This window comes from Nicotiana tabacum, chromosome 1 (assembly GCF_000715075.1).
Source record: "Nicotiana tabacum cultivar K326 chromosome 1, ASM71507v2, whole genome shotgun sequence".
In the NCBI taxonomy this organism is placed as follows: Eukaryota; Viridiplantae; Streptophyta; class Magnoliopsida; order Solanales; family Solanaceae; genus Nicotiana; species Nicotiana tabacum.
Genome location: NC_134080.1, coordinates 2711681 through 2824128, shown reverse-complemented (window position 1 = coordinate 2824128; position 112448 = coordinate 2711681). Strand labels below are relative to the sequence as shown.

General features: G+C 36.4%; 8 protein-coding genes across 11 annotated transcripts; 5 read left to right on the top strand and 3 right to left on the bottom strand.

The window, feature by feature from the left end:
- The first annotated feature begins 4442 nt into the window (after positions 1-4442).
- Positions 4443-9922, top strand: LOC107792350 (uncharacterized). The gene is made up of 11 exons (XM_075227569.1): positions 4443-4612; positions 5484-5617; positions 6965-7043; positions 7427-7497; positions 7616-7717; positions 7813-7902; positions 8478-8552; positions 8654-8686; positions 8800-8880; positions 9446-9505; positions 9595-9922. The coding sequence occupies exons 1-11, from the start codon at positions 4558-4560 to the stop codon at positions 9775-9777; spliced, it is 963 nt and encodes a 320-aa protein (XP_075083670.1). The 5' UTR covers positions 4443-4557; the 3' UTR covers positions 9778-9922.
- Positions 9923-12020: 2098 nt separating this feature from the next.
- Positions 12021-15761, bottom strand: LOC107792354 (signal recognition particle 19 kDa protein). Of its 2 annotated transcripts, none has more exons than XM_016614564.2 (4): positions 15627-15761; positions 15318-15505; positions 14251-14350; positions 12021-12497 (listed from the first exon to the last, which is right to left on the bottom strand). In XM_016614564.2, the coding sequence occupies exons 2-4, from the start codon at positions 15492-15494 to the stop codon at positions 12367-12369; spliced, it is 408 nt and encodes a 135-aa protein (XP_016470050.1). In that variant the 5' UTR covers positions 15495-15505; positions 15627-15761; the 3' UTR covers positions 12021-12366. The 2 variants fall into 2 exon arrangements, with proteins under 2 accessions (XP_016470050.1, XP_016470051.1); XM_016614565.2 differs by having other exon boundaries at positions 15318-15498; positions 15627-15740.
- Positions 15762-48549: 32788 nt separating this feature from the next.
- On the top strand, positions 48550-54248 carry LOC107824854 (protein NLP6). 2 transcript variants are annotated; one of them, XM_016651663.2, is made up of 5 exons: positions 48550-49094; positions 49973-50550; positions 51577-51624; positions 51718-52648; positions 52772-54248. In XM_016651663.2, exons 1-5 carry the CDS (start codon positions 48719-48721, stop codon positions 53896-53898), a joined length of 3060 nt encoding a protein of 1019 aa, XP_016507149.1. In that variant the 5' UTR covers positions 48550-48718; the 3' UTR covers positions 53899-54248. The 2 variants fall into 2 exon arrangements, with proteins under 2 accessions (XP_016507149.1, XP_075083547.1); XM_075227446.1 differs by having other exon boundaries at positions 48563-49094; positions 51577-52648.
- Positions 54249-54910: 662 nt separating this feature from the next.
- LOC107824853 (protein NLP6) lies at positions 54911-59361 on the top strand. 2 transcript variants are annotated; one of them, XM_016651662.2, is made up of 7 exons: positions 54911-55253; positions 56029-56513; positions 56906-56953; positions 57036-57135; positions 57226-57768; positions 57890-58117; positions 58865-59361. In XM_016651662.2, the coding sequence occupies exons 1-7, from the start codon at positions 55061-55063 to the stop codon at positions 59323-59325; spliced, it is 2058 nt and encodes a 685-aa protein (XP_016507148.2). In that variant the 5' UTR covers positions 54911-55060; the 3' UTR covers positions 59326-59361. The 2 variants fall into 2 exon arrangements, with proteins under 2 accessions (XP_016507148.2, XP_016507147.2); XM_016651661.2 differs by having other exon boundaries at positions 57036-57768.
- A 2387-nt stretch (positions 59362-61748) lies between these two features.
- Positions 61749-65347, top strand: LOC107824852 (mitochondrial pyruvate carrier 1). The gene is made up of 5 exons (XM_016651658.2): positions 61749-61886; positions 63669-63785; positions 63874-63928; positions 64007-64142; positions 65097-65347. The coding sequence occupies exons 2-5, from the start codon at positions 63693-63695 to the stop codon at positions 65128-65130; spliced, it is 318 nt and encodes a 105-aa protein (XP_016507144.1). The 5' UTR covers positions 61749-61886; positions 63669-63692; the 3' UTR covers positions 65131-65347.
- A 1325-nt stretch (positions 65348-66672) lies between these two features.
- On the top strand, positions 66673-67536 carry LOC107824851 (putative F-box protein At1g65740). The gene has a single exon (XM_016651657.2). The coding sequence runs from the start codon at positions 66673-66675 to the stop codon at positions 67534-67536; it is 864 nt and encodes a 287-aa protein (XP_016507143.2).
- A 1642-nt stretch (positions 67537-69178) lies between these two features.
- On the bottom strand, positions 69179-72600 carry LOC107794016 (bidirectional sugar transporter SWEET7-like). Its single transcript, XM_016616465.2, has 5 exons — positions 72403-72600; positions 72199-72235; positions 71313-71691; positions 70579-70698; positions 69179-69441 (listed from the first exon to the last, which is right to left on the bottom strand). Exons 1-5 carry the CDS (start codon positions 72446-72448, stop codon positions 69268-69270), a joined length of 756 nt encoding a protein of 251 aa, XP_016471951.1. The 5' UTR covers positions 72449-72600; the 3' UTR covers positions 69179-69267.
- A 29966-nt stretch (positions 72601-102566) lies between these two features.
- LOC142164649 (uncharacterized) lies at positions 102567-103022 on the bottom strand. The gene is made up of 2 exons (XM_075222867.1): positions 102782-103022; positions 102567-102652 (listed from the first exon to the last, which is right to left on the bottom strand). The coding sequence occupies exons 1-2, from the start codon at positions 103020-103022 to the stop codon at positions 102567-102569; spliced, it is 327 nt and encodes a 108-aa protein (XP_075078968.1).
- Positions 103023-112448: the final 9426 nt, after the last annotated feature.

The following is a 112448-nucleotide window of genomic DNA, read 5'->3' as shown; positions in this document are numbered from 1 at the left end:
GAAACATACAACTCACGGGTTGACCAAATACCTGGGGCACCCCCAATTTTAAAGGATTTGGATTCAAAAAAGTTCGTACAGAAGCCTTTCCCACCAAGTGCGGCTTCGAAGCCCATTTTGAAGAAATTTCGCATGCCAGAAATTTCCAAGTACAATTGAACCACTGATCCTAATGAGCATGTCACTTCTTACACGTGCGCGATAAAGGGGAATGAGTTAGAAGATGATGAAATTGAATCTGTTATGTTGAAAAAAATTGGAGAAACTTTATCGAATGGGGCAATGATATGCTACCACAATCTGTCCTTCGCCATGTTTGTTGATTCGTTCGTAAAGGCACATGCCGGAGCAATAAAGGTCGCGACTAGGAAATCAGACCTCTTCAAAGTGAGACAAAAGGACAACAAAATACTAAGGGAATTCGTATCTCGGTTCTAGATGAAACACATGAACCTACCCCGGTCACCGATGATTGAGTTGTCCAAGCCTTCACTCAATGGTTGAACGAGCGGAGTTCGATAGCATCACGACAACTTAAACAGAATTTGATTGAATATCCAGTTGTGACCTTGGTCGATATACATAATCAATATCAGTCAAAAATCATAGTCGAGGATGATCAGTTGGGAGCCCCTTCTGGCCGTTTATCCGAACAGATCCGAAGGCAGGATTCAAAGAGACATCGATAGAGAGCCCGAATCAAACAGAGATAAGTACCAACCATACAACGCATATCGTATAAACAGTGGATCAGGACGTAATCCCGTTCGGAATGATCGAGGGCAAAACTCCCGAGGACTCATGAGTAAAAGTGGCTTCGATAAACATGTCGAGCCAACGAAGCACCACGGTTATCGGAATACAACTTCAGCATCGATGCATCGGGTATTGTATCAGCCATTGTACGAATCAAATATACTAGATAGACCAGACCCCTACAATCCGACCCGGCTCAAAGAAACCCTAATCAAATATGCAAATACCATGGAATCGGTGGTCACAAAACCGAAAACTATAGGCAATTGAGGGAGGAAGTAGCTCGTTTATTCAACGAAGGTCATCTTCGAGAGTTCTTGAGTGACCGAGCTAAAAATCATTTCAGAGACAGGGATGCAAACAGGAAAAATGAACAGGAGGAACCGCAACACGTGATTCATCATATAATCATTGGTGGGGTCGATATTCCTCAAGGCCAGATATTTAAACGCACCAAAATTACAATCACGAGGAGAAGCGTACCCGAGACTACTTACCAGAAGATACCTTATCTTTCAATGAGAGGATGCAAAAGGCATCGAATAGCCTCATAACGACACACTAGTAATTTTTATACTCATGAATAAAATTCAAGTGAAACGTGTATTGGTCAATCCAGGTAGCTCGGCAAACATTATTCGATCGAGGGTCGTAGAGTAGCTCGTTCTCTAGGGTCAAATCGTGTCTGCAACTCGAGTACTCAACAACTTCAACATGGCGAGTGAAACTACCAAAGGGGAAATCATGTTGCCAGTAAATGTGGCCGAAACTATCCAGGAAACGTAGTTCCACGTGATCGAAGGTGATATAAGGTACAATGCGCTGCTCGGAAGACCTTGGATCCATAATATGAGGGCGATACATTCAACGCTTCATCAAGCCTTGAAATTCCCAACACCGGAAGGAATCAAAACAGTGTATGGCGAACAACCAGCAACCAAAGAGATATTTGCAATTGACGAAGTAATACTAGTATCGGCACTAACATCAACAAAGGACCCAAATCAACGGAAAAGAGGGAAGTCAAATAGCAACCATAGTCGCCGTCCTCGACCATATCAGAACTGCAGGAAATTATCGAGGATGATGATTGTATGATACCTCGAACCTTCGTAATCCCCGATGATTTTAACGCCACAAAGTCAACGGTTGAAGAGCTGGAACAAGTTATATTGATCGAGCATTTGCCCGGTCAAAAAATATACTTAGGCACGAGGTTAATTCCCGAGCTCAGGGATAAACTCATTAAATTCTTTATTAAAAATATAGATTATTTTGCTTGGTCCCATTTTGACATGACATGGATCCCACTGGAGATTACCACTCATCGATTGAGCTTGGTTCCAAAGTTCAGACTACTTAGACAAAAGAGAAGACCACAATCCGAGGTAAAACATGCATTCATCAAAGATGAGGTAACCAAACTTCTCAAAATAGGATCCATCCAGGAAGTAAATATCCCGAATGGTTAGCAAACGTAGTCGTAGTCCCAAGAAAGGAAATAAACTTAGAATGTGCGTAGACTACAAAGACTTAAACCCTACAACCAACTAGACTGTGGTCTGTAGCTAAACTTTCAAGACTTTGAACTCTAACCTATAAAGCAACTCTAACTTTCTAGAATCGTTTACCTACGAAAATACTTCTCAAAAGCAAAATAAGTTATTATTTATGAATAATGAATCAAGACTCAACAATTATAGATTAACATCATCATCTTCAGATCATCCGCTTCTTCAATTGTGGGGTGAAAACATCTTTTTGCTATGATCGCTATTTGCCGTCAACGATTCTGAAATAGTGTGAGCAACAACAATAATACGATGCTTTATATAGGCGTGACGATTGGCCGAAATACTCCTCCAATTTTTGCACCAAAATCTGGAAGAACTCTCGTAGGAAAATCAATATTCCTAAAATGTCTTTCCTTAAATTAAATCCCTACTTCAAACATCTTTCTTCTCATGCTAATGTTTCCATAAATTAAATTCTTATTGAATACGATTTATTTCGGCTAGTAAAATTTCTTGTAGCCCAAGAAATCAATCCTTCCATAAATATTGCTAAAGAATTCTACATTAAAAATGTATTTGCAGCTCTTGATCAATTATTACATACAGTTCATGATCGTCAGAATAATTTATTAGTAACACCAATTATCATCAAGGGCCCTAGCTCGTCAATGATTGTTGATCATTAAAATCAATTTTAGTTTGGTTCAACATACCTAAGACACAGTAACGAGGGCATTACAATTTAAAACATGGTTTTAATTTTAGATGTTACTATCTTCAAAACTAAAAACTCAACTTAATGCTAAATAAAGAAAGATCTTACCAATTATTAAATATTTGATCCCATTATGGTACTTAATTAAAATAGTGACCAAATAACCAGTTATTGTATCCTATTAACCACGTAAAACAAAAGGATAATTATGCTGAAATATTATTAAATTATTAGTCCTACTTGTGTAACGTTATATGGTATGTAGCTGAATATTCAAATGCTAAGAAATAATTTTAAGTGGATTTTACTTTATAGCTAAAGTGTGCGTTCATTTTTATAGCAAAAAGAAAATTAATAAATGCAGTAACTTGATGTTACATTCTGTCGTATTAATATTGATCGTAGATCAATCAGCACTCGGATTCACAATTTCAAACCGTGCGTTTCATCTTCTAAAGTGAAATTTTCTGATACTAATTCAAATTAGTCGGACCTAAGATAGATACGTAAAATTAGGGGTGACAATTGATATTTAAAAACCGATCGAAAAGTACCGTACCGAGCCGATTTTTAATTTTTTTTTTATAATAAAACCGTAGGTTTTTATATAAATATATAACCGTACCGATAATTAGAGTAGGTTTTTTATTTTATAAAAATTAATCGAAAAATACCTAATCACACCGAATAAATTTATGTGTATATAATATATATATATTAAGTTTAAAAATAATAAAGCATTAAATTTTTTCTTTGGCTTTGGAATTATGAAAGTGGTTATAAGTCGATAAGTAACTAAACTCAAATCCCAATTCTCAAACCTATTATGCTACTCCTACTGACACTAAAAATTTTCCAGCATATTCACTAGCAAGACAAAGTATTCTAACAATTATGAGTAGCAAATTACAATGTATTGAATATATTTACTTCCATATGATTTAGATTTATCTTTTTGAATATTTAATCTTCTATAGATTTTATTCTTGAGTCTCAACTTGGTTAATATATTTTTACTCGTGTGATTTATATATATATATTTTTTGTCTTTGCTTAGTTTCGGTGTTATAGAATAATTGATGGATCTATACTCTAGCCATCTTTTATATTTTTATAATTCATCACCCTTTAAACAATAAAAATATCTAGACACTTTTGCTAAGTCCTATAAAAGTAAATATCTTATTGCATTCTACTTATACTAGTAACTTTTATATATAGTAAAAAAATCGAAAATTAATCAAACCATACTAGTACCGAAGAGAAATCGATATGATTGAGACGGTTTCAAAAAATTTAATTGACAGTGTAAAATAAAATAAAAGAAGCAAGTACGAAAGTCAAAGGGTAACGTGGACCAGCAGTCAACAGTTAATTTTATTTCTTTCATCAACCAACTGTAAACTGTAAAATTGGGTTCAGACAAAAGTAAATTTGTGTAATTAAGCCATCGCATAACACGCTACTTTCCAAATTAAGGCAAGCCTTAAATAAAAGGTCTAATAAGTTCGCCGGAGATATTGAAAATTCAATAAATTCGCTCCACCGCCGGTAGCGCCACCACACCGAAACATGGCGATGCAAACCGGCGTCGCCACTTCTAAAGTATTGATACTCGTCGGCGCAGGTAATTTCTCCAAAAACATACAAAGTTCATAACTGTATAGCTTTATATTCCATTTATAGTTGCTTTATTTTTAGTAGTCAATTGAAAGGAGGAAAAAAAGAGAGAGATTCGTTTTGGTTCTGAAGCTTGATGAAATTAGCTTAATTTAGCTGATAACTTGGAACCTTGATCTAATAGGAAATTAATCAAGCAACTTCGCTTTGTTCATAGTTAAGGGGGACTATATGAATTTTCTATATTCATTCTGCTCTATTGAGTTAATTGAGTACTCAGAGAATTTTCTTTATGACGGTGGCCTCCAGGCCAACTTGCATGCATTTCGACCTATTTCATCCGGTATTGGGTAACTCTGTCTATCAATGCTTAGGCAGATGGGAAGATGATCACCTAGTGTTTTCTTTTTTATGACAGTGGTCTTTGGGCCAACTTGCGCGCACCTCTACTATTACACTTGGTAACTGCTACCTTCCAACGTACGGAGGTACCAAGTAACTCTGCCCATCAAGGTTTTGGTAGATGGAAAGATAATCACCTACTGTTTTTGCATCCGGTGAGACTTGAACCTGAGATCTCGTGGTTCTCCTCCCACTTTATTGACCACTACGCTATATCTTTGAGTATTACATTGGTCGTTAAGCTATCCAAACCCTCCTTTATATCCAACCTTTACATTTTCTAGAGGAGTTACCTCTAATTGTACCGTAGAGCAGAAATTTCGTTACGACTCGATATAATATTGGATTTGGGGAAGAAAAGCAGTCTTAGATTATTAGCATCTTCAAATTTTTGTCGCAGTTTTTGATCGGAGTTAATAGTTCCTTCAAATTTTATAGGTTCTTTTTGGGACGTGACAAATTTGGTTGTGGTGTAGGTTTGACTGGGTCAGTCATATTGAAGAGTGGAAGATTATCTGATCTTATCTCACAACTTCAGGAGGTGATAAATGGAGTGAATGCGGCTGAGACATCACCTGGTAGATATGATACTGCTCTTCTAGCAGCTCAGGTATACATTTATGGTTTTGTTACATTGATCTTGTGCTTTTCGGAGTAGATTCATCAGATGTTTTGAAGGTAAAGCATATAAAGCAAGATAAAGAGAAGAAACATACAATTTTATTCAAGACATTATGTAATGTGTTACTTCAGATTTAGTCACATAGAGGGGGAGGGGGGGGGGGGGACTAATCAATGATCACGGAAAGCCATTTAGCCATGTCAAAAGCTTTTAGCATAAAGTATACTTCAAAACTTGTTGGTACCATCTCGTTCCTCGAAATAGAAGAGCATATTATTTTGTTGACCTGAAATAAATAAAACTAATAAAGAAAAGATTCCTCTTTATAATAGTTTAAGCTTTTAATAAGGCATTCACACAATTCAAGATGGTAGCATAGTACGCAGAAGTCCTGGGTTTGAGTTTCGCCTCCATCCATCAGCAAATAAAATTTACACACTCTTGACTCAAGAAAAACAATCAGAATAGAGGGCATATTGGCAACATTGATAAATAAATAACTAAATAAAAAAGTCTTACTTCTAATGACTTAAGCTTTTAAACGAGCTGGTCAGTGGTCAATACAATCAACAGCTTTGAAGCATTACTCTCACAAAATATGCTTCACCAAAGAACTTGATTTCTGCTTGTTAATGTGCATGGCATTTATATGTTCTCCTTACTTCAGAGTTCATTGTGTGCGAAACATAGATAGAACGTAATTTTAGTTCTGAATTCACACGCTGTAGCTTGATTACTTCTTTCTTTTTCTTGTCACATTCAAACAACTCCTGATTTACACTTTATAAGATGGAGCCAATATGGTTGATACTTGGTGGAAAGGTTCTTTTACTGAATTGGTAGCCTTCTTCTGGAAGCAAATGCAAAGCTTGGAGTTGTTGTTTGATTTAGAATTCGCAAAAATTTTACTGATAAAAAGTGGAATATGCAAAAACTTTTTGCCTGGTCTTCCATGATGTTGAAATTTTGAGGCCTGCCTAACTTCTTTGATATAGTGTTTTACATCGTAACATCAAATCTCATTTATACACCGTAGGTGAACATATTAACCATGCTACCCCCCCCCCCCCCCCACACCCACGCCCCAAAGAGGGAAAAAACAATTATGCAACTTAAATAGTGGTAAGTGATAGAGCTCCTCTTAAATGACATTTCAATCAATCACTATGGTTTGGCGATATGCATCCTCTATGTATGTTGCTTATCTAAAAAAGAAAGAAGGGGCTGTGCTATATGTTAATGTAATGTTACAATTAACAAGTACCAGCATGTTTCTTATACAACTACACTTTGTTACCTCATCCAAGCCTTTCTTGGTTCTGATATTGCCTTCAGATACGACAATTAGCACAGGACATTCGGGAGATGAGCATATCAAATCCAATTACTATTTATAAGGATTCTTCCTCCAGTGGTATGCTTTTGTCTTTTTATGTTCATTTTAAATTGTGTTACCCATCTTACTGCAAATGCTGAATTCTCTAGAATGGAGATCTGTAACTTCTTAAATGTACCCTGATGGTTAAGTTTTGAATTATGTAACTACGGTTCCTGTTTTCAACATGAAAAGTGGAAGTTCTTTAGGCCCTGTTTGTTTGTAGTCTTCCTTAGTCAAGAGGAATCTTTCCTTACATTTTAGTTTCCTTTTCTGCAATATTGTTCTTTTTTATCACGTACCAAAGAGCACACCTGCACCAGTTGGAGCTAGAATACTAGGAATATAAATACCCTAAATGTCCTTTATGGACGATCCAGTTGAAATAGAGCTGACATGGTTATGGGCCTTTGTTTTTTTAGGGAGCTATGCTTCTTACATTCTTCCAGCTGCGGCAGTTGGGGCGATGGGATATTGTTACATGAAGTGGAAGGCAAGTGTTCACTGCTGCAGTTTGTATCTATTGTCACCCCAAGGATTTATTTTTGAGGTTTGTTACATTCTTTATATAGTTGTTATAAATCACATGTGTTCTTGCTAATCTTCCACAGGGTTGGTCATTTTCTGATGTAATGTATGTCACAAAGCATAATATGGCGAATGCTGTTGCATCTGTGTCTAAGCAGTTGGAGAATGTATCTGAGGCGTTGGCTGTGAGTCAAGAATTTGTCAACAATTTCGTGGATTATCTGTGTTATATATGCTAACAGCTGTTCTCATTCTTCTTTCACTTCTATTTCTTTTGTAGTCTACAAAAAGACATCTGACGAAGAGGCTGGAAAACTTAGACTGGAAGCTAGATGAGCAAATTGAGACATCAAAACTTATTGCTAATGATGTAAGGAGAAAACATTTCTTCCCATTCTCCTTTTAACATTGATGTATTAGGATGGATTCTTTTATCTTATGGGTAAAGTAGTTTCGCATAACTCCTGTTTTCTCACCAACATGCCAAAGGAAAAAAGATATTTGGTTCTCTCTCGGTTGTAATTGGTAAAGTTGCTGCTATGTGACCAGGAGGTCACGGGTTCGAGCCGTGGAAACAACCTCTTGCATAAATGCAGGGTAAGGTTGTATACGATAGACCCTTCTGGTCCAGCCCTTCCCCGGACCCCGCGCATAGCGAGAGCTCGGTGCACCGGGCTGCCCTTTTCTCGGTTGTAATGAAGAATTTTTTTTGAGGGGAATGAGGTAGGAATCAACTCCTTTGTAAAACTTGAGAGACGTATAACAGAAAATTACTGGGAGAAACTTGCCGCAAGACCTGAACTTTGTTGGTTGTATGTCAAAATAGAGGTCACAGAATAACTATCACCGGCAACTTGCTTGAATATCTTAGTAATAGATTTTGTGTATCGAGGCACGTGGAGACTTTGTTTGTCAATGCTCAACATCAGATGTTTCTTTATGCAGGTGAGTGACGTTAAGGCTAATCTGAATCAAATTGGTTTTGATATAAACTTAATCTATGAGATGGTGTCTGGACTGGTAAGTACATTGCTTGACAAATTGTATCAATATGGAAGTGCTAGTAAAAAATCTGCTGGCTAGTCATTTTGTAATTTTTCAGTTGTTGCTCAATTTGGCAGGAAGGGAAGATTGAGCTTCTTGAGAGTAAGCAGGTGAATATCTGGATGTGTTTGTAACATGCTATTTGCCCCTTTTCCTATGTTCTGTCTATTGTTATTGCAGTTGCTTCACAAGTTGTGCTCGTTTATCTTGCCCCACCCCACAGGATGTGACTAATTCTGGTTTGTGGTACTTGTGCCAAGTTGCTGGGGGCATTAAGGATGGTGAAAATCCTAAAGTTATTCAGGTATTTTTGTGTTCATATATGAAAGCCTTTTGATTATTGTTGTTCTTCCTCTTTGTTCTCTTTTTCCTCCCACAAGGAAAACAAGGAGCATCTTGAGGCTTTTCTTGTCTTTTCTCCATTGCGTTTTGAATGCTTGCTTGCATGTTTCTATCGCATTTTGAATGAGTGTTTGCATTTCCGATTACTGTTGTGATCTCTGGTTATCACTGTCTTTTCCATTCTGCCGACCATTGACTTTCTCCTTTGGTGCTTGGAAAATTATCCTGTTAGATTACTCGAAAGGTCTTTGTAATTGATCTAAACCATAAAGACTGTAATTATGCACTGCTAAGAATAACTTTGGCGTCTTTGCATGATATCTGATGTTATTGGTTGAAATAAAAACAATCTCTTGGAAATTTTTGATGTTTATTACTCCCTACTTTTTGCTGGCTATGCATTAAAATAGATCTGCAGTTTTGCTGTCTCTTACTTTGTGGGAAAATATTCTACTTGTCCTTCATTGTTCATATTTGTTCAAAATGTAAACATGTATTCTTATTTTGGCAATTGGAATTCCGAAAAGGGCATCGAGGCTAAACTGATAGAGCATTCAAAGGTGACTCCCAAGGAAAACTGGGTGAAGGTACATTGACTCTCTGGAACGAGATTAACTGGGTTTGTTGTCCATTCAATGGTTCACAAGGTCTAATCAAACGATTTATTATAATTCAGGGGCTTGAGTTCATTGCTGAATCTAATGAATCAAGCGTGCCACCAAAATCGGTTACTGATACAGAAGGAAAAGTTCTTAGTGACAATTCTGCTAAAGGTCCAGTTGCTAGCAAAATGAGGATTCACAGGTCTTATCCTGTTGGGTTGTCTTTAACAAGGAACGTGTTGGGTCCAGGATTCTGATCTCAGTTTTTCCTCTATTCACAGTTAGATTACTTGGATGTGATTACCCAATTCTTTTCGTTTATATTGATCCACAGCTGATTGATTTGTGCGCCTGTGGTCGTCGACAACATTATATATACATGGTTGTCTTGTTTGGTGTTTTTCCCCCCCTTCATTTTAAACGTCGTATAAAGCTGTATTTGTAAAAATATAATAAATGCACCTCATTTTGGTCATAGAAATTTTGTAAAACTGTGCTAAAAACTGGCTTGAACCTCGATAAAGAGAGAAAGATAACGCCATTGCTTAAACCCCTAGGCCAAGATAGAGAATGGATAATGAGCACTCAGATTAGTGGTGGCAAAATGGTTAAAAGAAAATTATTATTCACTCATATTATCCATTAAAAAATGGGTTGGATAATGAACCTTTTAAAAACGGGTCAAATATGGATAAGAACCATATTATCCACTTAGAAAATGGATAACCAAGTGGATAACTAATGTCTAATTGGTTTAACTTTACATTTGTAAAGCCTCAAATTGGGGTTTTCTCTAGTTTGGAAGACTTGAATTTTTTCCAAAAGTGATCATATTCAAGAAGCCATAGGTAATATGAATATTCTTATTATCCGTCGGTTAATCCGTTTTTTATCCGTATTAAACAGGTGTCGGGTCGGATAATTTACCCGTTTTTTGCGTAAAAATAGCACGGTCTAGCCAGTTTTCGGACTGGTCATTCAAAAATAGCCAGCGTTTACCAAGTCAATAAAAAATAGTCACTATTTTGCTGCAACTGAGACCGGTTCAGCATAATATATTGGAGTTCGGTGCACTGTGTATGAACTTCCAGCATATTATGCTGGACCGATATACTTTGCTGGCTCCAGTATAAGATACTGGAAAGTGGAGCACCGGTGCTCCAAACTCCAGTATATTATGCTGGACCAGTATATTATAGAAATAATTACAAGAAAATACACATGACTTCACACCATAACAAGAAATGCCCCATGTTTTTAAGTTTTACCCGACCTAGCTCACATTGTACATATTTTGAAAGCATTAGCAAATTCAAAATATGTGTTCTTACAACCATTGCTTCTAAAAACTATGGAGTTAAATCTATGTTCTCACAACCATTGATTTCGCTCTCACTTTTTCTCACATCTTCTACATATGCTTCAAGGGGCCGTGTATTTTCTGCTTCTCCTCTTGTGTCACCTGCTTGTAATGTAAGAAAATTGAAGAGTATAAGTCCACCATTGAAGACCATTCAAAGCTTTACTTTCAAAAATATTTTTTTTTTAAATTTGTTAGTTGTTTGGATTGAGTGTTGTTCCAATTGATTCAAAATATCAAAAGGAGTTCAGAATTTAAATTTGAAGTTATTTGGAGTAGATTTGAGCAAGATTTGAGTTAAATTTCAGAAAAGACGCAATGAAGAAGACGAAGTCAGTTTTTTGTATAATTATGTATAATTTTGTGTTTAGTGTATATGAGCGTAGAAACATACCTTATACACTATTATACATTTTTATACACCTTTATACAAGCGCGTGTTGACGAACTTCTTCCACAATTTTCAGTTGCAATTCTTGTTCAAAACTAGTCCAAATCTCCATTAAATGACTTCAAATTTTATATACAACCTTCTTATACTATTTCTAACAAGTCTAAATAACACTCACTTCAAATTTTTCACAAAATCAAATTCGGAATTTAAACCCACATATTTAACCTTGTTAAAAATCTAATTTTCACCATCCAAATGAATTTGGTTTGTTATACTAATATTTGAGTTACAGTTACTGATTTGAAAATTAATTTAAAAAGTTGAGAAATCTTTTTTATGAGAACCTATTGGAATTGGATGTTGAATCTTAACCTATTATTTTTGGGCTTGTTGGTTGTAAATTGAAATATGGGCTATAAAATTGAAAAGTAGGGAGCCCACTTGGTCTAATGTGAAATTTTTCCTATATTATACTGAAACTTCAATATATTATGTTGGAGTATTTTTCCGGATTTTGAACAGTGTTTCGTTCAGATTTATCTTTACATGAAAAGTGGCTAATTTCGACTACTTTTAAAATTGAGCTATTTTTGAACAACCACTTATAAATCTGGCTATTTTTAAATTTCACCCGTTTTTTGCATTACACATTTCAACACGTCTATATCCAACCCACCCGCGCCGTTTGCCACCCCTAACTCAGATCATCGGTGCCAACTAGTTTGAGAAACCAGTAGGCCAAGGTATAATGAGCATTCAAATCATCAGTACCAACTCGTTTGAGATAGACGCATATTGTCATTCCCCAACTAATTTGGGATTAAAGCATAGTTGTAATCTAACACAAATATTAACAATCATCATATGGCTAAGTTCGGCAAAAAAACCAACAAAAATGTCTCAAAATTCTCAATCGATGGTACAAGTACATTTGACACATTCTTGGATAGCTCATTTGTCCCTTCTTCTTCTTCTTCTTACTTTGCAACATCTCGCAAAATCAAGTCGAAGAAAGAACTACAACATTCCGAGAAAAAAACAGATCTAAGATATTCAAACGGTCTGAAGAAATTGAAACATTACCTCCTGAAACTATCTCTTCTTTTTACCCCCCTTCCCAGATTTTGAAGAACCAGCTGCAGAAGAGGATGCAGGCTCCTGCTTCTTAGTCCTATTAGGATGTCTCCGGACCAACTCTGCAACATGGATCATCAGCTGTTTCCCTGCAATATACAACAATACAAGTATTAAAGCTGGTTGAAATTAGCTTTAACAAAAACAAATTACTGGATATCCTTAAATACCACAAACATCAATAAAAGCTAACTGTATCACATGTACTTTTTCTGACGAGCACAACCGTGTTAGTGATGTTACTCGATTTCTTTCAGAACACGATGACATCTGTCATAATTAAAAACAACCTCCATACGTGCGCAATGCCTCACATAACTAGAGGATGTCAATTATTTTAGATAAGCCAAAAAGATTCATGAATAAGAAACCAAGTTGATGTCAAGGAAAAAAATAAAGAAGAAAAAAGAACATGTACAAGAAGTGCATGTGGCTCTCAATTGAATTTATACAAGTAGGAGTTGCTGGGATACTCCCCAAGGATAAAGGTTATTATATCTTTCTCATGCTTTCACATTGAAATACTTTTAATGCCTGAGACCCGAATTACACCAGTATCACAGAAGCTCCTTCACAGCCAATTTAGAATCTTAAGCCAAAAATTAAGAAAGCATTTCCCAATTTCTGGCAGGGAAAAACAGTCCAACAAATTTCTTGTTATGCTGCTAATGTCCGCAATTGATAGATACACAAACTGCAGTAGAAAAGATCAATAAAATCTCAAATGGCGCAGCCGTATTTGCAGTAGGTTTCATATGAATTAAACAGGCCCTTATCTATTTGGGTTCAGATACACCTCTATTTCCCCACTTCTATTTCTCATATCACATACCAATACCTGCAGCATAGTTTCTAGTTAACCCAGCGTTTTCTGCAGAACAAGGACATCAAAACCACTGTCTCCATTCTCTGAAGAGGAAAAATTATGATGCTAGGTTGTCATGGACTGATTGAGCTTGTCCTTTAGTTAAGTACTGATACACTAGAAATTTTACTCAAACTAGACCCTGTTTACTATCCTCAACTTCATGGAAATCCAATGACACAAATCCTGATATATACTCACGACACACTTTTGTTCATCCTCCTACTTATATGGACTTCTCACAATATGTCTTCCCCCAGATACTCTTCACGGCCATGTTTATCCTCATGCAAAGGAAAATCAATCATACCGAGGATCTAATTTCTTCTGTTTGGGTTTGTAAAAACTTGGAGTTTACATTCCTCACTATTTTTCTTGTAATTAAATAAACTTAACCTGGACAAACAACCATTTCTATTACTTAACCTGGACAAACAACCATTTCTATTCCAACTTTCCTCCTCTATAGAAGAAAGGAATCCATCAACCAAATCTTGATAAGCATTTCCCAAAGAGGGCCTTATAGAAAATGAATACACCCCAACTCCAAATTCCAATCCTTAATGAACACATGGAAGAGAAAACATATACTCCTATTCAAGTTGTTTCCAAGACCCTCCTACAAAATCATAGCCTACGACTTTCTATATAGAGTTGCCAAAGATAACATCAATTGTGAATGGTGGATATAGCTTCACAAGAATGGTATAGAACACTTTTAGGCCATAGATTAATGATGGTCACTTCCCAATTATCATTAATGTTTGGAATATTTAGCTTTTTTATCCATAAGACTTTCTTCCACAATTTAAGAGCATAGAAAACCGCAAACCATTCCATGTCAAACACATTGTTAAAGCTTAAAGAAAGCTAAAAGAAGCATGAAGTCACTCAACATATTGTGAAACTATAATGCTTTGCCAAAGTTTTTAACAAGATAAGAGGACAGAACAATGGCCAAAAAAAAAAACACTTACGGGAAGAAATGGCAGGATTGTAAGGGGTTCCATCTTCCTTCTTCAACAAAACTCTCACTCTTCCTCTTTGCATGAAATCTCGAGGATATGCCTTATCGAGCTGTTACAACCAATCAAGAATATAATTACAAACAAATTCTTTCTCAATCTTATAAGTTTGCTGATTCAAAAGTTTAAAAAACATTAATAAAACAGTATTGTTCACAATTGCCATCTTTTTCTTAATGGCACATTTCATCCTTATAGACCAAGGGTGCTCGACACATCACCACAATTAACTTCTTTCTCATAAGTAACAAGAATACTTTGTTTTTAAACAGCTTACCATCTTTTCCATGGGAGCATTAGACTGAAAAATGCTAGTAAATCCTATTCAGAAATTTGCTTCCACAAGTAAATTTTCACCCAGCCAATCATCCGGTGATGAACGTCTTTACTGGGGTTGGGGAGATTTGGTAAACTAAGTAAGAGTCCGTTAATTCCAGCTGTTATTTAAACTCCATAACCTTGAACAACCCCCCCCCCCCCTCTTCTGTTGCCCTAATGAAATAAAACTTGTAACACCAAAAACCAAATAATTCATATAAGTGATTATGAATTATTAAACTAGTTGCAATTAGGATTAAGTTGTTATTATTACACTTACATTCGTTCATATTGGTCTATTAGGTGTCCGTATGTAGAACTGCGAGATTTAAATAGTCTAGGGAAGTGGGAACTCTAATTTGCCTTAAAAGATGAATTATTTTAGTAATCCAACAAAATAAGTCTGCTTAGGGCAGATAAATACAGAGGATTCATATCACCGACCCAATTATCTCATGATCAAGGCATAGTTGAGTGATTGTTATAAATATCTTCTGTTGCCCAATTATCCACATACAACCAAGTATCCACTCAAACACGTCGAAGATATAATTCAATAAATAAAAATATGCTCTCTCTAACAGCTTAACCTTTTAGATGAGATGATTACACATCTCAATAAAACATACATATACCCATACACATAATCATACAAATTATATAATAAATGAAACAACCGAAAGATCGACGAAGAAACAAACCTCGATAGCACAAGGGATTTTGAGGTAATTGCAGCAATCACTAATCTCAGTAACAGTAGGGTTTTCACAAGCTTTTGTCACGCAAATTCTCCTTCCTTCAGCTATTGTCTTCTTTGAATTTATATAAATTGGATACATTATGTTCCACTTCTTGATATTCTTAATTTCACTATCCATCTTTCTGATCTCTACCCAAAAAGCACCAATAAATTAGAATTATTTTTTAAAAAATGGGTAAATTAAATTATGATTAACAATAGTATTTACCGTAAAATTGATTGAAATTGGAATTAAGGTGAAAAAATGTACCTTTGATAAAAGGAGAGAATTGAAGATTGAAACTGTTGATCGGATCGAATGAGAACGGGGATTTGCAGAATTCGGTTTTGTTTGTTGAACTGGGCTGAGTTTTAGGGCCCTTTTTTTTTCTTCTTATTATTACATAAATGAGGGTGAAATTCAAAAATAGCCAGATTTACAGGCGGTAATTAAAATATAGTCACAGTTTTAAAAGTAATCAAAATTTAGTCACTTTTTATGTAAAGATAAATCTAAACGAAAATATTATTCAAAATCCGAAAAATGTTCCAGCATAATATACTTGAGTATATTATACTGGACTTCCAGCATAATATACTAGAGTTTCAGTATAATATACTGGTCCAACATAATATGCTGAAAATTCATACACAGGTGCTCCAATCTCCAGTATATTATATTATGCCGGAACTTTTCGTATTGCACCAAAATAGTGATTATTTTTCAATAATTTTACAAATGTGGCTATTTTTACAATTACCAATCCGAAAACTAATTAGCCTATGCTATTTTTACCCGAAATGATGGAATTTGGGCCTTTTTATTTTAAGTCCAATTGTTTGAGTTGTAGTCCAACTCTGTTAATTGGAGAGATGGAGGAATTATAATATAAATAGCCGGCCAAAATTATTATTTACTTTTGCTAGCCGGTATACACAGATTATATATTGATTATACGATATAATATATATATTACACATGAATTATACACCCGCTGATTATTTTATTTTGAGAGATTAGTGGGCGGGCTATTTGGGTTAATTCATCAGAGAGGTATACGGTCCCGTTTATTTCGGGAGGGAGGTCAAATTTGCTGTATTAGTCCTCATTAAACTTCTATATATTATCTTGATATTAGAAAAAAATAAAAAAAAATCCTTAAGCATTAATAGAGTTCCAACATGAAGGTATCCCTAATTTTAAACCATAAACAATAGTTGATGGGTAAATTTGAACATTTTTTCTAGCAAAATTTAGACGTAATCAAATTTAGTCTCTTTTCATGTAAAGATAAATTTGAACTAAAATACTGTTCAACATCCGGAAAATACTCTAGTATAATATACTGGAGTTCCAGCATAAGTATACTGGAACTCCAGTATAATATACTGGACTTCCAGCATAATATACCGGAGTTCCAGTATAATACACCGGTCCAGCATAATATGCTGGAAGTTCACACATAGGTGCTTCAATTTCCAGTATATGCTGGAACTTTCCGTGTATTGGAGTTCCAACATATTATGCTGGACCAGTGTATTATACTGGAACTCCAGTATATTATGATGGAACTTTCCGTGTTGCAGCAAAATAATGGCTATTTTTCAATAATTTTGCAAACGCTGACTATTTTTGAGTGACCAGTCCAAAAACTGGCTAGCCCGTGCTATTTTTACAAAAATTGCGTGAGGTAGCCACTTTTTAACATGATATTTACTTTTTATCCACCATTTTTAATGCTAAGCAAAATTAGTCACTGATCTATTAATATTAATATGAAAAGACGGTGTTACCTTTTCTTCTATCTCTTGACCCCGCCTTGGCCCAGCACATCTTCTTCGCTTCAGTGTCAAAAGTGCTTGCTCTTTGTTCCTTTTCTCCTCCTCGAGATCGACCGGGTGAGCTTATCTCACTAGCCAACCCAATTCCCTCTCTCTCTCTCTCTCTTTCTTGGGGATTAGGTGACAGACTATACATTCAATATTGACCAAATGAGAGATACTGCATTCTTAAGAAATCTCAAGCTTTTCTACCTGGTTTGCTACTTGGTTTGTATTTTATGTTTTCTTTGGTCTAGAATAGACTCTAAAGTAAAGTCTTAATTAGTAGCAATTAAAAAAAGAAATAAGGTAAACAAGAGATCTTAATTAAGAACGAGAAGTTTCCTAAATTTCAAAATGAAGTTAAGGACAATAGGTCCTGAATTTACAGTTACAAGTTCAAAAGTTAAGGACAATAGGGCATGAAGTCCTGAACTTAGACTAACAAGCTCAAAAGTTAAGGACAATAGGTCGTGAACTTAGACTAACAAACTCAAAAGTAAAGGACACTTGGTCCTGAACTTACAGTTACAAGTTTAAAAGTTAAGGACACTTGGTCCTCAACTTAGACTAACAAGCTCAAAAGTTAAAGATAATAGGTCCTGAACTTAGACTTACAAGTTCAAAAGTTAAGGACAAGTAGTCCTTAACTTAGAGTTACAACACAGAAATTAAGGACAGGTGGTCCTGAACTTCGAGTTCCAAGTTCAAAAGTTAAGTACATGTAGTCCTGAAGTCCTGAACTTAGAGTTGCAAGTTCAAAATTTAAGGACATGCAGTCCTGAAATCCTGAACTTAGAGTTGCAAGTTCAAAAGTTAAGGACACTTGGTCCTGAACTTTTATGAGCAGAAGGATGTTTTCGTCCGAGCAGGTATAATTTATTAAAGCAGTGGCTAAAGATTAAAGACATTCTAAACAGTAGCTTAAAAGTGAATACATATATTATTAGTGGTTAACCGTGCACTTCCCCCACAAATCAATGAGTAAATAAGGTCCAACTAAGTTGCAAATAGCAATAGCTAAGATATCATTACAGTTCAAGGACGTGAGACTACAATTTTGAATTATCTCGATATTAGACGGAAAAAAAATATTCCTTTAACTATTATTGGAGTTTTAACGTGAAGGTACTTTTAAACTATAATATGGCTAAAACTGAAATTCATTAATAGCCAGACAAAATATGATGTAATTTGTTAACACCAAGGATATGAACGGACTAAAAGTGTAATGAGCTTAAAGTTAAGCAATTTCAGATAGCGTAGGAACAAATTTAGACGTTTTCCTCAAGGTTAGAAAAGATTGGCCTATATTATCACTTTTAGGCCGCGCCAGAAACTATTTACATTCGATAGCCGAAAAAGTGTGTCAAATTTATATAATTTTTATATATAACATACAAAATATAGGAGTCTAAAATTGATAGGATCAACTTGCGTGGCCATAGAATTTGAGTAGGAATGTGTTAAGTTCTTTATATAAATTTTGATAGGATTTTTGCAATAAAAATTGCAGGTATGAACTTTAGCCAAGGAATAAATATTTAGTGCATAAATTCTTCTAAATTTTCTTTTATTTTCCTTTAGAGTAGCTTCTGTAGAGATTTATTTAATATTTTGGTTGTCCAATTATTAATTTCATCTGATAAGTATTAGTTGCTACTATATATATCTTGTGTATATGCATATTTGATGCTACGTGTATATGGTGATAAAACTATGTCGTGCATTCTTTAGACTTTTTCTTAAGTGCATCTTCAGATTTATTTTGATTGAATTAATTTTTAATGTCTCCTAAATGTCTTAAGTTTAGGCAAGTTCTAAAAAATTTGTCGGTCATTCACACTTTGTACATTATTTGTCTGAGATAAAATATAGTCTTTTTAGGCTAATTATTCAGATATTATATATAATTTGAGTACGGAAGAGAATTGATCAAGGGAGGACATAGAGAGAAGAATTTAGTGAGATTTCCATGAGGTCTGAAACCGAGAAAAAAATTTGAAAAAAAATCCGATTATGGTTTGGTTTGGTGTTGGAAAAAAAAACCCGATCATAATTGGTTTGGTTTGATTTTAACTAAAGAAAATCAAATTGAAACCAAATCAACCCGACATTACATATATAGAAATTTTAGATATATTTAATATATAAATATACTTATTGAGATGTAATTTATAAATATTTTTTAAAATTTTTCATAATTTTATCTTTTAAGGTATTATTTCAAGGTTGGACTTAGAACTTTTGAATGCTTCAATAAATTTTATAGCCACTAATATTAGTTAGTTAAATAATGGTAACAAAAGTCCAAACCAAAATCAAATCAATACTAATGCTAACAAAAGAAATTTATTAAATATCTATTTTTTATTTTGCAACAATTTAGATAAAAATGCATAATCTATTTTTATTTTTCTTTAGCGTTTAGCCATGTAATTAATATTCCCTTATTAGTCTATTTATTTTAGCATGCCTTAGTACTTTTAGATTATGTTTATTTTTATTATGACTTTTTAATTAGCAATATTTAATTATTACATAATTTTATTATCTTTATTGTTGAATATTTTAGGATAATGCCATGACACATCTCATATTTTGTATTATTTTCCTAGAAAATACTTTATATAGTTGTATCTTACTAGGATTAAAGAAATATTTTGAGCAAATATTATATGTTTTGTTCTACAATGATTTTATCGGAAAAAACCCGAATAACCCGAAAATCTGAGAAAATCCGAGAAAAATCGAGATTGAAAAACCCGAATTTTATTGGTTTGGTTTGGTCTTTAGATTTAATAACCCGATACAATTAGTTTGGTTTGATAATTGTCAAATCCGAACCAACCCGGCCTATGTACACCCTTATACGAAATAATAGATCATACTGTCTCGCTTGAGAACTTTACATTATACAATCACCTCCCTTTTTTGTTGTCTTTTTTTTATCAAATTATTTTTTAGGAGTTTTATCAAGTTTTTTTAGAATTTATAAATATTATTTCTAGTGATGTTATGACTAGGTGATTCATCTATTTGAGAAGTTATTGTTACACACTTTTAATATTTACTCTCTTGTGTAACATTTTTATTTTTACGTTTTTATTTTCTTAGTGTCAGAGAATTACATGCGAGGCACGTACATAGAGATTAATATATATATACACAAAAATTATATATTTTTCGGCTATTATTTTAAAAGTGACTATATAATGTCATTTTCTCAAAATTTTCCAGTTATTTGGCAACTAAGCAATAATCACGATATCATTAAAATTTAAACTGTCGAGAATACAGTTTTGATTATGACCTCTTGACTGTTGAGGTCAATCTCTTGGAATTATTATTATTTGTACATACAAACAAAAACTTTCTTATAGTAAATTTCGTTCAAAAAATATTTCTTAATCAAAATTAAGTGAGATGGTCGATTATGATATAGTTAAATATGTTTGATTATTACTTACAACTAACAATCTTTTGCGTAAAATAATAAAGGGTCAAGTACCCATTGGAGTCCTTTGATTGTTTTCCAAATTGCTAGTTCTAACACCCAAGTTGTCACATATTTAGAAACTTCACCTTTCGAGCAAATCAAGTTGATTAACCCAACTTCATTTTGAAGGGTTGTTCCAAGGGATGGAAAGCTAAAAATAACCGAAAATGTCGTTGTATAGTCGCTCTTAAAATAAGGGGGTTTTCTCTTTTAGCCCGCGCTAGAAACGAAATATATTTGGTAGTCGAAAAAGCGTATAAAATTTGTATTTTATATATACAAATATTTTGAGAGCGGCTTTTCGGGTCAAGTGCACAGATAGTCATTCTCAGGGATGCTATTTAAAAATTAGCCAGTACTTATTTTGTCCTGAAATTTCAAACTAAAAAACTTAACTTTAGGACAATTCAGAACATTTTTGTCCTGAAAAATTGAACTAAAAAAACTGAAATTTAAAACGCACTGGTTAATTTTTAAATAGCAGCCCTTTATTAAAGTGGCTACCTGGTGTCATTTCTACTCATTTTTCCATGAGTGTATGAGCCGTGTGGTTTTAGACTAATTATACCAGGATTATAATACTATAATTAATAATCCCTTAATGAATTCCGAAAAGACTTTCATAAAAATTCTCGCACAATTCATAATTAAAAACACTTCAGCAACCTTTTAAACATATTTTCTTAATTATTGAATTGAAGCAATATAAAAAATTAACTGAAGCGTCTGTTCACGACGAATGTTATTATAGTTTTTATAGTTATAATAATTTTTTCTCACGATTAATTTGGTGTTCTGATTTTAATGTACCGCTTGTCTAACTTATGTTTTGCATGATCTCAATTAAAAAGAACGACGAGAAAAATCACATTTAAAAATGAAATATATAACGTGTATAATTAAAAGATATGTTTGGCTATTGTCATTGTTTCATCAGGCCAGCCGCCAACTCCACTTTGCCATGAGACTAATGATTAACACAATTATTAAAAAAATCAAGATTCATAATCAGCCAACATTTTTAGAAATAAATAGGTTGACTATAAAAAATATATTGCCCAAAATGCCAGCTTTCCCATTAATATCATAATAATAACCTGCCAGTGATGTGGTGACGCACTAATTAAAGTTCAACCACTTTGATTATTTATAATTAACTACCGACCAATTCAATTAAATTAATCTTAAAGTTACGGTGTCATAAATTACCCATGTATAACAAAATAAAAAATAGAAAAAATGATATTATAGCCGCTCTTAATAGCCGAAAAATATATTTTTATATATATGTACATTATGTATGTTATATAAATTTTGTGCACTTTTTCGGCTACCGAATATAAATAGTTTCTGCCGCGAGCTAAAAGTGATAATACTCCTATTAAATATGAGAAATTTACTCTAAGACATTAAAAATTAAACTTCATCGCCATCATTCATAAAACAATGATATCACGTTTCGAAATTTTATTTCAATAGTCAAGTTGACATATATATATATATATATTAGTAAAATAATACTTAGAGATAAGCATGGATTCTATAGACTTCTTCAATTGAAATAGCAAAAGATTAATAGTATGAATTAAGTAAGACTTCCAAAATAGAGGGAGGGAGAAAATATCATATTATTTGTTGTTTTTTTTGTTAATAATTTGTTTTCTTCAGGAAGAAGTCAGAAGAAATTTTAATTTTTGATATTTAAAAGTAGTTGGATGCCAATTTGATAAACAACATTGATTCTTTCATGGAAGATATATTCTACCCCAACCCCTTGGTGGTCCTACTATTGGTAGAACTTATATAAAATAATAATATGAAATATGTTTAATATATTTTATTTGTGAATTTCAAGAAGAGAAAAATGAATTATAAAACTTCAAGTTGCTATGCCCACTAATCCACTGTCAACCAGATCTTTCTCTTTTCTAAAAAGAAAAATATTCACAGTGCTATTTATTTAACATTTTCTTAAGTTTGCTACTAATATTTGTGTGATAACCTTCTTAAATGTAGTATTATTTAACTTTAAATTCACGTCTACTTGTTAATTTATGATATTGTAACGTAATTTGATCAAGTATTTTGAGTTGTTTTAATTTATACATAAGCAAATGAAATAGGTCATAAAAAAAAAATTAAACCCTACATTTTAGTCTCGTGTAGACTAAATATACAACACAAAAAATTTGTTGTTAAATTTTATTGTATCGTATTGTTAAATATGTTGTTACGTAATGATGAGTAGTGTCATTTAATGAAATGACTGATTTAATGTGGTCGCGTCGTCATCTTATTTTTTTTCCTCTCCTTTTATCCTTCCTTATTATTTTTTGGTCAAATTGTCAAAAGTTTTATTTAATCAAGTATAGTTATTTATAATCGGTATTCAAAAGCGCCTAAAATCAGGGCAGTTTATCTGTATGCGCATGTATTCACATGTATGTTAGGGATATAGTAGATATGCCCTAGATCTAATCTCATATTTGATGATTTGAACATATTTTTGCGAACGTTATTCGATATAAAAATATATGGTATTCTTTTATCATAGTTATTATTAATTGTTTGATTAATTTGATAAGGTCCTTGATTAAATTTTGAGACTTATCATCGTGATAGAGATCATGATAATGAGAGCAAAGTCTCTTACAATTTAATCTAAATTTGTTCTTGATCATAGGATTATTAATTTGGACATTAGTAATCCGGTTAGGTCAATATTTATGTGATCGTCTTTATGGGATAAATATTAGTTGATCTCATTAACTAAATCACATAGATAGATGATGCATATAGAGATATGATCATTGAACCGACTCATTGGATAATTCCTAATGGTTAGAATTATCATAAACTGTCAATAGGATATTCTCTTGAAGAATGTGATGTAAGAATTTCCTTTGACCTGAGATCGTCATAGTAATTGACAAGTTATTTGTTGTGCTTTGATACTAGACACTTATGGCCCTAGGGCGATAGTTGAAAGGATATTGGGTACGATTGAATACTTGTAGAATTAGTGATTGATCAAGATGGAATCTGTCAACTCTTGGTAATGAGTTTAAGCTCCATGTTGTCATGAATTATAAACGACCAAATTAAGACCTTGGCCAGGGCAATTGAATGAAAGAAGAAAAGAGTTTCTTAGGTCATTCAATGGTCGATTATATTTGACATGAACACATAGTTGGTCGCCTATTAGGATTTGACAGTTGAACCATATCCTAGGGTGATCCAGAGCTATAAGGACAGAAGGAATTACTACATTATTCTTCTACTGGTTCTTGAGAGTAAATTGTATACTTCATGCTATCCGGTCGTTAAGGAGTGTTCCTAGACGCCACCCTTGATTAGTATATTGATGTGGTCAATTTACTACCGGCTTAGTATTGAACCTATGGGATCACACACTAACGAGTGTTCTGATCTTTGCTAAAGGATTAATTAACTTATTATTTTATAATTAAATTAAGGAATTTAATTAGTCAAATTCATTTAGTTGTTAGTCCAAGTGAAATATTATTATATTCTTTGCTAGCACAGAGGATATAATTAATATTGTGAACAAATTGAAGTTTTCTATTTTAAATAGAAAATTAAATTATATCTCTTGGTTGAAATATATGTATGACATATATATAACAAATATTTATATATAATATTAATGAAAAATTTAATTTGATCAATCCAAAATCTTAATTGGATTGACATGAAAGTTGACTTCAAACCCATAAGAAATGGGATTGGTAATTTTACCAAAAGTCCAATTTGGAATTGGACGCTAGCATCATTCACGTGAAAGTCCATAAGGACGTGTCGGCATCTTCCCATTGAGATGAGATTCTAATTTTTCGATAAGTTTATTTTTGGAATAAACTTTTATCCTAAGTAAATCATTACCTCAATCAAATAGGAAAAAAGTTTATAGATGATGCTATATAAAGGGTGATGGAACAAAAAGAGAAAATACAATTACAAGAAAAGTGTTTCTTGTTCTTCTAACATTGAGTTGAGATTTTTGAGAAAAATTTCAACACAATATTTCGTTCAATTTGTTCACGGGTTTCGTTGATCAAAGAGTTGATAGCAAGGATCGATCTCGGTATGGATACGCATAGAGTCTTCGCACTATCGAAGAATTTTGAAACGAGACTCTCTTCACTAGGTACGTCTTAAATCCGATCTTTGACATGTAAATAAATTTTAAACACAAAAGAATCTGCCTAGGATTGTTATTGTCTTCCGCTACGTGTTACGAATACCTCTCATGTTGCCCTTCCATATTATTAAATAATCTTATTTTATCCTTTATTCTACTTTTATATATAATAATTCTACCTCGTATTTTACTTTTTGTTGATAATATTGTAAGTTTATTCTTCATATTGCCGGTGCATGATATCATGAAACGACGGAAAACAATAAAATTTATCCAAACATTGTATACATCAAAACGATACAATATAATACAATATTATACTATACGGTACATGTAAAACGATACATAACAAACTGTTAGTGTAATTCGATGTTATTCTAGTTCCACATTATCCTATTTGTCAGGCTTATTAATTAACGAGTTATAATTAAATGGACTTTCTTTAATTATTCCTTAATAATAACAAACAATATCTCTTGGTATGAAACGTTTTATCTATCTAGTGATTTTACGTGATGCGAATATGAATTAGTTATTAGTGAATTTCTGTTACAGGAAACTTATAACATAGAACATATTAGTTGGGAGAATTGATGCAAGCCTTTTGCTATACCTTTGTATTACTCGATAAAACATTAGTTTACTCGTAATGTTAGTCGCGACGGCAGAATTTTCACTAAGGAATTTAAAAAAAAAAAATTAAAAAATTAGAAGAAACTACTGCCAATAGGAATTGAGCCAGTAACTTATTAACAAATATTTTTGAACCACCTTGACCATTAAGCTATGCTTTAAGGTTATGTCAAGGGAATTCAAAATATAATATATAGAGGTGCAACCGAATTATGTACATTGTAATTTTCCGGTAAAGGTGGTTCGGATCAGAGGCGGAGTCAGGATTTTAAGTTTATGGGATCAGAATTTTAATGATTTAATGATTTTAAGCTACTGGGTTCTAAATTAATAACTTAATATATATTCAATGAATTTCCCAAGATAAATATAGTGTTCGAACCAAAACTATTAGATTCGACCGCACCCGCTCGGGACACTCTAGCTCCGCCTCTGGTTCGGATGAACACCATTCCTCCCCTAAATCCTCCTCTGAATGTTAGGATTATATACTATTAAACGTCGAAAAGGGATTATGTTGAGAATCAAAACCTCCATTTTGTGATTAATAGGAAGGATAAGAGATGTAATCAATGATTTTTAGTTATTATAATTGTGAATTTAATCCTAAATTTTTGACTATCGTACAAGTAAATCTAGAGACATATATTTTGTGGCCCAATGTGGTTTTGGAATTAGCCTATAAACCAAGACAAATAAAAGGTGGTAGGCCTCCCTTTGAAAAGGTATTTGAAAAAGACAATGGAGCAGCCCTTAGAAACTGGAAATTCGACATGGCCAACTAATTAATTTGTTGTACAATGTGCAAATTGCAATAAAAGTATAGTAATAAAAACCAACAAGGTTTGTGGTGGAGTGGTAAGTACTCTTTTATCTTTAACCAGAGGTCTCGAGTTCAAGCCTCCGGGTATGAGTCGTCTTTATTAGGAAACGCATTACCCCCAATGTGGGACTTCTCGGAGCGAATCCGGATTAGTCGCACCCCAATGTGAGTACCGGATACCGGACGAGAAATAAAAAAAATATAGTAATAAGAAGGGAAAAAAGAAGAAGGGAAAATAACAATATTGCAAATAAATATAGCAGAAAGGCCCCCGGTGGAGGACACGTTGGAAAAATTAGTAAATTATGCGTAAAACCCAAATTACTAGCATGTGAGGCATACATTGACGAGAAAATAAATAAATAAATAAATAAATAGGTATTAAGATAGTAAAATTAAGCAAGAAGTATTTGTAATATGAGTTCTTTGTAATTTGTTAGCTTTTCAAACGTGTCACCAACTGTTTGGATGGTTGTTACATATTATTTTTTATCGTATTGTATGTTAAATATAATATTTGTTTTGATTGTTACCTAAATTTTATTGTGTCGTATCATTAAATTTGTCGTTATGAAACAACAAAAAGCTGTCACTTTATAAAACGATCGATTTGGTGTGATCGCGTCGTTATTTTTCCCCCCTCTTATCTTGCCCTTCTTATTATTAAATAATTCTATTTTTTCTTTTATCCTACATTTTTGTCTAATAATTCAACCTCGTATCTTACTTTTTCTTGGTACTTTTGCAAGTTTATTCTTCATATTATTGATGCATGACATCATGGGAAACGATAACAAACAATACAATTTATCAAATTATTGTATGCATATGAAGGAACAAGTTAATCTAAACGCATTAGATGACGTGTAAATTATGAAACGAGAACTTACTTATTCTTCGTGAAGCGGAAGCAAAAATCTGAAACGAACCGCGACTGGAATCACTGGTCAGTGATGGTTGTCAGGGTGTGTTAGAGCAACCCTCTATTCCACAGTCTAAACCCTAGTCTAGCTTTAAGATAAGACTAGGCGTGAGAAAATACCGCAGAATATCTTTCTTTATTGTATACAGTAATGTACTTATATAGAGAATACTAGGGGTACAATAATTATTTAAATTACTGTGCTTTACCTTAGTAGACCCTAAGAGCACCCCTTATAGATGGACTCTATTTCCTATCGACCTCAAAATAATGCAGTACAATATAATATAATATTATTGATACATTAACCATCCAAACAAGCTACAACAACAACAACAACAACAACAACAATAACCCAGTAAAATTCCAATAGTGAGGTCTAGGGAGGGTAATGTGTACGCAGACCTTACCCCTATCCCGAAGGAGTAAAGAGATTGATTCCTAAAGACTCTCGGCTCAAGAAAACAAAAAGACAAAAGGAGACAATATCAGTATCACCATAGAAATCATAGGAAAAATAGGAACAACATGAAATCCAGAAGAAAGATGCAAAGCAAAAAACAATAGCTACTAAATAGGTCCGGCACTAAAAAGCGAAATAGTAAGACACAACATTGTCACTAGCTATCTTAGACAAAATCCTACCAGACTAGTCTCACAATGGTACGAAGTAAGGCAAGACTCAAGTACCTTCTAACCTACAACCCTAATATTCGATCACACATCTCCCTATCAAGTGTCATGTCCTCGGAAATCTGAAACCTCGTCATATTCTGTCTGATCACCTCTCCCCAATATTTCTTAAGCCGCTCTCTACTTTTTTCGTGCCCTCCACAACCAGCCGCTCACACCTCCTCACCGGAGCATCCGAGCTTATCCTCTGAACATGCCCGAACCATCTGAGACTCGCTTCACACATCTTGTCATCAATGGGTGCAACATGCACCTTCTCCCGAATAACCATCCAAAGAAGTTATAAGTGGCAAATTCATATTGGCTTTTTTATTTATAATTTTTTTTAATCTTTGTGGCCACTGAGGAAACACAGTAATTAACTTACTGCCATTAATGCTCTCAACACATTCTTCTTTGTTTAGAATTAAATTATTCCTTTTTAAAAAACTTACGTGGAAAAAAGCTTTTCTCGTAAGTCAATCTTACCTGCCGAAAGTGATGGCTTCCTTATCTGAACTTGTTCAGTTGAGTTTCCTTTCAATTTACTTAGTTTACTGGTGGAGAAGGGGAGGCTTCAACTGTGAAACTGAACAAATGAACCCATCATAACATGCATGGTCAATTTTGGCTTCGTCACCGCCAAAAGATATGGTGCAGTGGATGAGACCTTTTCTCTTAACCAGATGCCTCGAGTTCGAGCCCTCGGTATGAAAAAATTCTTGGTAGAGAACGCTTCTCCCCGAATAGGACCCTATGCAACGCGAATCCGAATATAATCGAGCTCCAATGCGGTTACCGAACACCGGATGAGAAAAACAAAATTGGCTTCATCTATTTTTTTTGGCTCATTACAAATGTTATATTAAAGTTATAAATACACATATTCAAGAAGTTTCATCTCTTTCTTTTTTAAGAGATTGGTAAAATATTATATAAAAGATCAATAAAAAAAAAGGTATGACATATTTGTAGGTTATTTTCTTCTGTTCGAATGGTAGTTGGTTATAGACGATCTTTTCCTCGTAATATACATAGAAACTTGGTTCAACAGCCAACAATTGCAGAATAATTTTGAACCATTGGCGTTATTTGACATTGGATAGCGCCCATGGTTCACTATTCACTCTTTACACAGACAAATTCAAGATTATCAAGCTAACTCATGTTTTATTAAAAAGCTAAGCGAAGCACATATATATTGCAAATACTGATAGCGTGTTTGCAGTGGCGGAGCTAAAATTTTTGTTAAAGAGTGTCAAAATATAAAGAACACAAAGAAATTAAGGGGAGTCAACATATAGTAATATATACATAACAAATAAAAGTTACCGAGCTAATTTCGAGCTATACAGTGGATTTTTTCCGATGAAGGAGTGTCAGTTGACATTGGATAAAAGTGGGTCTGCCACTGCCTGTTTGTCTAAAAAGAATTCGGCTAAAAGTATCTTTTTTGGTCAAAAGGGTTTTTTTCCAATGTCAAGGTGTTTGATCAATCTTTTAGAAAGAAAAATAAATAATTAGTAGAAGTAGAAATAGCTTTTGAGAAGCAAAAAAAAGTAACTTCTCACTATATTTTTTTATTGAGAAAAATATACTTAATCAGAAGCATTTTTAAAAAGATTAGCCAAACACTAATTACTGATCAAAAATAATTTGTAAATTAATTAAACAAATATAAAATACTTTTCATTAAAGGTACTTTTTAAAAAGATTTTTTATGAAAGTAATCGAAATGAGGATGTTGAGATGGATGTGCAGACACACTAGACTGGATAAGATGAGGAATGAAAATATTCAGGAGAAGGTGGACGTGGCTCCCATGGACGACAAGATGCGAGAAGCGAGGCTTAGATGGTTCGGGCATGTGCGGAGGAGGAGCCTAGATGCCCTGGTTAGAAGGTGTGAACGGTTGGCTTTGACAGGTACGAGGAGAGGCAGAGGGTGGCCTAAGAAACATTGGGGCGAGGTGATCAAGTAGGACATGACGCAGCTTCAGATTTCTGAGGACATGACCATGGATAGGGAAGTGTGGAGGTCGAGCATTAGGATTGTAGGTTAGGGGTAGTTGAGCATTTTTCCTCATTATTCTGGCTAGTCTGATAGTGTTTATATAGGACTGCTAGCGGTTATTGTTCCATCACACTTTCTATTTTTTGTTTATTATTTTTTACTTTTATTTTATAATTCAGTAATAATTTTTATTATTGCCATAATTATTGTCCTTCCCACTTATTTGTTGTCACTTACGGTGCTCATCTTATTTGTATATTTTTTGTTGTTGTTGTTACATATCTTTTGTCTTTGAGCCGAGGGTCTTCGGAAGACAACCTCTTTACCTTCAGGAGTAGAGGTAAGATCTACGTACATTCTATCCTTCTTAAATTTTACTAGTGAAATTATTACTGAATTGTTGTTATTATTGTAAAGATACCTTTTTAAAAAATACTTATGAAAAAATACTTTTCGAAAATTAATTTTAGAAGCTTGGGCCAAACAAGCTATAAATAGTATAAATCATTTTTATTAAATTAAAAAGTTAATAAAAAGATGAATGAAAGGAAATCCAAAGATAAGATCTCAAGTCTTGCGTGAGCATGTAGTGTATGTGGCGCTCTCGTGGAAGATATATGAAATTGCATTGCATGGCATAGGAGAAGTCCACGTGGAAACTGTAGCACCACCTCATAGCCTCCTGCCCTCCTCAGCCGTATTATGTGCCCCATGCAGGGCCACGGAGCAGTAGTAAAGTTGTATTTGAGTTCGAGTCGTGAAAGCAATCGTTAATATCTGTATAAAAATAGAGGTGAACGTAGTTTGGGCAAATTTAAAATCAAAACTGAAATTCGAATTTTGTAAATGTTTGGTTTGGATTTTCGAATTACGGATTTAATTTTGGATTTAACTTTTAAAATTTTTGGATTTTGGATATCCGAGAATTTGAAATTTTTATATGTTATATTTGGTCGATTATCCATAAGTCAATAATAATAAGTTCAACACCGTACTCATTGGATATTATCTTATACTTTTAATATTAATTACTAATTTACTATCAGAATACTTTTTATTTGAACATAATTTTACTATTGTTACTTCTTATCAGCCGTATTAATGTCTTTGTTGTATTTTTCTAAAAATAATTTTCATTATTTGAATACTTTATTTGGATGATTGCGACAAGAATGAGGAACTTTTCAGGCAATTTAACATGAGTATTTCATTTGTATATTTGTTTTTGTTAAATAGACACGTCTCAACTTATACGTTCAAAATCGAAAATCCATAATATCCAAACCGATTAATCCGAAACCGAACTTAAAAAATCCGATCTAATCCAAATTTATTTAGATTGGATTTGGATTGTCATCTCTTCAATCCAGAAATAAAAAATTCAAACCGAAATTCTCATATTCAATCTGAACTGCTAGAACGCCTACCCCTATATAAAAGTAGACTATTTACACTACAATCCTTGAGGTACGATTCTTTTCCAGATCCTATATGAGCGTAAAATTCTTTATGCATTAAATTGCTTTTTTTATTGTCTGATACTCAATTTAAAGTTAATTAATTTGGATTCAGACTGAATTCTTTTATTTTAGGCAATAAAACGCTTGCAATCAAAAGCGATTTATTCCTAATTAGAACTTGAATTCGAAATCTCTAATTAAGGATGAACTGCGTTCTTTAGTTGTTTTCTGTGGATTACAAAAGATGATGCGGATATATACGAATAAGATATATTCTCTGGCAGTTCCCACTTCGCCGCCATCCCTTCGTTAATATTTACGTAAAAAGTATGACAATACTTTGACACTGCAATTTTATTATTTAAAGAGCTAAATAATTTCTTATATTAATTACATTATTAAGAGAAATAATAAATTTAATTACAATAAATTAGAAACTTAATTATTAAATTGACTATGATAATATGTGACTCCTATTTTCGAAGAATATGATGTTATTTTTCTTTAGGATAAGGCAAATATTAGTTGGAAAAGTTAATTGTGTGTTCAATATAGATGCCAAGCGAGAAGGGACCATATATAGTTGAAGATGATGGAACCTCTTTTTCAACATCATAGTGATTAATCCAACTCGATCTTCCTCAAATATATTATTAGCAAATGGTTTTCACATTTTTATACATCATCATATTTTTAATTAATTTCTTTTATAAGTTTTGTCTTTCTCGTGCCGACTATTATCAATAACTAATTGGCAATGACGTATATACCTAGGTGAGTTAAATGAATATTCCCACGAGTTCACTCTAATTGATTTTTTTGGTTTTTTCATACTTATTAAAATATTCACTTTTTAATATTTATTAGGGGTATTATCACTTTTAATCCTTATCACAAACTATTTATATTTGTATAATTTTTGTATATAACATACAGAATATGTATATATAAAAAAATATACATTTTTTCGGCTATTGTTTTGAGAGAGGCTATACATTATCACTTTCTCTATTAATTAACAATAAAATTGACCATATTAATATTTACTATATCTTTAATATATTTATTGAAAATATATTCGAGACTCTTTACTCAAAGGGTAACTTTAAAAGAAAAAAATTAATTCTTTTTTCATATTTGAAAAAAAAATCAATGAGGTCCTATCGATTAGTATTACATAGAAGAAATTAATTATAGACACTAATACAATTTGATCTGTTGTTCATAGACAAACTTGGGATTTGCGATCCGAGGTAAGATTGGTTCAGGATCATGGGATCCTTTTCTATCAGATAGGAAGGGTTCTATCACAAAATGTACTTCTAAGTAATTGTCCATAGAATATCAATATCATCGAGATCATCGTTCTCATACCTAATCCCATTAATCGAATCGCTTTTTGAGAAATACGACAAATCTAAGTCACACAAGTAAAGAGATCTATTCATTGATAAGAAAAAGAAAAAACGTGAACGGGGACTGAAAATTTTGACATCAAGCAAGGAAACCCCTTTTTTAGTTTATTCTTCACGTCCAGGATTACGTCCGGGATCATTAGATAGGAATCTAAAGATAAAGAGAGAAACAAAAAATATCACTAACTACTGTGTAAACAAAGAGTTTGAGAGTAAGCATTACACAATCTCCAAGTTGTGGATCATAAAAAAAAATACCATACTAACACTAATATTATCCTGGAAGGGCAAAGAGATTGTTTCCGATAGACCCTCGGCTAAAGAAAAGACGAAAAAAGCAATGGCAACAAATCAAGATACTAAGAAAATTGAAACATAAGCTAGGTAATAATAACAATCTAAGAATAAAAAAGATATCATACTAACGTTAATACTATCGGTATGAGAAAGAAAAAGAAAAACGCTCAACTACGTACTAAACTTCTACTGTAATTCTCGACCTCTACACTTTCCTAGGGTTTTATCCTCGATAAGCTTAAGTTGCGCCATATCCTGTCTAATTAACTCTGACCATCAATGGACCCATTATATCCAAATAAAAAAGACTTTCAAAAGATACTCTTTATGTTCTAGTCTTCTCTAGATGAAAACTTTAGATATTTGCTCCACATGATTGAGGCACTAAAACAATTTTATTTGATCCATAATAATATGATTATGTTGCACGAAGGGTACATTTGGACAGATTTAATCTTTCCCAGTTTTAATTTGTAGTACCCAAAAGTGATAATTAGTGGGTAATATTGTCATTTTAATTAAATAAAAGATGTAGTAGAAGCTAATCACCATCCACAATGTAGCACTCAAGACAAATAAAGTAGTTTTAAAGCTTTATAAATCAATTGAAAACATCATTTCCCTTAATCTAATATTAATTAAGGGATCTACGACAGATTCCACTTATGGTTTGCTTACTTTAAAAATCTCAAGATTTAGTCTAGAAAAAAAGATAAATAAATTTTGGTCAAAAGTGATTGGATGAAACAGATTCAATGTGTAAGCTCACCTACTTTTCATCTAGATTAAGAACGAAACAAAAAGAAAAAGGTAAAACTTTTATTTATTTATTTACTTATTTATTTAGTAAGCAATGCTAATAATGTCGCTTTTTATTTATTTATTAAACACTTCTTTTAGTTTCTAGTAGTAATTCGTCATTCTCAATTTGTTTAACTTTATTTTCTTTTTGGCTTTATGGAAAGAATTTACACATTTCTATATAGTATTCTTTATTTATTCTATATGCAGATCGGTTAGTTCTTATATTTCATGTTAGCATTGATATCAGAACTTGTTATAGACGACACTAAATACAAGAACAAATAATTTGTTACAATGTTCCTTTTACTATTAACCATACTTTGCTTATATTTTTTAAAAAATGTCATTTTTAAAAAAAATTTATTTCGTGTCTAGTTGATGAAAATAAATTTGGATGGAGGTAGAAGGGAAAATACTTTCTTACACCTGGGTCATGTTGATACAAATCTCAATAGCTTAATACTCACTCCGTTTATTTTTATTTGTCCATTATGGGCTTTGCACTTCCCTTAAAAAATAATAAATGAAGTGCACAATTTACCATAATACACATATTAATTGATGCATTTTTTTAATGGATACTGAACGTGACAAGTTAAAGTGAAAATTTACTTTTAGAATACTGAACAAGTAAAGTGAAGGGACGGAGTAATAAATTGAGGAGTTAATAAATTTAGGGTGAATTTGTCTACCACCATTTTTTCAAACTTTCATTCAATCCTTGCCCTTGATCTTATCACAAAAAATAAAAGCAGTGTTAAAAAATAAAAAAATAAAAAAGAGAGAGAGAAAAGAATATGATACTTAAAGACCAAAATGAATATGTAATCCACGAATGGGGAACTATAATACGGAAAAAAAGGTGACAGAGAATTTCAAACATATTTTATTCCATAAAGTGAAGGGGAAAAAGGAAAAGAATATTGAATATATTCGATGGCCTTAAAAGAGGAAAATAGAGTATGAAGTTTGTCAGAAATGACAAATGAATGTAGATAATACTTTCAGACTCTTCTAACACTGAAAGATGCATAGATGATAAAAAAGATCCGGACAAAAAAAAAAGATAGTAAAAAAAAATGTTAGCATTTGCCTTCAATAAGCTTTCAATGAAATTTTTGATGTATACTACTATATCTAAGGGTTAAAATAATACTAGTAAAATGAGCAACTTACTTGTGAGGAAAAATTAAATGTATGAATATATTATAAAAATAATAAATAAAATAATATTAAGTTATTTTAGTTATAAATAAAATACTTATGTAAAAATATTGTTACGACCCTAAACCCAACCCGGTCGTGATGACACCTCTCGTGAAGACAAGGTCAGCCGACTCACTTCCAATTCACTTTAAGCAATTAAAATAATAACTACTAAGTCTTTAATCAGAAATAAAATCCCAAAATAAGTATTTAACAGTGTAATTTGCGGAAATAAAAGCTAACACAACCCGACATCGGGGTGTCACCAGTCATGAGCATCTAAAACAATACTATCAGTCTGAAATTCTACTCCACTACAAAATAACTGAATCAAAAGAGAAATAAGATAGAGGGAGGTTGCACTGGGCTGCGAATCGCCAAGCAGCTACCTAGTAAACCTCCGAAGATCTGCTGGAACTGTCAACCCTCAGTAGCAGGACCTGTAGCGCCCGAATCTGCACACTGAGGTGCAAGGAGTAAAGTGAGTACTTCTAACTCAGTGAGTAATAAGAATAAATGAAGACTGAACGATATAAAATCACGTTAAACACAACATTTAGCTATCAGAGGCATAACAAAATCAGTAACACAATTTAACAATAAAATCTCATAAAAATACCTTTTTAAGCGGTCAACAATTAATATGAAAAACAACAAGGAATGGTAAACACATAAGAACTGCCCCTCGGGCACGATAACATCAAATCAGCCCATCGGGCAATATCACAGAACAATACCATCCCCTCGGGCTATATCTCATGTCACAATGGGTGCCCGCGCTCACTAGGGTGCTAGAGGGGCCCCTTATGGCCCAAGCATAATATCAAGCCATCTCATGGCATCATAAACATGCTCTCGGTCTCATATCAATATCAAGCCACCTAGTGTTGTACAATCTCAGGCCCTCTGCCTCATTATCATAATTAGTGTATCACTGTTGCGGCGTGCAGCCCGACCCAAAAGTATCCTCACAATACAAACCCTCGGCCTTACTCAATCAGAATTTCATAAGCCCTTTAGGCAATAGTAAAAATATACAGCTCAACTCAAAATATCTTTAAAACATCATTTAAGGTTTCTAAAACAGAATAACATAGTTTGAAAACATTGAAAGATCTGGCATGACTGAGCACAAGTATGAAATCAAACAGTGAGGAAAATATCATTAACGATCCCTTAAGGGTTCAAACAGTTGGCACGAAGCCCAAATATGACATTTAGCCCAAAGTATAATAATATCAAACAATTAGCTACCAAATATACAGAAAAATAGTCATTCGGGATGGACTAAGTCACAATCCCCAACGGTGCACGACCCCACGCTCATCATCTAGTGTGTGTGTCACCTCAACACAGCCGAACGTTGTATAATCCAGGGTTTCATACCCTCAGAACAACATTTAAAATCATTACTCACTTCGTACTAGCCCGAAAAGCTACTCTGCAACACGCTTGCCTCTCGAACCAACTTCTGAGTGCTCCAAATCTGCCAAGTTCAGATTTTTATCATTAAATTATGCTAATCGAATGAATTCCAATTGAAAAATATCGATGTTTTAAGTACAAAATTCGAAATCAGTCAAAACCCGACCCCCGGGCCCGCATTCCATAACTGGAAAAACTTTATACCAAAATATTCTTCATCATCTCACGAGTCGTACATATAAAGAACTCGAAAATCGGAGTTCGTTTGACCCCTCAAATCATCCCTAGAAGGTCTCATAATCTCAAGCCTTAACTCCACCTTTTTCTATTGATTTTCATGAATTAAACACTGATACTTTGTTCCTTAATCACAAATAATCGAGTTTTAGTGTCCAAAATCCTTACCTCAATGAAGAACAATGATTTCCTCTCTTCAAAATCGCCTCAAAGCTCTTTTCCTGTTAAAAAATGGTGTAAAAGGGTTTAATGGTCGCGGAGGGTTTATTTAAATACTGCTCATGCATTTTACTGTTCATCATATTACTGTTTACACGAGTTACTGTTCACCCGAGTACTGTTCACTCGAGTTACTGTTCATGCTGTCGTGAAAAATGCAGCAGTTTTTCTTATAGTCTAAATTGATCCGTTAATCTTTCAAGATCCACTCGAGGCCCTCAGAAATCTCAACAAATATACCAACACGTCCCATAACATCATTCGAACTTAGTTGATCCTTAGAAACACCAAAAAACAACATCAAACTCAAGCCTATGAACTTTGAAATTCCTAAATTTCACCAACGACGCCGAAACTATCCAAAACAACTCCGATTGACCTGAAATTTTGCAGACATATCCAAAATGACATTACGAACTTGTTCCAACTGTCGGAATTCCATTCCGACCCCAATAGCCTATTTTCCACTGCCGACCGAAAATCGCCAAAAACTAACTTTTGCCAATTCAAGCCTAATTCTACACCGGACATCACAAAAATATTCCGGCCACACTCCTAAGTCTCAAATCATGTAACGAAGTTATCCGAGCCATAAAATCCGCATTCCAAGGTCGTTCACCAATAAGTCAACTCTTGGTTGACTTTTCTAACTCTAAAGCTACTTTTAGAGACTAAGTGTGTCAAACCTTACCAAAACTATTTCGTATTCGATCCGACCAACCCGATACCACATAACACGGATAAACAAAGCATAAAAAAGCAGAAATGGGGAAAAATTGGGTGGTAACTCATGAGACGACTGGCCGAGTCGTCACATCTTCCCCAACTTAAACAAACGTTCGTCCTTCGAACAAGTCAAGAAACATACCTGAAGTCTCAAATAGGTGAGGATATCTGCTCCGCATCTCCCGCTCGGTCTCTCAGGTAGCCTCCTCCACGGGCCGACATCTCCACTGCACTTTCACTGAAGCTATATCCTTTGACCTCAACTTTCGAACCTGACGCTCCAAAATAGCTGCTAGCTCTACATCATAAGTCAAGTCACCATCCAGCTGAATTGTGCTGAAATCTAGAACATGAGACAAATCCCCAATATACTCTGGAGCATAGAAAAATGAAATACCGGATGCACACTTGACAAGCTGGGTGGCAAAGCAAGCTCATAAGCCACCTCCCCAATCCTCCTAAGCACCTCGAAAGGCCCAATAGACCGAGGACTCAATTTACCCTTCTTCCCAAATCTCATAACACCCTTCATAGGTGAAATCTTCAACAGAACATTCTCACCAACCATGTAGGACACATCCCGAACCTTTCTGTCAGCATAACTCTTTTGTCTCGACTGCGCTGTACGAAGCCTCTCCTGAATCACCTTCACCTTGTCTAAAGCATCCTGCACCAAGTCTGCCCCAATAGCCTAGCCTCACCGGGCTCGAACCAACCAACTGGAGATCTACACCGTCTCCCATACAAAGCCTCATATGGAGCTATCTGAATACTCGACTGGTAGTTGTTGTTGTAAGCAAACTCTGCAAGCGGTAGAAACTGATCCCATGACCCAATGAAATCAATGACACAAGCACGCAACATGTCCTCCAATATCTGAATAGTGCGCTCGGATTGCCCGTCCGTCTGAGGGTAAAAGTTGTGCTCAACTCAACCTGAGTGCCCAATTCTCGCTGCACAGACCTCCAAAACTACGAAGTGAACTGAGTGCCCCTATCTGAAATAATGGAAACTGGGACACCATGCAACCGAACAATCTCCCAAATATAGATATCTGGCAACTGCTCTAAAGAATAGGTAGTACACACAGGAATGAAGTGCGTGAACTTGGTCAGCCGATCCACAATCACCCAAATAGCATCGAACTTCCTCAAAGTTCGTGGAAGTCCAACTACAAAGTCAATAGTGATACTCTCCCACTTCCACTCTGGAATATCCATCTGCTGAAGCAAGCCACCCAGTCTCTGATGCTCGTATTTCACCTGCTGACAATTGAGACACCGAGCTACAAATTCCACAATGTCTTTCTTCATTCTTCTCCACCAATAGTGCTGCCTCAAATCCTGATACATCTGAGCGGCACCCAAATGAATGGAATACCACGAGCTATGGGCCTCCTCCAGAATCAACTCCTGAATCCCATCTACATTGGGCACAAAAATCTGGCCCTGTATCCTCAACACCCCATCATTGCCAATAGTCACATATCTGGCATCATCGTGCTGAACTCTGTCTTTAAGGACAAGCAAATGAGGATCATCTTACTGACGAAGGAAGATCGAGAAACCACACAAGCCAACACCCGACTAGGCTCGGAAATATCCAACCTTATGAACCAATTAGCCAAGGCATGAACATCAATTGCAAGAGGTCTCTCCCCAACTAGAATATATGCCAGACTTTTTATACTCACCGCCTTTCGGCTCAGAGCGTCGGCCACCACATTGGCCTTCCCCGGATGGTACAATATAATGATATAATAATCCTTAAGCAACTCCAACCACCCCCGTTGCCTCAAATTGAGATCCTTCTGTTTGAACTAGTGTTGGAGGTTGTGATGATCAGTAAACACCTCACAAGACACACCATACAAGTAATGCCTCCAAATCTTTAACGCGTGAACAATGGCAGCCAACTCCAAATCATGAACGGGGTAGTTCTTCTCATGTGGCTTCAACTGATGAGAAGCATAAGCAATAATTCTATCCTCCTGCATCAATACACAACCAATACCGACCCTTGAAGCATCACAATACTCGGTATATGAACCTGAAGTTGACAACAAAACTAACACTGGAGTTGTGGTCAAAGCTGTCTTGAGCTTCTGAAAGCTCTCCTCACACTCGTCCGACCATACAAATGAAGTACCCTTCTGAGTCAACTTGGTCAAGGGCGATGCGATAGATGAGAATCCCTGAACAAACCAGCGATAATAACCCGCCAAACCAAGAAAGCTGTGAATCCCTATGGCTGAGGACGGCCTGGCCCAACTCTGAACTGCTTCTATCTTCTTTGGATCAACTTGAATACCCTCACTGGACACCACGTGTACCCAGAATGCCACTGGATGAGCCAAAACTCACACTTGGAGAACTTTGCATAAGGTTTCTCCTCCCTCAATCTCTGCAACACAACCCTCAAATGCTTCGCGTGCTCCTCTTGACTACATGAATATACCAGAATATTATCAATGAAGACTATGACAAACGAGTCAAGATAAGGCCGGAACACGCGGTTCATCAAATGCATGAACGCTGTTGGGCATTAGTCAGCCCAAAAGACATCACCAAGAATTCATAATGACCATATCTGGTCATGAAAGCTGTCTTGAGAATATCTGAGTCCCTGATCTTCAACTGGTGATAGCCTGAACGGAAATTAATCTTGGAGAACACTCTCGCTCCCTGAAGCTGGTCAAATTAATCATCAATGCGAGGCAAAAGGTACTTGTTCTTAACTGTAACCTTGTTCAATTGCCTATAATCAATGCACATTCTCATAGTGCCATACTTCTTCTTCACAAATAGAACCGGCACGCCCCAAGGCGACACTCTAGGCCGAATGAACCCCTTATCAAGGAGTTCTTGAAGCTGCTCCTTTAACTCCTTCAGCTTCGCTGGTGCCATACGGTACGACAGAATATAAATGGGCTGAGTTTCCAGCACCATGTCAATACCAAAATTAATGTCCTTGTCCGGTGGCATGCCCGAAAGGTCTGCAGGGAACACATCGGGAAAATTCCTCACAACTGGAACAGAATCAATACTGGGAGTCTCAGCTCCGACATCCCTCACAAAGGCTAGATATGAAAGACATTCCTTCCCAACCAAACGCTGGGCCTTCAAGAAGGAGATTACCCTACTGGGAACATAATCAGTCAAGCCTCACCACTCGATCCGTGGCACACCTGGTATAACCAATATGACTGTCTTGGCATGACAATCTAGAATAGCACGACACAGAGATAACCAATCCATGCCCAAAATGATATCGAAATCCACCATACACAATAATAACAGATCTAAACGGGTCTCCAAATCCCCAATAGTCACCGTACACTACCGGTACACACGGTCTACAATAACAATATTGCCCACCGGGGTAGATACATAAACAGGAGAAACCAGAGACTCACAGGGCATACCCAAATAATGAGCAAAGTATGATGACACATAAGAAAAGGTGGAACCGGGATCAAATAATACAGAGGCGTCTCTGTGGCAGACTGAAACAATACTTGTAATGACAGCATCAGAAGCAATAACATCGGGTCTAGCTGTAAGTGCATAGAAACAGGCCTGACCGCCACCTGATCAGCCCCCCCCTCTAGGGCGACCCTTAGCTGACTGACCTCCACCCCTAGCTGGCTGGGCGGGTGATGATGAAGCAACTAGCGCTGAAGTCGATGACTGACCCTTCTGCTGATATGAATTCACGTGATGACAAGGGCACTGCCTCCACATATGATCTATCTCTCCGCACTCATAACAACTCCCAGGTGCTGGAGAAGGGGACTGAAGGGAACCCTCGCACCGGAGTGACTAGCAGATGCACCTGGCGTAGATGAGCTCTGAACTGATGAAGCACGGGATGAACTCTGAGCTGGAAGGGCACTAAGTGATGACTGGCCCTGCTGAGAATTGTGACAACCATGACCCGATGGCATCCCACAATAACGTAGGCGAGCTGGCTGAGCCTGCCTGAATGGACGACCTCTGTTGTGCTAAAACTGACCTCTCGATGGAGCACCACTATAACTACCAGATCCTCGAGGCCTCTTGGCCTCCCTCTCCTCTCGCTCCTAGCGACGAAAAGACCCAATATTACGGGCAATATCCATAACCTCCACGAACGTAGCACTAGTCACCCTCTCCCTGGTCATAAGAATGTGAAGCTGATAAGTGAGGCCATCAACAAACCTCCTAATCCTCTCTCTATCTGTAGGGACCAACCAAATCGCATGATGAGCTAACTTAGAAAACCTCATCTCGTACTGCGTCACAATCATCTCTCCCTGATGCAACCACTCAAACTCCCTACGCAGCTGCTCCCTACGAGACTGCATCACATACTTCTCCGAAAGAGAACGGAGAACTGCTGCCAAGTAAGAGGTACTGCACCAACATGCCTACGCCTCTCAAATGCCTCCTACCAAGTGAAGGCAGCTCTAGAAAACTGATAAGTAGTGAAAGCGACCCCCTGGTCTCCAGAATACCTACTATATGAAGCATCCTCTGACACTTATCTAAGAAACCTTGGGCATCCTCGCCCTCTACACCACTGAAGGTCGGAGGCTGAAGTATACCAAACCTTTCCAACCTGCGTTACTCATCCTCTGGCATAGTAGGAACTACATAATCCTGAGCAGCTGCAACCGGCTGGGCTGGATATGCCTCCGATGTCTGCACTCCCTGAACCACCGGATCAGGTGTGTGGGCGGTGGGAGTCTGAGAGCCTCCCCCTGCCTAAGAAGTGGCTGCGGTAGTAGAAACAGCGACCGCTTGAGCAAGACTTGTACATACGGTCAATATCTGGGCCAAAGTCTACTGAAGACCCAGAATCACAATGGGCACAGCTGGTGTCTGAGCGGGTGTTGCTGGAGCGTCCACAGCCGGGACCTGATCCTGAACTGTGGCGGCTGGTGGATTTGCAGGTGCTGCCCCAGCTGCTGTGTGGGCTGCACCTCTGCCCCTACCACGGCCTTGACCGCGTCTTCGGCCTCTAGTGGCTCCAGGTGATGGTACTGATGGTCGTCTATCTTGACCGGTAGCACGTGTCCTCACCATATGTGAGAGACTAGAATAACAGAAGTTTAGTTCTCGGATCAACAAATTCGCACGACAAGAATTTCAAGAATATGGAATTTTTCCTAAAGGTTCTGCAGCCTCTCGAGGATAAATACAGACGTCTCCGTACCGATCCGCGAGACTCTACTAAACCTGCTCATGACTCGTGAGACCTATGTGACCTAGGCTTTAATACCAATTTGTCATGACCCTAAACCCAACCCGATCGTGATGGCGCCTCTCGTGAAGATAAGGCCAACCGACTCACTTCCAATTCACTTTAAGTAATTAAAATAATAACTACTAAGTCTTTAATCAGAAATAAAATCCCAAAATAAGCATTTAACAGTATAATTTGCGGAAATAAAAGCCAACATATCCCGATATCGAGGTGTCACCGGTCATGAGCATCTAAAACAATACTACCAGCCTGAAAGTCTACTCCACTACAAAATAACTGAATCAGAAAAGAAATAAGATAGAGGGAGGTTGCACTGGGCTGCGAATCGCCAAGCAACTACTTAGTAAACCTCCGAAGATCTGCTGAAACTGTCAACCCTCAGTAGCAGGACCTGTAGCGCCCAAATCTGCACACTGAGGTACATGGAGTAAAGTGAGTACTTCCAACTCAGTGAGTAACAAGAATAAATGAAGACTGAACGATATAAAATTACGTTAAACACAACATTTAGCTATCAGAGACATAACAAAATCAGTAACACAATTTAATAATAAAATCTCATAAATACACCTTTTTAAGAAGTCAACAATAGATAGAAAACAACTAGGAATGGTAAACACATAACCTCGGGCACGATAACATCAAATCAGCCCCCTGGGCAATATCACAGAACAATACCACCCCTTGGGCTATATCTCATATCACAATGGGTACCCGCACTCACTAGGGGTGTGCAGACTCCTGGTGGGGCCCCTTACGGCCCAAGCGTAATATCAAGCCATCTCTCGTGGCATCATAAACAGGCTCTTGGCCTCATATCAATATCAAGCCACCTCGTGGCGTACAATCTGAGGCCCTCGGCCTCATTATCATAATTAGTGTATCACTGCTGCGGCGTGCCCGACCCAAAAATATCCTCACAATACAGGCCCTCGACCTTACTCAGTCAGAATCTCATAAGACCTTCGGGCAATAGTAAAAATATGCAGCTCAGCTCAAAATATCTTAAAACATCATTTAAGGTTTCTAAAACAGATTAACATAGCTGAGTTTTGAAAACATTGAAAGATCTGGCATGACTGAGCACAAGTATGAAATCAAACAGTGAGGAAAATATCGTTAACGATCCTCTAAGGGTTCAAACAGTTGGCACGAAGCCCAAATATGACATTTAGCCCAAAATATAATAATATCAAACAATTAACTACCAAATACATAGAAAAATAGTCATTCGGGATGGACTAAGTCACAATCCCCGATGGTGCACGACTCCACACTCGTCATCTAATATGCGCGTCACCTCAACACAGCCGAACGTTGTATAATCCAGGGTTTCATACCCTTAGAACAACATTTAAAATCATTACTCACCTCGAACTAGCCCGAAAAGCTACTCTGCAACACACTTGCCTCTCTAACCAACTTCCGAGTGCTCCAAATCTTCCAAGTTCAGATTTTTATCATCAAATTATGCTAAGCGAATGAATTCCAATTGAAAAATATCGATTTTAAGCACAAAACCCGAAATCAGTCAAAATCCGACCCCCGGGCCCGCATTCCAGAACTGGAGAAACTTTATACCAAAATATTCTTCATCATCTTACGAGTCCATACATATAAAGAACTTAAAAATCGGAGTTCGTTTGACCCCTCAAATCATCCCTAGAAGGTCCATAATCTCAAGCCCTAACTCCACATTTTTCTACTAATTTTCATGAATTAAACACTGATATTTTGTTCCTTAATCACAAATAATCGAGTTTTAGAGTCCAAAATCCTTACCTCAATGAAGAACAATGATTTCCTCTCTTCAAAATCGCCTCAAAGCTCTTTTCCTGTTCAAAAATGGTGTAAAAGAGTTTAATGGTCGCGGAAGGTTTATTTAAATACTGCTCACGCGTTTTACTGTTCACTTGAGTTACTGCTCACCCGAGTACTGTTCACTTGAGTTACTGTTCACCCGAGTTACTGTTCATGTTGCTGTGAAAAATGCAACAACTTTTCTTATATTCTAAATTAATCCGTTAACCTTTCGAGATCCACCTGAGGCCCTCGGAAATTTCAACAAATGTACCAACACGTCTCATAACATTATTCGAACTTAGTCGAGCCTTCGAAATACCAAAAACAACATCAAAACACCAAAATCACATCAAATTCAAGCATATGAACTTTGAAATTCCTAAATTACACCAACGACGCTGAAACTATCCAAAACAACTCCGATTGACCTGAAATTTTGCAGACATATCCAAAATGACATTACGAACTTGTTCCAACTGTTGGAATTCCATTACGACCCCAATAGCCTATTTTCCACTACTGACCGAAAATCGCCAAAAACTATTTTTCGCCAATTCAAGCCTAATTCTACACCGGACATCACAAAAATATTTCGGACACACTCCTAAGTCCCAAATCACCTAAAGCTATTCGAGCCATAAAATCCGAATTCCGAGGTCGTTTACAATAAGTCAACTTTCGGTTGACTTTTCTAACTCTAAAGCTACTTTTAGAGACTAAGTGTGTCAAACCTTACCAAAACCATTTCGGATTCGATCTGACCAACCCGATATCACATAACACGGATAAACAAAGCATAAAGAAGCATAAATGGGAAAAAACGAGGCGATAACTCATGAGACGACTAGCCGGGTCGTCACAAATATATTATATAGTATATAATATAGAAGGTATTATGTAAATATGAAGTTTTTATAATATCAAGGGCATAATAGACTTTTCAAGTAAAAATATTATAAAATCTGGCAAATGTGATTTTTGTGATAACTAGAGCAAAGTAAAATGATTTTTTGTAACAAAAAAAAATAGTGACTTTTGAGTAATGAACACAAAGTTAAATGATTTTTACGTAACAAAAAAAAAAAGAAAAGATACTTTTGGGTAACAAACACAAACGTTCAATGACCATCGATAAAATTAACTCTTGCTTATTCTATATATTTTGAGTAATTATATTTTAAATTTCTCAACATAATACGTTGTATGAAACCAAAATATTGTAAGTCTAATTAGAGGGTCAAATCATAAGTAAACAAATCAAGTCAAATCGAGCTTATTTTGGTTTCGTGTTGCCCTATCTATTTAACAAGAATTCTAGCTAAAAGAATGACCTAAGTAGTTCAAATAATCAATCAAATGTACACCTCCAAAATTAGAAGGAATCAAAAAATCACTAAGTCAAACTAAATTAATTACTCCTACGTAAAAGGAGAGACATATTTTTAGCAAAAATGCAGTAACATTTTAATATGCAAATTGATTTTATGTAGGAAATTTTACCTCCTATAGTAAAGGTATACACCCTATTTATTATAAATCAAAATTATTTTAAAATATTGTTTTCTATAGCTACCTTTTATATTTTATAGCAAAATAAATATTTATGGTATATACTACTATTGAGGTATGCAATAAGGCATGCAATATACTATATATGTTTTTTCTCTCTCTTAGACAGTTGGACATACCTATTTTTAAGGTGATTGTTGTTACTATATTCATGAATACATGATGTAAATACATGTGAATACAGCTGAGCTGCCCTGATTTTAAGCCTTTTTACTATTGTATTCATGACGCGCGAATATATGTAAATACATGCGCATACAGCCGGACTGCCCTGATTTTAGGCGCTTTTTGCTGCTGTATTCATGAATACATGGCGCGAATACATGTGAATACATGCGCGTACAGCTGGACTACCCTGATTTTTAAGCGCTTTTTGCTGCTGTATTCATGAATACAACTACACTACCGTAACAACTAAATAATAGCTATAGGAAGTAATTATATATATATATATTATAACTATAGAAAGTTAATAGCTACTAAACAATAGTAGTTTCTGAAAATTCCTTTTACGTAAGGCTATAGAAACAAGTGATTAATAGCCTGTTTGCCAAAAGTATTTTTTTTTAGCCAAAATTACTTTGGCTAAAAATTGAGGTGTTTGGCCAAACTTTTGGAAGGAAAAAATGCTTTTGAGGAGAAACAGAAGTAGTTTTGGAGAAGCAGAAAAAAGTAGCTTCTCTCCAAAAGCACTTTTTGAGAAACATTTTTGAGAAAAATACACTTAGAAGCAATTTTTTAAAGCTTGGCCAAACACTAATCGCTGCTCAGAAGTGCTTTTCAAACTAATTATCCAACCACAAATAATGTTTCCCACCAAAAGTACTTTTATAAAAAAACACTTCTCAAAATAAACTGATTTTTGCGGCCAAACGGGCTATAATAAACGGCCTATCTACAATTAGACAGAATCTTCACTTATTTGCGTAAACTTTCCAACAACTAAGAAAGTATAAAGGAAATGGTGGAATCTTTTGTAATTTACTAAAGGATCTCGAACTACCAAATATGTGATGAGATGCATGGATTTTTTTATTTATATTTTAACTAAAAATTTTAAATTCAAGTCCTGAAAATATTATTCTTTTGATAGAAAGCAATTCTTCTCTTAATACGTTTTTCCTTTTAACGATTTCTATGCGATACAAATTTAAATTAATCAAGAGGAGTTGATCAATGAATTTCAAATACGCAAGCCAATATATGTAGTGTGAGTTTGAATTAATTTTGCAATCCCCTTAATGATCTCAACTTTAAATTAATTTTTGATTAGTGGATTTCGAATATCGTATTAGTGAGTTGAGCGAATAATGTTAAAGTTTATTTCCATGTGGCCTATAGGTCACGAGTTCAAGCCGTAGAATCAGCCACAAACGCTTGCATCTAGTTAGGATGTCGACATTGCCTTTTAATATCTTACTTCTACTCTTGCGGTCAAATCAAAGCTGAACTTCTCCACGAGTCTTCATTCCCTTTCCGCTAGGGCAGATAGTCGAAAGGATCGATGCATTATTGGAGGAGTACCGTTCCGCATGACATTTTGTGAGTGCCAATGGGGTGCAACTGCTGGACGTAGCACAATTTTGCTAAAACTTGCAAAAAGTTCACACTTATGTTCGAATTAGTGAAAGGCCAACAACCTTTGGCTCCCGACACGGTTATGGCCGGCTACATGGGAGTAAACTAATAACCTGTTTGGCCAAGCTTTTTTTGAGCCGAAAGTACTTTCTTTAAGCCAGAAGTGTTTTTCCCCAAAATTGAGGTGTTCAACCAAGTTTTTTGAAGGAAAAAAGTGCTTTTAAAGAAAAGCAGAAGCAGTTTTGGAGAAGTAAAAAAAAATAGCTTATCTTCAAAAGCACTTTAGAGAAAAATACACTTAGAAACAGTTTCTAAATCTTGGCCAAACACTAATTGCTGTTCAGAAATACTTTTCAAATTAATTAGCCAAACATAAACTGTTTCTCGCCAAAAGTACTTTTGAGAAAAAATACTTCTCAAAATAAGTTGATTTTTGCAGTTTGGCCAAACATGCTAATATAAGATTGCTGAGGCTTAAACTTTGAAAAGAGTTTCAGAATCCTCCTTGAACGCAAAATATTTTGTGTACCCGAATACCCATATCTAGAATTTTATTTAGGATATTTTGGTGAGAAGAGTATATATCGTAATAAGGTGGAAAGTGGTGCAGAGAATAATTTCTTTGCAATTGTTATATGGATAAAACTTGGGCACAAATATAGTAAGTAATATTACAGCTACATTAGATTCCAATTCTCAATGGAATCACAGTCCGCAATTTCCCTTAACCGTTATCGTCATCCTCTTCGTCATCTTTGTAACTCTTCGCTTCTCGCCACATACATTCAAATACATATAGAGAGAGAAACTCATCATTATCATCACCATTTCAATGTCGGAGCCGGAAGAAGAAATGAATCACATGTTCCGTTCAAAGCCAAAGGACTTTCTCACTCCGCCGCCGCGGACAACGACGACGACGACGCAGCATACGGTGGCGGCTGAGAATCAAAATCAAAGAGAGCCGTCGTTGATGATGGATCTCGATTTGGATCTCGATGCTTCCTGGTCATTCGATCAGATCTTTGCGGCTGCAGCTGCTTCTAATAATCATATGTCGCCGTTTCTCGTATCGACTACTGCTTCTGAACAGCCTTGTTCTCCTCTTTGGGCTTTTTCTGATGAAAATGAAGATAATAAGCCGTCTACCGGAAATGCTCTCTCCACCGCCAGTCTCCGCCTCTCTAGCTACCCTAGATTTCTTACTTGTAAGCCTAAGGCTTATTATACTTGTTGTTTCCAACATTTTTGGAACTATGTGTGGAATTAGTTGACTTCACAAAAATTTTATTGACTCTTTGAAGAGAAAGAAAGTAGTAGTAACAATTCTTTTAGCTCAGTTCATGATAAAACAGTACGAGTTATATTAGTTATGTAGTTTAATTGCGGAAAAAATTGGGCTTTCTCTTGGTTAGTTCAACACTATAAGCTTAAGATTGCGCTATAACAAGTTTTGTCCTAAAACATTGACCTATGAGGTGGGAGAGGACAACCGTGAGGTATCAGATTTAAATTTCAGCCGAAGCAATAAACACTAGTGATTTCTTTCCAATCTGTCTAAGTTTTGGTTGATAGAGTTGCCCAATACGAGTTTTGAGGGGTGGTAGCAGGTACCCGGTGGAATAGTTGATGTGCGCGCAAGTTGGTCCTCATACCATTGTCATAAAAACACAAAAAGATCTAGCACAAGATCAGACTATGCATTTTTTCTCTTTTGAACTTGAACTTGTTATTCTTTCATACTTTAAACATTGACCTAAACTAAGTTGTCACTCTTTGTGTAGGTTTTTGTCCAATAATACCCATATTTGATGTACAAGCACTTGTTTATGTATGTGTGAATGTTATTATGGATTGCAATAGTCTTTCTACAAATAAACTCCCTTGGACTAGCTATACCGACTGATTTATGTAGGCTTCTTTGATTTATGTGCACGCAAAGTGGATTAGATGATTTATATATTTGACTCCGAACTATTTTTGGGATTAAGTCCTAGCTGTTGTTGTTTCTCTAAGTGAAGTAGAATTGACATCATTTTGCTGTTGACACCAACGAAAGATTAATATCCTTTTGTGTTTGGAGCAGATACTGGCGATCATGAGGCAGCAGCTGAAGCTTTGTCTGTCGCTGATGATAAGAAAAGAATCCCTCCGCCAATTATGGGATTAACCCCTTTAGATTGTATGGATGGGTCTTGTATAATCAAGGAGAGGATGACACAGGCACTTCGATACTTAAAAGAATCAACAGGAGAACGAGTGTTAGCTCAGGTCTGGGCACCTGTTAAGAATGGCAGTCGTTACATGCTTACAACTTCAGGGCAACCCTTTGTTCTTGACCCCGACTGTAACGGGCTTCATCAGTATCGAATGGTTTCGTTGATGTATATGTTTGCTGTGGATGGGGAGACTGATGGAGTTCTAGGACTTCCAGGCCGTGTCTACCGGAAAAAATTGCCAGAATGGACTCCAAATGTGCAGTATTATTCCAGTAAAGAGTTCCCTCGTCTTAATCACGCCCTGCATTACAATGTTCGAGGAACTTTGGCGTTGCCAGTATTTGAACCATCTGGTCAGTCTTGTGTTGGTGTACTGGAGATCATAATGACCTCCCAGAAAATCAACTATGCTCCTGAAGTTGATAGAGTATGCAAAGCACTTGAGGTTGGCTCTTGTACCCTTTCTATTACATATCTCTCTGACTAATTGGTCACTGACACTCGATAGCTTGTCTGCTGCGCCAATTCTGTGGTGTTTGAATGCTAAATTATTATTAATCTTGTCATACTCGTTACTGTCTGAGGTTATATTCATAGATCAAAGTGGCGAAAAGATTTCCAAATTTTAAGCACTACGCCATACATCATTATATGCTTTTTACAGAAGTGCACATTTGTGTTAAAGGAACAGCTAAAATTTTAGTGGATAGACTTAGCTGAAGTTCTTCTGGCTCGCCGTATCATCTTTCTAGCAGTCATTTTAAAGTATCTTTTCAACTCATAAAAGAACAACTAAAGGAGGCGGTTCTTGAAAACCTGTATCTTGCTTGTGATTGCTGCATATTGGTGCCAGAATCTCATACTGGTGGACCATCAACAAGCCACTGTCCAAAGTTTTTAGGGAATCTGGATGAATAACCCGATGTCAAATTTAATTAAGTACATGATGAGATGAAGAATGAATCTCATGTAACCTGTAAGTATATACTATAAAGCTGTGTCAGTAGTTGTATGCTAGAATCACAGACTGGAGGGGAAGTTTCTTTCTTGTGGTGAGCAAAAGCTGGTAAAGGACTTCTGAAAGTATTTCTATTAGTGTATTCATCATTCTTTTGGAGATTTTGTGACTCTGTTAGATGTGTTCTGATGAACTGGAGTCTCCCTGTTCAAGATCACATCTGTCTTTTCCTTCCATGTGCATGTAATCGATTGCTTCCCTTCCTGCAGTGAATAGGAAATTTTGATAGTTTTGCCAGTTCATGAAGATGCATTAGAGCATGCGCTCTTCACTGCATAGGATATCAAATTATCATCTAGTTTTTTTTAACTATTTTGATATGTACTTAAGTAGTTATCATCTTTTTTATCAGTAAGATGCATCATCATGTAACCCAAATGCATAGCTTTTCCAGTCCTTTTTTTCTACATTGAAGATGAGCTCCTTTTTTAAGTGATTTCAGTTTTTCTGCAGGCAGTGAATCTGAAAAGTTCAGAGATATTGGACCACCCAAACACTCAGGTGAGCAAAAATAAAATTCTGGACACATCTCATCTAAGTTGTTGTTCTTTGTTGTCTGAACAAGTCTATGTCGTTGGGTATTCTATGAACCAGATCTGTAATGAAGGTCGGCAGAATGCATTGGTTGAGATCTTGGAGATATTAACAGCTGTATGTGAAACTTATAAATTGCCTCTGGCTCAGACATGGGTTCCATGCAGGCATCGCAGTGTTCTGGCTGATGGTGGTGGGTTGAAAAAGAGTTGCAGTAGCTTTGATGGAAGCTGCATGGGACAGGTCTGTATGTCCACAACGGATGTTTCATTTTATGTGGTTGATGCTCACATGTGGGGTTTTCGTGAAGCCTGTGCCGAGCATCACTTACAAAAGGGACAGGGAGTAGCTGGAAGGGCATATGCCTCTCAAAAATCATGTTTCTGTGAAGATATAAGGCTATTTTGCAAAACGGAGTACCCTTTGGTGCACTATGCACGTTTGTTTGGGTTGTCCAGCTGTTTTGCAATCTGCTTAAGGAGCACTTACACTGGCAATGATGATTACATTTTAGAGTTTTTTCTGCCACCAAACGATGGAGACTACAATGACCAGCTAGCTTTGCTGAACTCACTCTTATTGACGATGAAGCAGCACTTTAGGAGTCTTAGGGTTGCTTCTGGGGAGGAACTTGAGCATGACTGGGGTTCAGTTGAGGTTATCAAAGCATCCACGGAAGATAAACTTGGTTCTAGGCTTGAATCTGTGCCAACAACCAAATCTCTTCCTCAGCCTGCTAGTGTAGTAAATGGAAGGGTGCCTCCCGATCTAATGGAAGAGCAAGAGTCCCCTGTGGAATTGAATGTTGCAAAAGTTGCAGAGGGCGTAAATGGTACAGCTGAAGCCCATAATCATGCCTCTTTCTCTGAGAATAAAGGCATTGGTAAGAAATCAGAGAGAAAACGTGGAAAAGCTGAGAAAACAATAAGCTTAGAGGTTTTGCAACAGTATTTTGCTGGAAGTCTCAAGGATGCTGCGAAGAGTCTTGGTGGTATGTTTTTCAAATTATTAGGAACTTATCCTTCACTATTTTTTCCTTAATTAAATGTGCATTTTGTCCTTTACCATGTCATTGCGGATTTGACTATTCTCGTTAATGTTCTCGCATATACAGTTTGTCCAACTACAATGAAGCGCATTTGCAGGCAGCATGGGATCTCCAGATGGCCATCTCGCAAGATAAACAAGGTTAACCGGTCCCTTTCAAAGCTAAAACGTGTAATTGAATCAGTGCAAGGAGCTGATGGAACATTCAGCCTGACTTCTCTTGCACCAAATTCACTTCCTGTTGCTGTTGGTTCTATTTCTTGGCCTGCAGGCATGAATGGTTCACCGTGTAATGCTTCCGAGTACCATGAAGAGAAGAATGAGCTCTCCAACCAGGGAATGCCAGGACGTCATGAAGAAGCCGAACCCTCAAATCAAATGCTGGAAAGTAGGATTATTGGGAATGAAGAGCTCTCTCCGAAGCAGAATGGTTTTGTGCGTGAAGGGTCACATAGGTCCAGAACGGGTAGTGGCTCGAGAGAAGAGAGTGCAGGGACACCTACCTCCCATGGTTCATGCCAAGGTAGTCCTTTCCCTGCAAATGAATCTTCCCCTCAGAATGAGTTGGTTAATTCACCTACACAGGAGTCGTCTGTAAAAGTGGGTGGCTCTTCGGAACCAGCTCGTCCGACCACAGGAGAAATCAATTTATCCACTGCATTCCTAATGCCTGGGCCTTATATTCCAGAACACACCCAGCAACTATTTGGGGGAATGCTAGTTGAGGATGCAGGGAGTTCACATGATCTGAGAAATCTTTGTCCGGCTGGAGATGCTATGTTTGATGACCGTGTCCCCGAATACAGTTGGACTAACCCACCGTGTTCTAATGGAATTGCTAAGGATCAAGTTTCTCTTCCTGCTGAGAATATGCCACAGTTTTCTACCAGGCCTGAAGTAACATCCGTTACAATAAAAGCAACGTATAGGGAAGACATCATAAGATTTCGACTTCTTTTAAGTTCTGGTATATTTAAGTTGAAGGAGGAAGTAGCCAAGAGGCTAAAGTTAGAGATGGGGACTTTCGATATCAAGTACCTCGACGATGACCATGAGTGGGTTTTAATCGCGTGTGATGCAGACCTGCAAGAATGTGTCGATATCTCAAGATCATCGGGCAGCAACGTAGTAAGGTTGTTGGTTCATGATATAATGCCCAACCTTGGGAGCTCCTGTGAGAGCTCAGGTGAATGATTTAGAATTAGGTTGTAAATATATAAAACTAGTAAAAACCATTCTTGTAGTGCTTAGGGTTTTGTCCATGTGGAGTGTAGGTTTTGTTTATGGCAGCTCATCTGAAATTGTAGAAAGTTTTCCTTTTTAAATGTATTCTTGTTGTAAGTCTAGGGAAATAAGTTTTTTGCTTTTGTTGGTGTAGCTTCCACCTCTTATTTAGTTTCCTTTTTCAATTGTATTCTTGTTGTAAGCCTAAGGCTATAAGTTTTTATTTTTGTTGGTGTAACTTCCACCTCTTTTTTGTTCACTATGCAAATTCTATTTTTCCATTTGATATGTTTTTATATGAACAAAAAAGATTCATATTAGCTTATCTCAATTATTTTCAGAGTGATGCATAATTAATTGGTTGGAACCTAGAAGTACTGTCGTAACAAAATGAGAAGTCGTACTATCTGCATGTTAATTAAAACGTCCTAGCCTCCTAGGTTTGTTGCGATCACAAAACTCTAGCTCGTTTGGTACGAGGTATACAAGATAATTAATTCCGGAATTAAATTTGAGATGAGTTTATTTCATTAGTTGAGATAAAATGGTAGTATAATTAATTTTGAAATTAGTTATCCTGGATATGACGGATTAGGAATAATTAATTCCGGAACTAAATTTAAGAAGAGTTTATCCCATGTTGGTTGTTGAAAATTGCGGTATAATTAATTCCGAGATTAGTTATCCGGAGTTGTAGTGTTTTTTTATCTCCACAAAAAGGTTGAATAACTAATCCTGAAATAACTTCTTTCCAACCAAACGAAACTATAATGTTTTTTTAATCCATGTGAATTTGATATAACTAGTTTTAGGATAATTAATTCCGAGATAATTAATATTTGAAAGTTGAACCGTGGATGATTAGAACTAAAGGATTTGACAACTTCGAAGTAAAATCAACCAACGGAAAAAAAAAATGAATGACACGTGTCCAGAATTCAGTGAACCAATATCTTAAAATCTAAGAAATCGTAGACTTGTTGCAGATGTAAGAACTAAGTCAAACAAGGCAGCTAGCCTGAGTTACTATAATCTATGAATTCGACTAAAATTTTTTCCTTTTTGATCAGTTTAAAAAAGACAATATCTTTTTAAACAAATATTCCTTTTGATTGCTTGCAAATACAGTAGGATGCAAGGGATTGAGAAATCTCAGTTTCCTGTCAATGATGATGTTGTTTACGAAGTATATACCTCGTCTGAGTTCAAGAATTATATGGGAGAATCACTATCCTGTTCAGAAGAACGTTCTAATTTCCATTTGATGGTTTTCTGGAGCAATAATGAAACTGAATCTAACTTTACCAATAATCTTATAGAAACATGTAAGTAGTTTCAATCCCCTATTCTTTCTTTTTGTGATTTGGATTTAAGTTATATGCACCGAAGGGGAGCCTTGGAGCAATGATAAAGTTGTCTCCGTGTGACCTGTAGTTCGAGCCGTCGAAGCAGCCACTAATGCTTGCCTTAGAGTCAGCGAAGCTAGAAATTTCCGTAAGGTTGTTCAAACTTGAAAGAAGTCGATTTTTTCTTTTTAAAGAAAGCGTGTTTCAATATATGGTATATACCTCTAAAACGTAATATTTTACCTATATACGCTGTCTCATTTTTCGACAAAGATTGACCACCCTTAGGGTAATATAGCTTCGCCCCTGCTTAGTAGGCTGTCTATATCATACCCTTAGGATGCGGTCCTTCCCCGATCCTGCATTAATGCGAGATGACTTGCGACCCGGCCTGCCATTTTTACTTCTGATAGTGTGAAGAAATTTTACACTATTAGTGCAATTTAACTGGTTATAGCAGATTATTATTACTTTACTTTCTATGTTATGTTATTAGGTTTGTCATGATAAGTTACATTTTTTTTTAAATTCCCTTCCCCTTTGATTCCCCGTTGATCTCCTTTATTGGAGCTATTGCTCCTTTGGTGACTCGAACCCACATGTTGAAGGCTGGAGGTGCTGACCATCGGAGCAACCCCTCTTGTCCGTTACATTTTTTATACGTCGGCTTAACATGATTTGTAGTGCATAGAACATAAACTTGCTTATTTTTCATACTATATTTTGGGATTTCTGATTTATGTCTTTCTTGAAGCTGTAAAGCAAAAGATTAAAGCAGCACTTCAGAGAATAGAAACATCCCAAGTAATTCTACTACAGTTTTGGGGGCTGGAAAAGATTGAAGGTAGGAACTTTTTAACAACTGCAGGACAACCATTTGGTCTTAGATATCTATATAAAGGACTGTGTTGGTATAGGAAGCACTGTCAAGGTTATAAATATAGTGTTAATAATAAGGGTGAAAGTGGTGAACAAGGAACAGAAAAAGCTCATCTTTTTGGTCCGCCTGCACGAGTTTTCCAGGAAAAATTGCCAGAATCAAGTACTCATGTTGGATATTACACGAACGAAGAGTTTCCAATGAGGGATCATGCTGTCCGGTGTGGTGTCCGGACATATTTGGCTCTGCCTGTGTTTGAACCTATTGGGAAAAAATGTGTTGGTGTGATTGAACTTGTTACAGTTTGGAAAGGTGGCTACTTGACTTATGAAGTTGAAAAAGTACTAAACGCGCTTGAGGTTCGCCCTATCTCCTTATTTGTAGCTTTTGTATGGATACAGATATAGAATTTTAAGTTAGTAGACACAAGTTTTTTGGCGTTTCACTCTCATTTTAAGGTTCCATAGAGTTTCAAGCATTAGATTAGCTAGTAGATTTTGTACTTTCCAAGCTTCAATTTTCTTATTACCTTGTTGTTGTTTCTTTCGCTTCGTTTTTACTATCTTGCTGGTGTTATTGCTTGCTGCTACTGCTTCTTTTTTCGTCTTTCCTTGAGCCGAGGGGTCTATCAGAAACAACCTATCTACCTTCTCAGGGCAGGGGTAAGATTGCGTATACATTGCCCTCCCCTGACCCCACTTGTGGGATTACACTGGGTTGTTGTTGTACTAATATTTTGATCTCTTTGCAGGGAGTAGATCTCAAATGTCCTAAATTATATCTCCAAAAAGGTAGAAAAGTAAGTTGAAATTCATACTTTTGATCATTCATCCATCTCAGGATTAGTACTTTTCATATGAACAATACTCCTGTCTAAGCAGGTACAAGAAGGGAAACAAAGTGACAGGGAGGAAATCAAAAGGATGTTAAAAATCGTGCGGGAAACACACAAGTTGCCATTCGTTCGAGTTTGGATTCCGTGTAAGAATTTGGAAATGGACCACAATGGCATGTATAGGGGCTGCACTGAGCATGTCATTTCTGCTAGTAATGAAGTGTACTATGTTGCAGATGAGGAAATGGATGCTAATGACCATGTTTATGACGATTATTATTACGATGATATGCTATGTTTCCGGGACATTTCTAAGTTACAACCTTTGCAGAAAGATCAGGGGGTTGTTGGGAAAGCATTTTTTTCTGGAAAATTGTGCTATTGCGAGAACATAACTGAATTCAGCATAATTGAGTATCCATTGGTACATTATGCGCGCTGGTGTGGATTAACTAGTTCTTTTGCTATTTGTTTGAAAAATGGCGTTGAAGTCTACATACTGGAGCTGTTTCTTCCCCCTGATAACGGAGATCCAGAAATCTTGCTCGGATCAATTTTGTCTACAATGGGACAACATTTTCAGAACTTCAAATTTGCTTCTGGTCAAGAACTAGGACATGATTCAAGTGTTCAAGTTATCAAAGCGTATTCAGATAAGAATGTGGATTATTTTCATATATGTCAAACTAGAGAAAGTCTGTTTATGCCAGAAGTCTTGTGCGATGAGGAGAGGAGGAACTGGCTAATGAAAGGCAACGAAAATCACACCGAGAAAGAAGGTAGAATCAAAATACTTGTTGTTAGTTATTCAGGCAGTTATCATGTTTTCCATCAAAATTTTGAAGGACTAACAAATGCTGCTGCTGAAATCAATGACGATAACTTTATTTTCGTATGCAGCTATATCTGAGTGCACAATTCAAAACTCGGTGGATAATGGACAGCAACAAATTATGGTTCAGTCCGATGTCTTAAATACTGATATACAAGTTATTTCAGAGAAGCAATGTGTCAGTGTTACTCATTTTCAGAAAGAAAGCAGAACAAGAACTAAAGACACTGTAAACTATGATGATCTCAAACAACATTTTAACAAAAACCTCTCTGATGCAGCTGAAAGCCTTCAGGGTAAGTTCTTTTCTTTTTCATTCCAACCTTTTTTTAGGTACAAAAAAAGAATATATTGATTTGGCTGCACAGATGGCCGCCCGGTAGCATTTTAACCTGGCATCACACAACCTTCATATAGGGGAACCTTGGAGCAACGGTAAAGTTTCTCCGTGTAACCTATATATCACGGGTTCAAACCATGGAATCAGCCACTGATGCTTGCATCAGAGTAGGCTGCTTACATCACACCCCTTAGGGTGCAGCCCTTCCCTGGACCCTGCGAGAACGTGGGATGCTTTGTGCACCAGGCTGCCCTAATCACAGCCTTCATTGCGGACTTAAAGAAACAAAATGTATAAAGAAACGCGTTGTTTTTGGTCCAAGAAAAAAAGTCAGGCCTGCACGCGAGGGGCACATTACAAACTTAAATAAATACAAAGGTCTTCCAATGGATTCTATATAAGTTGGTTCCCACAAATCAATAACCTTGTCTATTAGGAAACCTTTTTGCATGAGGCCACAGGAATTAATTTCCAAGCAATTTTTCTTTAAATTTTAACTTATGTAAACTTACGACGTAAACAACTTTATACTTTCAGTGTAATTAACATGTTGTAGCAGGTTGTTTGTCTTATTATCCAGCTTACTAATTTCCCTTATTATGGACAATTACCTATAGTTATCTTTTAGGTGACCTAACAACATAAATATATCATTACAGTGCAATGTATAGAAGTTGAACTTTGTTTCTTTTGCTTGTTTCAGTTAGTCGGTCTACACTGAAGCGATTATGCAGAAAATATGGTATTCGAAGGTGGCCATTATCAAAACGAAAGAAGACACTCGGCGAGTCAGATTACCAGCCATTAAATATGCTTCCAAAGAAGAAGAAGGCAATAACTTCAGCAACTACTTCAACACATGAAAATCATGGGAATAGCAGCAGCAGCAGCATCACAGTAAAGGCTACATATGGAGATGATATGATGAAGTTTAAGCTGTACTCATTCTCAAGAAAAGAAGATTTGGACAAGGAATTGGATAAAAGATTGCAGCTACCAATTGGAAAATTTAGAACAAAATATATGGATGAAGATAATGATTATATATGGATTGCCTGTGATGACGATTTGCGCGATTGTTTTAATAATGCTCTATCATTAGGGAAGAATACAATCAAGATGCTGGTTTTACCAGCAGCCATCAATCATTCTCTGGAATTGTAAACTTTGTCAGCATTATCAAAATTTAGTTATTCTTTACGTGCTCGTGTACTTTTTTCTTTTTTTTTGATTCCACTCCCCTTTGATCCCCTTTGTTGGAGCTATTGCTCCTTTGGTAAATCGAACCCATGACCATAGGGTTGTAAGTTGGGGTGCTAGGGTTGTAAGTTGGGGTGCTGACCATCGAGCAACCCTATCTTGTCTTATTATTTGTTGCTTAGTTTCATTATATGATATTGCAAACTCATACTTTGAGTCAATTGGAAATTTGGAATAGGGTTAGTTGGCCAATTCTGATCCAAAATATTTACTCTCTACTTTAGCATAAGGCTATGTGCAATAGACTCTTGTGGTTCGGTCCTTCTGCGGACGCTGCATATAGTGGAAGATTACTGCACCGGGCTGCCCTCTTTTTTAGCAAACAAAAATATACTAAGAGAGCCTATAGATCTATCTTTTTAAAAACTAATGATCACATCTGCTGCAGTCTTAAAGGGCTCGTTTGGTACGAGGTTTAAGGGATAATTCCCAGAATTAAATTTGAGATGACTTTATCCCATGTTTGGTTGAGATAAAATCACGGTATAAATAATTATCCCAGGATTGTAGTGTTCTTTTTATTCTTATAGGAGGCCATAGGGTGGGATAGCTAGTCCGAGGATAAATAATCTCGGGATAACTTATTTCCAACCAAAAGACCCCAAAGAGTTCACTACTTTGGATTATTGATTTCTTATTCTTATTTTTTTGTTTGGCAATTAAACTAGGATATTATATAAAATATGAAGAGAAAAGATACTTGTTACGAATACCATAACAAAAAGTAACTTCAACAGCAAAACCTCTATACTACTGCTAATACTCTTATTACTACATAATGCTAAGTTTAAAAAAAGGAAAACTAGGCTTCATAATACCCTTTTGAAATCCAAATATTTGTCTAAAAGACAATCTAGTGATTAAAAGATTACAATTCAAATTATGATGTTACAATACTAGCTCGAAAATTAGTGACTCCATGAATTTTACTATGCATTTATTAACTCAGTAAAATATTGAAGAAAAATCCCAACATGTAAACAAGAGATCACATTATTTGAAAACTATTAAAGTGGTCGCTTGGTTACAAGGATACAACAACAACAACGACGACCCAGTATAATCCCACAAGTGGGGTCTGGGGAGGGTAGTATGTACGCAGACCTTACCCCTACTCCGAAGGGTAGAGAGGCTGTTTCCAGGAGACCCTCGGCTCAAAAGAAGCAATAGGAGATGATACATTAGTTATGTAAAAATGCGTAATAAAACAGCAACAATATATAAGAGATATGAAATATGAAATCTTGGTTACAAGGATAATGAATAATAATTCCGAGATAAATGTAAAATTATTTTGGTTGAATTCTTACTCCGGTATAAGCAACCTGAGGGTTGTTAGCACTATAAGGGTTCGTTTGATACGAGGGATAAGGGATAATTAATCCCGTGATTAAATTCGAGATGAGTTTATCTTACATTTGGTTGGAATAAAATCGTGGCATAATTAATCCCGGGAGTATTTTTTTTATCCCTATAGGAGGATGGTATAACTAATCCCGATATAATTAATCACGAAATAACTTGTTTCCTACCAAACAATCCCTAATATAATACTACTTATATTTTTATTACGCTTGCCCTGCTCCAAATCTCTTCTCCCAAAAACTTTTTAGAAAGTCAAAAGTTAAAATTAAAAATTAAAATTTATCAGTGTTTACCTCGTGTAAATCAAATACTACATATTATACTCCCTTCGTTCACTTTTAATTGACATGTATATTAAAAATAAATTTTTATTTTTACTTATCACTTTACGCAAATCAAGAGAAGACATTTTTTTTCCTATTATACCCACAATATTTATTACTCATTTCAAATCATTTTCTCAAATCCAATAAAATATGCATCAATTTATATAGGTATCACAGTAAATTATGCACTTAATTTATTATTTCTTAAGGGGTGTAAAAATTCAAAACGTACCTTGTTTTTTTCCTCTCAATCTCACTCTTCATTATTATTAAATAATTTTATTTTATCATTTACCCTACTTTTTTATATAATAATTTTACCCTGTATCATAATTTTTCTTTATAATATTGTAAGTTTATTCTTCATATTGCTGGTACGTGATATCATAAAATGATGGCAAACGATACAATATATCCAAATATTGTATATATATCAAACGATACAGTATAATACAATACAGTAGAATACGATACATTATGAAACGATATGTAACAACCATCCAAACAAGCTGTTAGTTCAATGAACCAAATATATATGATTTAATTTTCGTATTATAATCCACATAATCGAGTAAGTCAATAAAACGTGTCATTAAGGGAAGGGAAGACCACCGAAGTTACAGTGTTCCTCACAGCATCCAATACAAAAATTATTCTTTGACGACCACCAACCAAACCACTAAAGTACCATCCTGTAGACTTTGCCATCATAACACAATCGCCAATCGAAGCCACTGTTAGAATCATCCTTCAGTTTCAGATCTTCCATAAAAGGTAAAATCTTTGTCATATTTTTAGATGTAAAGTCAATTTACAAATAAAGGGTGTTTGAATTTTATTGTAATTTTAATCTAATGGTTGCATTTCTGTTTTTCTGATGACAGAAAGATGCAATCTTTTTTTGTTTGGATATGAATTTTTTGAATTATAAACCGAATAATATTAGGTTAATTAGCAAAAAGAAATCACCCCATCTAAGTAACAGTTTTTCCACAGCATCCTGGATTGGGTGTTTTTTTTTTTTTTGGGGTGGGGGGTTTGGGGGGGGGGGGTGTGAGGGGGACATTTTTTTGCTCAATTTTGACTTTTGTGTTTCTTGTTTGCAAACGGGAAAAATAAAATTGGCCCAAATATGACAGTGGCTAATTCTGCCAAGGTGTGTATAAAAAGAAATATTTGACCTATATACGCAGTATAATTTTCTGGCGAAGGGTGTTCAACTGACCACCCTTTACAAATAGCTTCGGCTTGCAAATATAGTGGAATGGATGTAGAGGATTTATGTAGTAGACGCCAAACGGTTTAGGATTGAGGCTAAGTTTATTAATTGATTGATAGGTGCAAATAGCCAACGATGCGTGTGGAGTTTTGAAGTAATAAAATTTTATTTTGATTGCGAAATTGTGAATTTGCGAATGTTTTGCTATGTTAAAGATGGTGCTTGTTCACTACTACGAGGGTATTTTCATAGAAGCTTGTCCTTTGGACTTTCTTTGGTTGGTAGCTTGTTCGTGGTGGATAGGATTTTAGTCTTTTACTAGAGTTGAAGATGGAAGCTAGTGGTTGCGGAGGTGGTTTTTAATTAGGTGGTGATCTTAATTGGGATGGGGTTCAAGTGACTGTGGTAGGTGCGGGATGAGCTGGTGAAAGAGCAGCTAATTACTTGCATAATATTTGCCTTATTGACAATTGACACATTAAGATCATTTTTTGCTATTTTCTGATTAACTTTCTCGACAAATCAATCTAGCTTCCAAGAAGAAACTTACTTGAAAAATCATTAGAGTCTGTAGCCTCTTTTCTTTTATATAAATAGCTCTATACCTATATTATGATTTCATATCGTCTCTCTTAAATAGCTGTACCCTATGTTCAAATCAGAAGCACCGGAATACAATATCAAAAGGAAAATCAGAAGCAGTGGCATAAACACATGGGATTGTGAGTAAGAGAATTTAAGGGTATTAGAAGCATGAGTATTTCATACCTCTAACCAAAGCATCCTTTTGGTTTTGGTCTTGATTACAAGTTGAAACGTAGTGGGTTGTAAATTGGGGTTGGAACAGTTCTATAGGAAATGCGAATACCACCATATGCTGCTTTCTTCTTTATTTATTTGAACATGATTGAAGAATATAAAAGGCACGATTCTTTGGATATTGCATCTAAAAGATAGATACATTATTAGTGGTAGAAGCTTGAAATTCCTATATGATATTGTCTGCAATCTCGTTTTTGGTAACTTGAAAATTCTGTCCATTGATGGTGGTGTTGCAATGACCCCAACTTTCTTAGGATTGAGGCGTAGTAGTAGTTGTGATGGTGGTGAATGATGATGTGGTGGTTTCGCAGTGCTTATTGTTAATTCCTGACAGGTCACAGAAATGTAAATGTGTTTAGCTTTACCCCTTTCAGAACGTTATGTGTTATCTTGGCTGCTGCTATATTAGTCGTATCCAATTTTTTACAGGATATCTAATGTTTAACACTTCTGGCAATACTCAATCTATATTGTCATAGGCTTATGTCTCAATTGTTGTTATTTAACAATTGCAGGATATTTCATATAGCTTGTCACACATGGCTGCATTCAAGGCATTTTTGAACAGCCCTGTTGGCCCTAAAACAACTCATTTTTGGGGACCTGTTGCCAACTGGGGATTTGTCATTGCAGTATGTTTATCCACTACAAAATTTAAATTCTGTTATTGTCTCCTGCGATATAACTCTTTCTACTGAGTTGCATTGATGTACTTTGCAGGGATTGGTCGACACACAGAAACCACCAGAGATGATATCAGGCAACATGACTTCAGGTAGAAAATTTGTACTTAAATGAACGTCGACTTGAAATGATATAGGCCCTCATCCTTCTCCTCCTTCTGGTGTTGCAGCAATGTGTGTGTATTCTGCATTGTTCATGAGATTTGCATGGATGGTACAGCCTCGGAATTATCTTCTTCTGGCATGCCATGCCTCGAATGAATCGGTGCAACTCTATCAACTATCACGTTGGGCAAAAAGTCAAGGGTAAGTGATCAATTGCACTTAAAAGAGTGGAACTTTCTGTTACTTTCTGATTTCATTTTGCCTCTGCGCATGATATAGACTTACACTTCCCTCAACAGTATTCCTAGAAGCTAATACAGTCAATGGAGGGTAAAGGGTTGATAAAGATTTATTCTTTAGGTAACCCCTCTCACTGTCCTGTCTTTATTCTCCAGTACCTCCACCACTGAAAGAGTCCCATAGTCCATAGCCAAACGGAGCTAGAGTGCTGAGAATTATTTCCCTAATTTGGTTAAAAAAATTAAGTTAAGGAAAAGTGGAGGGAGGCTGGGAATTTTTACCCCAAAGGTTTTCACCCACACATCTGATTTCTTGCCCATGAGCACTTGCGCCAGGCATCAGAGTTCTCGACAACATGCTCACAGTTCTAGTTTGCTGTCAAAGATGCCAACAGTTTTATATAGGAGATACCTATTAGTTGATAATGTTTTAGTCATTGTTTACGTTTCCTATGATTTCCGAGGAGTGAAAGATTTATACGTGTGTAGAAAATATAAAGAACTTCTAGTTTTATTTATATAATATTGGCCTGAGATAAATATAAATGGGAGTAACATGGTCGATGAGGATTCATATAGCTGACCACAACTTGTTTGGCATTGAGGCGTTGTAGTAGTATTAGTAGTTGTTAGATGCGGAAAACTAAATTGACGCTTAGGCTACTTTAAGCTAGCATAGCCACCTATTCCTCAACAAGCAATCCCCCCCCCCCCCAATCTTTCTCTCATCTGGTGTGGGTAGTTGTTATAGCCTTATCTATGATCTTGAAACTACCTACTTAAATATTCTTGCGAACCTAGAGAATTTGAGGACTGTGTTGTGGTTTTGAAGTTTGTGCTTGCAATTACAATCAAATAAAATTTTGCAGCATATTCTTTTCATCTGATATTTTTGGTGTATCTCTTTTCCCTGCAGATATTTGCAGCAGAATGCAGCCAAAGCAGAGTGATTTAGTGTTCTCTCTTGTTTATTTTTGGACAATTTTCGCTTGTCATTTCTGAGTGCTTTCATCAATTGTTGCAGGAAAAAAATTGCCCTTGATAATCCAAGAGCTGAACTTGCAGTCTATTTCCAAGTAAATCTTAGTACTATCAGTACTGGGACTTTTGGGATTCATTATCATGTCTATAGGAACTTCCACAATAATACAGCATATGTTTAATGCACGACATGTTATTAAACTTGCAGTCTGAATGGCTGTTGTTTTTCATGTAAAGATAAATCTGAACGAAAACACTGTTCAAAATCTGGAAAATACTCCAGCATAAGTATACTGGAACTCCAACATAAGTATACTGGAACTCCAACATAAGTATACTGGAGTTCCAACATAATATACTGGAGTTCCAGTATAATATATCGGTCCCTGTTGCAGCAAAATAGTAGCTATTTTTCAATGACTTTGCAAATGCTGACTATTTTTGAATGACCAGTCCGAAAACTTGCTAGCCCATGCTATTTTTATCTCGAGTAATGATGAAAATTGCATGGGCTATTTAGTTTTCGGATCGGTATTGAAAAATACCCAGCATTTGCAAAATCATTAAAAAGTAGCCATTATTTTATGCGGAGATAAAATTTGGACAAAAATATCCTAGTTGAAACACGGAAAATTCTAGCATAATATGTTGGATTATAGAGCTCCCGCATAAAAACTCTTTAATTTGATTCCCCTCCTGCATTCTAATTTCAGTGTTCTATTTTCACTACGACAAGAAATCACAAGAAATTTGATTTGAAAAATAATACTCAAAATTTCGAGCTAGCTAACAACCTCTATTGATTAGAGTTTAAGCTCGTCCGAATACTATTTTCTCCTTTTCTGCTTTTGTTGCATTAGGATTGGTATTTGTTTTTCTTGAAGTTCACAAGTGATTTCAAGAAATATAATTTTTGTTGGTAAACATTTGTTCATCGAGTTATGAAATATTTATAGAGATAATTTAATTATCCTAATTTAAAGAAGTACAGTGACATGTACATGAATTAAATAAAATATAGAATTAACCCAAATAGTCGCTCACCCAACCGTTTAAATTAAAAATAGTAGGTAGAGGTATAATATATGCATAATTAATATATTATATATGTATAGTTATGTATAATCAATATATAAACTATATATATGGCTAGAAAAAGTAAATAATTAATATGGCCGGCTATTTGTGTAAAGATCCCAATTAGTATATCAATCTGATTAATGATTTGAATTATAAAATAAAATAAGTTACTTTTGTTATACAAAGTAAATCATATATATATATATATATACCTTAGAGGAAGTCTGTAAAAATTATCCCTTATGTTTATAAAGAAATATATTAATTAAATAAAAAGAAAAAAGTATACTATAACAACGACCTACATATATATAACCTGTATATGTAGGTCAAAACCATAAATAAAGCTTTTGCCCTTTTCCCTTTAGAATCCTTGTATGTGTATTACATCCTCGACCCTCGTTCCTTCTTCCCTCTTCGTTGTATAAGCTATGGCGAACTGGGCAGAACTGCCCCACGAACTCCTTGTTCTCATTGCAAAGCGCGTTAAAGTGATAGAAGATTTCATTGCTTTTGGTGCTGTTTGTACGTCGTGGCGAACTGCTGCTACAAAGGAAAACTTTGATGTGTTTTCGCCTCAAGTTCCGTTGCTAATGTTGGCTGATGATAAAGACGATGATTATCGAGAATTTTACTCTCTTTCTAAGGGGAAAGTCTCACGTATATTATATCTCCCAGAAGCTAGAGGGCGAGAGTGTTTTCCATCAGAGGGATGGTTGTTCACTATGTCATATTACGGAGAGTTTAACTTATTGCATCCTTTTTCCCGTACACAAATTCAACTTCCTTCACCAAAAGCGTTATTGGCTTTACAGGGTTTTGATGAAATACCAAAAGGAGAAATCTATCACATGATCGACAAAGCTGTCTTATCTGCTAATCCTTCTCTTACATCAGATTATGTATTAGTGATTTCCTATTATACAGATGTTAATCATTTGGCTTTTTGGCGACCTGGAGATCTTAGCTGGACCAAATTTGAAATTGAATATAGAGTTGGTGGAGTCTTCAATATGATTTACTATAAGGGTCAATTTATTTTTGTAACTTACGCTGGAGAAGTTTGTGTTTTTTATGTTCCAGGGCCTAGTATTTCTCAACCAATTGTAGAATCACGCTTATTTTGGCTTGACGATAATCTGAATCTGTTTCGCCAAAAAAAGCATTCAATCAACTTCTACCTAGTTGAGGTAGATGATAAACTTTTACTTGTTATCCTCGACGAGAACGAAATGAGCCTCCGAGAGAGGAAGGAGATGGTCCAAAGACATTTAAATTTGAAGTATATGAACTAGATGTTGGGAATAAACCCCGTAAAAATAGTATTCACGGTATTAGTGATAAACGCAGAACACTAAGTTATGGTTAAATAAGCAAGAATAGAAATGCAGCAATAATGACACCAAGATTTTACGTGGAAACCCTTCTGAATAAGGGAAAAAACCACGGCCAAGAAAAGCAACTGATATCACTATAGCGAGGAATTTTACACTGTGTAGTAACGAGTAAAAAATACTCCTAAGACCACTACACCCTCAAAAGAAATAAACACTCTTTTGCTTTTTCCACCTCACTACAATATCTCTCACACTCTATTTTTCTTCACAAACTATTTTCTTATAGTTTATGGAATACCTTGCTCTCTCTTTTGTGTCTTTGTTGGTGTGCGGAAATGAGAGTTAAAGCTCTCCTTTTATAGCCAAAACCTCACTCTCTAAAGCCTACAATATTTGACAATTTATGCACCCTTTTCACAATTTCAACAAGGTTGGCTACCAAACCAAACCAAGTCAATAAAATTGGCTACCAAATTATACAAATTCAACAAAGTTGGCTACCAAACCAAACCAAATCAACAAAATTGACTACCAAATCATTTGAATGAGATGGACACCATATCACTAGATGTAATCAATGGTAAGTTGAAAAAGATTAACACCTTGGGAAATTTAGCAGTTTTTTTGAGTGTTAATGGAGCAAGTTTCGTTGAGTCATCTAAGTTTACAGGAGTCAAGCCTGATCATATATATTTTACTGATGATTGGCGTGAGGAAAATGCTGTATTGGAAGACGGTGGTGGAAGAGATATGGGTGCTTATAATCTTGAAGATGGAAACGTTGAATCTTTTTATCCTGAATTGTCAGTAAGTCTTATTTGCCCGCCAACTTGGATCACACCATCATTTTGATGTGACTCAGATCACTTCCAACCGAGAGGTTGTGAGTTCGAGTCTCCCCAAGAGCAAGGTGGGAAGTTCTTGGAAGGAAGGATGCCGGGGGTCTATTTGGAAACAGTCTCTCTACCCTAGGGTTGGGGTAAGGTCTGCGTACACACTACCCTCCCCAGACCCCACTAAGTGGGATTATACTGGGTTGTTGTTGTTGTTGTTGTCAGATCATGAGGAGTTATTGTCTTTTTTCAGTTTGGTTATATTGTAATTTTTTTTCCAAACTCTATGTTTAAAATTCAGCTAGATTAATATTTCCCTTTCATTGTAGTCTTAGCTGATGTATGAATGTTTGAATATTTAATCAGTTCTATTTGTGCTTTCTCAAATATGAAGAACGCTCTATAAAGTCGAGCATCGAGCATCATTATAAAGTCGAGCATCGAGCATCATTCGTTGGCGGGGTCACTCTGACGCAGAGGGCCCTGAGAAGCGCAGTACTTCCGTAACTGATCTTTTTATAGTTTCGTTTCTGATATATGTCTTGATGAGTTAGAGAGGTAGCCGAATTAGGATATCACTACGGACAAGGGCTGCGTAGGAAATAACGATATACTAACTGCACTACCATGAATATCCTTCGTCCCTTATCTATTGAGAAATCGTTATCTTCATTGAAGCAAACAAATGTAATGAAAACTGTTGACTTTTCAACTTAATTTCCATGTTATTTGTATTTTTTTAGGGGGGGGGGGGGGGCTACGGAAGCTAATGAAAAACAAAAGGCCCAAAAGAAGTTGGGCTAAATAGACAAATTACTAAAGTGAAGTGGGCTTTAAGAAAACCACAAAATTAAACTTAAACTCTAGAATCATTTCTAGGCTTTTGGGCCACCCCAGCAACAGATTTTTCAGCCATGACCAGTTCACCTTTGGTCTCTCTTTCTGCTATTTGTCTCTTAGTGGACTTGTAATATGTAGCATAAAGTAGCAATTGGGCCAGCCCAAGAACAGTTCCCATTGAATTTGGTGCCTGAAACAAAGTATAGGTATTAAAAGATTTAAAATAAGATTGATAATCAGAGAAATGGACATTGGTTAATTAAAAAGTTCAGATTTAGAATTAATATTAACTACAAAAAGCAGGAACATGACGGACAAATTCTGTCGCTAAACAATAAAAATCCATCTATTATCAAAAAATCACGTTAGCAACAGGCTACTTAGCGACAAATTAGTAGCTAATTCTTATTATATATTATATACATTCAGACCTCTCTATAACAACATCCCATATAACAACAATTCACTATAAAAGTCAAGTTTTTTTGAAACCAATTTTTATGTTATGTTATAATATATGTTCACTATAACAGCACTTCGCTATAGCATCCAAAAATATTCGAAGCAACGATATATATATATATATATATATATATATATATATATATAGAGGTTATTCCATACAAATTTATATGGTTGTTATGAATAACCTTTCATTTTCTCATTGATACTTGGAATAACTTAAAGATCTTTGTAAGGTTAAAAAGATAAATTACAAACCAAGAAAGTTTTGATTTGGTGGTTAAGCTAGAGCTATCATACTAAAATTACTGCTACTGTGACATCACAGAATCAATATAAAAAGTTCCCTTTTTCTTTTTTTAGAATTGTTGTTTATATAAGGAAAGAGTTATAAACATAAAAAAGATTGTCATCTTGCCTATAGAGATGTTAAATGCCACAAATGTAAACCAAAGATAATCCAAATTCACAATTTTAAGTCAATGAGTTTAGAGTAAGCTTTCACAACTACCTTGTGTTGTTTGATGGTAAGCAACCCCCACTTCCAACCGAGAGGTTGTGAGTTCGAGTCTCCCCAAGAGCAAGGTGGGAAGTTCTTGGAGGGAAGGATGCCGGGGGTCTATTTGGAAACAGTCTCTCTACCTTAGGGTAGGGGTAAGGTCTGCGTACACACTACCCTCCCCAGACCCCACTAAGTGGGATTATACTGGGTTGTTGTTGTTGTTGTAGCATGTACTCATATGTATATGTGTGTATCTCCCCACTATTTATGAGCATACAATCCACTTAAAAAAATTTTAAAAAAAAATTAAAAAGAAAAAAAACAAGTAACAAATTAAATTCAGTTTATTTTTGAATTACTTACCAGAATGTAGGCGTCGAAACGGATAAGAGCATAGGCAGTCCAACTAACACCATTGAGAAAAGAGAAAAGTGAAAGGAAGAAAGGCATGTATTCCACACTTTTGGTCTTGATCACCAGTTTCTGCAATAACAACATGTAAAACTTTAGTTTAGAAATGCCATTTACATGATTCTCTTTTTCTCTTCTTTTTTCCTTTCTTTCTTAAACCAAACAACCAAAAGAAAATATTGTATAATAGTATAATTTTTCAGCGAAGAATGTTCAAGTGCCCATCCTTTACTGGTCGCAGCCAGGGGCAGAAGAGTGTTCGCCAAAACCCCTTCGTGGAAAAATAAAATTGAATATATAAGACAAAATTCAGTTTGTACCTCAATGTATTATAGTTTGAATCGCCTTAACAAATCCAAAAATCATAGCTTAGTGGTCAAGGGATTCAAAATCTTTATTATATCACTAGCTACATTTTCTTTCAATTTTTTAACTTTTTTCTTTGTTAAACTCCTTAGTGAAAATTCTGCCTCCGCCACTGACTGTAGCTCCACCATAGTGACAAGTTTTTGTAACATGCAAGAATAAAGTTATACGTTGCTCGGACTCTTCAAAATTATATTGCACCCTTGTAGGATTCTCCAAAAAGTTACTTTTGGAGGATCTGACATGCACGCACCCGACAATATTTTTAAAGAATCCGAACAATATATGATAAAAGAACAAAAAGGAAAGATAGTATTTACCATGACAGCCAAAGGGGAAGCATACATCAAAATGTTGCCAACCATGCAAATGCTACCAACAATAGCAGCTCTTTTCTTGTTTCCATGGACAAAACTTAGAACACAAATTGCAAGTGTAGCAACAAAGATAATTTCACCAAGGATGACAAGAAAAACTTTTGTCCTTAACTTACGATCAGAGTACAAGAAAAACAGCGTTAAGTACACGATCTCAATGCCAAGTCCAGTGCCATTAATTGTCACAACTAAGATGCTGTTTGGTTGTACCCAAGGGACACCGTACAACACCCAAAGCCCACAGTTGACAAATGTGGCAAGGTACGGTATAGGAGAAAATTGCTCCACTGACTTGTTTTTCCATATACGTATGAAAGTTGGCCTGTAATTAATCAAATTAAAACAAAAATTTATGAACAAATTAGTAATCTTCAAAATTTTCTCTCATGATAATCAGATAATTAAGCTACATATATAAGACCTATCTATGAGTTTATAATCATGAGTTTCAAGTCCTTCCTTTTTTATTTTTTTAAATTCTATGCTGAGTCAAATACCTTCATGTAAGGTAAAAGGAAGGAACTTATATAAATGTGTATTAAGCTCCCGCTATATGCAGGGTCGGGAAGAGCCGGACCACAAGGGTCTACTGTATGCAGCCTTACCTGCATTTCTGCAAGAGGCTTTTTTCACGGCTTGAACTTGTAACCTCCTGGTCACATTGCAGCAACTTTACCAATTACGTCAAGGTTCCTTCAACTTATATAAATGTTTTATATAAGTATATAAATGTTATATTACTTATTATAAATGTTATATATATAAAAACTTATTTACTAAACTAATTTACTGAAAGCTAACGAAAAAAAACGTGGAAATTGAAACTTACAAGGGTGACAAGAACAAGATGAGTGCAATGACATTCCCTGAAAATAAAAATAGAAAGAAAAAAAAAGAAAAATCCCATCAGCTTTTCCCTTAAAAATATTAACTAAAAATTCTTCAACTCTAATTCTATGTTTGTGTTTTGTTGTGTGTGTGTGTGTGTGTTTTTTTTGTTTTGTTGTGGTGACTCAAAATTTGAAGAACTAACCAATAACACCAACAGAAAAGCGAGCAATATCTCTATTGAAAACCATAGCTAAGAAGCAAATTATGAGAAAGAAAAGAAAAATGAAAGAAAATAAGAGATTTTGAGGAGTGATGGTGTGAAGTGAAGATGGTGAAAAAAGTGAAGATGGATTAACCTTATAAAGAGTGAAGAAAAGAGGTTGAGTTTGGCTTTGTCCAAAAAAATGAAAAACTCAACCATGCAAAGTCTCTGTCTTTGTATGACATGTATTGCTATATGATTGGTGAAAACTAAAAATAAATTAAAAAGTAAAAAATAAATAAAAAGAAAAAAAATAGGTTAAATGAAGAAAGAGAGAAAGAGAGAAAGAGATAGAGAAGAAGTCTCTAGGCACTCCATTCAAGAATATTATTGTCAAAACATGAGTACTAGTAGTAGGAGCAAATAAATAAATTTTTGAAATAGAGAGAATTAATTACTTTTGCATGGATTTTACTTTTAGCTTACACTGAATTCAAAGCTAAAAACTTATCCATTTATCCTTATCCATTTCAAGCTGGTAGAAGTTGCATTAGGAGTAATTGTTTCTCTGTTCCCTTCTTGGGTAGAGTTTTTCCTTTTCTCTTTTGCTACTTTTATCTTCTTTTTCTTTCCTATGGCTGAAGAGGGGAGGAGGTATTTGGCTAGGGAAATAAAGAACAGTCCGGTACATTAAGTTCCCGTTATGTGAAGGGTTCGGAGAAAGATCAGACTATAAGAATTTATTTTATGCAATCTTATTCTACATTTTTTCAAGAGAATTTTTACGGCTCGAATCCGTAATCTTCTGATCACATAACAGTAACTTTACCAGTTACGCCAAGACTTCCTTTTCAGTTTTCGGCTAAGGAAATCAAGGAAGAAAATTTAGCTTTGTACATTGGTATTTTCTCCGGTCCTCCAATTAGAAAAATTAAGAATAGATTAATTATTATTTTTCAAATTTATTATTGCTTCAATAAATGATCTAAAGAGTTCGAAAAGAGATAAAGGTTGATTTAGTTACTCCCTCTGGTCCATAATAGGTAACTTATTTTATCTTTTTATTTTGGTCCAAAATAAGAGATCTTTTACATAATCAAGAAGGAATTAACTTTATTTTTTCAAAATTTTCTCTTATTTATGTATTCCAATGTGTCAAAGTTTACAATATGCAAATTTTAATTATTGATAATTTAGTCAAAATACTTATTTTTTTTCTAGGAGTTAGTATTTTCTTAAGGGGTGTACCCTTATTATGGACCGAAGGGAGTACTAAATAATTTATAATAAAAGCAGTTAAATACTAATTCTTTAATGCTTGTATCAGAACCTTAACTAAATGATAAATTTAAAAAATGGGCGAAGAAGTGTAAAAAAAAAGTTACACTATTAAGTAATATATTTTATATTACAGAAGGTGATTTGTCTTATTTTTTAGATTAATAATTCCGCCACTTATATAAACAGATATATTGTATTTATTTTTTACCTAATAATTTATTTTTAAAAAGTTACACTGTTAGCCATGGAAGTCAAAATGAGGGGGGTCCATGGAATTTTTTCGGACAGACAACGTTGTAATAGAAATTTCAGAGTTTATGTGTTGTTTGCTTGTCAAGGAAAATTGAGAATCTGAAAATGGTAATGATCGATTGGACGTTTGCCATTGGTAACTGGTCAGTCATGTTAGGAACGTGAAATGCTTGAATTATATGTGAAGTAAAAACATGGAAAACTTGATATATCAAAGTCGTAAATCATGTGTCGTAAATCATTGACATGATGTGTATTTTTTTCTTGTTTTTGCAGTTTGTTTTTCAATTTCCTTTTGCACCTTTATGTCATCGCTTGTGTCACGACCTAAGTTTATGGCACATATTATTTGTTTTGGGGGTTAGGTTGGAAGAATTTATTTTTCGGACTACGTTATATTGAGCTTCAAAAGCACGTATATTATGTAAATTTTTATTGCATTATTTCTTATAAAGCTCTTTAAGTTCTTTTCTTATTCCGACGTGAAATTCGTTTAAGGTGACATGTGCATTCCTGCCCCTCATCGAACTGTCCTCTGTCAAGGGCGTCATTCCGACGTGAGACTCGTCTAAGGCATCCGATATTTTCTGTCGCACACAACCGGTGGACGTTACTCGTACAAAACGTCATCCAATCTTTGACTTGTTTTATATTAGACTTCAAGTTCTTTCACACAATATTATAGTCAAACTTCAAAGACTTCTTTTATTTCTATAAAAGTTGGTTAATTCTCACAATCTTCTCTCTCTCTCTCTATATATATATATATATATATATTTCATGTCAATCTTTGATTTATTAAAGCTACTTCCTTATCTTAGGTAAATCCCACATCAACAAAATACGGAAGAGATGTTAGGTATATAAGTAAACATCCCTTAGACTTTAGTGATGCGTTTTAAATCCGTGATGACCTAGGTCCAAAGCGGACAATATCACTAGTAGACTAGGCTGTTATGTATGGTATTAGAGTCACTCCGCGTGCAACCTTAAACGGCGTAAAGGCAAACCTCAACGAGGACGTTGAGTCCCAAAGGGGGTGTATGTGACACCTTATGCGAATCCTACGTCACTGAGTTCCAAGGGGGTGTAAGTGACACCTTAGTCGAATCTTACATCGACAAAATACTAGCGGACTGGACTATTACAACTTTGAATTCTATCCTCATGTCAAACCATAAATCCTTATAATATCTTTGTTTATTTACCATCAAACAATGGATCGTTTTGTTTTCAGTTTTATTTGGTAACAATGTAACGTTTGCAAGTGTAAATAGTAAACAAAAATAATGACTAGATGTAGTGTAAGCAGAACAGAAGCAGTTAAAGTAGTAGACAATCAGACAAAATAAAGTAATTCAGTAATATCACGACAAAACTTACCGTCCATTAATGTGAGTTGTTAGTTGGTTGAGACATTATAATAACTAAAATACTAATAATTACAAATTCTTGTGTCACAAATGGTGTTAGTGATGTATACTTTGTGTTCAAAATTTAAACTTTGTACGTTTAATTTTGGAATTGTCTTATTTCTCATTTGATTTATTGAGTTTAAAAGTTATTTTTATACTCTTTCCGTTCACTTTTATTTGTCCATTATTGATTTTGCATACCCCCTAAGAAATAATAATTACAGTATATAATTTACCTCATAATGGGTGTTAATTCAAACTTTATGAGTTCGCGTTCAAATTTCTAACAAAATTAATTTGATTTGCTTAATTCAGAATATATTATTTTTTACTTATTTAGTAAACCTTTTAACAAACATATTGTGCTAAAATTATTGTGTTCATATGAACTCATAATTCTAACACTACATCTGCCCCGGGCCCTTTCCATTCGAGAACATTATATTACTTTAATATCGTATTATCAAATGAAATATAAATGTCGGTTTTTATTCACTTCGGTTATCCTTTTTTTATTTGTTTGTTATGGTTTGAGAGTTAAACGTCAATCAGTCGACTGCGATCTTAACTTTTTTGTTATTTATGAGTATGCTTACAAACGCGTTGCATTTTAGTATATATTTTGATTTTTACACTTTCACCATTCAAAAATAAAATTAAAGAATCACGTTGATATATATATTTATTTTTTTCCCTTTTTTGTTTTTACCATAATTTCCTTTGCAATTATAAAAGTTCCTAACTATTTTCATCCGTTATTCAGTTAAAACTGAATTTTATCATTCAGTTTAAAAGCTTAGTTACATATTAACTAGGCTGATGAGTACATTTTTTAACACTATTTTGGGGGTTTGAGTACTCAACTTATTTTCCAAATTTACATTATCTAAATTAGATTGAAATTCAAACCAAATAATATCAGACCTAACTATGTAGCAGATCAATAAACGAGGATCGCAACAAAAAACAAGTTGAAGGAAAAACGACAAATATTTTTCCAGATAGAGAAAGGAAGAAGTTAGGCAACAATTTGATTATAATTAATAAGGCGGAAAGCTCTGAGATGAGTTAAAATTTATTGAAGAACAATATTTGAAAATAGAATGGAGCATTATATTTGTAATTTTATCCTAGCACATCCACGACTAGTATTAAACTTCCATTCTCAACTTCTTCATCCTCAACCATAGGTTTCGAATTCGAATTTTATTCATGACAAAAGCAACTAATTTCCACCAAGAATTTGGCGAAGGTAGGATTGAAACCCCTTCCGCCTACCTAGCTCTGCCTCTGATCTTGTATACGAAGTCGCCTGTGAAGGAATGCTTCACCTCCCAACAAGGGACTCCCAACACGATAAATAATTTAATCGGACCTTACAAATACTGAACACCGGATAAGAAACTAAAAAAAATAACTCCCAATTTCAAGCTCTTCTTCTTATAAACTTTGACTTATCTTAAATGGATAATTACTGAAAAAATTTTCAACAACATTCGCATTGATGAACTTGAAGAAACATTAACTGCTTAGATGAAAAAATCTAAAGGTAATTTATGAGCAAATAATAAATAGGTCAAACTTCAAGAACATCCAAATTCAGTTGGCTGCCATGCAATGCATTAGCGTAACCAGTTTTGATACTAAGAGAGTGACCAAAAAAAAAAAAAAAAAGTATAAGTTTTAAGTACTTTGGTAAAACCCAACTCAACTTTGTCCTTTTGTCTGTCAAAATAAATTCTGATTACTATTTTGTTAGGAAGTTAGTAGCTGATGGAATTCAACACAAAAGTTACAGATCGCCAAGTAATACAGTGATTTAATCCCGCCCTTTAATTTGAGGTCTTAAGTCCGAGCCTTGAAAATAAAAATAAAAAAAAAAATACTTGATAAGAAGCTTGTTTCCTTTTAATGAACTATATATGGCGCAAATCCAAAGTAGTCGAATTAGTTGATAATCGGATACTAAATGAGAAAAAAAGTACAAGAAACTAAAATCAAAAAGAGAATAAGAGCATTATGTCCAACTAATGTGAGCGTTACTCTATAATCATAAAGGTCTTTGGACGTAGAATACCACACCAATATCTCGAAAAAAAAATTCTCTCTACTTCTCTCTAGATCTTAGCTCCCATGGATACAACCATTATTACAACACTAATACCACCGGAACCACCGGACAAAAACAACCATATGGACATAGAAGAAATAACACCACATTCCAACAAGGAAATGCTTCTCGATAAACCGGTAAGCCATCAAAATGACTACTATGAGGAAGATGTCTCCACAATCATCAAAGATCATAAAGGAAAAAACATTGAAGGCTCAACTTGTCACGACCCAATTTAGAATCATAACCGGCACCTAGGAGCAAGTGCCCCCAAGTAAGCCTCATCGGTATTTTACAGAAAATCGGACAGAGTTTTCCCTATTTTTGGACTATCCCAAAAATTTCTCTGTCTCAATCAACAACCAAACATCCTAATATTATACCAAACAATTGAAAACTTATCAATTTACCAAAATAGAAGTCTCCAACATTACTAATCAACTCACTAACAACCAGAAATATTAATTATCTCCAACTTTGATACTAAATAACGATACTCAACATAAGACTAATAGCAAAATAATACTCATGATACTAAAAGAAAGACTATGGAGCGACTCTAAGAATTCAAAGAAAAGACCATAACAATTGATAAAAATCTTCGCCCACGCGAACAAGTGCGAGGCTCACCAAAAATTCTCAACCTGTGCACTCTAATTAATGAAATCCTCGCATACGACAACTGCTGTCTCTGTAAAAAATATTAGCGGGGAATGAGTCGCTAGCTCAGTGAGTAATAATACTTAACCACAACTGTTTTTATTCGGGACAAGTCAGAAAACATGCTAGTACATTAAATAGAAATTATCATAAAAATGCCCCTTTCAGAAACTACAAATAAACAATATTCAGTCATATCATGTTTTTCTTATAGTATAATACGATTGACAATTCCGTAATAAGCTCGGTAATCACTGTATAATATCAATATTCTATTTTGGGATGTTTCAATGAATGTATTATATAATCGGTATGACTGTGGACTTCTTCTCAAGAAGTCAAATATAATGGTAGTCCCTACTCGAAGGAATTCGGTAACGGTATGCTAAAAGTTATACCTTCCCACTAGCGAGAGCTATAATTGTACTCTATAATCGGTAAATTCAAGGTGCACCAGGTCTAACGAACCTGTCGTTAGCTACGGGATTCTTCAAAGTCTACTCCCATTTATACTTGTCTCTGTAATCCGTGTATACTCATAGGAAATATTTTAAAACAATATAGTCATTTCGGTTCTTATCAAATCATGAAATTTCATTCCAATAACAGTAAGTTCAAGTATTGGTAAAACATATCTAGTAACAATAAAAATATTTAGGTTAACCAGTAATCATCTCAAGTAAATTGTCCGGTACTATATCAAGTAAAGGACTTGTCCTACATGCAATTTCAAAGCATCGATAACACATTTATTTTCAAAATCATATATAAACCATGCAGGTTATCAAAACATAAATTGTGGTAAGATTACTACTCACAGTACTCGTGCCGAAATACCAAATGCTTCACCTCGAGAAAATCGTACAACTTCCTCCAATCAATCTATAATTACATAATATCGATCTCATGTTAATTGCCTCATTTAGGCTAAATCCATCACTAATTTAGAATACCCAATCATCGGGGTTCATGTTTGAGTCTTAGTTTGTGGATTTATATTTACCCATGCTATAAGTAATTTAAATTAGTCCAAAAATCTTGAAAATAAAAAGGTATTTACATTTAATCATAGAACTAGTCCATAATTCTATCAATTTCAAACTATTTAGTATACTTTATTTCTCAAAGATTAGACATATCAGTACCTAAACCAAACCTTTATAGCCTTACTGTCCATAGTAATTATTTATTTATTTTAAAAAAAACTGATATGGAAATTCTTTTGTACTACATGAAATTGCATAGATGCAGTGAAATAATTCAAAAGATGAGAAGAAGAAGGTTAACCTCTTGAGTCGAAGGAGAGCTTTAATACTTCCTGTCACACCTCCTTTTTACTACCCCCTACGAGAGTATAAGGTAAGACAATCAAAACGGGATTATTTATTAGATTCAGAGTCTCCACTTGAGATAGTTTATGGTGTCCCAAGTCACCGGTTTAAAATCCCAAATCGAGGAAATTGACTCTTTTATGGTCTCCGAACACAGAAATCCAGGTAAGTAATTTTGTTAACCCGGGAGAAGGTGTTAGGCATTCCCGAGTTCCGTGGTTCTAGCGTGATCGCTTTGATCACACTTGGTTTATTAAAATTATCTAATTACTCATTTTTAGAACCTATGTGCATTTGCCTCTTGTAATTAGGAAATTATCTTAAAACGGGTCACGCGTACATGTACCCGTTTATTCTGCGCGTCAAAAATCATGTCACGCGAATTTGGCCAAAGTTGCGCGAACGCATACTCCGGTTTTATTTTTAGAAATCGTAATCATGTCATGCGAACGTGCCCACAATCACAATGATATATTAAACGGGCCTAAAGCAACTACAAGCATTTGTCATTTTTATATCTTAGTTAATACGAGGGCCATGACGATTTAAATATGGATGGCACACGTTGGTCTATTTTTAAATAACTATATTTAATTAAAGAGGACTATAACAAATTTAATATTGTTGCGAAAGTTTGGTAGAAGTTGCGCGAACGCATACTCCAAATTGGTTTTTAGAATCGTAATCATGTCACGCGAACGTGTACACAATCACAATTGTATTATAAACGTGCCTGAAGACATTTCTACGGATATTTATTCTAATATCTAATCATAGTATTTATGAGGGCCATAGATGTTTTAATTAAATGGCAAACCTCAATCTATTTGTGAAGGACAATACTTAATTAAAAAGGCCCAAGACATTAAACTTACTCTAAATTAAGATTTAAATTATCCTTACTAGTTATAAGCCCATGTTTGATAATACCAGGTACTTTAATCACTGAAAAGGGTTTGGGCCAGCGATGAGCCCAATCATTTCGACGCCTGGCTTCCTGATAAGCCCAATATATTTGCTCGCCAGGGGGCCAACTTGAAGTTGCATGATTTACTTGACTCGAGTTTCTGGGCTCAAAGCGTAAGCGTTCAAGCTCATACTCATGGTCATATTTGGGCCACCCACGAATCTGGCCCAATTCACTTTATATGCACACATCAACATTAACTACAAGAATTGGCATTTGGGCACAAGATCAACTTAACAATTATATCACATGGCAATCTAAGGAAACATTAAGACCCAAATCATACTGAACTATTGTTAAATCAACAAACGAAGAACTTGATCGAATATCCTATACTAGTTGACCACAACATGATTTTCAAAGAAAAACTAAAATTCAATTGATTTAAGAAGCTCATGACTTTATATGTTAAACAAGGACAGATTTTCCAGGCAAGTTAAACTCATCTAATGTGATTCGAACCTATAATAAAACTTCCACAAGTTCGACAAGACTAAAAATAAACTCAAAGAAATGATGTAAGTGCATAATCAATAATCCCATCCATATGGTAACTCAACAGTAAAATGGAGGTCCATGCCTCAACCATTAAACACAATCACAGAAGAGATGAAGATGAAGAGATGGGCCTTAATTACATGAATCATATACAAGTCTCTATCTATTAGGAACCAAACACCATCTGAATCAAATCCCACATAATACTAGCTAGACAAAGAAAGAGATACATGAATTAACTAAAAATATGAGAGCTACTTTATTGAAATAACACAGCTATATCAACCCAAATCGTTCACATCTTCAACATTCAAACTTGCTGCTCAAAGTTTCAGAGTAGTACCTGAATACAACAATCAACAACAAAAGAAAATGTGTTTAGGAATCAACAAAAGTGAGAGATTCAGAAGCAGCAGTAGGTCAGCACTTCAACACATCAATTTCAACTTCCTTAGACCATTTTTGGACCCAAATGAACCGGAAATCTTTCGAAATTTTTGAGTTATTACTAACAATGAAATCAAAGAACAATTTCCAACAATTTTAAAGCAAAACAATGCAGAAATTTTTTGTGTATTTTCAGAGAATGAATGACCGCTCAAAATGAAGGGAAAGAGGTCTTTTTATAGGCATGCCTAAGGCAGTCCTAGCCTAGTTAACGATTTCCTTTTTTACCCCTTGAATTCTTGGTTGTTTTACCTCTTTTAACCCTTCAAAATATCTGAAACCCCCTTCTTTTAACAAACCAGCTCTAAACTTATCCTCTAGAAGCTTTCTCCCAACAGAAAATGGTTCCCTACCCTCAAATACCTAAAACACCCTTGACACCCTTGCAATTTACATTCAGAAAATCAACAAGGGCCAAATTTGACCCAAGACCCCAAACCAAAAACCTGGGCTAGTCTGGCCCAACGGGACTGAACCAATCAACACAAAAGAAAACTTAGGCATCAGACTCTGAGTGGTAACCTTAAGACTTATTGATTTCAATTAACAAACGATATAAAATTAATTAAAGCAAATTGTGACTGACCTTGAACTAAGACATGCTAAAAATGTGTCAATGTTTAACTAATTCGAACAAACTAGATAACAACAACTAATCAGGGCAAATAAAAAACACAAACAAATTGAGATGAACAGATTTAAAATTGAAAGAAAAAACCAGAAAACAAACATAATAAAAGCAGACCACAGAAAACCAAAGAGAATGAATAACGCATTGGCTAAGTCCAAAGATTATTCCTTCATCACTTTTTTCGGTCAGAAGAAGAGGAACATGAAGAAACTAATTAAATAAAGGTGGAAGAAAAAGAAAGAAAATAGAAGGAGAATCACAGAAATGAGTAGAGGAAAAAACGAGAGAAAATACCTAGTGATTAACTTGAAGAAACTCCGGTTGCTTCGATTCAAATCCAAACCTAATGTTAGTCGCATGTTATTTGTCAAGAACAAACGACCAACATTAATTTCATGTTAAATCAGCCCTGGGACTTGAAGGCTTGACTCTTAACTTTGCACGCCACAGATCCGAAGTCAGGGTAAATTTGGGGTTTTAGGGTTTCGGGGTGTTGATTTTAGATCTAAAATTCGAGAAGATTGAGAGGGATTCGAGGGACATGATTTGGGTATTGTGAGAGAGGAGGTTACAGGGATTCTAGGGTGTAATTTTGGGGAGGATTGGGGCTACGCCGCAGGCGGAGATGGTGGGTAACTTTAGTGTAGCGCTAGGGTTTTTAGTCTCTGAGCATAGAGACGAGGAATGAAGGGGAGTGTAATGTGGGGGGCTTTGGTTCCGACACTTAAATACCGAAGGGAGCCTTAGTTCCCAACTGTTTGATCAATGGAGATCAACGGTTGGGATTCTAAAGGGGAAAACAATGTCGTTCTATCAACGGGGGAAACCGGACCGGGTTGGGGCAGGGGATTTGGACGGGTTAGCGAAAATTGGGACAGGGATTGTTTGGGTCAAAGGAATTGGGCCTCAATTAAACAGCGCTCTTTTCTTTAATTCTCTTTTCTTTCCACTTCTTTTTTTTTGTTCAATTTTCTCTTTTCCTATTTTAATTAATTAAAATTTAAATCAAAACTCCTAAAAATAATTAATCTGAAAAATGGCTAAGCTGACCAACTATTAAAATATTTATAAAAATTAATTACTCCTAAATTAAAAAGAAAATTACAAATTTAAAATTAAAAGGCTAAAAATGCAAAGGTAAACCAGTTTTTTTTATTTTCACTTTTTAACTAAAGCAACTAATTTACTAATTAACCTAAAAATGTAAAAACTAAATCCTAAATGCAATGCAGGGTATTTTTTTGGTATTTTTCACGATTTAAATAAAACTTAAACATGCACAGAAATGCAAACAATTATCACCAATTTCTACAAAATCCTATAAAATTGCAAAAAATGGAAAAAAATGGTTTTCTTATATTTTCTGGGAGTAATTCCTATAGGGAAAAAATCACGTGCTCACAGCTGCCCCTCTTTGTTTGAAAACACGAAGAGTTTTCGTGCAAAGGTAAAGTGAGCGGATACGAGCGATTTTTGCCCGTTTGAATACTCCGTGGGAAGCATTTTTGAAAGATTTGACCGCACCTTGCTTTCGAGGTTGCCTATATATCCTTGTCTATAAAGGAATTAGGTCAGTGTAGTTCAGGAAGTTTCAGTAGCTGGGACTATCAGGAAGCTGTGATTTCACTGTTATTGCTGTTGCTACTGCTTGCTGAACCCCTTATTACACCAAGACAAAATAAAAGAGGCTAGACTAGACTTATGATTTATGAATTACAAGAATCTTGTCTATATCTTCAAACTTGATCTCGCAGTTTCTGATGCCTTGCTGACTTGTACTTTCCAGGTGAGTTTCCTTTGTTACTGATTTGAATTGCATTCTGAAGTGAATTCCTTTATTCTTTAGGTGGCGCCTGATTGCCAACATTTAAACTGTATTTCCTTGTTCTCCAGGCGGGCACCTGATTACCAAAACTTGAATTGTCTTCCCTTTGTTACCTTAACCTGTTTTCCCTTGAAACTTGTGTTGTCTTCCTTTGAACATTGTTGAGTTCCCTTTGTTCTCCAGGTGGGTGCCTGATTACAAACTTTTACACTGTTTTTCCTTGAGACTTGAACTATTTCCCTTTGTTCTCCAGGTGGGCTCCTGATTGTTGTCTTCCTTTGAACATTGTTGCTTTCCCTTTGTTCTCTAGGTGGGTGCCTAATTACCAATATTTGCACTGTTTTTCCTTGAGACTTGAATTATCTCCCTTTGTTCTCTAGGAGGGATCCTGATTGATGTCTTCCTTTGAACATTGCTGTTTTTTCTTTGTTCTCCAGGTGGGTGCCTGATTTTCAATACTTGAACTGTTTTTCCTCGAAACTTGAACTACTCCCTTTGTTCTCCAGGTGGGTGCCTGATTTCCGACACTTGAATTGCTTTCCCTTTGTTACCTTAACATGTTTTCCCTTGAAACTTGTGTTGTCTTCCTTTGAACATTGGTGCGTTCCCTTTGTTCTCCAGGTGGGTGCCTGATTACCAACGTTTGCACTGTTTTTCCTTGAGACTTGAACTATTTCCCTTTGTTCTCCAGGTGGGTTCCTGATTGTTATCTTCCTTTGAACATTGTTGCTTTACCTTTGTTCTCCATGTGGGTGCATGATTTTCAATACTTGAACTGTTTTTCCTCGAAACTTGAACTGCTCCCTCAGTTCTCCTGGTGGGTCCCTGATTTTTGACACTTGAATTGCTTTCCCTTTGTTCTTCAGGTGGGCGCCTGATTTCCAATACTTAAACTGCTATCCTTTTCTTCTTCAGGTGGGTGCCTAATTTCCAAAACTTCAACTGTTTTTCCTTGAAACTTGAACTGCTTCCCTTTGTTTTCCAGGCGGGCGTCTGATTTCCAATACTTGAATTGCTTTCCCTTTGTTCTCTAGGTGGGCGCCTGATTTCCAACACTTGAACTATTTTTTCTCAAAACTTGAACTGCTTCCCTTTGTTCTCCAGGCGAGCGCCTGATTTCCAACACGTGAACTTTTTTTCCTCGAAACTTGAACTGCTTCCCTTTGTTCTCTAGGTGGGCGCCTGATTTCCAACACTTAAATTGCTTTCCCTTGTTCTCCAGGTGGGCTCCTGATTTCCAATACTTCAACTGTATTCCTTACTCTCCAGGTGGGCGATTGATTGCCAAAACTTCTACTGTACTCCCTAAAACTTGAGTTGCTTCCCTTGACTTGACTCGTTTTTCCTTTGTTCTCCAGGTGGGCTCCTGATTGCTGAACTTGAACCGTTTTCCTTTGAAACTGCTTTCCCTTGAAACTTGAACTGTCTTACCTTGTTCTCCAGGTGGGTGCTTGATTGCTTGAACCTGAACTGCTTTCTATTCTTGAAACTCGTGTTGTTTTCCTTTGCTCTCCAGGTGAACGCCTGATTACAACAGAATAGACAAAACAAAGAAAAATGTCTGCCCCAGTTTGGTAGCTGGGCACATCTGTGAGTGTTAATAGAATCATATTACCCAAAAAATTTCAAAGAATTTAAAAATCATATCCCATTATCCAGGAGGGTCCTGAAAACTTCTAGTTAAATATCATCTTGAGAATGACAGCTTTAAAGCTACATTATATCTCCTAAAGGTATAACTTGCGCTAAATCTTATTATCTATGAAGGTCTTAAAACTAAATCCCATTATCCAAGAGGGTCCTAAAATTTTCCAATTGAGTCTCGTCCTAAGAATGAAAACTTCAAAACCAACTTATATTACCTCAAAGTAGAGCTTATGCTAGATCTTGTTACTCATGAATGTTTTGAATATTAACTAAGTCCCATTGTTGAGGAGGCTCCTAAGAATTTATGGTCGAACCTGTCCGGTACATGCTTTCCCCATGGAGGATTCCTGTGGATAAGCGAAATTTCTTTCCCCTGTTTTAATCAAAGAAAATTTTATCAGTTTAAATGTGGTGGTTAATTTGCGACATTCTTGCTAGAGGTGGCCCTTTCGCTGTCGTGCTTTGCTTTGACTGGCTGCCTTGAACTGGCCAAGAATTGTTTACCTTTCTGACTGGATTTTAACCGCAGGACCCTGAATGACCCAAGTGCTCTACATCCAAACCGTTGTTTTATATTTCTGACCCTTCTACCTGAACATCTATATCTCCCACAAGATTACTAAACCATTCGACCAATGGAACTTTCATTGATACGTTATTTCCCACTTTACATCATGCTATCTCTAGTATGTTTTGGCCGCACTTTGCTTTGTGCAATTTGGAAGTTGGTAGTAGGCTTTAAAATCTTTTCTTACTTTCTTAAATAAGGATGACATTGGAAAACCCTTAGAAAGATAAACCCAAGAGAAATAAAATGCAATTACTTCGAGGGTAAAGAAATAAAAAAGAGAACTTGAAATAGGATGACTGTTTGAGGGAGAAAAGGAAAAGAAACTTATCTGGGTGAAGTTGCTGGTACCAATGATCATGACATGCATTTTGGATTGATCAGCCTAGTCCATTCAGTCAATCCTTTTTCAATCTTCACACTTTTGGCCTGAGGTCCCCATAATCTGATTCCTTTGCAAAGTCAACAACCTTATTCGGCTTGCGGTACCTTGAAGGTTTTCACCAGCAAACCTCTCTCATTAATTCATCTCTCAACTCACTTTCGCCTTACGATGCCCGTGAGGGTTTTCACCAGTAAAACTCTCTCATTTTTCAATTTCTCTCAGCTTTCCATTGCCTTACGGTGCCCGAGAGGGTTTTTACCAATAAGACCCTCTCATTTTCATCCGCTCAGAATGGAGTGTTGCTCCTGATATGAATCACCTCTACTTGCTCGACTTGGCATCTCTCGAAGACTGATATGAACGTCTTTCTTTGGACCGTAATGTGAGCTTTTGGATAGGGTTAGGAAGAAAGGATATCAAAAGGCTCAAAATAACTTGAATGGGTTCAAAATGACAACTCTTAGAATCAGATTTCTTACAACAAAAACAACTTTCTGCCCCAGTTTCTTTGCTTGGGGACTTTTGGATTTTTATTTTGATGGGACCGAACCGTGAGGCTGCCTACGTATCCTTAAAAGGAATCAGGTCGAAAGTTGTTCATGACATAGGAATTGCTTGGTTGTTGTTACTTTTCTCTTTTCTCTTTCTTTCCCCCTTTTTTTTGCTTCTCTCTTTTTCTTCTTTTCATTCTTTTCTTTCTCTTTTTTTCCTTATCTTTTCCTCTTTTCCTTCTTTATTTACCTTTTATGTCCGTGTTTTTGAACTTTGCTACTGATTCCAAAAGAGGGGTATGAAAGAAAGTAAATAAGGCTTAAAGGGGTAACAAAGGGTAAAGTGTTTGGATAGTAGAATAAAATGTCTTCGTCATTCCAATCTTCAAAACATGCCAAGTACAAACAAACACAATTAAAACCAAAAAAATCATACATAATATCTTTTGACTGCATCAGAATTGATAGTCATATCTACACATTTGCTCTCTATATCTGTTAAATACAAAGCACCATTGGACAACACTCTAGTTGCGATGAACGACCCCTGCCAATTTGGGGCGAACATGCCTTTTGCTTCAGCATGATATGGAAGGATGCGTTTTAATACTTGATGAACCACTTCAAATTTTTGGGGACGCACCTTCTTATTGTATGCTCTTGCCATTCTCTTTTGATACAATTGACCATGACACACTGCTGCCAATCTTTTCTCATCAATCAAACTGAATTGCTCCAGACGGGTCTTGACCCACTTATCATCATCAATTTCGGCTTCGGCAACAATTTGAAGAGATGGAATTTCAAATTTTGTGGGTATCACCGCTTTAGTGCCATAGACCAACAAATAAGGAGTTACACCTACTGAAGTGCGAACAGTAGTACGATAACCCAACAGAGCAAAGGAAAACTTCTTATGCCATTGCCTGGAACCTTGCACCATTTTCTGAAGTATTTTCTTTATGTTTTTGTTGGCTGCCTAAACTACTTCATTCGCCTTGGGGCGGTATGGGGTGGAATTGCGATGCGTAATCTTAAACTATTGACACACTTCTTTCATCAGATGACTGTTAAGATTAGCACCATTATCTGTGATGATCACCTTTGGGATTCTGAACCTACAAATGATATTCGAGTGAACAAAATCAACCAATGCCTTCTTTGTCATAGATTTGAAAGTTTTAGCTTCAACCCACTTACTGAAAGAGTCAAGGGCCACCAGAATGAACCTGTGCCCATTAGATGTTGTTGGCTCGATTGGTCCGATGACATCCATACCCCAAGCAACAAAGGGCCATGGCGTGGACATTGTGTGTAATTCAGATGGTGGAGAATGAATCAAATCTCAGTGCATTTGGCACTGATGACACTTGCGCACAAAACTGATACAATCTCGCTCTATGGTGAGCCAATAATAACCTACTCGAAGAATTTTCTTTGCCAGAACATACCCACTCATATGCGGTCCGCAGACTCCGGAATGCATTTCGGTCATGATAGTCGTGGCTTGTCTAGCATCTATGCATCATAACAATCCAAGATCTGGAGTTCTTTTGTACAAAACCCCTCCACTAAAGAAAAATCCATTTGCCAAACGTCGAATTGTCCTTTTTTGATCCCATATGGCTTATACCAAATATACCCCCGACCTGATGTACTCCCTAATATTGTGGAACCAAGGTTCACCGTCAAGTTCTTCTTCCACCATGTTACAGTAAGCGTGTTGACCGCGGACCTGAATATGCAAAGGGTCAACATAAGCCTTATCTGGATGATGTAACATCGATGCTAGAGTAGCCAAAGCATCAACAACCTCATTGTGGATCCTAGGGATATGTCTGAACTCCACTAATCTTAACCGCTAATAGAGATCCTGCAGCCATTGCCGATACGGTATGAGTTTCAAATCTCGGGTCTCCCATTCTCCCTGAATCTGGTGCACTAACAGATCCGAGTCTCCCAAAACCAACACTTTTTGGACTCCCATGTCCACAGCTAACCTCAAACCCAACATGCACACTTTGTACTTGGCCATGTTGTAAGTGCAACAGAAATGAAGCTGAGCAGTGACAGGGTAGTGATGCCCTGTCTTAGAAATGAGTACAGCTTCTATCCCAACGCCTTTCATGTTAGCAGCCCCATCAAAGAAGAGTTTCCAACTGGGCTTTTCTTCCTTCTCGACCTCATCAATGTGCATCACCTCTTCATCAGGAAAATAAGTCTTCAAAGATTCATATTCTTCGTCCACCGGGTTCTCGGCCAAGTGATCGGCCAAAGCTTGGGATTTCATCGTCGTCCGAGTCATATATACTATGTCAAACTCTGTGAGCAAAATATGCCACTTTGCGAGCCGTCTTGTGGGCATGGGCTTCTGAAAGATATACTTTGGAGGATCTAAGCGAGAAATGAGGTAAGTAGTGTAGGATGACAAATAATGCTTCAACTTCTGTGCTACCCAAGTCAGGGTGCAACATATCCTTTCAAGGGGAGTATACGTAACCTCGTAAGATGTGAACTCTTGCTGAGATAGTAAATGACTTGCTCTTTCCTTCTAGTGATGTCATGATGACCCAACACATAGCCAAATGAGTTATCCAGGACTGTCAAATAAAGAATCAATGGACTCTCGGGTTCCGGCGAGACCAACACAGGTGGGTTTGACAAATACTCTTTGATCTTATCAAATGCCCTGGCACTCATCAGTTCATTTGACCACAGCATCCTTCTTTAGCAGCTTAAAGATGGGATCACAAGTTGTCGTGAGCTGAGCAATAAACCTGCTTATGTAGTTCAGCCTCCCTAGTAGACTCATCACCTCGGTCTTGTTCTTTGGCGGTGGCAAATTCTGGATAGCCTTGATCTTTGACGGATCCAGCTCAATGCCCCACCGACTGACTATGGTCCCAACAGCTTCCCTAATAGAACACCAAATGCGCACTTTACAGGATTGAGCTTGAGGTTGTACCTGCGAAGCCTCTGAAAAAACTTTCTCAAATCTCTAACGTGGTCAGACTGCTTCCTGGACTTTATGATCACATCATCCACGTAAACCTCGATCTCCCTTTGTATCATGTCATGAAATATGGTTGTCATTGCCCTCATGTAAGTTGCCCCAGCGTTTTTCAAACCGAATGGCATAATCCGATAGCAATATGTTCCCCACAGCGTGATGAATGCCGTCTTTTCCGCATCCTCCTCATCCATTAAGATTTGATGATATCCCGCATAGCAATATGTTCCCCACATCTCTTCCCTGATTTGTGGTTCAAGATGGACACTTATCTTAGTTTCTCTAACATTATCTAGATCCCCTAGATTGATTGCTTCCGTTTCATTCAGATTAGGCTTGGGTCTTTCTTCAAAATGACTTAGTTCCTTACTAATCTCTTCAAAGGCCTCATTCTCTTCATATTCTATTCATCATCACACTCTATTTCTTGGATTATTATTTCAGAATAAGATTGACTTTTAAGACTTGGCCGAAGATTCCTCATGCATGTCATGTCATTGAAACCAACATAAAAAGAATTGTACAAAGAAGAAAAGAAAAGAAAAATAAAACTATCAGGAGTGATGGAAAGGGAAATTGCATTTCATTAAAAATAAAGGATAACAGGGTTTGTACATCACCAAGCAAAAAATAAAAATTTGGGTCACAACCCTGGAATGACCCAGATAGAAAGGAAAACAAAAGACACTACGAAGACTCCTTTTGGGTAGGGAGAGGAGTAGCCTTCCAATTGTTAAGCTTTACATTCGGCCCGACGAACTACACATCTGTTTTGCTAGAACCTTCTCTAACTTCTACTATGTTCACACCATCAAACAACCTCTGGAACCTTTCAACTAACTCTTTATCAATGTCAACCACAGAACTTGGGACTGTCGTCACTGGGCGTTTCCTGGCACCAGGCTTGACAAAAGACTTGGAGAGACGAGAGATAGGCTTTGGAAGTGCCCATGCCTTCTGCCTTAACCTTCTAGCCCTTTTCACATCTGCCGCTGTGGGTTTGAATCCAAGACCGAAAGTCCCCAAGTTTTCAGGGAGGGACACTAGCTGTATGATACCCTGCAAGGATGCACCCAGACCTTTACCTGGCACAAAGCCATTTTTAGCATTTCAGAGGCCACCATGACGGATGTAGAGGCTATCTTTGGAGTTTGAACACATATCCCGTCTGGAACTTTCTCGACCGGCACTGTTTCAAACATTTCATAGACCCAAGGCCCTTTGTCATCTTCAGCCTCAATGAACAGGATAGAGGCATCACTGTGAGCAAACAAATTATCCTCACCATGCACGACGATCTCGTGTCTATCCCATTCGAACTTGACCATCTAATGTAGAGCAAGGTCGACCTAACAGCAAATTGTAAGAGACGGCAACGTCTAGTACCTGGAACTCCATGGTGAATTCCATCGGTCCTATTGTTAATTCAAGCACTATATTGCCAACCGAGTCTTTTCCTCCACCGTCAAAACCTCTGACGCATATGTTGTTCTTGTGAATCCTCTTATCATCAACTTTCAACTTGTTCATAGTAGAGAGAGGGCAGATGTTTGCCCTGGAACCATTGTCGACTAACACCCTGGTGACCACAGAATCTTCACATTTTACCATAAGATAGAGAGCTTTGTTGTGTTCAGTACCTTCCACAGGCAACTCGTTATCAGAGAAGGTGACCTTGTTTACCTCAAATATTTTGTGGGTGATCTTCTCCAGATGGGTTACTGAAATTTTGTCGTGGACATGAGCTTCGTTCAGAATTTTCATCAAGGCCCGACGATGCTTATCTGAGTAGATCAACAACGATAGCAAGGGAATCTTAGCAGGCGTTTTTCTCAGCTGCTCCGCGATGGAGTAATCTTGTACCTTCATTTTTCTCAGAAACTCCTCCGTCTCTTCTTCAGTGATTGCTTTCTTTCACTTCCTTTCCCTTATAGGTCACTATCACCCATTCATAGTTCCATGGGATAGCCTTGGTGCTGATTACGGGCAACTGGGTTACAGGCTTGATGATGACAGGATCCGTACAGGCACCCTCTACAATTATGATAGGCTTATTTGCCAACCCTGGCACAACCACTTTTGACTTTTCTTGTATTGCTATAACATCACTTGTGGATCATTTCTTAACTATCACAGATGGTTCACCGTTTGTCATGCTCAACTTGTTCACTGATCCTTCAACCATTGGTTTTTTTACTGGCTTGACCTCACTGGACCGAATCATCATGACGTACTGTGGAAGCTTCTTGGGCTCCCCCCTCTTGTGCACTATCTCGATCATGTTCGTTTCCTCATGAGTTGGCAATGGGTTCTGGTTTATGTTGGGTACCTCTGGAGTCTGGACTTCAATATGAATTATGTCGATGAGCTCTTGGATGGCATTTTTCAAGTGCCAGCACTTCTTTGTATCATGCCCCGGAGTACCAGAACAATATTCACAGTTCACGGAGTAATCAAGATTCTTTGGAGGAGGGTTTGGCAATTTCGACTCAATCGGCCTCAGCATATCCAACTGCCTCAATATATGGAATAAACTGGTATAAGACTCCCCTAACAGGGTGAAAGTTTTCTTTTGCTACAACCTCTCATTTTTAAATGTTGGATTGGTCCAGAAACCTAGGTCGACAGGGTTTTGGTAGGCTCGTGGGGGTGGGTAAGCATTTTATGGAGCTGGGTAGGTGTTTTGTGGGGTTGGGGCACGCCATTGTGAGTAGGAAGGAGGTTGAGTGTATGTCCGGGCGTGGTGGACAGAAATTTGAGGGTTTGGTGATGGGAAGTAGTGTGGGGTAGATTATATGGGGTTTGGGTGTAGGTTCGGTGATGGGGTCGAGGCTGGGTATAATGGTGTGACAAGCCCCTAGGTCCAAACCACGATCCTAAATCAACTGTTTCCATATCTTCTTTCTGATCACTCCTCCAATACCATTCTGAATGGCTTAGGAAGTTGCTTTGATAGCCGAGTAGCTCATGATTTTGCTTGATTTAAACCCTTCTTTCACCATGCCACCCATCTTCACTACCTCGTTGAAAGACTTGCCTATGGCCGATATCAGATGGCCAAAATAAGTAGGCTCTAGAGCCTGCAGAAAGTACTCCACCATTTTGTTCTCCTCCATTGGGGGGTTAACTCTTGCTGCTTGTTCTCTCCAGCAAAAACCGTATTCCTTGAAACTTTCACTAGGCTTCTTCTCGTTCTTAGTCAAAGACAAACAATCTGGAACAATATTGATGTTGTATTAGAGATGACGAGCGAATGCTTGGGACAAATCATCCCAGGTATACCATCTGTCGTGATCCTGACGAGTGTAACACTCCAATGCCGTGCCACTCAGACTCTTGGATAAAGTACGCCATCAACAACTCATCTTTCCTGCCAGCTCCTCTCATTTTACTACAGAATCCCCTCAAATGGGCCACCGGGTCTCCGTGCCCGTTATATTGATCAAATTTAGGCATCTTGACTCCCACCGGCAACTCAACATCGGGAAATAGACACAAATCCTTGTAGGCTACGCTTACCTAACCTCCTAATCCCTGTATGTTTCTGAATGACTGTTCCAGACTTCTAACCTTCCTCAACATCTCCTCCTGTTCTGGGTTTTTAGGTGGTTTCTCAGTCTCAATTGGGAGTTCGAAACGAGGAGTGTAGGAGTAATGTTCTAGGTGCTTGGAAGTAGGCTCCAAGGGATAGTATTGGTTATCTTGGGTCTGGAATAAGGGCTCACTGGAGGATCGATGGAGTGTAGCGGGTAGTGGTGCCACGAAAATAGGGGTGGCTGGCAGAGGTGGTTATGGGATTGGTTTGGGTGGTGGTGCTTGTGGGGTTTGGAAAGTGGTGCCTTGGTAGTGGTGGTAAATGGGGAAACCTAGAGATGAATCAACAGTGGGAGGTTCATGGTATTGAGCTAGCGGCAGAACGAAAGTAGGGTTGGCGGGGTATGATGGTGGTGGATGCCCTTTCATCCATACCTGGTACATCTCTGTAATCTGGTGTTTCAACTTATGTAACTCCTCTTTCAGATTAACATCAAACTCTTCTCCCTCCCTTTATGGGTCAATAACACTTGCATCTAGTTTTTGGTTAGCCACGATCAACTTGTCTTTGGACCTGGTGTTGTACGGGTGAGTTGCCAGAATGTCAAACAAACTAACCATCTGCCTGAACTTGATGACAACAATAAATTTGTTAGCGATTAGAGCTTAACAGATAGACAACCGCACGTTGGAGATGCAATGCACCTAAGCAGTTAACCATTTCTATTATGTATTTGAACGACCGCTTGCGTCATCCCGACTTTCACTAATTTCCAATTTCTTTTTCTCTCCTTTTTTCCTTCCTGCTTTCCTTTGCTTGATTCTCGCTTTTGTTCTCTTATTCTCTCATTTTTACTCTCTTGTTTTTTTATAATTTTCTTATTTTCCTCTCTCTTTTTTCATTTCACGGTTATGATCGAATCCTATGGGGATTGCCTACATATCATGATGCCACATGAATCAGACCAAGCGTAGTTCTGGGAATATGTGCAAAATAAATAATAAGATAAAAAAATATTTTTTGGGGTTTTAAAATTTCATAAAACAAAATAAAATAAAACATCTTGATTACGACAACTTCCCCTACAGATTTAAATATAAGGACTAACAGACTCGATGAGTGAACCAACAACTTCAAAAGAAAACTGAAAATATAGACTCAAAATGAACTAACAAACTGACAATACAGACTCGAAAATAAACTAACACAAATAGACTCGAACAAACAAAGTCAAGAATACATAAGTGTTTAAACTGCTGCTCCAGTTGGCCTTGTTGCGGGCCTTTGAGCCATGTCTTCTTGGAGGCAAAACAAGTCATCCATGATCTGTCGGACAAAAATCATAACTGAAGCGAAGAACATGGACCTGGTCATGTCTTCACACTCGTTGCATTTCATCACAATGTAGTCCGCAATTCTCCTAACCCTTTCCTTGATAATACCCTTCTCATGTAGCAACCGTCTGATCTGCTGAGATCTGGCACCCAAAACCTATTTGGAGGCATGGTTTTGCTCTTGAAGCCGCTGAAGGTCTTTCTCTAGTTGTGCCATTAGGGAATAACAGTGCTCCCTTTCTGCTTTGAAGTTTCTCGCCTGCTTGGCCATTTCATTTTCAAGGACATTGACTTTTTCTTTATACTCACCATTCCCTTGTCATACTTCTCCTTCAGTTGCCGAACGAAATTGGCTCGTCCCTCCACATTCTTAGCTAACTTGGCTCGGGCATTTGCTAGCTTCGCTTCAGTCTTTTGCAAATAATCCTCATAGTCACACACTTTTTGCGTAAGGTTGTAGATGAGCTTTTCATCTTTTTTGCTCCTGCCCGGGTTCTCAACTGCTATTCTCATTTTTCAAACTCGGGCTCGAAGAGCTTCATTCTCTTGGGACAACTTTCTTCTCTCACCTTCGGCTTCTTGTGCTTAGAGATCATTGTTGAATTCCATGTTTCTCAGCTTCTCTTTCAAGGTGTGAATCTCGGCTTGATATTTCTTTTCCCTTTCTCCCCAGGCCAACCTTTTTTGGATTTTGTCGTCAAAAGCTTGAACATGAGGTCTCTTGGCAGGCCTCTCGGGCGCAGGCTCAGGCTCAAGATCGTTATTTACACAAGACCTTTTCTCAAACCATGCGGCATAATTTAGATCCACTTCCCCATATGCAACATCTGGTACCTGGGTGCTATTTTTAAAATACCGGCAACCATTCCAATCCTACTAAACCGGAGCTTCGGGCAATGCAATTTCTGGATGCAGCTCAATGACCTGGGTGGTTAGATCTTCATGTTCAGGCACCACATGATATCTCCCTAACTGCCTTAATACCCTCTGTGCTGCATATGGCTAATACTCCTCACACCCATCAACCTCAGGTAACCCTTGGTAGCCGTCATGTATATGGCTACTGTCATCGGGAGCCATCCAATAGTCTACTCGACCTGACTTGCTTTGAGAGCTTTCAAGTGAGAGACCCAGGCTTCAAACCCTTCTGGCACGTTGTAGTTCTTTACCTTTTCCTCGTAACTTGTAATGAAGTTATTCGGGCTCGAACCATAACTCATGAATTTGGGTGATGGCGAAGATGCTCGATCAACCACATTTGTAGAAGAATATTGCAACCTTCAAAGAATTGAGCCCCAACTTTGCATAAAGTCAATGCTCGATAAATGTCCGCCAGCACTAACGGGACAAGCGTATGATCTTCCTTAGTAGTGAAGATTTGTGCAATTCTGACCACATGAGTATCCACTGTCCCTTTCTCATTTGGAAAAACCATGATCCCCAAAAACACCACAATAAAAGCGAACCGATGGTGAATTTGTCAAAGGACCTTATCTTGTTTTTTGATCAAACCCTTTTCATATGTTTCTAACCCAGCTGAATGCCCAAACCTGAAGTAAAAGAAGTAGAAAGAACAGCACACTTTGCTTACATGGGCCTTCTTCATCTGTTTACTAATATTTATGAGGTCAAAGAACTTGTGCACCGAAGGAGCCCTCGGAAATATAAGTTGTTGCTTCCTCAAATCCCAGCCAAACTCAATGTACCCAGCCATTTCCTCCAAACTAGGGGTGATCTCAAAGTCCGAGAAATGAAAAACATTGTGGACAGAGTCCCAAAAAGTTACCAAAGCCTTGATTAAATCTTCTCGCGGTTTGATTTCCAAAACGTTTATAAGGGCACCCAACTGTTTTTTCACCTACTTCTGACCATCTTCATCTAGATCATTCCACCACATACGCAACTGCAACTAAGCCTGTTTTCTGACCACTTCTGACGGGTTCTGGTCGGTGTTCATTTGTGACAGGTCCTGGACAGTATTCATTTGTACTTGTGGAGGGTTAAGGTTAGGGTTGACTCTAGTGGACCTTTTTTGTAAAACAGGTTTTCCAATTTCTACAAGAAAAATCAATGGACCATGATTCCTTCCCCTATATGCTAATTTTAGCAAAAATGACAGTTTTGCAAATGTAGCCCCTTCCCAATTCCAAATGAATTTTGAGGCTAGGGAGGACTACTAATATGGGAAAAATTACACTTCACCGACAGACTTGTCCGTTCTTTTACGAAAATAGCCCTTCGACAACTGAAGTTACTCTAAGGCTATCTCGTCAAGAACGGTTTAAGACATTACCGATGCTGGATCGGCTTATTTTGACCAAAACTCCTAACTACATTTATTTGACCATTGACTCTCTCTTTTTTCTTTTTTCAAAAATAAGGCCGAACCTTATGTAGGTTGCCTATGTATTCCACATCCGGTGAGAATCAGACCTGCATAGTTTGGTCAGTTTTGACACACTTGAAAAGAACACATTATTGACTTATTTTGAAATGACTCTCTTTCTTTTCCTCTTTTTTTGAAAATTTTTGGCAGAGTTTCGGGACATTTCAAATATCAAGGATTTTTCAGAACCGGGTATTATTTCCTTCCCTACATCACTCTTGGTTTTTCTCTTGCTTTATTTTTCCTAGCCGGTCAGCATGCAAGCCGATACAAATAAATGTTCGCATAGCATACAGGATGCATCAGGATGGTTTGTCATTTTGGGTCAACATGTCCTAGACAGACCCAACCCCTGTGTTGAGTCCCCTAAGTCAAATGCACATAATGCAAACAAGCATTCCTACTAGGGATCCGACATGAGGATATGTTTCTCTAGGTTTAAATCTTGGGGTTTTGTTCTAGACTTGGGTTGCCCGAGCGGACAACTGGGGCCGAAGAGGGGGCGACGTACCAGGAGCACTAAAGTCTATTCGGCCTTGCCGCTAGCCTAGCCTCGTTATATTTGGTATAATTTTTATAAAAAAAGTGGGTCACGTGAACGTGTGCACCATTTTCAGAAGACTTAGAGCGGTGGCGTGAGAAGACAGTTATATACAATTCAAACAATATTAAAGCGGTAAACAGATAGCATTTAGCACAAAAGGTTCATAGAATACAGTAATATTAACAATGAATAAAGCCAAGTAAAAATCATTTTAACAAGCTCGAATTCTTGAACCCTGAACCAGAGGTTCTGGTTTCGTTCTCCAACAGAGTCGCCAAAGCTGTCACACCTCCTTTTTACTACCCTACAGGAGTATAAGGGAGTTTATCCAATTTAAGTGACAATCGAAACGGGATTATTTATTAGATTCAGAGTCGCCACTTGCGATAGTTTATGGTATCCCAAGTCACCGGTTTAAAATCCCGAATCGAGAAAGTTTACTCTTTTACGGTCTACGAACACAAAAATTCGGGTAAGGAATTCTGTTAGCCTGGGAGAAAGTGTTAGGTATTCCCAAGTTCCGTGGTTCTAGCGTGGTCGCTTTGATCACACTTGGCTTATTAAATTCTAATTACTCAATTTTAGAACCAATGTGCATTTGCCTCTTGTAATTAGGAAATTATCTTGAAACGGGTAATGCGTACGTATACCCATTTATTTGGCGGGTCAAAAATCATGTCACGTGAATGTGTCCACGATAAGTAACATTTTATTATTATTAAAAAAGTTTGGCCAAAGTTGCGCGAACGCATACTCCAGTTTTGTTTTTAGAAATCGTAATCATGTCACGCGAACGTGCCCACAATCACAATGATATATTAAACGGGCCTAACGCAACTATTAGCACTTGTCATTTTTACATCTAAGTTAATACGAGGGCCATGATGATTTAAATATGGATGACACACCTCGGTCTATTTTTAAAGAACTATATTTAATTAAAGAGGACTATAACAAATTTAATATTGTTGCGAAAGTTTGGACGAAGTTGCGCGAACGCATACTCCGAATTGATTTTTAGAATCGTAATCATGTCACGCGAATGTGTACATAATCACAATTGTATTTTAAACGTGCCTGAAGACTTTTCTACGGATATTTATTCTAATATCTAATCATAGTATTTGTGAGGGCCATAGATGTTTTAATTAAATGGCACAGCTCAATCTATTTGTGAAGGACAATACTTAATTAAAAAGGCCCAAGACGTTAAACATACTCTAAATTTAGATTCAAATTACCCTTACTAGTTATAAGCCCATGTTTGATAATACCAGGTACTTTAATCACTGAAAAGGGTTTGGGCCAGCGATGAGCCCAATTATTTCGACGCCTGGCTTCCAGATAAGCCCAATACATTTTCTCGCCGGGGGCCAACTTGAAGTTGCGTGATTTACTTGACTCGAGTTTCTGGGCTCAAAGCCTAAGCGTTCGAGATCATACTCATGGCCTTATTTGGGCCACCCACGAATTTGGCCCAATTCACTTTATATGCACACATCAACGTTAACTACATGAATTGACATTTGGGCACAAAATCAACTTAACAATTATATAACATAGCAATCTAAGGAAACATTAAGACCCAAATCATGTTGAACTATTGTTAAATCAACAAACTAAGAACTTGATCGAATATCCGATACTAGCTTACCACAACATGATTTTCAAAGAAAGACTAAAATTCAATCAGGAAATGATTTAAAAAGTTCATGACTTCATATGTTAAACAAGGACAGATTTTCCAGGCAAGTTAAACTCATCTAATCTGATTCGAACTTATAATAAAACTTCCACAGGTTCAACAAGACTAAAAATAAACTCAAAGAAATGATGTAAGTACATACTCAATAATCCCCTCCATATGGTAACTCAACAGTAAAATGGAGGTTCACGCCTCAACCATTAAACACAATCACAGAAGAGATAAAGATGAAGAGATGGGCCTTAATTACATGAATCATATACAAGTCTCTATCTATTAGGAACCACACACCATCTAAATCAAATCCCACATAATATTAGCTAGACAAAGAAAGAGTTACATGAATTAATTAAAAACATGAGAGCTACTTTATTGAAATAACACAGCTATATCAACCTAAATCGTTCACATCTTCTGCTGCTCAAAGTTTCAGAGTAGTACCTGAATACAGCAATCAACAACAAAAGAAAATGTGTTTAGGATCAACAAAAGTGAGAGATTCAGCAGCAGCAGCAGCAGTATGTCAACACTTCAACACATCAATTTCAACTTCCTTAGACCCAAATGAACCAGAACTTTTTTGTGTATTTTCAGAGTATGAATGGCCGCTCAAAATGAAAGGAAAGAGGTTTTTATATAGGCATGCCTAAGGCAGCCCTAGCCTAGCTAACCATTTCCCCTTTACCCCTTGAATTCTTGGTTGTTTTACCCCTTTTAACCCTTCAAAATATCTGAAACCCCCCTTCTTTTAACAAACCAACTCTAAACTTATCCTCTAGAAGCTTCCTCCCAACAGAAAATGATTCCCTACCCTCAAATACCTAAAACATCCTTGACACCCTTGCAATTTATATTCAAGAAATCAACATGGGTCAAATTTGACCCCAAGACCCCAAACCAAAAACTTGGGCTTGTCTGGCCCAACGGGACTGAACCAATCAACCCAAAAGAAAACTTAGGCATCAAAATCTGAGTGTTAACCTTAAGACTTACTGATTTCAATTAAACAAACGATATTAAATTAATTAAAGCAAATTGTGGCTGACCTTGAACTAAGACATGTTGAAAATGTATCAATGATTAACTAATTCGAACAAACTGGATAACAACAACTAATCAGGGCAAATAAATAACACAAACAAATTCAGATGAACAACTTTAAAATTGAAAGAAAAAACCATAAAACAAACGGAACAAAAGCAAACCATAGAAAATCAAAGAGAATAAATGACGAATTGGCTAAGTCCAAACATTATTCCTTCATTACTTTTTTCGGCCAGAAGAAGAGGAACATGAAGAAACTGATTAAAGAAATGTGGAAGAAAAGGAAAGAAAATAGAAGGAGAATCACAGAAATGGGTAGAGGGAAAAAGAAGAGAAAATACCTAGTGATTAACTTGAAGAAACTCCGGCTTCTTCGATTCAAACCCAAAACTAATGTTAGTCGCATGTTCTTTGTCAAGAACAAACGACCAACATCAATTTCACATTAAATCAGCCCTGGTACTTAAAGGCTTGACTCTTAACTTTGCACACTACAGATCTAAAGTCAGGGTAAATTTGGGGCTTTAACGTTTCGGGGTATTGATTTTAGATCTAAAATTCGAGAAGATTGAGAGGGATTCGAGGGACAGGGTTAGGTATTGTGAGAGAGGAGGTTACAGGGATTCTAGGGTGTAATTTTGGGGCAGATTAGGGCTACGCCGCCGGCGGAGATAGTGGAGAACTTTAGGGTGGCGCTAGGGTTTTCAGTCTCTGAGCATAGAGACGAGGAATGAAGGGGGAGTGTAATGGGGGGGCTTTGGTTCCGACACTTAAATACCGACGGGAGCCTTAGTTCCCAACCATTTGATCAATGGAGGTCAATGGTTGGGATTCTAAAGGGGGAAACGGTGTCGTTCTATTAACGGAGGGGAAACCGAACCGGGTTGGGGCAGGGGATTTGGACGGGTTAGCGAGAATTGGGCCAGGGATTGTTTGGGTCTAAGGAATTGGGCCGCAATTAAACAACCCCCTTTTCTTTAATTCTCTTTTCTTTCGTTTTCTTTTTTTTTTTTTTTGTTCAATTTTTTCTTTTCCTATTTTAATTAATTAAAACTTAAATTAAAACTCCTAAAAATAATTAATCTGAAAAAAGGCTAAGCTAACCAACTATTAAAATATTTATAAAAATTAATTACTCCTAAATTAAAAAGAAAATTACAAATTTAAAATTAAAAGGCTAAAAATGCAAAGGTAAACCAGTTTTTTTTTATTTTCACTTTTTAACTAAAGCAACTAATTTACTAATTAACCTAAAAATGTAAAAAAATAAATCCTAAATGCAATGCAGGGTATTTTTTGGTATTTTTTATGATTTAAATAAAACTTAAACATGCACAGAAATGCAAACAATTAGCATCAATTTCTACAAAATCCTATAAAATTGCAAAAAATGAAAAAAAAAATGGTTTTGTTATATTTTCTGGGAGTAATTCCTATAGGCAAAAATTACGTGCTTACACTTCCAATATCTAGCCCTAATTCTTCTTAAAGTCTTTGTCCAAAGCTTTGTTCTTCTTCCTCTCTTTTCTTCTTTTCTCTTTCTTCCCTTCTCTGTTTCTATTTTTTTTTTCTCGTTTTCTTGAAGCAGAATGCTTCGTCCCTTTTCCCCTTGCCCTTTTTTTCAATTTGGCAGATTTGCCTAACCTTTGTGACTTATGTTGTGACTTATGTCACATTAATGGGCTAAGCCCACTTGTATTCTTTCTTTTCTTTTTTTTGGTTTCTTTTATTTAGTTTCATTGTTTGTTTGTTTTTTGTAGTAGTTTCTTATTATTATTATTATTATTATTATTATTATTATTATTATTATTATTATTATTATTATTATTATTTGCAAATGACCAAGACACCCTTACTAAAAATATAGGGTATTACATCCTCCCCACCTTATGAAATTCGGTCCCCGAATTTAGTTTAAGTATATACCTGTAGACTGAAACAAATGGGGATACTTCGCTTTCATATCTTTTTCTAGTTCCCAAGTAGCTTCTTCTACTGTATGATTTCGCCATAAGACTTTTACGAACTCAATTTCTTTTGACCGTAGCTTTCTTACTTTCCTATCAACAATAGCCATCGGTTCCTCCTTGTAAGACTACTTCTCATCAAGCGGTATAGCAGGTGCTTCAATCACCTGAGATGAGTTTGATATACATTTTCTTAGCATTGAGACGTGAAACACTAGATGAATAAAGGACAACTCAGGAGGAAGTGTCAAACGATAAGCCACCGCTCCCACTCGGTCTGGTATTTTATACGGTCCTATAAACCTGGGGCTCAACTTGCCTCTTTTCCCAAACTGCATCACACCTTTCATAGGGGAGACTTGTAGGAACACTTTGTCCCCAATTGTGAACACTAAATCTCTTTTTCTCTTATCAGCATAAAACTTTTGTATACTTTTAGCTACAAGCAATCTCTGTCTAATCAACTGGACCTTCTCCATAGCTTCTTGTACTAGGTCAGATCCCAATAAGTTAGTCTCACCAGCTTTAAACCATCCGATAGGAGAACGACATCTTCTACTATACAATGCTCCATACGGTGCCATTTGAATACTGGATTAGAAGCTATTGTTTTAAGCAAATGCAGCTAACGGTAGATAAGTGTCCCAACTACCTTCAAACTCAAGAATGCAAGCTCTCAACATATCCTCCAAGATCTGAATAGTACGTTCAGACTGCATGTCTGTCTGTAGATGAAATGCAGTACTAAGATCAACTCGTGTACCCAATGCTTCTTGAAAAGATTTCTAAAAGCGTGAAGTGAACTTTGATCCTCTATCAGAGATGATGGATACTGGAACTCCATGAAGTCGGACAATTTCGTTCATAAATATCTATGCATACCTGACTCTACCATATGTAGTCTTCACCGGAAAAAAGTGTGCTGATTTCATCAGTCGATCTACAATCACCCATACCGAGTCATAACCTCTAAGGGTTCGTGGTAGTCTGGTGACAAAATCCATAGTAATTCTTCCCATTTGCACTCTAGAATCTCAATTTGTTGTAGTAGTCCTGCGGGTCGCTGATGCTCAGCCTTGACCTGCTGACAAGTCAAACAACTAGAAACAAAGTTAGCAACATCTTTCTTCATACCTTCCCACCAATAAAATTGCTTCAGGTTAGGGTACATTTTTGTGGATCCAGGATGTATAGTGTATTTAGTGTTGTGAGCTTCTTTAAGAATAGCATGTCTTAACCCATCTACGTCTGCTACACATAGCTTGTCACCCATTCGAAGAACACCATCACTTCAACAATCATATCCTTGCTTTTACCAGCTAAGGCCTCATCTCTGTATTTGCATAATCGTTAATCCTCATATTGGGTGGCCTTAATGCGCTCAACTAATGAAGACTTAGCCTGAGCACAAGCCAACAATGCCTCTGAATTTCCGACACTAAATCTGATACCTATATCTTCTAGTCTCTGAATATCTTTGGCCAAAAGTCTCTTTGTAGGGGCTATATGTGCCAAACTCCCCATAGATTTTCTACTCAATGCATCAGCCACCACATTGGCTTTTCCAGGATGATACAAAATAGAACAATCATAGTCTTTGAGTAGTTCCATCCAGTGACGCTGCCGAAGATTTAGATCTCTCTCCTGAAAGATATACTTCAAACTTTTATGGTCAGTATAAATCTCACAAGTTTCACCGTATAGATAATGCCTCCAAATTTTTAGAGCAAACACCACTGCAACCATCTTCAAATCATGTGTAGGATAGTTTTGCTCATGCTTTTTCAATTGTCTCGAAGCATAAGCTGTAACACGACCATTTTGCATGAGAACACATCCTAATCCCACCCTCGAGGCGTCGCAGAATACTGTAAATCTTCCAAAACCTGATGGTAAGGCTAATATTGGTGTAGTTGTCAGACATGTTTTTAGCTTCTGAAAGCTTTTCTCACATTCCTCCGTCCACTGAAACTTTGCATTTTTCTGTGTAAGCTTGGTCAATGGCGCTGCTATTCTGGAGAAATCCTGCACAAAACGCCTATAATAGCCTACTAAGCCTAAAAAGTTGCGAATCTCTGTAGGAGAAGTAGGTTTGGGCGATTTCTGCACAGCTTCGGTCTTCTTAGGATCTACCATAATTCCATCTTTGGATACAACATGCCCCAAAATGCTACCGAGTCTAGCCAGAATTCACACTTTGAGAACTTAGAATAAAGCCGATATTCACAATGTTTGCAACACAGCCCTGAGATAATTCTCGTGTTCTCCTTGACTACGAGAATATATTAGGATATCATCAATAAATACTATTACAAATCTATCCAGAAACGGCATGAACACCCTTTTCATTAAATCCATGAATGCAGCTGGAGAATTTTTCAGTCCGAAAGGCATCACTAGAAATTTATAGTGCCCGTATCGAGTTCTAAAAGCAGTCTTAGAAATATCTTCATCTTTGATTTAAGTTGATGATAACCAGAACAGAGGTCAATCTTTGAAAAGTGGGCAGCTCCTTGTAACTGATCAAACATGTCATCTATACGAGGCAAAGGATATTTATTATGTATTGTTATCTTATTCAACTGCCTGCAGTCAATGCACATTCTCATATATCCGTTTTTCTTCTTTACGAACAGCACTGGTGCACCCCATGGTGATACACTAGGTCTAATAAAACCCTTATCTAACAAATCTTGTAACTGTTGCTTTAGCTCCCTCAACTCTACTGGTGCCATTCGATATGGGGGAATCAATATGGGTTGTTTGTCAGGTAGCAAATCAATACCAAAGTCTATTTCTCGTACTGGAGGCAATCCTGGTAAATCCTTAGGAAATACATCAGAGAATTCTCTCACTACTGGTACATCTTCTATACTAATTGTTTCCTTTCTTGTGTCATTTACAATAGCTAAGAGACCCATGCAACCTTTCTTCAGAAGTCGTTGAGACTTCATAAAAGATACAATTTTGCAAGTCTCTAGAACCTAACTCCCTCTTAGAATAAAACTGGGTTCATTTGGTATCTTAAACTTAAATATCTTTGCATGACAATCGACTATAGCATAGCAAGAAGATAACCAATTCATTCCTATCAGCATGTCAAAGTCAATCATATCAAGTACAATAAGGTCAGCTAGAGTATCTCTACCATCAACCCGAATTTGACAAGCACGATACACGTATTCAGTTAATAGAGACTCTACAACAGGAGTAGCAACCAGAAAAGGATCATTCAATAGCTCAGGCTGTCCACAAAACCTCAAAGCAAAGTACGAGGACACATAGGATTGGGTAGATCCCGGATCAATTAACGCAAGTTCATCAAATGAATAAACAGAAAAAAATACATGTAACCACTGCATTCGAGGCCTGAGCATCCTGTCTAGTAAATGGAAAAACTCTCACTTGACCTCTACCAGCATTCCTTTATCCTTGATTCACAGTAGCACGGTCTCCAGCACCTCGACCTCTATTTCCTGTACTTGTAGCACCTGAAGTATTACGAGTAGTCTGAGTCGGTGCAGCTGACTGAATAGAAGCATGGTTGAAATTTCTCGGAGGCTGAGGGCAATCCTTCAAGTGATGTCCCAATTGGCCACACCGAAAGCACTCTCCAATTAGAACACGACATTGGCCCAAATGTGATCTACCACAGGTCTGGCAGACTAGAGTAGTGGCATATATCTGCCTAGAATTACAATGTCCAGAAGATGATGGCCCCCTATTACCTTGTCTGTAATGTGGTCTGTATGTGGACTGTGAAGACATGTGTGTCCCTATCTGATAACCCTGCTGTTGTTTTTGTCCCTGATTTCCTGCTCTTCTATTTTCACTAAAATTGCCACTAAAAGTCTCTCCTATCTTGGCCTTCTTACGTAAATCACTAGTTGTACGCTCATCACGTCCCTTGTTTTCAATCTTTCTAGCAAGGTTGACTACATCAGAGTAGGATAAAGTCTTCATCTGTGGGGCTACTGCAGTGTATAGACGACCAACCAATCCATCAACAAACCTCTGAACTCGAGCTACTTCGGTAGGCACTAAGTAAGGAGCATATATAACCAGCTTACAAAACTTAGTGTTATATGTTGACACATCCATATCTGGAGTCTGAACCAATCTCTCAAAGTCTCTAGCATATTTTTGCATTAGGCTATCTGGAAGAAAATGATTCTTGAACAACTTAGTGAACTCGTCCCATGTCAGTGGTACTGCTCCTGTTGACCTTCCTAGCAATACAGTTTCATACCATATGTTATCCATATCCTCCAGTTTGTATGATGCGAGCTCTACGACTCTCTCACTAGATTATCCAAGAGCACGTAATGCCTTGAGTGTCCCATCCAAGAAACTTTGAGAATCTGCTGAATTATCGAAACCTGTGAATTTTGTTGATTTCAATTTCAGGAACTCTTGTAGTGATACTTCCTTATTCCCGAAAGTCTGAGTCTGTACAAGTGCTTGTGTCTGTAAAGTAGCCTAAGGAGCTGAACTTCCACCCTGAGTAGGCACCAATGCCTCTAACACATTCAATAACATTGCCATTGCGTCTGCAGGTAAGGCAACAGTAGGTACAACAGTTGGCACTGGTGGTGGAGTATCCTGAACTACCTGCCCTTGCACTTGATCTGGCATAACAACTTGGGGTTGACCCATGTTACCAACTTCAGATTGAGGAGCAGTCTATCTTCTAGTTTGATGAACCCCAACTTGACCTCCACCCCGGGTAGTACCACGTCCAGTAAATGAGGGTGTGCGCGTCCTAGTCATCCACGAAAGAAATATTCCAAAGTCAATCTCAAATTATCTTAATGTACGATCAAAGAATGAAAGAAGGGAAAGCACTCCTAAATGTTCAGTAGCCTCAAGATCATAAGTATGGGCACCTACATACCCATGAACAAGACTCTACTAAACATTGCTCCATGACTCGGGACTTAAAACCTGGCTCTGATACCAACTTTGTCACGACCCAATTTAGTATCATGACCAGCACCTAGGATCAAGTGCCCCCAAGTAAGCCTCATCGGTATTTTATAGAAAATTGGACAGAGTTTCCCCTGTTTTTGGACTATCCCAAAAATTTCCATGTCTCAATCAGCAACCAAACATCCTAATATCATACCAAACAATTGACAACTTATCAGTTTACCAAAACAGAAGTCTCTACCATTACTAATCAACCCACTAACAACCAGAAATACTAATTATCTCCAACTTTGATACTAAAGAACGATACTCAACATGAGACTAATAGCAAAATAATACTCATGACACTAAAAGAATGACTATGGAGAGACTCTAAGAATTCAAAGAAAAGACCATAACAATTGATAAATATCTCCGCTCACGCGAACAAGTGCGAGGCTCACCAAAAATTCTCAACTTGTGCACTCTAATTAATGAAATCCTCGCATGTGTCAACTGTTGTCTCTGTAAAAAAAATAGCAGGGAATGAGTCGCTAGCTCAGTGAGTAATAATACTTAACCACAACCTTTTTTATTGGGAACAAGTCAGAAAACATGCTAGTACATTAATCAGAAATTATCATAAAAATGCCCCTTTCAGGAACTACAAATAAATAATTTTCAGTCTCATCATGTTTTTCTTGTAGTATAATACGATTGACAATTCCGTAATAAGCTCGGTAACCACTGTATAATATCAATATTCATATTTTGGGAGGTTTCAATGAATGGATCATGTAATTGGTATAACTGTGGACTTCTTCGCAAGAAGTCAAATATAACGGTAGTCCCTACTCGAGGGAAATCGGTAATGGTATGCTAGTTCTACCTTCCCACCAGCGAGGGCTATAATTGTACTCTGTAATCGATAAATATAAGGTGCACCAGGTCTAACGAACCCGCCGTTAGCTACAAGATCCTTCAAAGTCCACTCCCATTTATACTTGTCTCTGTTATATGTATATACTCATAGGAAATATTTTAAAACAATATAGGCATTTCGGTTCTTATCAAATCATGAAATTTCATTCCAATAACAGTAAATTCAAGTAACGGTAAAACATATCTAGTAACGATAAAAATATTTAGGCTAACCGGCAACCATCTCATGTAAATTGTTTGGTACTATATCAAGTAAAGGACTTGTCCCACATGCAATTTCAAAGCATCGATAACACATTTATTTTCAAAATCATATATAAACCATGCAGGTTATCAAAACATAAATTGTGGTAAGATTACTACTCACAGTACTCGTGCCGAAATACCAAATGCTTCACCTCGAGAAAATCGTACAACTTCCTCCAATCAATCTATAATTACATAATATCGATCTCATGTTAATTGCCTCATTTAGGCTAAATCCATCACTAATTTAGAATACCCAATCATCGGGGTTCATGTTTGAGTCTTCTTTGTGGATTTATATCTACCCATGCTATGAGTAATTTAAATTAGTCCAAAAGTCTTGTAAATAAAAAGGTATTTACATTTAATCATAAAACTAGTCCATAACTCTATCAATTTCAAACTATTTAGTATACTTTATTTCTCAAAAATTAGACCTATCAGTACATAAACCAAACCTTTATAGCCTTACTGTCCATAGTAATTATTTATTTATTTATTTATAAAAAAACTGATATGGAAATTCTTTTGAACTATATGAAATTGCATAAATGCGGTGAAATAGTTCAACAGATGAGAAGAAGAAGGTTAACCTCTTGAGTCGAAGGAGAACTTTAATACTTCCAATATCAAGCCCCAATTCTTCTTAAAGCCTTTGTCCAAAGCTTTGTTCTTCTTCCTCTCTTTTCTTCTTTTCTCTTTCTTCCCTTCTCTTCTATTTTTTTTTTTCTCGTTTTCTTGAAGCAGAATGCTTCGTCCCTTTTCCCCTTGCCCTTTTTTTCAATTTGGCAAATTTGTCTAACCCTTGTGACTTATGTCACATTAATGGGCTAAGCCCACTTGTATTCTTTCTTCTTCTTCTTTTTTTGGTTTCTTTTATTTAGTTTCATTATTTGTTTTTTTGTAGTAGTAGTTTCTTATTATTATTATCATTATTATTATTATTTTCTAATGACGAAGACACCCTTACTAAAAATATAAGGTATTACACAACCCCACTTTCATATGACGACAGGAAATGCATTTACTTCCCATAGCGTTACTCTGTAATCATAAAGGTCTTTGGACGTAGAATACCACACCAATATCTTCGGTCTAAACTAATTGACTTATGGAAGCCATCCGAACAGTTAATCCTTATTGACCTAGGATGGGACTTCTTCATTGTCAAATTTAGTCTGGAAGAAAATATGGTTAAAGCACTACATCTAGGACCGTGGTTTGTCTTTGGAAACTTCCTCTTCGTTCGAAAATGGGAACCAAAATTTGTACCACAAGAAGCTATCCACTCTACCACAGCTATCTGGGTTCGTCTCCCACAACTCCCAACAGAGTTCTACAACAAAGAAATACTGGAGAAAGTTGGCAGGAAACTAGGCAAATTACTAAAAATTGATTCATGCACCTCCTCCACCCTGAGAGGAAGGTACACATGCATATGCATTCAAGTACCTTTAGAAACCCCAGTAGAAACATCTGTAATAATTGAAAACCATAAACAAGCAGTAATTTATGAGGGGAAGGTACATTATGCACTACCTGTGGAAGAATTAGGCACATTCAAGAAATTGCAATTATAAAAAAATACAATCACCCACACCACAAAAAACACCGAAAACCTTAGAAAAAATATGAAACAAGAGAGGAGGAGAATGAATGGAAGACAGTAACCTTCCCAAGAAAGAAAAAACTGGATCAACAAAAGGTGAAAGAGAGAAATAATGGATTTGGCAAACAACCAACACCATGCATCACCGGCACAATGTATCCAAGTAAACATGTTCGACGCTAACTCAGGTAAGTCCTACAAACTAAAACTGTGCAGTACAATTCTAAGGCAAACAAACCCAGTCCAAAATTTTACAGCAGGCCCAGCGACCCAACCAATAAACAAAGCCTCATTGATAAGTTGGTATTTTACCAACTTATCTTGTCTTTAAGCCTATGTTTTTGCTATATTTGAGTGATAAAATCACGTGCTTAATGCCATTTACTTCTATATTACAGGTTCTATGTGATTTAAAAGTGATCTTGAGGAAACCAAGTTAAACGAGTCAAAAAGAAGCTAAAAAGAGGAAAATCTGGAAAAGGGCCTCAGTTGTCGCAAATACGACATATTCCTAGGAATTGTGAAGATAACAGTGATGGGAAATGCGAGAAGTTTTTGCAGTTGCAAAGAAAGACTATTCAGGTAGTCTTCACAAATGCGAAGTCAACCCAGGCAGTCAACCTTCGCAAATGCGAAGGTCAACAGTATGGTCATAGTTCGCAATTGCGAACTTTTGTTCGCAAATGCGAAAATCGTGCTTCACTTCTGGGCAATTATGACATTGCACCTTTTGGCCCCAAACCCTTTAATAACCAAACCAGCTCGTTTGTAAAAGATCTTTTGGCGTATTTTCAATTCCAAACACTAGAGAGAACAAGGTTGGAAGCTAGGGTTTGCACACACACTTTGGTCTTGAAGATTGGAAGCTTTTGGTTGAGAATTTCTTACCCATTTATGTTCATTTCTTCATTTTCTTGTTTTGTATCATATATCTAAGTGTGTAGTATTTTATTCAACACTTGAATCTTGTTTATGAAAATAATCATATTTAAATTGTAGATTAAATACCTTGTTGTGCTTATGTATTGAATGATTTTTATCCTTTTATGAAGTGAGTTATTGTTACTTTAATTATTCTTGTTCTTTAATGATTCCAAAAGGATTAGCTAACCCTAGGACTCGCTCATTAACTTCAAATTAATTTTGGAAAAGATTATTTGGGGTTGGGAAAGATTAATTAACAAGAACTTGAGGCTTTAACCCTCATTTTATAGATTCTACCTAGGGATAGGATTGAACTACTTGTAGCCATATCCGATGGTGCTTAGTCTCTTAATTTTTTTTTAGGGATAACTCAATTAGGAAGTTTTGTTAGTCTTTGGAAGAAGCTAATATAGAATTATTACCCGTGGCTAATTAACATAAACTCGCTCATATTTGTAAAATCATGAAATACATTGGATCGTTGCTTGAGTGTAATTCCCGATGCATCCATACTTGTAGCCATTGATCATTTTACTTGCTTTTTAGGTTAGTTTACATTTTTGTATTTAGGTATAAATATTTTCTAAAACCAATTCTAAGTGTTTGCCATTGCATAGCAAGTGATAATTCATTCCTAATCGCCTACATATTGTTCTCTGTGGGATTCGACCCCGACTCATAGTTGGGTATATTATATTGCATGCGACCATGTACATTTAATTTTTAGTAGTGTATTTGGATGTTATCAAAATTGGCGCTATTGTCGGGGAACAATTTGGCATAATTTAGGTTCTTTGAGAAATAAGTGTAAGTGCTTTGGTCCAAACTTGTGAATATTTGTGTAATTAATTTTTCTTACCTTGGCCTATTTTTCTTTCTTTTTTTGTTTCTTGTTTATTTTCTTAGTTTTGAAAAATGGCATCATATAATGAAAATTGGTCGGATGGTATTTGTTCATACTTTGATGACCCATGTCCTTATTGTGGAGGACCACACTCGTGGAAAAATTGTTTAAATTCTCTCGGGGGTGGATTGTGCGCACAATCTCAAATCCATGAGTGGAGTATTTGTGATAAGTCTGGTCGTCAAAATGGTCATTGGGAGTATTGTGCTTATTTGTCCTTCCCTTACCCAAACTCCCGCTATGACGATTCTACTTTTTGTGATGAAAATGATAGGGATATGGAGGTGTAAGAAGATCATGGTCAAAATGGATAGTTCAAGCTCATGTTAGAATGCCTAATTGAAGGAGGAAATAAAGAACGAAGTGCCTTGGAGGAGCTTTTGGAAAATAGTCTCCAAAATGACTTGGCACTTGAAAGGTTGAACTCACAAATGGGAGAAATGCTTGAAGCTTTAGAGGTCCAAAAAGCCTCGGAAT

Excerpts from the sequence above, each read along its gene's own strand:
- LOC107792350 (XM_075227569.1), top strand. The coding sequence starts at position 4,558 with ATGGCGATGCAAACCGGCGTCGCCACTTCTAAAGTATTGATACTCGTC. Across the intron at positions 4,613-5,483 it reads ATTGATACTCGTCGGCGCAG|GTTTGACTGGGTCAGTCATA; the intron begins GTAATTTCTCCA and ends GTTGTGGTGTAG. Across the intron at positions 8,881-9,445 it reads AAAATCCTAAAGTTATTCAG|GGCATCGAGGCTAAACTGAT; the intron begins GTATTTTTGTGT and ends AATTCCGAAAAG.
- LOC107824852 (XM_016651658.2), top strand. The coding sequence starts at position 63,693 with ATGGCTGCATTCAAGGCATTTTTGAACAGCCCTGTTGGCCCTAAAACA. Across the intron at positions 63,929-64,006 it reads ATCAGGCAACATGACTTCAG|CAATGTGTGTGTATTCTGCA; the intron begins GTAGAAAATTTG and ends CTGGTGTTGCAG. Across the intron at positions 64,143-65,096 it reads CGTTGGGCAAAAAGTCAAGG|ATATTTGCAGCAGAATGCAG; the intron begins GTAAGTGATCAA and ends TTTTCCCTGCAG.
- LOC142164649 (XM_075222867.1), bottom strand. The coding sequence starts at position 103,022 with ATGGCACCGTATGGAGCATTGTATAGTAGAAGATGTCGTTCTCCTATC. Across the intron at positions 102,653-102,781 it reads ACAAGTCTCCCCTATGAAAG|TGTTTCACGTCTCAATGCTA; the intron begins GTGTGATGCAGT and ends TTATTCATCTAG.
- LOC107824853 (XM_016651661.2), top strand. The coding sequence starts at position 55,061 with ATGCAAGGGATTGAGAAATCTCAGTTTCCTGTCAATGATGATGTTGTT. Across the intron at positions 56,514-56,905 it reads AAGTACTAAACGCGCTTGAG|GGAGTAGATCTCAAATGTCC; the intron begins GTTCGCCCTATC and ends ATCTCTTTGCAG. Across the intron at positions 57,769-57,889 it reads AAATCACACCGAGAAAGAAG|CTATATCTGAGTGCACAATT; the intron begins GTAGAATCAAAA and ends TTTCGTATGCAG.
- LOC107824854 (XM_075227446.1), top strand. The coding sequence starts at position 48,719 with ATGTCGGAGCCGGAAGAAGAAATGAATCACATGTTCCGTTCAAAGCCA. Across the intron at positions 50,551-51,576 it reads GAGTATGCAAAGCACTTGAG|GCAGTGAATCTGAAAAGTTC; the intron begins GTTGGCTCTTGT and ends GTTTTTCTGCAG. Across the intron at positions 52,649-52,771 it reads TGCTGCGAAGAGTCTTGGTG|TTTGTCCAACTACAATGAAG; the intron begins GTATGTTTTTCA and ends TCGCATATACAG.
- LOC107824851 (XM_016651657.2), top strand. The coding sequence starts at position 66,673 with ATGGCGAACTGGGCAGAACTGCCCCACGAACTCCTTGTTCTCATTGCA.
- LOC107792354 (XM_016614564.2), bottom strand. The coding sequence starts at position 15,494 with ATGGATAGTGAAATTAAGAATATCAAGAAGTGGAACATAATGTATCCA. Across the intron at positions 14,351-15,317 it reads AAATCCCTTGTGCTATCGAG|CTCGATAAGGCATATCCTCG; the intron begins GTTTGTTTCTTC and ends TGGTTGTAACAG. Across the intron at positions 12,498-14,250 it reads CAATCCTGCCATTTCTTCCC|GGAAACAGCTGATGATCCAT; the intron begins GTAAGTGTTTTT and ends TGTATATTGCAG.
- LOC107794016 (XM_016616465.2), bottom strand. The coding sequence starts at position 72,448 with ATGGTTTTCAATAGAGATATTGCTCGCTTTTCTGTTGGTGTTATTG. Across the intron at positions 71,692-72,198 it reads ATCTTGTTCTTGTCACCCTT|GCCAACTTTCATACGTATAT; the intron begins GTAAGTTTCAAT and ends GATTAATTACAG. Across the intron at positions 70,699-71,312 it reads CTTCCCCTTTGGCTGTCATG|AAACTGGTGATCAAGACCAA; the intron begins GTAAATACTATC and ends TTGTTATTGCAG.